Source organism: Phyllobates terribilis, unplaced genomic scaffold, assembly GCF_046119375.1.
Source record: "Phyllobates terribilis strain yellow unplaced genomic scaffold, ASM4611937v1 Scaffold_3__8_contigs__length_932513732, whole genome shotgun sequence".
In the NCBI taxonomy this organism is placed as follows: domain Eukaryota; kingdom Metazoa; phylum Chordata; class Amphibia; order Anura; family Dendrobatidae; genus Phyllobates; species Phyllobates terribilis.
Window position 1 is genome coordinate 684,004,560 of NW_027362763.1, and position 144,179 is coordinate 684,148,738.

At 45.2% G+C, this 144,179-nt stretch overlaps 1 protein-coding gene across 1 annotated transcript; it reads left to right on the forward strand.

Moving 5' to 3' along the window:
- The first annotated feature begins 17,876 nt into the window (after positions 1-17,876).
- Positions 17,877-84,954, forward strand: TMEM63A (transmembrane protein 63A). The gene is made up of 23 exons (XM_073671847.1): positions 17,877-18,029; positions 36,362-36,563; positions 37,367-37,446; positions 38,370-38,439; positions 39,458-39,495; positions 41,007-41,149; positions 43,173-43,224; positions 45,253-45,361; positions 55,023-55,093; positions 55,595-55,675; positions 64,617-64,740; positions 65,047-65,180; positions 65,258-65,395; positions 68,728-68,881; positions 70,994-71,100; positions 74,500-74,586; positions 74,693-74,758; positions 74,874-75,036; positions 77,095-77,200; positions 78,291-78,458; positions 80,572-80,684; positions 81,741-81,803; positions 82,922-84,954. Exons 2-23 carry the CDS (start codon positions 36,372-36,374, stop codon positions 83,072-83,074), a joined length of 2,412 nt encoding a protein of 803 aa, XP_073527948.1. The 5' UTR covers positions 17,877-18,029; positions 36,362-36,371; the 3' UTR covers positions 83,075-84,954.
- Positions 84,955-144,179: the final 59,225 nt, after the last annotated feature.

Consider the following 144,179-nt stretch of genomic DNA (forward strand, 5'->3'; position numbering starts at 1 on the left):
GGAGAACTAAATTTTTAGTGGTCACTGTGACGGGGTGTGTGACAGAGCAGGAAGGGACACCAGGCCGATGATCAAATAAATCTCGTTGGATTGAACAGGGAAAATGGAACAGCACGAATGAAGGTAATTCTGCTAGTCCGCAAAGAGTCCATAACAGCAGAAACAAGTCCGGGGGTGTCTCCCGGTAATCCGACGCCAGGGAAAATATAGAAATAGTCCTTGGATGAGTTCAATGGGTCCAGCAGATGAGGGACACAACACAATCCCACATGGCAACTTCTATCAATCCACACACGCCACGAGGATCTGGCCGCAGCCTGAGACCCTCCAGCGTTGGGAGTCACCACGCAACTGACTGGGCCAAATATGAGTCTATTGTTCTGTCTACTGGGATCAGCCTCTGGATGGGGGAAGGGTTCACATCCACTAGATGCAACAAGAAATGTTGACCTAGGCCTGATTACATTACAGTCCATGAACACAGGCCGAGTGAGGGACGTGCTGTTAGTCATATTGGATAAAACATAAGTTGCTGAGGTTAGGACCACCAGGGACCCCAATGTTACTTAGGAAAGACTGTCCATGTTTAATTAAGTAATTTTCACGTATACATAGCACAGGTCTGTCCATCCATTCATGGATTCTGTATGGGACTAATAAAAAATAGGCCATCACAGCACTCGGCTATGTCATTTATGTACAGTACAGACCAAAAGTTTGGACACACCTTCTCATTTAAAGATTTTTCTGTATTTTCATGACTATGAAAATTGTACATTCACACTGAAGGCATCAAAACTATGAATTAACACATGTGGAATTATATACTTAACAAAAAAAAAAGTGTGAAAAAACTGAAAATATGTCTTATATTCTAGGTTCTTCAAAGTAGCCACCTTTTGCTTTGATGACTGCTTTGCACACTCTTGGCATTCTCTTTGAAGAACCTAGAATATAAGACATATTTTCCGTTGTTTCATACTTTTTTGTTACGTATATAATTCCACATGTGTTAATTCATAGTTTTGATGCCTTCAGTGTGAATGTACAGTTTTCAAAGTCATGAAAATACAGAAAAATCTTTAAATGAGGTGTGTCCAAACTTTTGGTCTGTACTGTACATAAATGCATACAAAATATTAACTACTCGAGCTAAATTGCTGCGTTATCACCTTAAAAGAACTATGCACCTGATTAATGTTCATGCCAGTCTTGATGAGAGGGCGGGGGTGAAGAACGCAGCATACAAACAAACTCCGAGGGGATGGTGAGTTGAACCCTCTCCTCCCTCTTTTTTGCCTTTAATGCAAAGCATCAATAATAGGGCCTAGAACTCAGCAGTATCTTTATCTCATTAGATTTGAACTTAAGATGGTCCTGGCTCCAGACATCCCTCACCAGGAGATGTCAGGATACATTAGCTCTATTAAAGTTTCTACCTGGATATACCTGATAAAACAATCAAAAGACTTGTGTGTGCTAAAAAAACGTTATGAAATGACGAACGACCTCGCCGAGTTTATTCACTGTCCACACTTTCTCTTGCAGCTCTATGCCCTCATCATGTGACATACCAGCCTCCGGACCAATTGTCTCAATAAATCGCTATCTCAAGTGTGTTTTCTCCCGACGCGTTTCATCGGCCCCACCATCAGGGGAGTAAGGCCGTGCAGGGATCACCGTTTCCAGGTGACTCCCTTATAGACATTACTGCCTGCCCAAATATTATGAACCTCAGGGCAGCAACTCCCATCTAGTCACCTCTGTAGTGAGACAGAATGGAGTTGCTGTACAGAGGACATCCATATACACAGTACAGTGCACAGAAATCATGAGCCTCGGTGCAGTAACTCTGATCTAGTCACCTCTGTACTGAGACATCTAGAATGAAGTTTCTGTAAAGAGGACGTCCTTATACACAGTACATTGTGCCCACAAATCATGGACCTCAGGGCAGCAGCTCAATCTTGTCATCTCTGTGCTGAGACATATAGATTGGAGTTGCTGCAGGGTGTTTTATTATTTCTTGGCAGACATTATACAAGATTACAGCCACAATTCATTAAGAAACAAATTTTGCAAGCCAGTATTAATAAAAGGTGAGAGGTACAAAGCTGGGCCAGTTTTTTTTTTTTGGTTAACTTAAAAAAAATTTTTTTTATATTATCACTTTTCACAGTTTAAAAACTTACACAAAGCTCTGATTGTTCATGTTTGACAAAATGTTACTTTTCTTGTCTGTCCACAAGTCCTGGTCAGCCCCAGCATTTTGAAGAGCGGGTGGACATTATCATAATTTACATCACAAAAGTGGCAAAAATGATCACATAAATGTTTTATAGCTCCGCCCACTCTTCAGAAATGTCGATGCTGTGGCTGTGATTGGTGGAAATACAGTAAAAGTCAAATTCGGCCAAAACTGAACAATCAGTGCTGTGTGTAATTATTTATGTTACAAAAAGTGACAATACATACATCCATATATAATTCCTATGCCACTAGATTGGAATCTATGAGGAGCTCCTGGAATTAACGCCATTCTGGAGGTTTCAGTCATGAGCCGTCTAGATTGCATTTGATCCTATGAGGACATCGCTCCAGCAACTCCATTCTAGTCAGGTCAGCAATGAACTGTACAGAATAGAAGCTACAGGGACATCATCTAAAAACCCACTCCGATCTATACGGCTCACTAGTGAATCAGCTAGAATGGAGTTGCTCAAATGAGGTCCTCAAAAAATCCACTCCAATACAATGTTGTAAATTATGAGGACTCTGTTACTGCGCTCTGTTATGTTTCTCCCTACGAAGATCCTCTCACTCTTTGAAAAACTCAATTCCAGTCACCTCAGCACCAAACTGTACAGTTTGGAGGCTACAGGGATATCCTCAAAATACCCACTCCGATCTAGACGGCTCTCTAGTGAATCAGCTAGAATGGAGTTGCTCAAATGAGGACCTCAAAAAATCCACTCCAATCCTATGTTGTAAATTATAAGGACTGTCGGCTGCACTCTGTTATGTTTTTCCCCACGAGGCTACACCGACTCTTTGAAAAACTCAATTCCAGTCACCTCAGCACAAAACTGTACAGAGTGAAGGCTACAGGAAGATCCTCAAAAAATCCACCCCGATCTAGACGGCTCTCTAGTGAATCAGCTAGAATGGAGTTGCTAAAATGAGGTCCTCAAAAAATCCACTGCGATCTATACGGCTCACTAGTGAATCAGCTAGAATGGAGTTGCTCAAATGAGGACCTCAAAAGATCCACTCCAATACAATGTTGTAAATTATGAGGACTCTGTTGCTGCGCTCTGTTATGTTTCTCCCTGCAAAGCTCCGCTCACTCTTTGAAAAACGCGATTCCCGTCACCTCAGCACCAAACTGTACAGTTTGGAGGCTACAGGGATATCCTCAAAATACCCACTCCGATCTAGACGGCTCTCTAGTGAATCAGCTAGAATGGAGTTGCTAAAATGAGGTCCTCAAAAAATCCACTCCGATCTAGACGGCTCACTAGTGAATCAGCTAGAATGGAGTTGCTCAAATGAGGACCTCAAAAAATCCACTCCAATCCTATGTTGTAAATTATGAGGACTGTCGGCTGCACTCTGTTATGTTTTTCCTCACGAGGCTACACCTAATCTTTGAAAAACTCAATTTAAGGCTGTGTGCCCACGTAGCGTTTTACAAGCGTTTTTGATGCGGAATTTCCGCAGCGGAAACGCTTGTAAAATGCTTGGTAACCCGCACCCCATGATCCCCAATGGGTTTCCGCAACTTCTATGCACATGCTGCGGATTTTTCCGCAGCGTTTATGCCGCGTTCAAAAATCCGCAGCATGTCATTTAATTTTGCGTTTCCGCAAGCGGAATTGCCTTTGTCCAATGCATAAAAAACGCAAGGCAATTCCGCATGTGGAAAACGCGTGATAAACGCGCGAAAAAAGCGCGATAAACGCGTGCGGAATTCCGCATGCGTTTTTCCGGGAGAGGACTTGCATTTATGCAGCAGAAATTTTCTGCTTCATAAATGCAACGTGGGCACATAGCCTCAGTCACCTCAGCTCCAAACTGTACAGAGTGAAGGCTACAGGAAGATCCTCAAAAAATCCACTCCGATCTAGACGGCTCACTAGTGAATCAGCTAGAATGGAGTTGCTCAAATGAGGACCTCAAAAAATCCACTCCAATACAATGTTGGAAATTATGAGGACTCTGTTGCTGCGTTCTGTTATGTTTCTCCCTGCAAAGCTCCGCTCACTCTTTGAAAAACGCGATTCCCGTCACCTCAGCACCAAACTGTACAGTTTGGAGGCTACAGGGATATCCTCAAAATACCCACTCCGATCTAGACGGCTCTCTAGTGAATCAGCTAGAATGGAGTTGCTAAAATGAGGTCCTCAAAAAATCCACTCCGATCTAGACGGCTCACTAGTGAATCAGCTAGAATGGAGTTGCTCAAATGAGGACCTCAAAAAATCCACTCCAATCCTATGTTGTAAATTATGAGGACTGTCGGCTGCACTCTGTTATGTTTTTCCTCACGAGGCTACACCTAATCTTTGAAAAACTCAATTTCAGTCACCTCAGCACCAAACTGTACAGAGTGAAGGCTACAGGAAGATCCTCAAAAAATCCACTCCGATCTAGACGGCTCACTAGTGAATCAGCTAGAATGGAGTTGCTCAAATGAGGACCTCAAAAAATCCACTCCAATACAATGTTGGAAATTATGAGGACTCTGTTGCTGCGTTCTGTTATGTTTCTCCCTGCAAAGCTCCGCTCACTCTTTGAAAAACGCGATTCCCGTCACCTCAGCACCAAACTGTACAGTTTGGAGGCTACAGGGATATCCTCAAAATACCCACTCCGATCTAGACGGCTCTCTAGTGAATCAGCTAGAATGGAGTTGCTAAAATGAGGTCCTCAAAAAATCCACTCCGATCTAGACGGCTCACTAGTGAATCAGCTAGAATGGAGTTGCTCAAATGAGGACCTCAAAAAATCCACTCCAATCCTATGTTGTAAATTATGAGGACTGTCGGCTGCACTCTGTTATGTTTTTCCTCACGAGGCTACACCTAATCTTTGAAAAACTCAATTTCAGTCACCTCAGCACCAAACTGTACAGAGTGAAGGCTACAGGAAGATCCTCAAAAAATCCACTCCGATCTAGACGGCTCACTAGTGAATCAGCTAGAATGGAGTTGCTCAAATGAGGACCTCAAAAAATCCACTCCAATACAATGTTGGAAATTATGAGGACTCTGTTGCTGCGCTCTGTTATGTTTCTCCCTGCAAAGCTCCGCTCACTCTTTGAAAAACTCGATTCCCGTCACCTCAGCACCAAACTGTACAGTTTGGAGGCTACAGGGATATCCTCAAAATACCCACTCCGATCTAGACGGCTCTCTAGTGAATCAGCTAGAATGGAGTTGCTAAAATGAGGTCCTCAAAAAATCCACTCCGATCTAGACGGCTCACTAGTGAATCAGCTAGAATGGAGTTGCTCAAATGAGGACCTCAAAAAATCCACTCCAATCCTATGTTGTAAATTATGAGGACTGTCGGCTGCGCTCTGTTATGTTTTTCCTCACGAGGCTACACCTAATCTTTGAAAAACTTAATTCCAGTCACCTCAGCACCAAACTGTACAGAGTGAAGGCTACAGGAAGATCCTCAAAAAATCCACACCGATCTAGACGGCTCTCTAGTGAATCAGCTAGAATGGAGTTGCTAAAATGAGGTCCTCAAAAAATCCACTCCAATACAATGTTGTAAATTATGAGGACTCTGTTGCTGTGCTCTGTTATGTTTCTCCCTGCAAAGCTCCGCTCACTCTTTGAAAAACTTGATTCCCGTCACCTCAGCACCAAACTGTACATAGTGAAGGCTACAGGAAGATCCTCAAAAAATCCACTGCGATCTATACGGCTCACTAGTGAATCAGCTAGAATGGAGTTGCTAAAATGAGGTCCTCAAAAAATCCACTCCGATCTAGACGGCTCACTAGTGAATCAGCTAGAATGGAGTTGCTCAAATGAGGACCTCAAAAAATCCACTCCAATCCTATGTTGTAAATTATGAGGACTGTCGGCTGCACTCTGTTATGTTTTTCCTCACGAGGCTACACCTAATCTTTGAAAAACTCAATTTCAGTCACCTCAGCACCAAACTGTACAGAGTGAAGGCTACAGGAAGATCCTCAAAAAATCCACTCCGATCTAGACGGCTCACTAGTGAATCAGCTAGAATGGAGTTGCTCAAATGAGGACCTCAAAAAATCCACTCCAATACAATGTTGGAAATTATGAGGACTCTGTTGCTGCGCTCTGTTATGTTTCTCCCTGCAAAGCTCCGCTCACTCTTTGAAAAACTCGATTCCCGTCACCTCAGCACCAAACTGTACAGTTTGGAGGCTACAGGGATATCCTCAAAATACCCACTCCGATCTAGACGGCTCTCTAGTGAATCAGCTAGAATGGAGTTGCTAAAATGAGGTCCTCAAAAAATCCACTCCGATCTAGACGGCTCACTAGTGAATCAGCTAGAATGGAGTTGCTCAAATGAGGACCTCAAAAAATCCACTCCAATCCTATGTTGTAAATTATGAGGACTGTCGGCTGCGCTCTGTTATGTTTTTCCTCACGAGGCTACACCTAATCTTTGAAAAACTTAATTCCAGTCACCTCAGCACCAAACTGTACAGAGTGAAGGCTACAGGAAGATCCTCAAAAAATCCACACCGATCTAGACGGCTCTCTAGTGAATCAGCTAGAATGGAGTTGCTAAAATGAGGTCCTCAAAAAATCCACTCCAATACAATGTTGTAAATTATGAGGACTCTGTTGCTGTGCTCTGTTATGTTTCTCCCTGCAAAGCTCCGCTCACTCTTTGAAAAACTTGATTCCCGTCACCTCAGCACCAAACTGTACATAGTGAAGGCTACAGGAAGATCCTCAAAAAATCCACTGCGATCTATACGGCTCACTAGTGAATCAGCTAGAATGGAGTTGCTAAAATGAGGTCCTCAAAAAATCCACTCCGATCTAGACGGCTCACTAGTGAATCAGCTAGAATGGAGTTGCTCAAATGAGGACCTCAAAAAATCCACTCCAATCCTATGTTGTAAATTATGAGGACTGTCGGCTGCACTCTGTTATGTTTTTCCTCACGAGGCTACACCTAATCTTTGAAAAACTCAATTTCAGTCACCTCAGCACCAAACTGTACAGAGTGAAGGCTACAGGAAATCCTCAAAAAATCCACTCCGATCTAGACGGCTCACTAGTGAATCAGCTAGAATGGAGCTGCTAAAATGAGGTCCTCAAAAAATCCACTCCAATACAATGTTGTAAATTATGAGCACTCTTTCGCTGCGCTCTGTTATGTTATTCCCCGCGTAAAACTGAACGATCAGCGCTGTGTGTGATTATTTATATTATAAAAAGCGATAATAAAATGCAAGTTTGATTAATCATGAAAAAAATAAAATTTTGCCCTTTGGAAATACGTAATAAATATAACAGTTTCAGCAAGTACCTAAAAAATAAAAACATGAAATCATTAGAATTATAAAGCTGATATATATCTACAATGTGTGTACATTCCAATTCCACTACATTGCAGACTATGAGGATCCGGGAATCTGCTCCATTCTGGACATTGGAGGTGATTTTTTGAGGAACATCACTGTAGAAACTGAACTGTCTAGAATGGAGAAGCTGCAGAGAGATCATCAAAAGATCCACTCCGATCCAGTCACCTCACCAGTGAATCAGCTAGAGTGGAGTTGCTAAAATGAGGTCCTCAAAAACATGTCACTACAGTGAGGCCTCAAAAATTCAACTCCGATCTAGTCACCTCACCAGTGAACCGTCTAGAGTGGAGTTGCTGGAATGAGGACCACAAAATATCCACTCCGATCCAGTCACTTCAGTAGTGAGCCGTCTAGAGTGGAGTTGATAAAATGAGGCCTCAAAAAATCAACTCCGATTTAGACGGCTCACTGGTGAATCAGCTAGAATGGAGTTGATTGTTTGAGGACCACAAAAAATCAACTCCAAACTAGACGCAACCCTCCCGTGACCAGTCCTCTCCTCTCTCAGCACAGATCACAACGCTACTTCCTGCTATCGAGTCTTCACTGGACTGAAGGAGGCTCCGCCCCTTCCGGTGACGTCATTCCCTCAAACCATCAAGTCCGATCTAGTCGCTACCGTGATGTCATGGCGGCTAAGGAAGAGTTGAAGCAGAGAGCCCATGTCTGCGGCATTTGTAACATCACCTGCTCGTCGGCCTTGCAGCTCTATGAACATGTGAGGGGGCAGAAACACCGGGCGAGCGCCAACCGTGCGGCCCCCGACAGCCTCCTCCAGCTGCGCCGGTTACAGTATTACATTGACACCTATATGAAGCCGGAGCCCCTGGTGGGCCTGGAGTATGTGGAGGAGCTGCAGGTGCAGGGGGAGTACCGCTACAGGTGTGCGCTGTGCTGCTTCCAGGGTGGGCAGGTGCTGCTGTTCCTGCACATAATGGGGCCGGAGCATATTATGATGTACGCAGACAAGCATCACCCCCGGTTAGTGCAGCACCGCGCCCGGTACAAGCAGAGGGCCGAGCACCAGAAGGCCATGCAGCTAGTGGCGGCCCAGATCTGCCAGCTGTACGGCAAGAAAACCATCACCGAGATCCAGGTGGACGACGCGAAGCCCACCCCGGAGAAGCTGGCCAAATATTCCTCCGACCCCCAGGCCGCGCCCGCCGAGAGGAACCCTGTAAATGGAGATGAGCGCCCGGCCGGGTTCAAAGCCAACGCAGACTTTCTGGATTATCTGCAGAAATTCCAGATACGAAGCGACGAAGACGCCCGGATAATCAGACTGATAACTCAAAACTGTACGCAGGCGCTGCTGAGGTATCAGCAAGAGCAGCAAAAGGAGCTGCGGGGGGAGGCACCGGCCCCGGCCAACAGGACCGATAAAGGATTTTCTGTAGGAAACAGTGGGAAAGTGGTCCCCGGGTCGGCAGCGCAGACTGACCCTACACAGCTGTTCTTCAACAGCATCAAGAATATGGAAGAGGCGGAGGTGACTGACATTCTGCAGAAGATTGCGGCCACTAACCCGGCCTTCATGGGGATCAATGTTCCCAACGTTATCAAATACCTACGGGCAACCGGGCGGCTGAAAACCTCATAGCTAACTCCTCCGTACTATGGGAAAACTTTTTTTTTGTTTTGTTTTGTTCTGGATTTGGTTGCTTAGGAGATAAAGTTTACCGGTTCCTTCATGTATTACAGGCAGAGTGATGTTTGTTGTCATTTTTCAGGTTGGCAATAATTAAACGCTTTGTTTCTCTTTCCTTGTAGCGGCTGCAAATATGAAAACTCTCAACAGTGGTGGAACAAGAAACGCCTTAAAGGGATTCTCCCTGAGTATGACATTGATGACTTCTCTTTAAAGGGACTGTCAGCACAGAATGACTGCTGAGATCAAGTACAGGCGTTCGGTGCACTGTGGCTTGGCCAATTATTTACATACACCTCACCTGCTTCTTTTGCCTCTATCTTCTCCCCATCTTCTTTGATTGACAGCTCTGGCTTCAGAGAGCCAAAAAAGGAGGAGATATATGGAAACCAAGCAGGTGGGAAGTTATAGTTTAAATGATTGACCGCACCATGGAGCACTAAGCGTCTGTACTTGGTTTAGAAAAATGATTCTGTGCTGACAGTCCCTTTAAGGCCACGTTCACACATTCAGTATTTCACATCAGTATTTGTAAGCCAAACCAGAACAATCAGAGGAAAAGGTATAATAGAAACACGTCACCACTTCTGTATTTTTCACCCACTCCTGGTTTTGGCTTAGAAATATTGATGTAAAATACTGAACATGTGAACGTGGCCTAAAGGAATTGTTCCTTGTCAAAAAATTTCTGGGTAAAAGATTGCGTAGTTAGGAAAGAGAAAACAGACTATTAGGCTGTGTGCCCACAATGCGTTTTTTAAGCGTTTCCACAGCGGCAAAAACGCTGCAGAAACGCTCAAAAAACGCATGGTAGAAGGCCTGCCAAGTTCCACAATGATAATCCACATGTGCTGTGCACATGCTGCGGAAATTTCCGCTGCGGATTATCATTGCGGAAAAAAACGTAGCACTACCAATTATTTTGCGGAAGCGCTGCGCTTTCGCTGCCATTGACTTTCATTGGAACGCATGGAATCCGCATCACTGGATCTGTACATGCGGAATTCATGCGTTTCAATGTGCGGATGGTACCCGGGTCTGGAGGACAGGAGACTCGCCTCCGGACCCGGGTACCATAGAACCTGTAAAAAAAAGAATAAAATAAAAATAATATTTACCTTCTGATGGCCCCCGGTCTCCTTGTCTTCACTTGCCGGCAGATCCTTCAGTGCTGCCGGCAAGCTAGGACGAAGCGAATAAAGACTCCGGGGGCCATCGGAAGGTAAGTAAAGATTTATTTTTTACCATTCTTTATGGTCACAGTATATAATTCCATGCCGTTTGCATGGATTTATATAGTGTGACCAAGTTGTCAAGCACTTTCCAGGTGATGCTAATCGCTTGGAAAGCGCTTGTCAACCCGCATGCGGAAATGCCTGTGAAGAACGCTTCACATCCGCTTGTCCCTGGCAGGAAAAACGCATGTACCATCCGCATGCGTTTTTTTCTACCAGGGAGGTGCAGAAACGCTCAGGAAAAAATCCTAAGCATTTCTGCATCGTGGGAACATAGCCTTACTTATGCTCCCTGGGGTTAGCTCTGATTTTTTTTTGCCTCTGTTCAGGTATCTGTTTGTCTGCAGCACTGACTTCGCTGCAGCTAATCACAGAGCTCAGAGACCCTGCCTGTCTAGATTGCATAAACTGACAGTTAAACGCCGCTCTGTTGACATGATGGCAACGTTGCAGACAAACAGACCAGGCAGCAGTGGGGAGATGGGACTGGACCCGGGGAGGGTTAGTAATGCTTAGTTTGTTTTCTTTTATAGCTTATACCCAAAAGTTTTCTGAAAGCAGACATCCCCTTTACCATAAGTCACTGAAGTGAGATCGATTATGCTCTTACACCCCTACCATCCGCTCTAGCGACGGCCAGATGTACTTAAAGGGAATCTGTCACCACATTTGAGCGAACCTGATGTATTAATATGGGTATACAGGTTATAGACTGCTGAAAACAGTCCTACTTGTATGTCTCATATCAGATGTCTTGTGGAAAAAATCATCTTTTATCGCTGTATGTAAATGAGTTCTTCCAGGCTATGGAGCGGATGCTGGCAGAAAGATAACGCGACCTATTTGCTTCATTACCCTATCTTTCTCCTCCCGCGTCGTCACTGTGACGTCAGGTGCGCGGCCGGAAATCCCACACTTGTGTGTTCCAACTGCTGTCGCTCCTCGCTGCACTGTTGCGCCCCTCAATGGGCATTGGGTTCAGCTTTGTTCTGCGCAGGCGCCGGAGGGTCCCTGTAATTTCCGCTACCAGTGTTCTCCGGCTCACAGAAAAGGTGCACTCCTGACTTGCTTCCTCCTGCCCGGCACAGTAAGCATGTCATTTACACCTTTTTTTGGTGTCGTGGTCATGTGCAGCAGGAAAATGTAATATAACTAGTGTTGGAAATTGGTGTAAATTATTGGGCAAAGCGCTCAGCTGAACACTTCCAACCTCCACTTTAGCTTTTGTGGGGGTCTGGACATGTCAAAGGTTTATGATATCTGACCCTTTAAATGACTTTTTACAATAAGAATATTAGGGCAGTTAACCCTTGCGTGGAGCAGTTATCTACTCAAGACCGACTTCTATTAGGCCTCGTTCAGATGTCTGTGATTTCATGTAGAGGACGTAGCAAAAATGGAGGAAGATTGGATCGAACATGAAGAAAAACACGTTTTATCATCTGAATGAGACCTGAGCGCTGAAGAAAAAGAGCAGCTCCCCCTCTGATGGGCTCAGCCTGGCCACGAGTTATATGGTTTACCATTTATTAAATGTATGGTTGGCCCCTCCCCGGGGGGCTTCCAATACCTCTGGTTGGTAGGGTAGGCATTGGGATAATACAGCTGGAGAGTTCTCGTTTTGCCTATTAGTTGCCTTTTATATTTCCTGTAGGTTCCGGGTAGATGATGATGATTTCTCTCTAGGAATATCCAGGTTCAGTAAGACGTAGGACTCTTCAGAGTAGTGATATCCAACCAGTCTCTCCAGCTATTGCAAAACTACAACTCCCAGCATGCCCGTGTTCTGTAGGTAGGACGTCCTATGTTGTATGTGTATGGTTGGCAGCACTGGACATTGGTCTATATGATTCATGTGGAGTCCGTCCTCGTGGTAGTGCTCTGCAGTAGGCCTGATCTGCAGATTACAGCACATCACCGGGATACCCCATTGCAAATCGCCTATCCTCGTCTGTAGCTGTGACGGGCAGATCTTACGAGGCTCCTTCACCAATCATCTGCAGAGGTGCTTTAGTTGCACCATAAGTGGGCTGTGTTCAAGTAAAAGAAGCAGAGCTGTAGTACCGGACACAACCTGTATAGAAGGGTGGTGCTATTTCTTTAAAAAAAAAAACAACTTTTTTTTTAAAATCCACTGCATTGGGGGGGCATCGGTAGCAATTGTGACGAGTGACGTGTAGGTGGAAGACACTACCGCCATAGGCCCATTTTTCAAAAGTTTATTAGTCGTGGACAAACCTTTCCCAGGGTGTAGAAAATATACTCGAGTCGACTTCTGCACTTTCGATCATAGCGGGGTGGCTCTGAAGCCAGGAAGCGTATACCCGGTCAGAGGCACAAAGACGCTGCCGAATAGAGCCGGGCACATGCGCGAGATTTGAAGGAAGCTGGCAATGACGCCAACTCTTGCAAATCATGTTATCACGTCCATAACATGCAAAGAGGGCCCACTAGTCTGGGGAAACTAACGCCCCATCAACTAGTCAAAGCCCTAATTAGCATAACAAAAACGGAGCTTATAAATACTTTTTTTAAACATGGATTTTAGTAAATAACATTTATACAGGGCTGGTCAGGCAGGGAATTTAGTGATACATATGTGAATGCTGCTTGTCTGGAGGGCATGGGGGACCTGACAGGTTCCCTTAAAATACACCTTCCCACCTACTTGTTTTCCCTCTGTCTCCACCCCCCTCTTCTTTGATTGACAGCTCTGGCTTTATAGAGTCAGAGAAGGGCGGAGATAGAGGGAAAACAAGCAGATGGGAAGGTGTATGTAAACGATTGGCCGCGCCGGTGAGCACCAAGTGCCTGGACTTGGTTTGAACAGTCATTTTGTGCTGACAGAGCCCCTTTAGCAGAAATTCAGCTGAGCCAGTTTGCAGAAACATCACGGGGCGATGTGTAGAACGAACAGAGGATGCAAGCTGTGAGCCTCCATGACAGCTGTTAATTACTGAAACCCAGTGTACTGTACATAACATACAGCACCACACACAGTACTACTAGACATGACACAATAACTACACACATTATATACAGCCATCCTACAAACTACACACATTATATACAGCTGTCCTACACACATTATATACAGCCGTCCTACACACATTATATACAGCTGTCCTACGCACTACATTATATACAGCCGTCCTACACACATTATATACAGCTGTCCTACGCACTACATTATATACAGCCGTCCTACACACATTATATACAGCTGTCCTACGCACTACATTATATACAGCCGTCCTACACACATTATATACAGCTGTCCTACGCACTACATTATATACAGCTGTCCTACGCACTACATTATATACAGCTGTCCTACACACATTATATACAGCTGTCCTACACACATTATATACAGCCGTCCTACGCACATTATATACAGCTGTCCTATGCACTACATTATATACAGCCGTCCTACACACATTATATACAGCTGTCCTACACACATTATATACAGTCGTCCTATAATATAATTTTTATTTATATAGTGCCAACATATTCCGCAGCACTTTACAATTAAACACTACACATTATATACAGCCGTCCTACACACATTATATACAGCCGTCCTACACACATTATATACAGCCGTCCTACACACATTATATACAGCCGTCCTACACATATTATATACAGCCGTCCTACACACTTTTTATATTGCCGTCCTACACACTTTATATACAGCCGTCCTACACATTATATACAGCCGTCCTACACACTTTATATACAGCCGTCCTACAAACTTTATATACAGCCGTCCTACACAGTTTTTATACAGCCATCCTACACATATTATATACAGCCGTCCTACACACTTTTTATATTGCCGTCCTACACACATTATATACAGCTGTCCTACACATTATATACAGCCGTCCTACACAATTTATATACAGCCGTCCTACACACATTATATACAGCCGTCCTACACACATTATATACAGCCGTCCTACACACTTTTTATATTGCCGTCCTACACACATTATATACAGCCGTCCTACACATTATATACAGCCGTCCTACACAATTTATATACAGCCGTCCTACACAATTTATATACAGCCGTCCTACACACATTATATACAGCCGTCCTACACAGTTTTTATACAGTCGTCCTACACAGTTTTTATACAGCCGTCCTACACACATTATATACAGCCGTCCCACACACATTATATACCGCCATCCTACACATATTATATACAGCCGTCCTAGACACTTTTTTTATTGCCGTCCTACACACATTATATACAGCCGTCCTGCATATTATATACAGCCGTCCTACACACATTATATACAGCCGTCCTACACACTTTTTATACAGCCGTCCTACACACATTATATACAGCCGTCCTACACACTTTATATACAGCCGTCCTACACACTTTATATACAGCCGTCCTACACACTTTATATACAGCCGTCCTACACACTTTTTATATTGCCGTCCTACACACATTATATACAGCCGTCCTACACATTATATACAGCCGTCCTACACAATTTATATACAGCCGTCCTACACACATTATATACAGCCGTCCTACACACATTATATACAGCCGTCCTACACAGTTTTTATACAGCCGTCCTACACAGTTTTTATACAGCCGTCCTACACACATTATATACAGCCGTCCTACACACATTATATACCGCCATCCTACACATATTATATACAGCCGTCCTACACACTTTTTTTATTGCCGTCCTACACACATTATATACAGCCGTCCTGCATATTATATACAGCCGTCCTACACACATTATATACAGCCGTCCTACACACTTTTTATACAGCCGTCCTACACACATTATATACAGCCGTCCTACACACTTTATATACAGCCGTCCTACACACTTTATATACAGCCGTCCTACACACTTTATATACAGCCGTCCTACACACTTTTTATATTGCCGTCCTACACACATTATATACAGCCGTCCTACACATTATATACAGCCGTCCTACACAATTTATATACAGCCGTCCTACACACATTATATACAGCCGTCCTACACACATTATATACAGCCGTCCTACACAGTTTTTATACAGCCGTCCTACACAGTTTTTATACAGCCGTCCTACACACATTATATACAGCCGTCCTACACACATTATATACCGCCATCCTACACATATTATATACAGCCGTCCTACACACTTTTTTTATTGCCGTCCTACACACATTATATACAGCCGTCCTGCATATTATATACAGCCGTCCTACACACATTATATACAGCCGTCCTACACACTTTTTATACAGCCGTCCTACACACATTATATACAGCCGTCCTACACACTTTATATACAGCCGTCCTACACACTTTATATACAGCCGTCCTACACACTTTATATACAGCCGTCCTACACACTTTATATACAGCTGTATGTATGTCCTGCTGCATATAATGTATAGTATAAATTACATACATTATATGCAGCAGAACTATACCCTACACTATATACACAACTGTACTACACACTGTATATTATATACAGCCATACTTCATACTATATACAGCCATAATATACATTATGTACAGCTGTGCTACATAAATTATATTTAGCCTTACAGCCTTACTATACACTATATACAGCCTTACTATACACTATATACAGCCTTACTATATACAGCCTTACTATACACTATATACAGCCTTACTATATACAGCCTTACTATACACTATATACAGCCTTACTATACACTATATACAGCCTTACTATACACTATATAGAGACTTACTATACACTATATACAGCCTTACTATACACTATATACCGCCTTACTATACACTATATAGAGCCTTACTATACACTATATACAGCCTTACTATACACTATATACAGCCTTACTATACACTATATACAGCCTTACTATATACAGCCTTACTATACACTATATACAGCCTTACTATATACAGCCTTACTATACACTATATACAGCCTTACTATACACTATATACCGCCTTACTATACACTATATACTGCCTTACTATACACTATATACAGCCTCACTATACACTATATACAGCCTCACTATACACTATATACAGCCTCACTATACACTATATAGAGCCTTACTATACACTATATACAGCCTTACTATACACTATATACAGCCTTACTATATACAGCCTTACTATACACTATATACAGCCTTACTATACACTATATACAGCCTTACTATACACTATATACAGCCTTACTATATACAGCCTCACTATACACTATATACCGCCTTACTATACACTATATACCGCCTTACTATACACTATATACCGCCTTACTATACACTATATAGAGCCTTACTATACACTATATACAGCCTTACTATACACTATATACAGCCTTACTATACACTATATACAGCCTTACTATATACAGCCTTACTATACACTATATACAGCCTCACTATACACTATATACAGCCTCACTATACACTATATACAGCCTCACTATACACTATATACCGCCTTACTATACACTATATACAGCCTTACTATACACTATATACAGCCTCACTATACACTATATACAGCCTCACTATACACTATATAGAGCCTTACTATACACTATATACAGCCTTACTATACACTATATACAGCCTTACTATACACTATATACAGCCTTACTATATACAGCCTTACTATACACTATATACCGCCTTACTATACACTATATACCGCCTTACTATACACTATATAGAGCCTTACTATACACTATATACAGCCTTACTATACACTATATACAGCCTTACTATATACAGCCTTACTATACACTATATACAGCCTTACTATACACTATATACAGCCTTACTATATACAGCCTTACTATACACTATATACAGCCTTACTATACACTATAAACAGCCTCACTATACACTATATACAGCCTTACTATACACTATATACAGCCTCACTATACACTATATACAGCCTCACTATACACTATATACAGCCTCACTATACACTATATACAGCCTCACTATACACTATATACAGCCTCACTATACACTATATACAGCCTTACTATACACTATATACAGCCTCACTATACACTATATACAGCCTCACTATACACTATATACAGCCTCACTATACACTATATACAGCCTTACTATACACTATATACAGCCTCACTATACACTATATACAGCCTCACTATACACTATATACAGCCTTACTATACACTATATACAGCCTTACTATACACTATATACAGCCTCACTATACACTATATACAGCCTCACTATACACTATATACAGCCTCACTATACACTATATACAGCTGTACAACTTGCACAATATCCTCACATGGGTCTTGCCCACAACTCCACAAGTCATCACTGAGCATGCGCAGTAGCAGCACTCCCTGCCCCCTCCCAACAGGAACTCCGGGAGCAGCAGCAGCTGCTGACACAGGAGGAGTCACATTGTAACCGCAAGTTACCAGCGGAGCCCCCCAGATTACAGCCCGAGCCGCCCCCCATGTGCCGGGGACAGCAGGCAGCAGGTAGGTGTCTGCTCCACCCCCCACCCCCCACCCAATACTCCTCATGGTGTCCTGGAGGAGAAGGGTTAATCACATATGTGTCTGTGGTTCCCAGAAGGGAAGAGGATTTCCTACAAAGTTGTTACAATGTTGGGAAGGGGGGGGGCACTTACTTTTCCAGTTTCTGGCATGTAGGGACCATGTGTTATATAATTGTATGGTGTCTACTATATAAGTCTTGTAGATAATATCTGAGATAAGCGCCAGAGATGAACACATCAGCATGTACCAGCTGCCAAATAAAGTTACAAAAACTGTTGTAAACTTTGCAAAAACTTCTGCAGAGTGTAAGGGCCGAATCTATGTTAGACGGCGGCGTCAGTGGGTGTACATATAGGTGTGTGCGCTTATATATATTATTCCCCCACCACCTGCATGAGAAAAAGTTTCCATCCAACAAATAGTTGACATATTGTCATTTTCTATAAGAAATCCTTCTTAGTTATGTAAATATGTTTCTCTGACACACGTTAATAACTGTACACCGATGACTGAGATTTTCCACCCGGACCTTTAAAAGTGTTTTTTATAGAAGGAAAAAATAATTCACAAAAAGTTTATGGACGGGAGGAATCTGCAGAAAGTTTATGGACACAAGTGCCATACATATGGATAAATAATGACATCATTAAAATATGTTCATCCCAACTTGTGGACGTAAAATTGTCTGGTTTTCATGCAGAAAAGTAGACGATTTTTAATTTGTGTTGTCATCCGTACGTCCAATTTTTATTTTTACGTATGCCATCGGTTTTATGTATCAACTAATTAAAAAAATAATAAAAGGCCAAATAAATGTTACTATGTTACTAATTGCAATGGATGATTAAATAATGGATGGTGCCTGTATGACATTCAGTAACTTTAATGGATGAGTTTGATCTAGAAGACGGATTAGACTAGGGCATGCTGCAGGTTTTATATGTTTTTTTCTTTACACATAGACCATCGGTATAAAAACACTTATGTCAACTACCCAATTCATTCTCCCTTGCTTTTGCTCATTGTTTGCTATACAATTTGTATAAATATCGCTCACGGCTGTGAAATACGCTCTTCTGAAAAAAAACAAAACAGGAAACCCATTGCCAATGTGCGGTTTTAGGATGGGTTGCCCAGATTTCTTTTGGCAAATTTCCATTCAGCTTTGGAATGAAGTAAATTTGCAGAAATCTGCTTCTTATTTGTTGGTGCAAACTGCGAAACCACATGCACTAAAATAAAGAAAATCAGCCTACTAATGTTACTAATCTCCTACTGATCTGATCTGTTCTCTTGGTTCCAGTGGTGACTTTTTTTGCACCTGCATGTAATGTGCTGCAAAATCCCTTTGATTGTTGACTTGCACTAACTCCCCCATTGAAGTTAATGGGAAAATCTGCATCAAATCCATGCATTTTTCATCCTACCTTGTTCAGATAAGATTTTCAGATTGCATATATGTGATTTTTTTTTTCTATTATTTTTACCTTCAGAAAATGTAGAAAGGACTTTGTCCCTGAATTTCAATTGCATGGAGCCTGCACCTCAAAGGGGTTCTGCCGCCATACTAATTGACCGCTTATCACTATTATAATTAGGACCCCCATACACCTTCGGTCTCATTCACATATTTGTGTTTGTTTTTTACATATGCAAAAAAATGCTACGAGTATCATTGGATCTGAGTTTAATCAGCGCTTGGTCAGTTGTCAGTATCTGCGTCACACATGAACAAAAATAAGTAAATAATCATTATCCGTGAAAACCACGTAGAGATTTCGTACATGAAAATTGGACTTCTGAAAGAGGCCTAAGGCTATGTTCACACACAACTATTTTTGCTGCATTTTTTTCTTCTTTGTGGCATTTTTTTTGCAGCATTGTTTGGTATGCTGATTACAAGTGTAATTTGTCTGCCTTACATGTTTAAAAAAAAGTTACTTTTATTCACCAGAAATGCTTAAAAAAAAAGCAGAGATAAATGTTTGCTGCGTCTTTTTGCCGCATTTCTTTCGCTTTCTCACTGTTTTCTATGGGTGCAAAGTCCCTGAAAGAATTATTGTGTTGCAGATTTAAAAACCAAAGTAGTGTGTACATGAGAGATCTGAAATCTCGCAACTTTTGCTTGTACTGTAAAAAGGAGCTTTGTAATTTGCATTACAAAAAAGCTGCAAAAATGCTGCGTGTGAACATAGCCTTAGATAGTGCTCAGACAAACAATCTGCAGCCAGCTATTCCTCCTGCTCCCGTATATGTCAGCTTACCTTGGTTGCCTCCTTGGTAAACACCATAAATATTGGCACTAAATAGAAAGGCCCACATCTCTGGCATTGTATGGCAGACTTAAAATAATAATAAAAAAAAAATAAATGCAAAAACTGGACCTCTTTAAATCATTGGAGACCATTTTTATTTTACTCAAATGTATTTATTAGGCTAAAAAAAAAACATTTTGCAATTGGGTTTTGTGAAAAGAACTTTGCACCTTTTGCCTCCTATGGCCTCTATGTTGCACTGTCTATTGGCTGTCTGCAGAAGGAGTTAACTGAGAATTTGTCAGTTACCTCTTCCTGAGGATTATATATCTTTTGTCTTTTTCTGAACTTCTCTCTACTGATTTATGACCACAGAGCACATCAAAGTTGAGCTATACTTTGATGTGGTCATAAATTGGCAGAGAATTTAGAAGTAGTCAGATTCTCAGTTAACTCACTCTGGCGCTACATACATGCAGGGGGGAAAAAAAGCCTAAAGGAACAAAAAGGTTTTCTGCCAAGTTCCACTTTTTGGGGATCAGGGTGCATTGATCAAATGTTTCAAAATGATTTTGATACAAATTTTTGCAACATTTTTCACATCTTTTATGTGTATTGTGAATATTTCCCACAGCGCAATGTATCATTATAGGAGAACATGCATGCCATGCAGTCAGCAGGTAATGACAGGTTCCTTGTTGCCTTTTTTCTTGGAAAAGTTTTTCTTTTTTTTTTATAACTTTACTCTGTGAAGCAATTTGCAGTACTACAAGTTTCGGGTGCCTTCACACATGTTCTTTAAAAAATCATTGCAGTCAGGGACATATTAAATTGCACTTTTTTGGTGGTGTGGATTTTTTTCACCTGTGTATTTAGTATTTTGGATTTATATCACAGCATGTATCCTCATAGTTACCAAAATTGGCTTTAATTTACAGTCGGCACTGACTGTGCCCATAACCAGGAGACAATAGCCACATGTGGGTGGTGTGAACCTCACGCTTTTTCTGCGTGGGCTATTGCAAATTTATCAAGACGGTTCCCAAAAAATTGAAATAATCGGGCAGAATCAGAAAAATTGACATTCATGTGCTATAGGTACAGCGTTGTTTCTGGTAGGTTATTGTTAATGTGTTTTTTTATTTGTTTTTTTTGTTACATTTTTGACTTGATTTCTAAAGCAAATCTATGATTCGAATGACGCTGTAATGTTAAAACAACACAAATTAGAGAAACCGAAAAATCACAGTTATTAAAACGCACTTATATAAAATGCACCAAAGCAGAAAACAATGAATGTATATTGCTAGTGGTTTTACATGTTTTCAGATTTAAAAAAAAATATATATATATATATGTTCACTGTGTAACGACCAGTTTCAACTGTTTTTAAAGTGACTAGGAGCTGAGCTGCTGGACCCAGGAATGGCTCCGTTCACTTTGTACATCCGTCTTTCCACGGTTTACCTGCACAATTGTAGTGGAAAACTACTGTTTTCCTACAAGATAAATTGATTTTGCATGGGAACAGTGGAAAGTCCACAGCGGCACAGGGTTATGATTTTCAGCCGTTGCGTGACATCTGTATGTGAAGGCAACCTATAAGTGATCAAGGTATGATTAATAGAGATCTGACCACTAGGGCCCCTATCAGTCCTGAAAATGGGAGTCCCAAAGTCCCTTGTGAATGAAGCCGTAGTGCAGCTATTGCTCCAGTCACTTCTATGAGTCTAAGGTAGTGGTAGTGAGCATTCATGAGCACTGCTCCCATAGACAGCAAACAGAGCGGTGCTCAGGAATACGCACTACCTCCCCACTCACATGGATTCCCATTATTTTTATTGATTATGGTCCAATTAGAATAAGTAATAAATGTTGTCGGCGGAAATAAATTCTTGTACTCAAGCATAACTTAAAAACTCAAAGGCCCAGATTGATTATTTACCTGTTTGTTTGTTTTTTTGGGGGGGGTTTCTTTCTCAAGTTTTTAGTGTTTCAGAAAATAGACATTTTTTTTAAATTCTATTTTATGTGTTTTTCTTTTTGTGTATTTTGGGTTACAGCATTTAGGGTTTCCAGATATTACTGCCTGATTCATAATTTGCGACATTTTTGAAAAATATATATGCAAAAAAACCCCATTTTTTTGCAAAATTTGTGCATCATCTACGATGATTTTTTTTAAAATTATTTTTCAGCAATTTTTGTACCTTTTTGCACTAAGATGTTGCGAAAAAGGTTAAAGACAAAAATAGAGTAAACTTTTTTTTTTTTGCACCAAATTCTTGAAGCGCGTGCACCGTTTTTGAAGAAGGCTGCACAATAACTGGCATTGAATACCATAAGGCTAAGAAAGATAAGTGACTTAAAAAAAAAAAAAACCTGCACACGATACATCTGGGCCCAAATTTTTCACTATGGCTCCAAATCACCCGCCACATCAGTCCCTTCTGTAATGATGCAAACCATTTGGCTTTCCTGCTCGTGTGACTTTATACGAAGCTCGATGAAACCATTGCACAGAGATTCCTACATGCAGTAATTGAGGCCTCTATAAGTGTAAGGAGTGAGAATTGTTGGTAACTACTTCTAGATGTGAGAGCGACATGAATATAAACTCTTCTCCTGGTATTTGCTGAACTTTCTGATATTTCCTGTAACTTTATTCTATAGAGGAGGCTTGAAATCCAGTTTAACTTGTTTTTCCTTTTTTGACTGGCGTTGTAAGTCTGATATTAATGATCCTTCCCTGAACATATGAGATCCAATTAATTCATCAGACAAGTGTGGGTATATCGCATCTCTCACAAAACAATGCAGGATCTCTTTGATTTTTATTAAAATTGTGGCAAAAAACATGACTTAATCCACTGGGTGAACACAGCCTGTACTGTACAGTCACCAGATATAGGAAGTTTTAGGCTGTGTTCACCTGTCATGTCTACATAGAAGAGTGAGAGAAGGGCTGATTGGCATCTCACAAGGCCAGAAAGATTTTACTACTTGTAGTTTGCGACAATTATGGTAGATTCTGTAATAAATTGCATGTATTTGGGTTGAATATCATCCCATAGGGATGTATGTGTTTATCATGATTCACATCTTTTTGCAGTCACAAAATGCAATAATTACAGTGGATAGTGTCAGGACCTAGTGTTTTAACTTTTAGGGCCTCGGGAACCTGCAATAAAACCCCCAATACTCCTTTCGTTGGGAATAGGTTTATAGGGTATAAGTTTGCTATTGTCCATAGGAATCTGATAATGTAGTGGCATATGGTAAAGGGTTATTGAGGTGACAACAACTCTGAAGCTGCCCATTCCTCATTAGCAGAACATAGATCTGTGCGTCCCCATGGTAACAAACTACACAGACCTCATGTAGTCAGATCCGACAGTCATGCTTTTTATATACACTGCTTAAAAAAAATAAAGGGAACACTTAAACAACACAATGTAACTCCAAGTCAATAACACTTCTGTGAAATCTACCTGGCCAGTTATGAAGCAACACTGATTGTGAATCCATTTCTCCTGCTGTTGTGCAAATGGAATAGACAACTGTTAGAAATGATCGGCAATTAGCAAGATACCCCCTATAAAGGAGCAGTTCAGCAGGTGGTGACCACAGACCATTTCTCTGTTCTCATCCTTTTTGGCTGTTGTTTTGGTCACTTTTTCATTTTGCCGTTTCTCTCACCCCTAGAGGTACAGTAGCATGAGGCGGTGTCTATGGTACAATCCACAGAAGTTGCTCAGGTAGTGCAGCTCATCCAGGATGGCGCATCAATGCGAGCTGTGGCAAGAAGGTTTGCTGTGTCTGTCAGCGTAGTGTCCAGAGGCTGGAGGCGCTACCAGGAGACAGGCCAGTACACCAGGAGATGTGGAGCCGTAGGAGGACAACAACCCAGCAGCAGGACCGCTACCTCCTCCTTTGTACAAGGAGAAACAGGAGGAGCACTCCCAGAGCCCTGCAAAATGACCTCCAGCAGGCCACAAATGTGCATGTGTCTGCACAAACGCTTAGAAACCGACTCCATGAGGGTGGTATGAGGGCCCGACGTCCACAGATGGGGGTTATGCTCACAGCCCAACACTGTGCAGGACGCTTGGCATTTGCCACAGAACACCAGAATTGGCTAAGTCGCCACTGGCGCCCTGTGCTCTTCACAGATGAAAGCAGGTTCACACTGAGCACATGTGACAGACGTGACGGAGTCTGGAGATGCCGTGGAGAGCGATCTGCTGCCTGCAACATCCTTCAGCATGACCAGTTTGGCAGTGTGTCGGTAATGGTGTGGGGTGGCATTTCTTTGGAGGGCCGCACAGCCCCCCATGTGCTCACCAGAGGTAGCCTGACTGCCATTAGGTACCGAGATGAGATCCTCAGACCCCTTGTGAGACCATATGCTGGTGCGGTTGGCCCTGGGTTCCTCCTAATGCAGGACAATGCCAGACCTCATGTGGCTGGAGTGTGTCAGCAGTTCCTGCAAGATGAAGGCATTGAAGCTATGGACTGGCCCGCCCGTTCCCCAGACCTGAATCCGATTGAGCACATCTGGGACATCATGTCTCGCTCCATCCACCAACGTCACGTTGCACCACAGACTGTCCAGGAGTTGGCGGATGCTTTAGTCCAGGTCTGGGAAGAGATCCCACAGGAGACCATCCGCAACCTCATCAGGAGCATGCTCAGGTGTTGTAGGGAGGTCATACAGGCACGTGGAGGCCACACACAATACTGAGACTCATTTTGACTTGTTTTAAGGACATTACATCAAAGTTGGATCAGCCTGTAGTGAGTTTTTCCACTTTAATTTTGGGGGTGACTCCAAATCCAGGCCTCCATTGGTTAATAAATTTAATTTCCATTGATGATTTTTGTGTGATTTTGTTGTCAGCACATTCAACTTTGTACAGAACAAAGTTTTCAATGAGAATATTTCATTCATTCAGATCTAGGATGTGTTATTTGAGTGTTCCCTTTATTTTTTTGAGCTGTGTATATATACACTTCAGAGGTTGGGAGAAAAAAAGATTGGGTGTGTTATATATCAATACCTGCCCCTTTTTTAGGTGGCTTGGCTTCCGTTACTAGACACAGCTCTGAACATGTGAAATTCTCCATTGTAGGGGAAGAGTCAGACGACTGTATAACTCGGACGAGGATTGCAGCACACGGACTGATCAGTTGCTCTCCTGACCTGATAATGGTAGCTGCACAACAATTCATGCTGTCACCCTCGGGTCTGGAGAGCTGCCGGCCAGTCCGATCATTGTGTTGCGATCCTCGTCCCAGTTATACAGCCATCTGACTGTTCCCTTAAAGGGATAGTCCTGCTCCTCTCACTTTCGCATCGGGGCCTGTGACATCACGTCTAGTGATATCTGCCGGTATTGTGCCTCTGTCCCATTCTAATAAATTATCTTTTGGCATCCTGGGAGGTATGGGTAGACGTGACGTCACCTGCTCCCTTCACTTTCCATCTTAAGATAAGAGAAGAGACCACAAGAGCCGGCGCTGTGCATATAAGTTGGCTGCTATGTGAGTGGCCAAAGTGATTCATTTGCAATTGGCAAAAGCAAATTATATATGAAGGGAGTCAAGTAATGCACTTAAAGGGCCTCTCACCCGTACATACCTGGAATGCTTGGCACTTATGGAAAATGTCCACTCCAATAATTGTTTAATTTGCAAAGATTTTGGCTTTCATCGTCTCTTTCGTGCATGATATATACTGTATTGCCAGCTCGTGGTTCTGCACTTTCTGTTCTGCAATTATACATTGTTTCTCAGCATTAACATTGGGAAACCCCGGCATCATGTGTATTATGGACATTTGGATGCCTCTGGTTATTATGGACTCAGATGATGCTGTGACATGTAAAATGAACCTGCTGTAAATATGTCCCATAAGTTTCCATGAACGTCTCTTGTGCGTACAACCTTCACATTGACGCAACATAGCACTCGCTTTCCTATAGAAAGATGCTGAAGAAGTCAGCGCTAAAGAGAGCAGAATCGTTTTAATCGGGTTTTATGTACCATAGAAGCCGCAAATATGGGGACCCCGGAGAGAGAGGGTCTTGTCCCTGTGCTTGTGATATCAGGCAACTCCTATTTTGTAAATTCACCCCTGTAAATACTTCTATGTTGATGAAAACAAAAGTACTTTTTTTTTTTTAATTATTTACATAGATTTTTCTGGCTAAAATGGCACCAAAATATAATTTCTCTTGTTAATTTACGCAGCTTATTATTATTATCATTATTATCTAATATTTGGACTTTTTAAAACCATGTATTGAAATAATACAAATCTGGCTTTCCTCAATCACCACTAGGGGGAGCTCCCTGAATACTTATTTATACAATTCCCATTGAACTCCATATTAGATCTATCTTTAAACTGCTCTTCATCTCCCCCTAGTGGATGAAAGTCAGTACAGGTAGGACATAAAATGTCATATATTGGAAAACTCAGGTCTCTGATGGGGCTAAAGATCATTATATATAAAAAAATCAGGACCAATAGAAGCACACAGAATCCTAGTATCAGTATAATACTTATCAGGTAGGTAGGTTAATTTAAAGGAGCTATAACTTGTATGTGACGAGACACAAAAGGGTCCGAAGGTGGAAAGATAAGGTGGGGGAAGGGGGTAAGGAGCATGACCTGGGGAAGTACATAATAATTAGGAAGTGCAAACCGAGTAATCAGTGAAATGCACACAAAGATCAGACACACTGAACCCTCCTCTTCCTCTGAATCAGACGCTTATATGGTTACTGTTGCCGATTTCTACTTTCAGCAGAATCGTCAGCACTCAGGAAAATGAACTGTTTTACTGAGGACACACAGCGCCCATTACCTTCAATATCACAACATGTAGAATTACAGAAAGAGACTGACACAAAGATGTACTGAGAGGTCGTACAGTCCAGTGGGGAACTAAATGTACAGAACTGTATCAGTCATCACAGCTCAATCTATTGCCTGATCCTTATAGTCCCTCCACAGCATAAGCCTGCAGCTGGCGTATACTCAAACACCCTTTATCAACAGCTAAGGCCCAGACTCTTGATCGGCTCGGACCATCTCTTTATGTAATCAGTGACTTTACAAAATTATCCATCATGGCTTGCCTAAGATTACTGATCTACGTTTTGCTGACTGCCTCCAATTGGCGTATACGACCAAAAATGATGCACGGCAGAGCGCACTGTAACTCTGTCTGCAACATTATAAGAAAAAAGAGAGGGGTCGCTCACTGGTCTATTCGGGTGCTCTGAAGAAAAGAGTAATCTCAATTGCAAAAAGAACTTCGGCACTCCATACATGAATATATAAGAAATATTGTATCTAGACTAATGTCACTTTGAAAAATGAAGGTTTTTTGCGCATAAGTTAGCCAATTTATGTGTGCCCATCAACCACAACAAGGTCACCTTCGTATGATGGGAAACTACGCTACGCTACCACTGGATATGCCACTCTTGGGCTGTAAGCCTGTATGGACAATATGTCTCTGCTTGGGCTTTTAACCTACAATGTATGGGCTGGTAGAGCTAGTTAAAACCACCTGTGACTGAATGGGAGGGACACATGGTCAGAAAAAAGGCTGTCAAACTTCTAATAGTGTGAACACGTACCTGCTGCAATGCTCCAGGAGCGGGATCCCAAAAATGATTAATAGAAAAAAAGAGAGGGGTCGCTCACTGGTCTATTCGGGTGCTCTGAAGAAAAAAGTAATCTCAATTGCAAAAAGAACTTCGGCACTCCATACATGAAAATATAAGAAATATTGTATCTGGACTAATGTCACTTTGAAAAATGAAGGTTTTTTGCGCATAATTTGGCCAATTTATGTGTGCCCATCAGCCACGACAAGGTCACCTTCGTATGATGGGAAACTACGCTACACTACCACTGGATATGCCACTCTTGGGCTGTAAGCCTGTATGGACAATATGTCTCTGCTTGGGCTTTTAACCTACAATGTATGGGCTGGTAGAGCTAGTTAAAACCACCTGTGACTGAATGGGAGGGACACATGGTCAGAAAAAAGGCTGTCAAACTTCTAATAGTGTGAACACGTACCTGCTGCAATGCTCCAGGAGCGGGATCCCAAAAATGATTAATAGAAAAAAGAGAGGGGTCGCTCACTGGTCTATTCGGGTGCTCTGAAGAAAAGAGTAATCTCAATTGCAAAAAGAACTTCGGCACTCCATACATGAAAATATAAGAAATATTGTATCTAGACTAATGTCACTTTGAAAAATGAAGGTTTTTTGCGCATAAGTTATATATTCATGTATGGAGTGCCGAAGTTCTTTTTGCAATTGAGATTACTCTTTTCTTCAGAGCACCCGAATAGACCAGTGAGCGACCCCTCTCTTTTTTCTATTAATCATTTTTGGGATCCCGCTCCTGGAGCATTGCAGCAGGTACGTGTTCACACTATTAGAAGTTTGACAGCCTTTTTTCTGACCATGTGTCCCTCCCATTCAGTCACAGGTGGTTTTAACTAGCTCTACCAGCCCATACATTGTAGGTTAAAAGCCCAAGCAGAGACATATTGTCCATACAGGCTTACAGCCCAAGAGTGGCATATCCAGTGGTAGTGTAGCGTAGTTTCCCATCATACGAAGGTGACCTTGTCGTGGCTGATGGGCACACATAAATTGGCCAACTTATGCGCAAAAAGCCTTCATTTTTCAAAGTGACATTAGTCTAGATACAATATTTCTTATATATTCATGTATGGAGTGCCGAAGTTCTTTTTGCAATTGCAACATTATAAGCACTGGCCCCATCAGCGAATATAGCCAAATCCCGCTTTGCGTGGGTTCAGACTTAAGCCCTGACGGAACCACTGAATGTACTGGCAAACTTCTATGTGAACTCAGCCTAACATTTCAGCACAAATTTTTGGCGTGCAAAAAAATCACTCCAGGGCAGGACTGGAGTGCATCTGTGCAAACAATAATAATAACAATAATAAAAAAAAGTTGCAATTGATGAATCGGCCACAAACATCTTGGAAAAAGAAAACACAATGGCGAACATAAAATGAAAAAAACAAACAGGCGAACGAATATAAAATAAACTGTAAGGCATAAATTAAAGGAAGAATATGGGTCAAATAAAAAATTAGCTTAAAAAAAGCAAAAACTAGATGAAAAAGAGGTAAAAATGCAATAAGGAATCGAGCCCATTCTGTCTCCAGATATTTGTTTTATCAGCATCTTACTCTTTATCTACCAAGTACTGTCTCGGCTGTTTTATCTGTTCCCTCTGAAACTTAATCTGTCTTTTTCAGTTCCTTTTGATTATTCTTTCTTTGACAGATCTTTCAACAGTTCAGATCGTTTAATTTTTCGTAGTAGCCTTTTCTTCATCAAGACCTTTATTCATGTATTGTTTTTACCTTCTGAGAACTTTAGATGTGGCTGACTGTAAGAGAGACGTACAGGTGGTTTACCTTTGTTTTCTTTTGCTGAACGCCTTGGTTCTGTACCTGGTCCTGGCTGCATCTTCTCACCTGTAGTGTTTGGGCTTGTGCTGACTTCAGCCATTGATTCAGAAGTAGTCTGACCACTGTCAGTTTTCTCTTCTGTGATGTCTTTAATATATATTTTACATCCTCAGTGAAAATAACACTTTTGTTAATAGTAGCTGTCTGTTTTGAGATTTAGGATTCTGTACCTTTTGCTATTAATTAATTGTCACTGTATCGAACAAAGATTCCTTCTACTGCTCTGCACAGTATAAGCATGCTGTCACTGTATACTCCAACACCCGTCAGATTTAATCTGTTAAATCTTTAGAGGATCTGCTTGAAGGAATCCGATCTTGCACTCAGATTCCTGTTGTCTACGTTCAGTTTGAAGTTCAGTAACCTCATTACTTTTTACATGCAGAATCCATATTAATTATTAGTACGTTACTTATTTCCAGGTTAGATCTTTTTTTCTTTCTGCTGCATGTGAACAAGTTACAAATCCCCAATCAGATGCACTTAGAGTTGTTTTGGGTGCAAATTTGGTGTTTTGTTTTTGCTGCTACTGTGTGCATCAGCGTCAATGTAAGTTGTGCAGATATGTATGCAGTGAGCACCACCTGGTGGTGGCAGCAGTTTTTTTTTTTTCAAGGGTGTCCTACAAGTAGGGACCATGTTTGAGCTGTAGTAGATACTCGTGCTCGCTCTGGGGGTGCTCAGTATCTAATAGTATATTTCCACTGCAATGAGTGCGACTGAACTACATAAACCAGAGCGCTGCATGATGTGATTTTATGATTTTGTTGGGAGTCCTGCAGCCTTGCTCAATGATTACTGGGAGCGGGTGATGGAGCACAGTATGACCTGATGGGTTTATTTCCCTTTGGAAGGCAGACAGGGCGACGTTATGTAACGGATGCCAGGAGGAAGGAGGAAGCCAATGTGGCTAAATAAGGAAGTCAAGAGGGCAATGAAAAACAAAAAAAGGGCTTTCGGTAAACTTAAACAAGAAGGCAGCGAGGAAGCGCTAATATCTTATAGGGAAAAGAACAAAATCTGTAAGAAACAAATAAGAATAGCAAAAGAGGAGACAGAGAGACTAATTGCCAAGGAAAGTAAAACGAATCCCAAACTGTTCTTTAACTCTATAAACAGTAAAAGGATTAAAACTGATGGAGTTGGCCCATTGAAAAATAACCTGGGTAAAATCATAGAGGGCGATGAGGGTAAAGCGAACCTACTCAATAGCTTCTTCTCCACTGTTTTCACAAAAGAAAACAATTTATCGGAGGAAATGCAGAGTGATAAAGTAAACCCTCCGCTAAATATCACCCACCTAACCCAGGAGGAAGTTCAGAAACGCCTAAATAATATCAAAATAGACAAGTCACCAGGCCCAGATGGCATACACCCCCGGGTACTAAAAGAATTAAGTAATGTGATAGACAGGCCGCTGTATCTTATATTCAAGCACTCTTTATGGGCAGGGACTGTCCCACTAGACTGGCGCCAAGCAAATGTGGTACCAATATTCAAAAAGGGGTCTAAAAGTGACCCTGGGAACTATAGACCAGTAAGCTTAACGTCTGTTGTGGGTAAATTGTTTGAAGGATTTCTTAGAGATGCTATTGTAGAATATCTTAATGATAATAACTGTCTAACTCCATATCAACATGGATTCATGAGGGATCGCTCCTGCCAAACAAACCTGATCGCCTTCTACGAGGAGGTGAGCTCACAGCTGGACCGGGGAGAGTCAGTGGATGTTGTAGACCTTGACTTCTCCAAAGCGTTTGATACCGTGCCACACAAAAGGTTGGTATATAAAATGAGAATGCTTGGTCTGGGGGATAATGTGTGCAAGTGGGTAAATAGCTGGCTGAGTGATAGAAAGCAGAGGGTGGTTATCAATGGAGTAAGCTCAGGGGGTGTCAGGGTTACTAGCGGGGTGCCTCAAGGGTCAGTCTTGGGCCCTATATTATTTAATATATTTATTAATGATCTAGTGGAAGGGTTGCATAGTAAAATAGCAATATTTGCAGATGATAGTAAACTTTGTAAAGTAGTTAATACAGATGAGGATAGGGCACAGCTACAGGAGGATTTAGATAAATTGGGGAGTTGGGCCAAAAAATGGCAAATGGGGTTCAATGCCGATAAATGTAAGGTCATGCACATGGGAAAGAAAAACAGCAGTCACCCATACATATTAAATGGGAAAACGTTGGGGAAATCTGACATGGAGAAGGACCTGGGCGTCTTGGTTAATAGCAAATTAAATTGGAGTGCCCAGTGTCAGGCAGCAGCTGCGAAGGCAAATAGAGTCATGGCATGCATCAGAAGAGGAATAGGGGCATATGATGAGAACATTGTTCTTCCTCTGTATAAAGCGCTGGTAAGGCCGCACTTAGAATATTGTGCACAGTTCTGGGCTCCTGTGCTCAGGAAAGACATATTGGAGCTAGAGAGGGTACAAAGGAGGGCGACTAAGGTAATAAAGGGAATGGAGGGACTAGAATACCCAGAGAGGTTGTCAAAATTAGGCCTATTTACGTTGGAAAAGAGAAGGCTTAGGGGAGACCTCATAAACATGTATAAATACATCAGGGGGCAGTACAGAGATCTCTCCCATGACCTGTTTATACCAAGGATGGTGACAAAGACGAGGGGGCACACTATGCGTCTGGAGGAAAGGAGGTTCCTGCACCAGCATAGAAGGGGATTCTTTACGGTCAGAGCCGTGAGACTCTGGAACTCTCTGGGAGAGGAAGTGGTGATGTCCAACTCACTTAAAGAGTTCAAGAGAGGCCTGGACGCCTTTCTTGAGAACAATAAAATGACATCTTATGCTTAGTTAATTAATCCAGGGATTTAATCTGACTGCCAGATTGGTGTCGGGAAGTGAATTTTTCCTCAATGATGTAAATTGGCCTATACCGCATGGTATAGGAATAGCGGAATAGCTGCAGTGCACAAGAAATAGGCTGAACTGGATGGACGCTTGTCTTTTTTCGGCCTTATAAACTATGTAACTATGTAACTATGGATCACCTGCAGCCAGTATTATAATGGGATCCTGGCACTATTCTATGCCGTCTGATCTGTTTGTTTTTTGGGCAGTTCCTCTTGGTGTATATATACCAGCAGCTGTATATACCCGCTGCCCACAAAGCCTTGTATGAATGATCCTGGATGAGGCCATTCAACATGACACATGGTAAACGCTCTGCAGTTAAAGGGCCATTGATTGTAATAAGAGCGACTCCTCTTATAAGGAGGCTGCACTATCAATTCACATACGGACTTCTTAATCCCTTTTTGGGATTTGGACACCTAAAAATGGGTCTCTGCAGCCCCCCGTTCTGAATGGAGTGGAGGTGCACACGTTTGGACTTACGGGACTGATGGAAATAGCCAAGTTCGGTACTCAGCAGTCCCATACACCTGAACGGAGTGGAGGCCGCACATAGGCACCTCCATGCCATTCAGGATAAGGGGGTAGCTGGATTCTTTTGGGTTTCCTACGTCTAAGCTTATTGAAGAACACGCAGCCTTTACCCACTGGCTGATAACAGGGAAAAAAGCTGACCAGCAGAGAAAACTATCACCATCATGTCCGTACTGGGTTTATTTCTGTCTGGAGAATAATCTTGGGTCTCAGAACTGACTGCAGTGAGATGAACGAGACTGGGGGTGTAGGGATCAAGAATGTTCTGTTTTGCACTTTAATATGTCTTAAATGGTCATTCTTGACCTTATGAGTTCCCTCAAGTTTATACATTGTTGGGTCACACAAGGCAAGACCCTGACCAGTGCTAGTCCCCTCGACTCGGCCAGGTGCCAGACTCCTCGAAGGATCGTCTGTTAAAATTAAAACTGCCTGATTCTTTTCTCCCCCGATATCGTCTGTCAGGAGTCCCCGTACACGATAGGTGGTCGTCCTCTCCTGCTGAAATCAGTGAGTTTGACCAACTTTTATTTAATGTGTACGAGGCCTTTACCATACACGATCCCGACTCTCTTGATCAATCACATCAATCAACTAAAGACAAACTGGACAAGCTCAGTCCTGTACATAAAAGCACAATAATACTAATTCTACACAATATTATGTAGCATGGGGGGGTTATTAGTAGTAGAGTACCCCAGTACTGTCATCCATGTGTAGTGTGGGGTCTGTCACTCTCTACCTGTCCTCCATGTGTAGTGTGGGGTCTGTCACTCTCTACCTGTCCTCCATGTGTAGTGTGAGGTCTGTCGCTCTCTACCTGTCATCCATGTGTAGTGTGGGGTCTGTCGCTCTCTACCTGTCCTCCATGTGTAGTGTGAGGTCTGTCGCTCTCTACCTGTCCTCCATGTGTAGTGTGAGGTCTGTCGCTCTCTACCTGTCCTCCATGTGTAGTGTGAGGTCTGTCGCTCTCTACCTGTCCTCCATGTGTAGTGAGGTCTGTCGCTCTCTACCTGTCCTCCATGTGTAGTGTGAGGTCTGTCGCTCTCTACCTGTCCTCCATGTGTAGTGTGAGGTCTGTCGCTCTCTACCTGTCCTCCATGTGTAGTGTGGGGTCTGTCGCTCTCTACCTGTCCTCCATGTGTAGTGTGGGGTCTGTCGCTCTCTACCTGTCCTCCATGTGTAGTGTGGGGTCTGTCGCTCTCTACCTGTCCTCCATGTGTAGTGTGGGGTCTGTCGCTCTCTACCTGTCCTCCATGTGTAGTGTGGGGTCTGTCGCTCTCTACCTGTCCTCCATGTGTAGTGTGAGGTCTGTCGCTCTCTACCTGTCCTCCATGTGTAGTGTGAGGTCTGTCGCTCTCTACCTGTCCTCCATGTGTAGTGTGGGGTCTGTCGCTCTCTACCTGTCCTCCATGTGTAGTGTGGGGTCTGTCGCTCTCTACCTGTCCTCCATGTGTAGTGTGAGGTCTGTCGCTCTCTACCTGTCCTCCATGTGTAGTGTGGGGTCTGTCGCTCTCTACCTGTCCTCCATGTGTAATGCGGGGTCTGTCGCTCTCTCCCTGTCCTCCATGTGTAGTGCGGGGTCTATCACTCTCTACCTGCCCACCCAGCAAGCCAACTCAGTCAAGTTTTGCTAAGAAAGTTCCTCCTGTTTTTAGACTTTATTATTAACATTATTATTATTTTTTTCTATCTTTGTGATCCTGGAAATATCATGACAGTTGTATCTCACTGGGTGAAAGAGGTTATAAAACAGGGCGACTCCCTCTAAAGCCGGGTGTGGTGACCCATCCGTCTGCAGCATGGCATACATTTTTTTTTGTGGGTAGCAGATCACAAGCTGCTGTGGCGACTTGTATGGTACTTTTCTGGCTTCCGTCTGGTGAATGGATCCCTATGGATCCCTTTATCTCATACACTATGTATAATGAGCTTTTCATGCCGTATATGCAGTGTCGGGCTCCTGGGCATTGTGTGCTGAGCCTGCAGTCACCGCTTATTTCCACAAGTGCCACAACCTGCAGAGAGCTGTAATCTCAGACTTGTCCTCTACACTGATTAGCTTTGGGCGCCCTTGGTGCTGCGAGAAGTCCTTGTACCCACTGGCACTAGAGGAAAACTGATAATCCAGTGAACCATAAGAAATAAAAATGCAAAGTCATATGCTCACACACACAAATATTAGGCCGCCATCTGCATAATGGATAGCGCTATCCACTGTGCTATTCTGTATAATTATTTTTTTTACATTTTGTGCAGTATTTTGACATATACCGGCCAGATAGAAGCCAAAAGGATTTAGCTTCTGTCTGGCGAAACTATAGCCCTATGGACTCCATTAGTATTTTCCTGAATACACAATAAATGAAGGTAGAAAACTTAATGTGAACAGAGCCATGGATGGATCAGACCTCGATAATGAGGTACAGAGATCATTCTGAGAGACAGATTGGTAAATATTAGATGGGTTGTATCTGGAAAGCTTGAGAGATAGATATCTATCTCTCCTGTCCACATTTTCATATAAGGACTTTCTTTTTTGGGGATGAGTTGTACCTTTGAATGACATCGTCTATTTTTCATGTGATGCGCTGAAAAGCAGGAGAAATAAATTCCAGGTGAGTTGAAATTGCAAAAAAAAGTGCAATTTCACAAAAGTTTTCTTTTAACTTTTTTGTTTACCATGGTCACTATATAATAAAACTGACCATGCAATATGATTCTCCGGTATCTGCGTGAACTGAATATGTTGCATAGTGTTTGTTTTTTTTTATTTAAGTGGTAAAAAAAACCCTATAATGTGGAATAATTTTTTTTTTTTTTTTTTTACTTTTGTCCCCGTTATCCAAGTTCCCTCTTAGAATGCTGCTGTAAGATTATAATCTGACTCCTTTATGGTCAGTTAACCTCTTAATGTCCAGAGCATTAATATAAATCCGCCTCCCGCTCACAGTCATGTGATGGTGGTCGTTATGATGGACCCGCTGGGAGACATTGATGATTGCTAGGTTCAGCTGATGACAATGGGCCGCTTGTTCCCTGCTGGCACAGTCCCCCGCCGTGACGCTTCCCTCCTATAATGACAACTTCTTTCCTCCATTACAGATCTGTCCGGATGTTTCATTCCTTCCCGTTTCATTTCGGGGGTAACTCCTCTGCCTTCTCGACCTGGAGCTACAGCCTTGAGGGGAACAATCCCAATGATTCCCAGTATTGCTACAGCGGCCATACGGGAAGCACCGTCCTCCAAGGGGTGACATTCGGAGGAATCCCTACAGTCCTGGTGCTGGACGTCATCTGTTTTGTGGTAGGTGGTCCTAATGATAACAGCCCATTATATAGATATTTATATTCAGTAGGATGCCCCCTATATCCTAATATTCTGGGTAATTCTGATCCTTATTAGATACTTTTGCAGAATTTCCCTTTGTATCCCCAAATAGAATCATCCATGTCATTACACCGGGCGCACAACATCATCCGTAAAACAATTGCAGTCGCCTAAGGCGATGTGCACATGTTTAGTATTTGCAGCAGATTTTTCTGCTGGAAAAAAAAACAGATTGTTGCCAGGAAAGTTGCTGCATAAAATATATGTATTTTTACTGGATCCCCACCCCATTTTTTTGGGTGAAAAATGCTGAAAGAATTAACATCCTGCAGATATGAAAAGGAAAGAAATAAGCAGCGAATTAACGAGATTTCAGAAATCTTATTCACTTTGCTGGTGTCTTTGCATTTTTGCTGCGGGAAAAATGCAAATGTGCGCAAGCCTTTCCCATTTCCTGCTATTCTAGTGCTCATGATGTGCAAGTGGAAAAAATTGGCCAAATAGCAGTGTCCATATGTGTGTATTAGACACAATGCTGACAGTAGCATAGACTTCTCCCCTATGAGGCGAGATGATCATCAGGGATGCCCTGATCGGGGCGGTCCACCCAGCAATCCTTGGCCACCAGTCATCAGATGCACATTCTCCGATCCAGCCCTTCCCCCATTGATGTCATTATATTTGGGAGTGGAGGGGTTAAATACCATAAATCCACCAGATATAATATATATATATATATATATATATATATTTTTTTTTTTGTTTGTTTGTTTTTCCAGCTGCTGTTGCTGATTTTCTCCATCATTCGGAAGAATTGCTGGGATTATGGGCGGGTGGCTCTTGTGTACGACAATTCGAGGTATGATATGATGATTAACATGGGGGAAAAAGAGTAAAAATCTGCAAAACAAAAAAAAAGCAAAATGCAATAAGTGACAGACAGGTATAGATAGAGAAGAGACCCTGCTCCCTGCAAGGGAAGAGGAGAATCTCATACTAATCCTTTTCTTTTTAAAGGGCCCATCCCATAATTAATAGAATCCTGGAAGCACTTTTTATACATGGAAATGGTGCTTTGGCAGTATAGATGAATGCCTCCCACAAAAAAATAGTTTTTTCTATATTATTTTTTTATCCAGTGTGTCAGTCGTGAGAAATCCAGTGTAGAAGCCTCATCCAAATTAGGTAGGGAGTGCAGTGGGGGCATCGAAGAAGCCGTCAAGGGCATTGACCTGTCCTTTGTGCACTTAAAGACTGATTTCCATAATTTTTTTTTATGCTAAATGTCTTATGGCTGGCAAAAGGGATCTCTAAAATAAATATATCAGACTCCTATACTGTAGCACTGTTTCCATATAAAAAAATGTACTGACAGTGTTCCTTTAAATAGCATTTTCATGATCAATACAGTGAATATAATGTTACTATTCGCCTGATAAAAATTACAGTGAAAAGTTACATAGTATGGTGCCACCTGGTGTTGAAAATGTATAGCAGTGTGCACGTCCACTTAATGAGTTGAGTGCTGGTGGTCGCACATGCTCACGCTCTCTCTTCACAGCCAGGTCTCTGCATGGTGGTCCTCTCTGGTAGGACGTCTGTCCTGACTGTCATTATTCTTTAGACAGGGAGGAGGATAGACAGAACCTTGTCCACATCCGAGTTGGGCCATGTTTTTGGATGGGACCTTTGTCTAAACTCTTTGCTTCCTGCCTCCACGACTTTTCCAGAAAAGCCTCACGCTTTGTAGTATGTGACGCAGTTTTGCTTTTTACCTTGCAGCATGCCACATGGAAGATTCCAGAGATTATCCTCATCATCCTCTTTTAATGAAGCGCTAGAAAGGGACAAGGTATGTGAAGCGTCTGTATCACTATACTCATTGGGTGACTTAGTTCTGTGCGATTTTTTTATCTAGTGCAAATTGTAACGGTTTTTACCAAGGGGGTGTGGCTCATAGAGTAATTATACAGTGCAGCCTAAGGGCAGGCCCCCGTGCAGCAGCCTAGGGGCAGGCCCCCGTGCAGCAGCCTAGGGGCAGGCCCCCGTGCAGCAGCCTAGGGGCAGGCCCCCGTGCAGCAGCCTAGGGGCAGGCCCCCGTGCAGCAGCCTAGGGGCAGGCCCCCGTGCAGCAGCCTAGGGGCAGGCCCCCGTGCAGCAGCCTAGGGGCAGGCCCCCGTGCAGCAGCCTAGGGGCAGGCCCCCGTGCAGCAGCCTAGGGGCAGGCCCCCGTGCAGCAGCCTAGGGGCAGGCCCCCGTGCAGCAGCCTAGGGGCAGGCCCCCGTGCAGCAGCCTAGGGGCAGGCCCCCGTGCAGCAGCCTAGGGGCAGGCCCCCGTGCAGCAGCCTAGGGGCAGGCCCCCGTGCATCATATGAGCCTCGTCCTCTTGTAAAGCCCATAAAAATAAGCACCAAATAAAAATGCTCCCATCTCTGGAACCGTATAATGGAATTTAAAAAAAACTCAAGGGAGCAACTTCTTATCTGGAGTCAGGTTCTCTTTAAGACAGGGTATCTTATATTTTACCTATTCCTCATCCTGGCCTTAGTATAAAGGCTCCCTCTTATAGTGTTGCTTGCACGTGATCAGAATGGATTATAGAAAGTTTATTGCAAAGATTTCACTTAATTATTAAAGGATCAAGTGTAGATCACATTGGAACAACCTCTTCTGGGTGCAGCTTTTTATATGTATAGATAGATAGATTTTTTTTTTTTAATATTCTGTTCATCTCAAAAGTTTTTGCTGTAGTTCTTGTTGCAAAATAAAATAAATAAATTAAAAATCCAAAAGACGTGAATACAATATATTGATGTCCCGGCCTTGTCCTTTCCTGCATTTCACTTACTGCCTTTTTTATGCTCTTTTTGCAGGGATTTTGCTCTTGGATATCATCTGCATTTCAAATGCAGTAAGTACATAGTAAAGTCACCTGTACGTCATGAGATCCGAGCACCAGAGGGGTAACTGAGCTCCAAAGCAAAATTATAATCGAGCCCCCACTTACTGGTGTCCTCTTATCTGGCGGGGTTGGGTTTGGGGCTCATCAAAAACAAGGGCCCCGGAACAACTAGTAGGGTCCAGGTGCTCTCTGTTCAGCTCTGTCCCGACCAGCAGATAATATTGGCCGCTGCTATAAGATGAGGCAGGAAGATCTGATAACTGCAGACTTAGCTATTGAGACTTCTTACCTGAAAATATAATATTATTACAATTAAGTTTTTGTTAAATTATTTTTTGTGACATCCATGAATAAAACAAATCTTGAAATATTGCAGTTTTCACATTGCTCACTAGAGCAGACACAATATGCTGGCACTGTTTTCTGCAGCTCACTTGTCAGTTTTCCAATATAGACTGAGGCAGTATATATATTTTTTTCTTATTTTTTCCTTTATTTTTCTTTTTTTTCTGTATTTTTTTTCTTGTTTTCTTATTTTCTTTCTATTTTTTCTTCTAATTTTTTTTTCTTATTTATTCTTTTTATTTCTTCTGTATTTTTTTTCTTGTTTTCTCATTTTTTTTGTTTTTTTTTTCTGCTATTTTTTCTTATTTATTCCTTTTTTTTTCTTCTGTATTTTTTTCTTGTTTTTCTTTCTTTGTTTTTTTTTTTCTTTTCTTTTTTTTTATAGAATAAGCTGAGTCATCTCAGTATTATGAGCAGATGGATGATGTTATGACAGTTATCTTGTACTTCTGGTGGCCCGGATAAGGCAGGAAATCAACGCTATACACAGAGATAAAGTTCTGTATGCAGATACCCTGTTAGTCCTCAGGAAGGGTCCCGTACTCCATCCTTCTTGGACAGGTATTGGTCTATGGACAGGTATTCTGTCCATTAACTTACATATAGAAGGCAAACGGTCCAAAATTGCTAATGAACTCCAATTTCAAAAATGATTTTCAGCTTTGAGGTCATGCATTTAAGTTTTTTTTTCTTTTAAAAGTCTGCAAAGGTGGACAACCCCTTTTAAATAAACACATTCAATGACTTATTTATTTGATGGACAATTCCTCCGAGTGCTTCCAATTAGTATAGCAGGAGTAAATACATGCGCCAAATCAGCGCCGTGCACAACGTTCATGTTGGGGAAAATAGCCACCTAATAGAAGAAAAATGAGGCGCTCACCAATATCTGCACAAGCCACATGGCAGGAACAATCTGAGCACGTGCTGTAGATATACATAGCTCGCCCAATTAGAGGCCGCTACTAATCAACTACAGCAACAATATGTAAAAGACAAATGTTCTAACTTCAACATAAAATAATACAAACACATTATTTATGGAATAGAAACTGACCCCTAATAACTGACAATAAAATTACATACATAAATTACACAGATCCCACTATGAGAAATCCATAAGATCTCCCTAACATTGCGGACTTCTGTTTACTGTTACATTTTCTCCATCGTAGTGATGAAGACATCTATGAGAGATGCGGTGAAGACGCCTGTCACTACCTCTCCTTCCAGCGACACATCATATTCTTCCTGGTGATCGCCAGTGTCCTCTCTATTGCAGTCATATTGCCGGTGAACCTCTCTGGGACTTTACTTGGTGACTAATTAATTTTTTCCTTCATTACGTTAATTTGCAGAAGGTTTCCTTGACCTTGGACCTACGTTGGTTACCCATTCCCTTTTAATATTAAATTTTACATTATTACTCTTATTTGCAAACCTTTCCAAATATTACCATAGGATGTCATCTCCCATCTCTCTCTACCACTCCTCTAGTGTCTACAAATAACATTATTTATCATCTAAATGTTCCATTCTTATCTCAAAGATTTCTCTTGTGCTGTTCCAGTTCCCTGGAATGCGCTTCCCAGGGCAGTCAAATGATTTTGAACATTCAGAATTTTAAGTGTGCCCTGATAGTCCAGCTGTGCTTTTTTTTTCTAATATCCCCTCTTGTATTTAAAAAACAAACAAAAAAAAAAACACTGAAGGCATCAAAACTATGAATTACTTCATGTGGAATTCTATACTTAACAAAAAAGTGTGAAACAACTGAAAATATGTCTTATATTCTAGGTTCTTCAAAGTAGCCACCTTTTGCTTTGATGACTGCTTTGCACACTCTTGGCATTCTCTTGATGAGCTTCAAGAGGTAGTCACCGGAAATGGTCTTCCAACAATCTTGAAGAAGTTCCCAGAGATGCTTAGCACTTGTTGGCCCTTTTGCCTTCACTCTGCGGTCCAGCTCACCCCAAACCATCTCAATTGGGTTCAGGTCTGGTGACTGTGGAGGCCAGGTCATCTGGCGTAGCACCCCATCACTCTACTTCTTGGTCAAATAGCCCTTACACAGCCTGGAGGTGTGTTTGGAGTCATTCTCCTGTTGAAAAATAAATGATGGTCCAACTAAACGCAAACCGGAAGGAATAGCATGCCGCTGCAAGATGCGGTGGTAGCCATGCTGGTTCAGTATGCCTTCAGTTTTGAATAAATCCCCAACAGTGTCACCAGCAAAGCACCCCCACACCATCACACCTCCTTCTCCTCCATGCTTCACTTTGGGAACCAGGCATGTAGAGTCCATCCGTTCACCTTTTCTGTGTCGCACAAAGACACGGTGGTTGGAACCAAAGATCTCAAATTTGGACTCATCAGACCAAATCACAGATTTCCACTGGTCTAATGTCCATTCCTTGTGTTCTTTAGCCCAAACAAGTCTCTTCTGCTTGCTGCCTGTCCTTAGCAGTGGTTTCCTAGTAGCTATTTTACCATGAAGGCCTGCTGCACAAAGTCTCCTCTTAACAGTTGTTGTAGAGATGTGTCTGCTGCTAGAACTCTGTGTGGCATTGACCTGGTCTCTAATCTGAGCTGCTGTTAACCTGCGATTTCTGAGGCTGGTGACTCGGATAAACTTATCCTCAGAAGCAGAGGTGACTCTTGGTCTTCCTTTCCTGGGGCGGTCCTCATGTGAGCCAGTTTCTTTGTAGCGCTTGATAGTTTTTGCAACTGCACTTGGGGACACTTTCAAAGTTTGCCCAATTTTTCGGACTGACTGATCTTCATTTCTTAAAGTAATGATGGCCACTCGTTTTTCCTTACTTAGCTGCTTTTTTCTTGCCATAATACAAATTCTAACAGTCTATTCAGTAGGACTATCAGCTGTGTATCCACCAGACTTCTGCACAACACAACTGATGGTCCCAACCCCATTTATAAGGCAAGAAATCCCACTTATTAAACCTGACAGGGCACACCTGTGAAGTGAAAACCATTTCCGGTGACTACTTCTTGAAGCTCATCAAGAGAATGCCAAGAGTGTGCAAAGCAGTCATCAAAGCAAAAGGTGGCTACTTTGAAGAACCTAGAATATAAGACATATTCTCAGTTGTTTCACACTTTTTTGTTAAGTATATAATTCCACATGTGTTGATTCATAGTTTTGATGCCTTCAGTGTGAATGTACAATTTTCATAGTCAGGAAAATACAGAAAAATCTTTAAATGAGAAGGTGTGTCCAAACTTTTGGTCTGTACTGTATATATATAATATAATAAATAAATGAGGAAAACTGCAACATGGATTTCATATGTATAAGATGTGTTCTTTTTTTTTATTTCAAGATGATGATCCCATCAGCTTTGGCAGAACAACAATAGCAAATTTACAGCATCAGTGAGTATTGGCTGATAATTGTGTATATTCTGCATTGTTTAAAGAATCGTCCATTGTTTATCATGTTATTCATTTCTACCCATTTATATATATATATATATATATATATATATATATATATATATATATATATATATATATATATATATATATATATATATATATATATATATATATATATATATATATATATATATATGAGGGTCGGAGTCGTGCTTATCTGACACAGAGCTCCATATTCCCTGCATAGACGTACAATCATAACCAAAGGTTTTGAGACTGACACAAATTTTGCTTTTCACACATTTTGCCTCTTCAGTGTCTTTCGCTCTTTTAGTCGGATGTTTCTATGATTACTGAACTACAATTCTCAGCATTTCGGAAGTTTTTACACTTTTATTGATAATGTAAAGTCTCAATATTCTCAGCACTGACCCTTATTTCTCCAAACTTCTACTCTTCTCCCCGGCAGCTGGATATCGGCTTCTGGGCAGATCCAGATTGATGGCCGCCTGTTCTTGTCTCATCAGAACTCGGAGTTTATCACAATTTCCGGGTTTTTGTTTTGTCCTCCCACTTTTTGAGGAAACACAACAGTTTCTCAATGGGATTTAGATCTAAAGAGATTCCCGATCCAAAATTTTGATGTGTTCACCAAGGCACTTGATTATCACTTTTGACTTGTGGTACGGTTTCCATCATGCTGGAGAAAGCATCATCACCACATTTTCCTGGATGAAGAAGTTGCTCTTGGAGGAGATTTAGATCCCATTCTTTATTCATGGCCGTATGGGAAAATTGTGAGTGATCCACTCCATGGATGAGAAGCCTCCGCACACAAATGGTCTCTTTACTGCTGGCAGACACACGACTCATGGTAGCGTCATCTTTTCTTCCTGGAAAATAATTTTTCCAGATGTCCCAAACAGTCTGTAGGGGTCTTCATTAGAGAAAGTAACTTTTACCATGACCAATTCCTGTACTCCCTGCTGAATGTCATTCTTTCCTTGATGTTTTACTTGGAGAAAATTAGCTTCTTTGCTGCCTTTCTTGACCACTGGCCTGCCTCCAAAAGCGTTTGCCTCACTTTGCAAGCAGATGCACCATCACCTTCCTGCTGCCATTCCTGAGCAAGCTCTGCACTTGTGCTGAACTGATGCCATAACTGAATCCTTGTTAGGATACGCTCCTGACACTTACTGAGCTTTCTTGAGTGCCCTGAACCCCTCTTCACAGCAGTTGAACCTCTTTCTTTGAAGTTCTTGATGATCTGATAAATGGTTGATTTAGGGGCAATCTTACAAGCAACAATGTCCATGCCTGTAAAGCCCTTTTGATGCAAAGTAATGATGACTGCACATGTTTCTTGGGAGGAAACCATGGTTAAGAAATTAAGACAATGATTTTAATCACCAGTCTAATTTTAAAGCAACAGTTAGCACTCAGTCATGTTGATTGAATTACATGAGCTGACTTGTCCTTGTTGGCACTTTCTCCTGAGCGAACGAGAAGATCACTGAAATTATATAAGCAGGTGATTTTTTTTTTTCAAAAGAGAGAAGAAATGTGTGTTTTTTGTGATTTAAGTTTATTTTTAATGACAAGAAATAATTTTCCAATATTTTGAAATTCACTCTTCTTCACAATTGAGAGTTAGTGCAAATTGCCACTGAGCTGAATAAGCAACCTTTGTGTAAAATAGAATTTGTGTCAGTCTCAAAGCTCTGTACAGTAAAAGAATAAAATTCTGCCAGCAGCCACCACTAGAGGGAGCTCAGGAGCATGCTGCATACTGGGATAGAAATTAGTTTTTTTTATAAACCAGAAACCCCCAATTGGTGTAGAGGGGGCACATGAGGTCCTTATGGGCAGCTTCAGGGAAAAAACAAACAAAAATTCAACAGTCTTTGCAAGATAATAATAGTGTTCAAGGTCCTGTACACATTGCTAAATGTGACTTTATTCAAGTCGAGACCCATACAGGAGTTTTTCGGAGCCTCTTGTAATGTCACGTGTTTGTATGTGCAGGGACAGCCTTCTTTGGGTCCACACGGTCATAGGCGTCATATATCTCATCCTAATTGTCATCCTCATGCGACATCACACATCTGTCATAAAGTACAAGGAAGAGAATCAGGTAAGTAAAGAAGAGCTTTTGTAGCACGTATAGAAAAATAATTATTTTTAACAATTGGTAGTTTAAAAAAAAAAAAAGATTCTAGCGTAATTTATTCCCCTGCTGGGATGATCAGCAATCATCTGTAATCAGTGAATGAAACCTAACAGGAAGTGTTCAATTTCCCTGCAGCACCACCAGAGGGGAAATGAAGCATTACACAATATCCATAATAATGTAATGCAGGACAAAAGACACTATGTCACCTCTCTCCACTCTGATCAAGACATTAGGCCCCTGAACAAAAGAACCCCTAAAATATTGGTCATACCCTTAAAAGCAGATGGGGGATATATATTTGTCAATTTAAGCACTTCATAGTTTTAAATAGTATGCCGCTGTCAGCCCTTGTACAGTGAAGGAAATAGTTATTTGATCCCTTGCTGTTTTTGTAAGTTTGCCCACTGACAAAGACATGAACAGTCTATAATTTTAAGGGTCAGTTATTTTTAACATTGAGAGATAGAATATCCAAAAAAAAAAGTCAAGAAAATCACATTGTATAAATTAGATACATTTTTTTTGCATTTTCAATTAGAAATAAGTATTTGATTCCTCTGGCAAACAACACGTAATACTTGGTGGCAAAACCCTTGTTGGCAGCACAGCAGTCAGACGTTGTTTGTAGCTGATGATGAGGGTTGTGCACATGTCAGGAGGAGTTTTGGTCCACTCCTCTTTGCAGATCATCTCTAAATCATTAAGAGTTTGAGGCTGTCACTTGGCAACTTGGAGCTTTAACTCCCTCTATAAGTTTTCTATGGGATTAAGGTCTGGAGACTGGCTAGGCCACTCCATGACCTTACTGTGATTCTTTCTGAGCCACTCCTTTGTTGCCTTGGCTGTATGTTTAGGGTCATTGAAGACCCAGCCACGACCCATTTTTAATGTCCTGGCGGAGGGAAGGAGGTGGTCACTCAGGATTTTACGGTACATGGCTTTATCTATTCTCCCATTGATGCAGTGAAGTAGTCCTGTGCCCTTAGCAGAGAAACACCCCCAAAACATAATGTTTCCACCTCCATGCTTGACAGTGGGGATGGTGTTCTTTGGGTCATAGGCAGCATTTCTCTTCCTCCAAACACGGCGAGTTGAGTTAATGCCAAAGAGCTCCATTTTCCGCTCATCTGATCACAGGACCTTCTCCCAATAACTCACAGAATCATCCAGGTGTTCGTTGGCAAACTTCAGACGGGCCTGCACATGTACCTTCTTGAGCAGGGGGTCCTTGCCGGCACTGCAGGATTTTAAACCTTTAAGGCGTAATGTGTTACCAATGGTTTTCTTGGTGACTGTGGTCCCAGCTGCATTGAGATCATTAACAAGTTCTCCCCGTGTAGTTTTAGACTGATCTCTCACCTTCCTCATAATCAAGGATACCCCACGAGATGAGATTTTGCATGGTGCCCCAGATCGATGTCAATTGACAGTCATTTTGTATTTCTTCCATTTTCTTACTATTGCACCAACAATTGTCTCCTTCTCACCCAGCGTCTTACTTATGGTTTTGTAGCCTATTCCAGCTTTGTGCAGGTCTACGATCTTGTCCCTGACATTCTTAGAAAGCTCTTTGGTCTTGCCCATGTTGTAGAGGTTAGAATCTGACTGATTAATTGAGTCTATGGACAGGAGTCTTTTATGCAGGTGACTATGTAAGACAGCTGTCTTTAATGCAGGTAACGAGTTGATTAGGAGCGTCTAACTGGTCTGGAGGAGCCAGAACTCTCATAATGGTTTGTAGGGGATCAGATTCTTATTTCTCTTTCCCCCATGACGGCACCACAGAGAGTGGGGATCCGCCCTTCAAGGACAGAAAACCTGCAGATAAAAAGGGCGGTACCTCTCTCCTGCATCAGTTGGCTTCCTGTCCTTGACGGGGAGCCTAGAGTACCTGCATTGGAAGCCATACCTGAGGAAAGGATCGTCGATGGAGCCAGGCCGACTCAGGCAGTGGGGGTTCCCTGCGTCGGCTGGTGCGGTGTCCTGAAGCGCCACCGCTGGGGTCAGTGGGCCTCTAGGGTGTGCAGGGAGATCCAGCTGGAAGAGGGAGGCCAATCGCTGCGTGAGTGCCCTCACACCACGGAGGATCATCATGCAGGTGCTGCTGGAGTCTGTGGCCCTCTCCTGGACCTCCCTAGATGCGGCGGTGGAGAAGCCCAAATCCCCTACCCAGAAGCAGCCAGGCAGTGTTGGTGAGCTGAACTTCCAGGTTCCACCGTGCACGCGCGGGTGCGCCGGGCGCCTCCCAATGATACGGCGCCTCCCAATGATACGGCGCCGCAAAGTATGACTGGGAAAACCAGTCTACGCATGCGCGGGCGTCCTTCGCATGCTGCGGGGGTGGGGGGGCGGCATTCCCAAGGAGCATGCAGTAGATAATAAAAAAAATAAAAAGGAGAGAGTAATTATTTTCTGAGAGCCAGTTGGAGATGATTGTTCCTGGGGCCTTATAAGACCAACAAAGACACCAGGGACTTGCTTCTGATGGTCTTCAGTGAAGCCATGAGTGACCAGGAGATTTTGGAAGTGCAGTCTCTGCATTCCCAGTCTCCACCACCAGCACAGCAGCAACAAAAGAAAAAACGGGAGAAGAAGGCAGGACGCCAGGAGGACCCTTCCCATCGCAATGATCGAGGCAGTGGGAGCGGGTGTTCTGGAAGGTCATTGCAGCGCAGCAGGGACTCCATTGCAGCGTCAACTCGGAGGGAAACTCCGTCTACAAAGATGGTTCCACCTCCTAACCCGGTACCCCTTCTTACGTCAAATTGGTAAGTGATCTTCGTGAAAGTTCACCTTGTAACTAGGGTCCCCTCTCTTTTTACTCTCTCATTAGGGAAGGAAGAGTGCAGGCAAAACTAAACATAGGACCTGTGCACTTTGCACAGAGGAGTTACCCACTACTTGGGTAAAAAGACGCTGCAGCTCTTGTATAGAGTAGACTATCTGCAGAGACCCCGAAATTCGCCTTAGAACTCAGATCCCTAATAAAGTCGCAAGTAGAAGACACCGTTAGGTCCCTTCAAGGGGGGAAAAAACAGAACAAGAACATATCCCCTGAATCCAGAAGTAGTTCAGAGAACAGCGAGGTAGATTCGAATGTGTCCGATTCTTCATCGTCCTCATCCTCATCTAGGAATAGGGGGAGCGGAGCTGTTTCCCTATTGAAGAAACAGATAGTCTCATCAAAGCAGTCAGATCCACCATGGGGCTGACGGACCCCCGTCCTAAAAGATCGGTCCAGGACATGATGTTCAGTGGGCTAGAGCAAAAAAAAGAGAAGGTCTTTCCCACTTAATGAGAAAGTCCTCTCTTTGATTAGAAAGGAGTGGAAAAGGCCAGAAAGAAAGGGCCTTTTATCCCAAAAAAGAAAATACCCATTTGATGACCCTGCATGTTCCTTTTGAGAGAAGGCGCCAAAACTGGACGTGGCAATTGCTAAGGCATCTAAAAAATTCTCCCTCCCATTTGAAGATATGGGGGTGTTAAAAGACCCCATGGACAAAAAAGCGGACACCTTCCTAAAGGGATCTTGGGAAGCCTCAGAGAGAGGGTTGAAACCAGCGGTAACGGTTACATGTACAGCCAGGTCATTAATGGTCTGGCTGGACCAGTTAGAAACACACCTAGGAGAAAAAACATCTGGAGACACGATATTAGAATCCATCCCGGTAATGAAAGTGGAGGCCGCTGTTTTAGCAGACGCCTCTGCTGACTCGGTCAGGTTAGCAGCCAGGGCAGCAGGTTTTGCTAATGCAGCCAGGCGAGCCCTCTGGCTTAAATGTTGGCCCGGGGATCTACAGACAAAATCAAGGTTATGCTCCATACCCTGTGAGGGTGAATTTTTTATTTGGGCCTACACTACAATATTCTAGAGAAAGCCGGGGACAATAAAAAGCTTTTCCCTATCCTATCTAACACCTCTTACAGGAAGTCCTTTCGGAGCAAAAGATTTATCCGCAGAAAACCCCCTAGGGGCCAGGATAAGTAGGAGGATAAGAGGAGGAATACCAAAGTGTTCCTGTTCAACAGACCCCCTAATGACAGCAGATACCCTCCCAATGAGGGTTTTCCCCGGGTGGGGGGAAGGCTATCAGGATTTCTCCCGACCTGGGAAAGAATATCGTACAGCTCGTGGATTCTGGACCTAATAAAATCAGTTCTGAAGTTCCAATTCCACTCAACTCCACATCCAAACTTTATAGTAACGCCCAAAAGATCCTCAAACGAAGAGCAACTAGCTTTAGAACAGGAGATCCTATGCCTGCTCGGAAAAGCAGTCCTTCAGGAAGTCCCAACTCAGGAAAAAGGCGAAGGTTTCTACTCCCCTCTGTTCCTGAGGGAAAAAAACGGACGGGACTTACAGGACAATCATAAATCTGAAAAAATTGAACAAACTATTGAAGGTACAGGCCTTTAAGATGGAAACAATAAAAACTTCAGTAAAAATGCTGTTTTCGAATTATTTTATGACCGTTCTGGATCTAAAGGACGCTTATTATCACATCCCCATCCACACAGATTACCAGAAATTCCTCAGGGTGGCAATTTCCATAGGGGGGGTATTCAAGCACTGTCAATACACAGCCCTCTCATTCAGCCTTGCAATAGCCCCAAGGGTGTTCACCAAGGTCATCGCAGAGGTGATGGAACATCTAACGGAACAAAACATCTTTCTGCTAATAGGCAGTTCCTTCCTAAATTGCAGAGAGGAGCTGGCCAAGGTCAACGATTCCTTTACAAACTTAGGCTGGCTTTTGAATCTAAAAAAACTCCAAAACCGAGCCAAGCAGAGTACAAGAATATCTGGGCATCAAGTTGGATTAAAAAAAAACAGAAATGTCGCCTCCCAAGAGAAAAAATTCACAAGATCATGGCCCAGATATCTCGGGCAAGAGATCACCCGTCTATGACTCTGCGGAAAGCTATGTCCCTCCTACGTTCCATGACCGCATGCTTCCCGGCCGTCCAATGGGCCCAAATACATACCAGGGATTTGCAGTGGGAAATCCTAGAAGCAGAAAAATCACTAAAAGGGCATTTAGAAGGGCAGCTAATGTTGTTGTCGTTAAAAACTACACTTTCTCTAAGGTGGTGGGAGAGAATAGAACATCTATCCCAGGGCGTTCCATGGGTGATCCCTACACCTCAGATCCTGACCACAGACGCAAGCCCCAGGGGTTCGGGGGCTCACTCAAACAATCTGATAGCTCAGGGGGTCTGGTCAGAAGACATAATATCAGTTTCCTCAAACATGAAAGAGCTGTTGGAAGTAAAATTCGCACTTCGGGAATTTTTTCACTCTCTTCGAGGTCACCACGTGAGGGTGTTTTCAGTCAACCGGGTAGTAGTGGCGTACTTGAATCACCAAGGGGGTACCCGGTCCCACCCTCTGATGCAAGTGACGAAGACGATCTTTCAGTTAGCCACAGAAAATTTGGGGTCCCTATCAGCCCTCCACATAAAAGGGATAGAAAATCGCACGGCAGACTTCCTGAGTCTTACTCAGCTGAGACAGGGCGAGTGGGAATTGAATCAGTCAGTTTTCAATCAGATTGTAGAGATGTGAGGACGTCCTTCTATAGACCTACAGTACAGACCAAAAGTTTGGACACACCTCATTTAAATATTTTTCTGTATTTTCATGACTATGAAAATTGTACATTCACACTGAAGGCATCAAAACTATGAATTAACACATGTGGAATTATATACTTAACAAAAAATGTGAAACAACTGAAAATATGTCTTATATTCTAGGTTCTTCAAAGTAGCCACCTGTTGCTTTGATGACTGCTTTGCACACTCTTGGCATTCTCTTGATGAGCTTCAAGAGGTAGTCACCGGAAAGGGTTTTCACTTCACAGGTGTGCCCTGTCAGGTTTAATAAGTGGGATTTCTTGCCTTATAAATGGGGTTGGGACCATCAGTTGTGTTGTGCAGAAGTCTGGTGGATACACAGCTGAGAGTCCTACTGAATAGACTGTTAGAATTTGTATTATGGCAAGAAAAAAGCAGCTAAATAAAGAAGAACGAGTGGCCATCATTACTTTAAGAAATGATGGTCAGTCAGTGCGAAAAATTGGGAAAACTTTGAAAGTGTCCCCAAGTGCAGTTGCAAAAATCATCAAGCGCTACAAAGAAACTGGCTCACATGAGGACCGCCCCAGGAAAGGAAGACCAAGAGTCACCTCTGCTTCTGAGGATAAGTTTATCCGAGTCACCAGCCTCAGAAATCGCAGGTTAACAGCAGCTCAGATTAGAGACCAGGTCAATGCCACACAGAGTTCTAGCAGCAGACACATCTCTTCAACAACTGTTAAGAGGAGACTTTGTGCAGCAGGCCTTCATGGTAAAATAGCTGCTAGGAAACCACTGCTAAGGACAGGCAGCAAGCAGAAGAGACTTGTTTGGGCTAAAGAACACAAGGAATGGACATTAGACCAGTGGAAATCTGTGCTTTGGTCTGATGAGTCCAAATTTGAGATCTTTGGTTCCAACCACCGTGTCTTTGTGCGACGCAGAAAAGGTGAACGGATGGACTCTACATGCCTGGTTCCCACCGTGAAGCATGGAGGAGGAGGTGTGATGGTGTGGGGGTGCTTTGCTGGTGACACTGCTGGGGATTTATTCAAAATTGAAGGCATACTGAACCAGCATGGCTACCACAGCATCTTGCAGCGGCATGCTATTCCATCCGGTTTGTGTTTAGTTGGACCATCATTTATTTTTCAACAGGACAATGACCCCAAACACACCTCCAGGCTGTGTAAGGGCTATTTGACCAAGAAGGAGAGTGATGGGGTGCTACGCCAGATGACCTGGCCTCCACAGTCACCAGACCTGAACCCAATCGAGATGGTTTGGGGTGAGCTGGACCACAGAGTGAAGGCAAAACGGCCAACAAGTGCTAAGCATCTCTGGGAACTCCTTCAAGATTGTTGGAGGACCATTTCCGGTGACTACCTCTTGAAGCTCATCAAGAGAATGCCAAGTGTGTGCAAAGCAGTCATCAAAGCAAAAGGTGGCTACTTTGAAGAACCTAGAATATAAGACATATTTTCAGTTGTTTCACACTTTTTTGTTAAGTATATAATTCCACATGTGATAATTCATAGTTTTGATGCCTTCAGTGTGAATGTACAATTTTCATAGCCAAGAAAATGCAGAAAAATCTTTAAATGAGAAGGTGTGTCCAAACTTTTGGTCTGTACTGTATATATATATATATGTATCTATATACACTGCTCAAAAAAATAAAGGGAACACTCCAATAACACATCCTAGATCTGAATGAATGAAATATTCTCATTGAATACTTTGTTCTGTACAAAGTTGAATGTGCTGACAACAAAATCACACAAAAATCATCAATGGAAATCAAATTTATTAACCAATGGAGGCCTGGATTTGGAGTTACCCTCAAAATTAAAGTGGAAAAACACACTACAGGCTGGTCCAACTTTGATGTAATGTCCTTAAAACAAGTCACAATGAGTCTCAGTATTGTGTGTGGCCTCCACGTGCCTGTATGACCTCCCTACAACGCCTGGGCATGCTCCTGATGAGGTTGCGGATGGTCTCCTGTGGGATCTCCTCCCAGACCTGGACTAAAGCATCCGCCAACTCCTGGACAGTCTGTGGTTCAACGTGACGTTGGTGGATGGAGCGAGACATGATGTCCCAGATGTGCTCAATCGGATGCAGGTCTGGGGAACGGGCGGGCCAGTCCATAGCTTCAATGCCTTCATCTTGCAGGAACTGCTGACACACTCCAGCCACATGAGGTCTGGCATTGTCCTGCATTAGGAGCAACCCAGGGCCAACCGCACCAGCATATGGTCTCACAAGGGGTCTGAGGATCTCATCTTGGTACCTAATGGCAGCCAGGCTACCTCTGGCGAGCACATGGAGGGCTGTGCGGCCCTCCAAAGAAATGCCACCCCACACCATTACTGACCCACTGCCAAACCGGTCCTGCTGAAGGATGTTGCAGGCAGCAGATCGCTCTCCACGGCGTCTCCAGACTCTGCCACGTCTGTCACATGTGCTCAGTGTGAACCTGCTTTCATCTGTGAAGAGCACAGGGTGCCAGTGGCGACTTTGCCAATCCTGGTGTTCTGTGGCAAATGCCAAGCGTCCTGCACGGTGTTGGGCTGTGAGCACAACCCCCATCTGTGGTCGTCGGGCCATCATACCACCCTCATGGAGTCGGTTTCTAACCGTTTGTGCAGACACATGCACATTTGTGGCCTGCTGGAGGTCATTTTGCAGGGCTCTGGCAGTGCTCCTCCTGTTCCTCCTTGCACAAAGGAGGAGGTAGCGGTCCTGCTGCTGGGTTGTTGCCCTCCTACGGCCCCCTCCACGTCTCCTGGTGTACTGGCCTGTCTCCTGGTAGCGCTTCCAGCCTCTGGACACTACGCTGACAGACACAGCAAACCTTCTTGCCACAGCTCGCATTGATGTGCCATCCTGGATGAGCTGCACTACCTGAGCAACTTCTGTGGGTTGTAGAGTCCGTCTTATGCTAGCACGAGTGTGAAAGCACAACCAACATTCAAAAGTGACCAAAACATCAGCCAGAAAGCATTGGTACTGAGATGTGGTCTGTGGTCCCCACCTGCAGAACCACTCCTTTATTGAGGGTGTCTTGATAATTGCCAATAATTTCCATCTATTGTCTATTCCATTTGCACAGCAGCATGTGAAATTGATTGTCAATCAGTGTTGCTTCCTAAGTGGACAGTTTGATTTCACAGAAGTTTGATTTACTTGGAGTTATATTCTGTTGTTTAAGTGTTCTCTTTATTTTTTGAGCAGTGTATATAGATACAGTATATACTGTGTGTGTGTGTGTGTGTGTGTGTGTATATACACACACACACAAATTATGTCCACACTGGCCGAAAAATAGGCAAAAACCAAGACGGAAACAAAATAAATAAATACCCTGCTGTAAATAAATAAGTAAAAGTAATAGTTCATATAAGTAGCATTGGATACTTAGTAAACACCATTTTTCATTAAAAAAAAAAGTGTAGAAACCATCCCACCAATGTCTTGGGTACACCTTGACGTTGGTGGGGGGCTATAACGCTTTTTTTTTTTTAAAATCAAAAACTGCGTTTGTTAAGTATCCAATGTTATTTATATTCACTATTGCTTTTACTTATTTATAGCAGGGTATTTAATTATTTTATTTCTGTCTTTATTTTTAAAAATATTTTTTTCTATTTGGCTTCATTAAAATTTTTTGCAGTTTTGCTTTTACAGGCTTTTTTTCCCCCGGAACATTCAACTTTGATGTGATCTGTGGTTATAAGTCAGCTGAGAACAGCTCAGAAATAATAGAGTTCTCCCATTGGGCTGGGAGAATGAGCTCGCTGATGGATTCTCAGTGAACTCATTCTGCAGCCAGCAATAGTGTGACATAGAGGCTATAAAGGGAAAACTGTGCACAATTTTTAATGCAACCAAAATGCAAAACATTTTTAGCTAAAAATACACGTATTTAAGTACAAAAAAAAATGAAAACGGCTCCTTAGGTGGAAAACTCCTTTTTTAAAAGGGGTATTGCCACGTATTACAAATTGATGGAATAACTTTTTTTTTTCCCGCTCCACAGGTGAAACAGAGCCTGTTTATAACAGGACTACCCCATGATGCTGAAGAGGAGACTATCAGCAAGCACTTCAGGTAGGAGCAAGACCGTCCATCATCTCAATTTTTGGTTACAAATTCTGAACTGATATAAAATATAAAGATATCTTTTAAGGAAGAGGTAAAGGGGTGGTGTGGTCCATTTTTATGAGCTCCACATCCCGTGGAAAAACATGTTTAAGTATAAAAAGTGTGATTTCTTACACCCGCCACTAGGAGGAGCTCACTGTATTTGCATTTATACAGCTCCCCCAAGTGGTGATTAGAGCCTGGCTTTTATTCCTTAAAGGGGTTCTTGTTAAATCCTAAAGTAAACATACTCTCCCCCAGGCCGGACCGTCACCATTTTGTAATTTGGTGCTGTGTCCCCCAGTTACTCCTAAGACTTTGTTTTCAGCACTATGTGATCGTTATCAGCGACATCTGATCGGCTGCAGCCTTAACTCTTCCGCCAGACAGATTTGTCTAGTAGTGGAAAAACCCTTTAACTCTATGGTTGATTATATGGCAAAACATTACATGTTGCTTTTCTTGCAGTGAGGCCTATCCAGCATGCCGGGTGGTCGACGTACGATTGTGCTATGACGTCTCCCACCTTCTCCGAATTTCCAGACAGAGGTAATGTGGCTAGTTTCTAGTATTTTTTTATCAATCCTTATTGCTGAGAAATTCTGCACGTCTACTAACAATTAACAAGGAGAGCAGCAGTGTAAAGCATGGGGGACATAAATCTTCTCTGGCTAGTAAAAGTGAGTTCCTAGTTGGTATTATGGCTATTAATTGTCTAAAGCGCACAACTCTGGATGCACTGTCATTTTTTAAACAAAAGACTGATTGTCAGACGACGTTCTAAGGAATATTCATGGCCAGAAAGATTGACGACTTGGATTCTAAATGACAATGGATGTAGTTTTACAGAGAACCACTAGGTGGCAGCAAATCACAGCATTGGAAAACAGTCTAATAACAGGAGCGCAGAAATCGAATACTTCTCTATTAAAGGGGTTAGCCACTTTCTTTTAGGCATATTTTTTTTCCCTAAATACATGTATTTTAGGTTGAAAATATGTTTTTAGAATTTTGATTTCATTAAAAAAAAGGGCTTTTACACTCTTGGTTTCCCTGACATTCAACTTTGATATGGTCTATGGTCATAACGCGGCTGAGAGGAGCTCAGAAAAGGATAGATAATAAAGTTACAAAAGCAAAGAGTTGGCAAATGCTAAATTATTCACCCACTGTGACCCCCGTAGCTCCAGTAAAATCTCTGGTGGGGCAGAATGATGTACTGTTTTTCGGTCACCTGACCACTGAAGCTTGTGACAGGCTGCAGTGGTCACATGACAGGAATGAGACGTCTTTGGATGTACCTCTGCTTTAGGGAAGGCATCCTCAAAATTGACCCATTGTTTAACTCAGGTTTTTATATTAAATTTACTTTTACTTATTTTTTCTGTCTTCAATTTTCCATATCAATATCTATAGAATAACAGAAGTCTTGCAATTTTCTCACTGGCCACTAGGCGGTATATTAGTCTCACACTTCCTGTTCTGTTCAGAAATTGTTTCAGCAGTCTCATTATCATCACAGACAGGATTGTAATGACGGTCACCTCTATACACAGCAGATAAAACAGGATCCACCAATCACCAGAAATTGTCACAGCTCACTTCCTCCTCGTCCTGTACCATAACTGATAACTAGTGATGAGCGAGCACTATAATGCTCGGGTGCTCGATGCTCGGGTCGAGCACATTGGAATACTCGGGTGATCGACCCGAGCAACGAGCCCAATGTAAGTGTATGGGAAACTCGAGCATTTTTCAGGCGGCTCCCCCCGGTGGTCTGCGGAGGGCCTAAAAAGTCACTGCTGTCAACAACGTTGTCAGAGTATTATGCCACTTTTATGGACTCACAATAAAACATACAAAAACGAAACCAAAATGGATTTTCCTGGGAAATATGTTAAGGAACATCCTTTCCAGGGTAATGACTTGTATATAGGGCAAAATAAATAACCAAAAACAAAAATACTCCTCCACACCTTGGGCTATGTTCACACGTAGCGTTTTTAATGCGTTTTTGCACTTTTGCATTGCTTTCAACCAAGACAAATGCATTCACCAGGAAATGTCATTTTAACATTTTTCAACCTTATCTGGCCATGTGGTGTGTGACACATTATCAGACACATGCATACAGTGCCGAAAAGACATGGGAACAGCATGGGGAAGACCTCTGGAAGCATCTCTAACTCCCAGGTCACTGCCTAAAAGTGTGCCCATCATAAGCGAAGATGCCTCCCGCCATGCACCTGTCGTTGCAGATTTGCAACAATCACCGTCCATGTCCTTGTCCCACTGCAGCGTTCAGTTGTCCCTACCCCATTCCTTGGAATGCAAGCGCAAGTATGCAGCCACCCACCCACAGGCTGCAATACTATACTGCCAAATTTTTGACAGCTGCTTGCACTTGAAATGTGGCCTTTTAGGCTCATGGAGACGGAAGCTGTCCACAATCTTATGGCAGCGGCGACCGGGTATCCATACTCGGTCATCAGCCGACACTATTTTTCCTGGTATCGTCTCCGCCTTCCACAAGCACGGGTCCCACAACATTACCCGTGCCCTCCCCAGTGCACTCACTGGGAAGGACCGCCTAACCACAAACACATGGACAGGTGAATGTGGCCAGGGTGGGTACGGAGCCAGTCCATAACTTTTTTTGCTGAGAGTTGTATTTCGCCACAGCCATATTCTTTAGCTCGGTGAAAGGACTGGCATAGAGGGAAACTGTATCTACTCTGGGTGTCATTTCTCCCAGGAAGTCCTCTAATGCAACTTGTTGCAGAAGCAATGGCAGCCCGTCCAACATCAGCTCGCACTTGTCGGTGGTGCTTTGACACACAAACATCTTTCTTTGCGCATTTAATTTCATGACTACAGAGTTGGGCAATGGCCTGATCTGCAATGCGGTTTGAGAAATACCATGCGTAAGCATGTCCAATCCACATTAAAAAAGCAGCCATAGAGTGTCCGGGAACCTTCCCCCACACTTTTCTTAGCCAGGGCTGCTTCACGGCAGGGTTGGACAGACCCACCAAAAAACCGGAGACTCCTCCGGTGGGCCCTGGCTTCTCCTTCAGGAGAGTTCATAGTGCCGAGGTGAGGCCATGATGATGATAGAGGCCACCATCTGCTTAGTTTTCTGTTACTTGGAATGCAAGCGCAAGTATGCTGCCAGCCATAGGCCACAATACGAAACTGCCAGATTTCTGGGCAGCTGCTTGCACTTGAAATGTGGCCTTTTAGGCTCGTGGAGGCGGTAGCTTTTCACAACCTCATACTTCATGCCTCGTGTCCATACTCGGTCCCCAGCTGTCACTATTTCTCCCGGTGTTATCTCCACCTTCTACAAGCGTGGGTCCCTGAACATTACTGCTGGTACTTTTCTGTGGGAATCTGATTGCCTCCTACCAGCCTGGAATATTTCCAGTAAACTATGGTACGACGCCATGGCATTAGCACTGCCCCCAGTACCAGTAGCGAAGCAATCCACAATTTCCTTCTCAGGAATTTTATTTGGTAGACTGAGTGGCTGCCCAAATACAATAGGTTCTCACAAAGGAGCTGAAGATAGAGTGGCAGTAGGTGCAAGTTTCTCCAGCCTGTTAGATATTAGAGGCTGAACTGCAGCACATTGGATCAGTGGTTAGCACTGAAGCCTTGCAGCGCTGGGATCCTGGGTTCAAATCCCAGCAAGGACAACATCTGCAAGGACTTTTTATGTTCTCTCCATGTTTGCGTGTGTTTCCTCTTCAGTAAAAAAGCAGCCATAGAGTGTCTGGGAACCTTCCCACACACTTTTCTTAGCCAGGACTGCTTCTCGGCAGGGTTGGACGGTCCCATCAGAGAATCCTCTGGTGTGCCTTGGCTTCTACCTCAGGAGAGTTCATGATAGCGCTTACTTTGCAGCTGCTGTTTTTCAATCTGAAACAGCTTCTCAGTGGGAGTTGTATTTCATCACAGCCATATTCTTTAGCTCGGTGAAAGGACTGGCATAGAGGGAAACCGTATCTACTCCGGCTGTCATTTCTCCGTCACCAGGCTCCGCCCATTGTCACACACGACCATGCCTGGCTGTATGTTCAGCGGTGAGAGCCACAGATCAGGCTGCTGTGTTACAGCTTTCAACAACTCTGCAGCGCTGGGCGGTTTGTCACCTAAGCATTAAGCATGTTATCTTCAGCACAGCCTGTTGCCGCTTGGCCAAGGCAGTGCTGCAGTGCTTTCAGCTTGTGACTGATGTGGTCATTTCGGAGATATAGGAGGAGGTGCAGGAGCTCAACAATGTAATTTATATTGAGGTTACATTTGCGACTGTTTTTTATACTAAAAAAAATCCTACTGTTTTTTTTTTATTTTATTTTTTAAGACAATGCATTCACCGGGAAATGTCATTTTAACATTTTACAACCTTATCTGGCCATGTGTTGTGTGACACATCGTCAGACACATCCTGTTTCATTTATGAAGAAGGGACTCTGAAAGTCACAAAGCCTATTTTTATAGGGCCATCAGGCGGCCCTTAATATTCTTAAGAGGCCAGCAGTCGGCCCTCGCTGTTGTTAGAGAGCCATCAGCCGGCTATGCTTTGTTTTTCCCATTATTAACAAGTGGGTCTCCTATACTGTTATTGCGTATGCAGTGACTGCAAAGGCTTCCAAAAATTCGGACGCAACCCAATACCCCTTTGAAGAGACATAGAGGAGGGTCTCAGTAAAAGAAATGTTCCCATTATAAAGGATCTGGTCTCCTATAGTGGTAATGCCCATGCTGTGACTTGCAAGGGCTGCCAAAATTTGGGAAAACCCCCACTAACAATTTAAAGACACATAGAGCAGGGCCACAGTAACTAGGTACGACATGTTCCCATTAGAAAGGAGAGGGTCTGCTATACAGTTATAGGGCATGCATGCTGACCAGTTTTAGGAAAAACCCCACTAACAATTTAAAGACAGGGCCACAGTAATGACAAATTCCCATTAGAAAGGAGAGAGTCTCCCATAGTGTTGGCCTATGCAGTGAATGCAAGGGCTGCCAAAAATTGGGAGGCACTCCAATGCCCCTTGGAAAAAACTTAGAGGGCCTCAAAAAAAATGTTCCCATTAGAAAGGAGCTGGTCTCCTATACTTGTAATGCCTATGCACTAAGTGTATGGGCTGACAAACATTTACCCCTGGGGGGTATACTTGAACATACTGTATGATTTTTTTTTTTTACGGGCATCATGAGCACCCTTTAAAAAAATTATGTGGGTGTTGCGTCACGGACCACGGTCACCCTGGTGATGTGGTGGTGGTGGAGGATGAGGATGAGGTGTAGGAGGAGGACAAGAGCAAATAGCCAAAATCAGGAAGCGTATACCCATGTGTGGGTGTGAAGAGGTGCAAGGGAATACACCTCCCAAGAAAAGACACTGGATTTGAGTTTATGTTACGCTGCTATCAGTCGGTGGTGTTGAGAAGTCTGGCCCAATCCAGCTATTGTTCATTTTTATAAGAGTCAACCTGTCAGCATTTTCAGTTGACAGGCGGATGCGCTTATCAGTTATAATTCCACCGGCGGCACTAAAAACCCGCTCTGATAAAACACTGGCAGCAGGGCAGGCCAGGACCTCCAAGGCATAGAGAGCCAGTTCATGCCACGTATCCAGCTTGGATACCCAATAATTATAAGGCACAGAGGAATCACGGAGGACGTTGGTACGGTCGGCAAGGTACTCTCAGCATCTTCCCAAACTTTGCTCTTCTTGTGAGAGTACCCCCCTCCTCAGGGCCTGTGCGATGGGAGGGGCTGAGAAAACTCTCCCAGAACTTTGACAGTGTTCCCCTGCCTCTGCTGGATTGCATTTGTGTCTCTCTCTCCTGTACTCCTTGGTTGTCCAACGAACTGTGACCTCTGCCGCCAGCATTTTCAGATGGGAATTTTTTTAATAGTTCCACAACAAGGGCCTTCTGATACTGCCCCATTTTTGTAGACCTGTCCACCTCAGGAATAAGAGATATAGATTTCTCCTTGTAGCGCGGGTCTAGAAGTGTCACCCAAAATTTTGAGAACACAAGGGTCAAGGGAAAGGCAGAGTAACATAAACTCAGCCATGCGTGCCAGACTATTAACAGGCAAGACTTCCGTGTCCTCACCAAGAGGATGCCTGACCATGCTCTCCTTCTCCTCTCTGTCCTCTGGCCATCCACGCTGAACAGACGGTATGACAGTTGTGTAGGTAGTACCGTATATAGCGCATGAAACTAGCTCCTGTTCCTCCTCCTCCTCTTCCTCATTGTCACCCAATCCACGTTGTGATGAGATGAGGCTGGGCTGTGTGTAATCACCCTGTATGGTTCCTTGCTCCATCTCATCGTGCACCGCCTGCAATGCATCCTCTTTGATTGTGAGCAGAGAGCGTTTCAGAAGACAGAGAAGCGGGATGGTGACTCAAATTATGGCGTCATCGCCGCTCACCATCTTGGTGGAGTCCTCAAAAGTTTTGGAGGATGGTACATATGTCTGACATCCATGTCCACTCCTGAGGTCTTATGTGTGGAGTCTCAACTGAATACTGATGGCCTTGTTGATGCTGGTACTCAACAACTGCCCTCTTCTGCTCACAAATCCTTTCCAACATCTGCAGTGTAGAGTTCCAATGCGTGGGGACATCACATACCAGTCTGTGAGCCGGAACCTGAAAATGCTGCTGAAACATGGCAAGGGCGGCGGAAGCTGTAGGTGACTTTCTAAAATGGGCACACAGGCGGCGTACTTTAACAAGCAGCTCCGGGTAGGATTTGAGAAACCGCTGAACCACGAGGTTAAGCACATGGGCCAGGCATGGTACATGTATGAGCTCGCCTCGCCTCAGAACCACCACCAGGTTCCAGCCATTGTCACACACGACCATGCCTGGCTGTAGGTTCAGCGGTGTGAGCCACAGATCTGCCTGCTCTTTCAGAGCTGTCCACAACTCTTCAGCATTCTGCGATTTGTCACCTAAGCATATTATTGGCTTCAGCAGAGCCTGTTGCCGCTTGGCCGAGGCAGTGCTGCAGTGCTTCCAGCTTGTGACTGATGTGGTCATTTCGGAGATGTAGGCTGAAGAGGAGGAGGAGGAAGCTGAGGAGTATGAGGTGCAGGACCTGTAGACTGTGGGGGCAACCCTGATTGACCTAGGGCCCGCAATCCTTGGCGTCGGGAGGACATGTTCCGTCCCAAGGTCCGACTGGTTCCCAGCTTCCTCTATGTTAACCCAGTGTGCCGTCAGCGAGATGTACCGTCCCTACCCACAAGCACTTGTCTATGTGTCCGTGGTTAGGTGGACTTTCCCGGTAACTGCGTTGTTGTGGGCACGGCTAATGTATTGGGACACGTGCTTGTGTAATGCGGGGACGGCACACCGGGAGAAATAGTGGCGGCTGGGGACCGAGTACCGAGGGACAGCCGCCACCATCAGGTTGCAGAATGCTTCCGTCTCCACGAGCCTAAAAGGCAACATTTCGAGTGCAAACCGTTGTGAAATGTGAGAATTTAGTAGCGTGGCCTGTGGGGCGTTGGCTGCATATTTGCACTTGCTTTCCAAGGACTGGGGTATGGACAACTGAACACTGCGCTGGGACAAGGACGTGGACGTACTTCCTGATGCTGCTACTTGAGAGTGTGCAACGACAGGTGCAGGGCAGGAGACATCTTTGCATGCACTATGGACAGGGGATTGGCTTGCATGCACAACAGCGGAAGAAGCAATGGTGCCACCCACAGACACTGTTCCTGGACACTGGGGTTCGGCCCACAAAGTCGGGTGCTTTGCTGCCATGTGCCTGATCATGCTGGTGGTGGTCAGGCTGGTCGTTTTGCCACTGCTCCTGATGCTGGCCTGGCAGCTCATGCAAATGGACTTTTTGGGGTTATCGGCAGTGTCTTAAAAAAACAACCAGACTCTGGAAGACCTAACAGTTGTACTGGCAACTTCCTTCGTGTTGGTGTTACGGGGAACGGTTGCCTGCCTTCTGTCTGCGGCCACCACACTGCTTCTTCCTGCCTGTTGGGGTGCTCTGCCTCCTTCCCCTGTGTGCTGCTGTCCTCGCTCTGCATGTCCTCCTGCCAGGTTGGGTCAGTTACTATATCATCCACCACCTCATCTTCCACTTCCGCACCCTGGTCCTCCTCCTGACTTTCTGGCAATTGTCTCATCATCGTCCACCTCTTGTGACACTTTCCCATCGTCGCCTTCGTGTGAACGTGGCTGCTCAAATATTTGGGCATCGCTACATGCGATCTCCTGTTACCCCGCTTCAAGTGGACCAGGCGAGAGGCCCGAATCTATAAATGAAAAAGTGAACAGCTCTTCGGAGTGTCCAAGTGTGGGATGGATCAATTGGCTCTGGGTACTCTGCATGGTGGGAGGAAGGAGGTTCAGGGTGAGGAATATTCAGTCCAGACTCACGGCTACTGAGACTTGACCGTGTGGAAGACAAGGTGGTGGTGGTTGTGGCTAAGTGAGTGGAAGCATTACCTGCTATCCAAGCAATAACCTTTTCACACTGCTCTGTGTTCAATAGTGGTGTTCTGCGGTCCCCTATTAATTGGGACAGGAAGGTCGAGCGAGAAGATGTGGGTGTTTGTTGTGGCACAATTTCAGCTTGCCCACTGCCTCGGCCTCTGCATGCACCATCATGTCCAGTTCCACGTCCCTTGCCACGTGCCTTGCCCATTTTAAATGGAGGACAATATCTTCCACAATCACTACAAATGACTGAATTTGGAGCGTACTTATATGTGATCCGTGTGATGGACAAACCAGAATTTTAAATACCTGGCCTGTAGGTAACTATTTTGAACAGCAAACCGGTGTCAAAAACTTCACTGACACACTGAAACAAATTTTAATGGAGGCCAGAAATGGCAGTATTTTCAGCACAATTATTTGTGATCCGTGTGACGGACAAACCACAGTTTTAAATAGCTGGATTTTTAGCGATGTAATATGGAAAGGACCTGGCTGTATTCTGCAGTGCCAACAAGCAAACGGCGCAGAAAAACGGTTTTCTCTGGATTGCTTTTTAAGCAAATAATGAGGATTAAGAGCCAAAAAAATTATTCCTGGTCCCTGAGACCTGGGCCTTTGTCTAGAAATGTCTGACAGCAGCAGCAGACAGAACTGGAATGGAGCCTCTTGTGCGATATGCACTGCAGTCTGCTATATACCCTGCCTGCCTATATACACTGCCAGCCTGATATCTCTGCAGATGGATTAGTCCTCGTCGAGCGCCAAGCATGTCGAGCCGTGAGATTCTCAGGCGAGCACCGAGCAGTAGCGAGCACGCTCGCTCATCACTACTGATATACTCTATATACGGTAGATAACACAGGATCCACCATTCACAATAGGTGATATCACAGCTCACCCCCACCTCTTAAGCTACCACCAGTGAGATTTGTGGCTCATATACGGCTTTCCAGTTGTTCACCTGTTAATATTTTTATTTTTTTCTATTTATTCTAGAACGAAAGCTGAGAAAATCTTGGCGTATTACATAAAACTACACAACAAAACCGGAGAGTACGTGTTTATTAACCCCAAGCCATGTGGACAGTTGTGCTGCTGTGAAATGCGTGGGTGTGAGAGGGTAGGTGCTGATCTGGTACTGTTGGGTCCTATTAAACCATTGACACATGGGGACGTGCATAAATTTCTCACTTCATGTTCATGACGTAACATACTTTTTTTTCTTTTTTTTTGGACCAGAAATTATTACGTATTATATGGATCAGTGATGCAGTTAAAACCTGGTGCAAACTTTTTAATAACTAGTTATCTGGGTTATTCAGAAGTGCAGGAAAGCTGGGTGACCTCCCCTGTGAGATCTGTATTGGTAAGTTATTTTTAGTATTTTTTTATTTGTGTAATTATGTATGTGATATTTTACGCTTAGGTTGAAGCGATTGAATATTACACTGCAGTGACGGATAAGCTGGAGCAGGAATATGCATCTAAGCTGGAGCTGGCCCGGAACGCGCCCATTGGGATCACCTTTGTGACGTTTTCCGATAAGTCTATGGCCACTTTGTAAGTGCGGCAAGTAGTCAGCAGTTACATAGGGTGTCTGTGATAACGCGGTGGAGTAAGGCTTTGTGTTTCCTCAGCATCCTGAAAGATTTCAACGCCATCAAATGTCATCAATACAAATGTGCCACAGAACCGCAGCCATCGAGCGTCGGCCGACAGCTTCGTACCACAAAGTGGTCGGTGACGTACGCCACCTACCCGGAGAACATCTTCTGGTAAGCTGGGGGACTGATGACGTAAAAGAAAAAAAATTATATATATATATTTAATGTAGATTGCGAGCCCAAATGGGGACAGCGCCCATAATGTCTGGAAATTGTCTGAATTGTAAGGCGCTGCGGAATATGTTGGCGCTATATAAATAAAGATTATATATATATATATATATATATATATGTGTGTGTGTGTGTGTGTGTGTGTATATAGATAGATAGATAGATATATGTGTATATATATATATATATATATATATATATATATATATATATATAGTACAGACCAAAAGTTTGGACACACCTTCTCATTTAAAGATTTTTCTGTATTTTCATGACTATGAAAATTGTACATTCACACTGAAGGCATCAAAACTATGAATTAACACATGTGGAATTATATACTTAATATAGGGAAAATATATATTCTTGTACCGTGTTAGCCAGTAGATAGAAAAATATTTAGATTTGAGAGTCCTCAGTGGTTGATACCTTTTAATGGCTAACTGAAAAGATGGTAACAAATTGCAAGCTTTCGAGACTACTCAGGTCTCTTCATCAGGCATAGTATAACACCAAATCTGAAGAGTCACGTATTTATACACAATAAGACACACAAGGAAAAAAAAATGCAATAGGTAAGACAGGTGAAGAAAAGCAGAGTTATTATGGAAGAAATAAACAGTTCTGGCTATAAATATTTTAGCAGTTAATAGATAAGGATTGTGAAGGTTTTATTGTCCTGTGTCCAGTGTTGTGATGACCTCACAGGTCTGAGAGTCTGAGGAGCACATTCCTTAGTTGATGTAGAATGACATAAATCCATGCGACACATTCATTCCTGCTCTGAAAGTGTTAAAGGTCATCATCAGTTTATATTCTGAGATTCTCCTTTCTCTCTGAGATTTGAAGTTACCTTTTAATACCAGTAATTTCATGTCTGTGATGCTGTGATCAGGGGAACAAAAATGCTTGGCTACAGGTAGATCTATTCTTTTTTCTTTTATTGTGTGGCGATGATGATTCATCCTTGTTCTAAGTTTTTGCCCTGTCTCCCCTACATAAAAACCCCCAGCTGGACATTTGGTACATATAATTAAGTACACTACATTAGATGTGATACAGCTGAACGTACCTGGGATCTTATAGTCCTGATGTGAGTTGGGGATGTGAGTGTCCCCACTCCACAAACTTGCACACCCTCGCAGAAATCTTAAATACCTTGACCTACACTCACTCTCTGAATCCCTTCTCCCTCTTACAGACATTAGGTCCTTACATGATGCAGATGTTGCTGCCATTTTATACAACACCACAACAGCTGCATCTCTCAATTCGGTCACCCCCCTCACACATACCAAAGCTTGCACAATCAACAGACAACCCTGGCTCACCAGCCTAACTAAAGAACTGCGACGGGCCTCCAGAGTTGCTTAGCGTAGATGGAAAACGTCCCGCTCCAATGAGCACTTCACCACATTCAAACAGTCCCTCACTACCTTCAAGTCCACACTCACTGCAGCAAAACACACATACTTCTCATCTCTCATATCCTCCCTGTCTCACAACCCCAAACAACTATTCAACACCTTCAATTCTCTCCTCCATCCCCCAGTGCCTCCTCCCTCTCACCTTATTTCAGCTGAAGACTTTGCCTTATTCTTCAAGCAGAAGATTGACACCATCAGACAAAGCTTTTGCCTAAAGTCCCCACAGCCCCTCCCCACACCTACTCAACCCTCCTCCTCCAAAACCACCTTCTCCACCATTATGGAAGATCAACTTTCCTCTTTACTCTCCAAATCACACCTCACCACCTGTGAACTTGACCCAATCCCGTCCCACCTCATCCCTAACCTCACCATAATCTTCATCTCATCCCTAGCCCACCTCTTCAACCTGTCACTAACAACTGGCATCTTCCCCTCATGCTTCAAACATGCCTCGATCACACCCATCCTCAAAAAGCCTTCCCTTGATCCATCCTCTCTGACTAGCTATTGCCCCATATCACTTCTCCATTATTCCTCAAAACTACTGGAACAACACATCCATTCTGAACTGTCCTCCCACCTCTTCTCCTGCTCCCTCTTTGACTGCCTACAATCTGGTTTCCGACCGCACCATTCTACTGAAACTGCACTGACTAAAGTCACCAACGACCTACTAACTGCCAAATCCAAGCGACACTAATCTGTCCTCCTCCTCCTAGACCTGTCATCTGCCTTCGACACAGTGAACCATTCCCTCTTACTCCAGACTCTCTCATCTCTTGGCATTACACACTTAGCCCTATCTTGGAGCTCCTCATACCTAACAGACAGGACATTCAGTGTCTCCCACTCACACACCACCTCCTCATCTCACCCCCTATCTGTCGGTGTCCCCCAAGGTTCAGTTCTAGGACCCCCACTCTTCTCCATCTACACCCTAGGCCTGGGACAGCTCATAGAGTCTCATGGGTTTCAGTATCACCTCTATGCCGACGACACACAGATCTACCTCTCTGGACCCGATATCTCCTCCCTACTAACCAGAATCCCAATATGTCTGTCTGTCCTCTATCTCATCCTTCTTCTCTGCCAGATTTCTAAAACTTAACATGGACAAAACAGAATTCATCATCTTTCCGCCATCTCATTCAAACCCCCCCAACTGACCTATCTATCAACGTCAATGGCTGTCCACTCTCCCCAGTCTCTCAAGCTTGCTGCCTTGGGGTAACCCTGGACTCTGAACTCTCCTTCAAACCTCATATCCAAGCCCTTTCCACTTCCTGCCGACTCCAACTCCAAAATATCTCCTGGATCAGCACATTCCTCAACCATGAATCTGCAAAAACACTAGTGCACGCCCTCATCATCTCCCGCCATGACTACTGCAACCTCCTGCTCTGTGGCCTCCCTTCCAACCCTCTTGCACCTCTCCAATCCATCCTAAACTCTGCTGCCCGACTAATCCACCTGTCCCCCCACTATTCCCCGGCCTCTCCCCTCTGTCAATATCTTCACTGGCTCACCATTGCTCAGAGACTCCAGTTCTCTAACCATGGCATACAAAGCCATTCACAACCTGTCTCCTCCATATATCTCTGACCTAGTCTCTGATCTCTGACCTAGTCACCTTTTTCACATGTAAAGCGCCATGGAATAAATGGCGCTATAATAATGAATAATAATAATGTGTGTATGTATATGTTTGTGTGTATGTATATATCTATCTACAGATATAGATATAAATATCTACAGATATAGATATATGTATGTGTGTTGCAATTCCATTCACAACCTGTTTGTTTCAGATTTTTACTAATTTTTTTTAATCTTGTGTCCTAGGGGGAATCTCTCTGTGCAGGGAGTGAAATGGTGGGCAAGATTCCTGGGGATTAATTTTTGCCTTTTCATTGTATTGTTTTTCCTTACAACCCCATCTATTATTATTTCTACAATGGACAAGTTCAATGTCACCAAACCCATCTACTATCTGAATGTAAGTAACTTCCAGAGCTTTGTGTGTACATGTGTGGAGCCAATTTAGGGCTTCATAGAGATGTATACCACTGGAAATATACAGGAATATAGATATAAAATGTATGCAGTGGGAATGTCTGGGCAGCAGAAGGTGGAGGGGAAGGCGCTGAGCGTGGAAATATGTTGTTTACCGTTATTTTATTTTGCATTTTGATTTAAAAAGCTGTTTAAATGGGGTATTCCCATCTTTAAGATCCTATCCCAATATGTAGTAGGTGTAATAATAATAATAATAATATTAGCAAATACCTCCAATTAGAAATTAGTATAGTTCTCCTTATTCCCTATGTCTCTTACCCTATGTGCAGGGCATTGCAGTAGCTTAGGTATCCATGGTTACGACTACTAATAACTAACTGTCACTATATTAGTGGTCGTAACCATGGATGCCTAAATTACTGCAATGCCCTGCACATGGGGTAAGCGACATAGCAAATTGGAAGAACTATACTACATTTCTAATTGAAGGTATTTGCTAATATTATTATTATTACACCTACTACATATATAGGAATATCCCTTTAACTGTTATGATGAGTTATAGAGGAATTATTAACCAAAATGGTTAAATGTATAAATAGGAGTCAAAAGAAACAGGGGAAAAAAACGATAAATGAAGATGACTCCTCTGAAAGATTTAAGTATCAAAAATCAAGCTTTATTACATACATACTACAAATATAAAATCAATTAAAAAGTATTAAGTGCAAAGAGAAAAAATTCCAATGATGTCACAATAATGTATTTCCAAATGGTTAACGATGCAGTCATAGTCTCTGAAATCTGCAGAAAAAGTATTCTAGAAATTGTTCTGCTTGTTGGCAAATTTAACATCACAATTCACATGCAGAGATAAATCGGATCACTGAGTTAGCAAAGAACCAGCACAAACCGTTTTAAACCAAGTAAAAAAATGATGTCTCCCCTAGTGGAGTAAATAAGTATAGCAGAGACTATTAATACATAAAGGCGTTATTTAGACAGGTTAGAGCCAGACAGTTCAATACAAAAGTGAATGCCGATAAAAAAAAAACCCGGATTCTGAAATGCTTTAGGTAGGTATCTCAGTCACTACCTGCTGGAAGACATCACCATACCATGTGAGTTACAATGCAATGCATGGAAGTAAACACTTGATATTTACCACCGGAGTTATAGAGGAAGTTTGCGAGTCCTGATTCTTTTTCCCACTGTTAGAGCATGAGAGTCCTGCTTCCACACCTACTTATAGAGTAAGCCTATGAGTCCTGCTTCCTCTGCCCACTCCTAAAGAAAGCCTATGTATTCTTCTTCCTCTGCCCACTCCAAAAGAAAGCCTGTGAGTCCTGCTTCCTCTGCCCACTCCTAAAAAAGCGTGCCAGTCCTGCTTCCTCTGCCCAGTCCTAAAAAAAAGCCGACGTGTCCTGCTTCCTCTGCCCACTCCTAAAGAAAGCCTACGTGTCCTGCTTCCTCGGCCCACTCCTAAAAAAAAAATGCCTGCTAGTCCTGCTTCGTTTGCCTACTCCTAAAAAAAGCCTGCTAGTCCTGCTTACTCTGCCCACTCCTAAAAAAGCCTGCTAGTCCTGCTTCCTCTGCCTACTCCTAAAAAAGCCTGCTAGTCCTGCTTCCTCTGCCCACTCCTAAAAAAAGCCTTCTAGTCCTGCTTCCTCTGCCCACTCCTAAAAAAAAAAAAAAGCCTGCTAGTCCTGCTTCCTTTGCCCATTCATAAAGAGAGCCTGCGAGTCTTGTCTCCTCTACCCACTCTTACAGAAAACCTGCAAGTCCTGCTTCCTCTGCCCACTCCTAAGAAAAAGTCTGTGAGTCCTGCTTCCTCTATACACTCCTTAAAAAAGCCTGTGAGTCCTGCTTCCTCTATACACTCCTAAAAAAAAAAAAAAGCCTGCGAGTTCTGCTTCCTCTATCCACTCCTAAAGTAAGTGTGAGTAGCCTGGAAGAGAATAAAATTGGACAAACCCTCATAGGAGAAAAAGAAAGGAAATCACAGTTTTCAGAATTATCATAATGCTGTTTGAAAGAAAAAAAAATAAATTACTATGTATTTATCTTGTTGTTTTTTTTTTTGTTCTTGCAGAACCCAGTGATCAGCCAGTTCTTTCCCACCCTCCTTCTGTGGTCGTTCTCTGCATTACTACCAACCATCGTGTATTACTCAACCCTCTTGGAGGCCCATTGGACAAAGTAAGGCATTGCACTATTCATTAGTACCGTGTTTTTCGGACCATAAGACACACCTAGGTTTTAGAGGAGGAAAATAGAAGAAAAAACTTCAAGCAAAAAATGTGGTCATGATGCCCTGTTATGGGAAGAGGGATTCTGCTGCTGACACTGTTATAGGGGTCTTCCAAATCTGTATTAATATGCCCCTATCTTGGTATACCTGGCCACCCCTTCCTGGTATACATGGCCCCCATCCCCATCTTGGTATGCATGGGCCCCATCCCCATCTTGGTATGCATGGGCCCCATCCCCATCTTGGTATGCATGGGCCCCATCCCCATCTTGGTATGCATGGGCCCCATCCCCATCTTGGTATGCATGGGCCCCATCCCCATCTTGGTATGCATGGGCCCCATCCCCATCTTGGTATGCATGGGCCCCATCCCCATCTTGGTATGCATGGGCCCCATCCCCATCTTGGTATGCATGGGCCCCATCCCCATCTTGGTATGCATGGGCCCCATCCCCATCTTGGTATGCATGGGCCCCATCCCCATCTTGGTATGCATGGGCCCCATCCCCATCTTGGTATGCATGGGCCCCATCCCCATCTTGGTATGCATGGGCCCCATCCCCATCTTGGTATGCATGGGCCCCATCCCCATCTTGGTATGCATGGGCCCCATCCCCATCTTGGTATGCATGGGCCCCATCCCCATCTTGGTATGCATGGGCCCCATCCCCATCTTGGTATGCATGGGCCCCATCACCATCTTGGTATGCATGGGCCCCATCACCATCTTGGTATGCATGGGCCCCATCACCATCTTGGTATGCATGGGCCCCATCACCATCTTGGTATGCATGGGCCCCATCACCATCTTGGTATGCATGGCCCCCATCCCCATCTTTGTATGCATGGCCCCCATCCCCATCTTTGTATGCATGGCCCCCATCCCCATCTTTGTATGCATGGCCCCCATCTCCATCTTTGTATGCATGGCCCCCATCTCCATCTTTGTATGCATGGCCCCCATCCCCATCTTGGCATGCATGGCCCCCATCCCCATCTTGGCATGCATGGCCCCCTCACGCCGCACACATGAAAAATAAAGGATTCTACTCACCTTCCCTCTGCTCCAGCGGCGTCCTGTTCTGACATCAACGTATAAGCAGCACATGATGTCACTGCCACGCATCCCAACACACTGAGTTCAGCTGCCAGAATATCCCCTGCTTCCCATGTTCGGGACTATGGGCGTGGGGAGCAGTGAATATTTATTTTCATTAATAGCAGGCACACGTGATTCCCCCAGCGGCTGCAGCTGTCGGTGGCTGCAGCTAACAGTGTGCCTACTATTAAGGAAAATAAATATTCACTGCTCCCCATGCCCATAGTCCCTCCCACCTCCAGGCGCCGCCTTCAGTGCATAGAGGTGGGTGGGACTATCGGCGTGGGGAGCAGTAAGTACAGTACTTCATAGAATCTGAAATTACTTTAGCCCCTGAGCATAAATTTGGGGTAGCCCTTTTTACTGGTTATTGTTTTTGAGCACTGAATTCTATGAATATGAAGGGCACTATCACATATTCTGCTGGTAGCACTCAGGAAATACAAGCCAAAGTTTATCACAAATAGCTGAGGAGACGTTTCAGAAATCCCAGCTTGCACAGTCATATCTGTGGTAGGGAAGAGGGGGGAAATGGAGAGCGGGAATGCCCACTGAGCTCTGAACTTGCAGCTCCACAAAGGAGCATATCGGAGAAAGCTTTCTCTGAGTGGACAGAGGAACTGAATATGACATATAGAATAAATTTGGCCTCTGAATGTATACTTCGAAGATCCATTTGTATAAATTATTGTTTTTGAGCCCTGAATTCTCTAATTTTGATGAGCATTATCATGTTTTCTGATGCCACGTGTTCACCGCACTTAAGGAATGCATGTCAAAGCCACTCACAAATAGCTGAGGAGACTTTTTTCAGAAATCCCAGCTAAGGCCACAGCCCCACAATCCAGTATTTGTTCAGTATTCGGTCAGTATTTTTTCTCAGGAGTGGGAGCCAAAACCAGGTGAGGAACAATCAGAGAAAAGGTATAATTGAAACAAGTCACCAATTCTGCTTTTATCTCCCACTCCTGAGAAAAAGTACTGACCAAATACTGATAGTGGGGCAGTGGCCTAACAGGGAGTGATAAAGTGGGAGACGTAGAGCAATTTTGCAGGGAATGCCCACTGAGCCCTGAAATTGCAGCTCCACAATTGAGCATGTCAGAGAAAAGCTATTTTCTGAGTAGGTAGGGGACCCAACTTCGCTGTATAAAATAAATTTGGCCCCTAAGCGAAAATCTTGGGGACCTTTTTGTGTGATTGTTTTTGAGCCCTGAATTCTCAGATTTTAATGAGCAATATAATATTTCAAGATGTTGTCTGCTCATAGCACTCAATGAATACACGTTAAAGCCACTCACAAATAGCCGATGACACTTTTTAGGAAATCCTAGCTAATAGTAGTCCTATCTGTGAGAGAGATGAAGAGGGAGACCGAGAACTATTTCACAGGGAATGCCCACTGAACTCTGAACTTGCAGCCACAAGTGAGCATGTCAGAGAAAGCTTCCTCTGAGTGGGAAATCGCTGATTTATTTGGCCCCTGAGCATAAATCTTGCTCAGAGTCCTCAAGGAATACAAGTCAAAATTAGTCACATGTAAGATTAAGAGACTTTTCAGATTCAGTAGCAAATCCAGAAATCCCGATTTACACTATCATGCATGTGTGGAAGATCAAGGAGGGGTCAATTTCACAGGGAACGGCAATTAAGCTCTGAACTTGCTGCTCGATAAAGGAGCATCTCAGAAAATGTTTTCTCTTTTGAGTAAGCCATATAAATAAATTTGGCCCCTGAGCTGATATCTGGGGACTTTTTTTTTTTTGTACAAATAATTCTTTTTGACCCCTGAGTTCTCTAATTATAACAACCCCTATCTCATTTTCTGCTGCTGTCTGCTCACAACACTCAAGGAATACAGGTTACAGCTTCTCACACACAGCTGAGGACACCTTTCAGAAGCCCCTGCTAGCACAGTAATATCTGTGGGAGAGATGATGAGGGAGATGGAGAGAAATTTCACGGGGAATGCCCACTGAGCTCAAAACTTACAGCTCCACAAGGATGGATGTCAGAAAAACCTTTCTCTATGAGTGAACATGGGAACTTACTGGGATGTCCTGAATAAATTTTGGCTCATGAGCTTGAATCTTGGGGACCCCTTTGTACTGATGATTATTGTTTTTGAGCCTTGAAGTTTGAACTTGCAGCTCCACAAAGCAAATATATCAGAACAAAAATAATTTTGGAAACTTTACAAGATTCCCCACCACTAATATCCATAGCTAAATCAATGATCTTTTTACAGATCTGCTGAAAATCGTATCATGATGCACAAAATCTACATCTTCCTCCTCTTCATGGTGTTGATTTTGCCGTCGCTCGGCCTGACCAGGTTTGTATTTTGTCTTTTGTTAGCACTTAGCTGCAGCATGACTCCAAGAGCCACAAACACCTTGTCATGGCACCAGACCAAAAATTTCAGTGTCTTTATTTTCCAGCTTGGATGTCTTCTTTCGATGGCTGTTTGACAAATCTTTGGACACGAATGGTCAGATCAGACTGGAGTGAGTATGGAGGATTACCGGAACCTGTAACGCTGATGTTATACATCGCCATTTTGGCCAGTCTTCTGCAATGTGACCAATAGATCATTAATTTCTTGTGGCTTCCATCTTTTAGATGCGTCTTCCTACCGGATCAAGGTGCCTTCTTTGTCAACTACGTCATTGCCTCTGCATTTGTAGGGAATGGGATGGAGCTGCTGCGTCTTCCAGGCCTCATCTTGTACACCATACGAATGATAATGGCCAAGTCTGCTGCCGAGAGACGGAGCATAAAGCAGGTACTTGTCTAAAAATGGCTTCTCTCACAATGACTATCCCTCACCATATGCCCTTTTGGGGTATATGGACATTTAGAGGGGAGTAGATTCCCCTCTATGAACAGAAGAGTCTCCATGTAAAAACCGTCCAGCTGGAGAGAACCTGGCATGTCCTTGCATGACCTTATGGTCATTCCAGGGGTAACACCTGGCTCAGCCCTATTCACACTAATGGAGCTGAGCTGCAATACTGGACATAACATATGCACTGGTGTGGTGCTGTTTAACGAAAAATGCAGCAAGCACGGTTTGCCAGTCTTGTGACCATTGCTCAATAAGGTACAACCCTCGGCAAAAATTATGGAATCACCGGGCTCGGAGGATGTTCATTCAGTTGTTTAATGTTGTTGAAAAAAAGCAGATCACAGACATGGCACAAAACTAAAGTCATTTCAAATGGCAATTTTAGGGCTTTAAGACACACTAAAAGAAATCAAGATAAAAAATGTGGTACTCAGTAAGGGTAATTTTTTTCAGACCAAGCAGAGGGTAATAAATTAATGAATCATGAAAAACAAACACACAAAACAACACTCCAATACATCACTAGTATTTTGTTGCACCACCTCTGGCTTTAATAACAGCTTGCAGTCTCTGAGGCATGGACTTAATGAGTGACAAACAGTACTCGTCATCAATCTGGCTCCAACTTTCTCTGATTGCTGTTGCCAGATCAGCTTTGCAGGTTGGAGCCTTGTCATGGACCATTTTCTTCAACTTCCACCAAAGATTTTCAATTGGATTGAGATCCGAACTATTTGCAGGCCATGACATTGACCTTATGTGTGTTCTTTCAAAGAATGTTTTCACAGTTTTTGCTCTATGGCAGGATGCATTATCATCTTGAAAAATGATGTCATCATCCCCAAACATCCTTTCAATTGATGGGATAAGAAAACTGTCCAAAATATCAATGTAAACTTGGGCATGTATTGAAGATGTAATAACAGCCATCTCCCCAGTGCCTTTACCTGACATGCAGCCTCATATCATCAATGACTGTGGAAATTTTCATGTTCTCTTCATGCAGTCATCTTTATAAATCTCATTGGAACAGCACCAAACAAAAGTTTCAGCATCATCACATTGCCGAATGCTGATTCACGATTCATCACTGAATATGACTTTCATCCAGTCATCCACAGTCCATGATTACTTTTCGTTAGCCCATTGTAACCTTGTTTTTTTCTGTTTAGGTGTTAATGATGGCTTATGTTTAGCTTTTCTGTATGTAAATCCCATTTCCTTTAGGCGGTTTCTTACAGTTCGGTCACAGACTTTGACTCCAGTTTCCTCCCATGCGTTCCTCATTTGTTTTGTTGTGCATTTCCTGTTTTGGAGACATATTGCTTTAAGTTTCCGGTCTTGATGCTTTGATGTCTTCCTTTGTCTACCAGTATGTTTGCCCTTAACAACCTTCCCATGTTGTTTGTGTTTGGTCCAGATTTTAGACACAGCTGACTGTGAACAACCAACATCTTTTGCAACATTGCGTGACGATTTACCTTCTTTTAAGAGTTTGATAATCTTCTCCTTTGTTTCAATTGACATCTCTCATGTTGGAGCCATGATTCATGTCAGTCCACTTGGTGCAACAGCTCTCTAAGGTGTGATCACTCCTTTTTAGATGCAGACTAATGAGCAGATCTAATTTGATGCAGGTCTTAGTTTTGGAAATGAAAATTTACAGGGTGATTCCATAATTTTTTCCTCAGAATTGAGTGATTCCATAATTTTTTCCCTCTGCTTGGTCTGAAAAACATTACCCTTACTGAGTACCACATTTTTAATCTTGATTTCTTTTAGTGTTTCTTAAAGCCCTAAAGTTGCCATTTGAAATTACTTTAGTTTTGTGCCATGTCTGTGATCTGCTTTTTTTCAACAACATTAAACAACTGAATGAACATCCTCCGAGCCCGGTGATTCCATAATTTTTGCCAGGGGTTGTATAAGATTGATAATAAAGATGCAGATGAGTGCCCAATTTTCATGTACGGCTTCTTGTCTCCTGTTCTGTAGCATCAGGCCTATGAATACCAGTTTGGAGCCATGTATGCCAATCTGTTGTGCGTGTTCTCAGTTATCACAGCTTACAGTATCACCTGTCCCATCATTGTGCCTTTTGGTAAGTCACACCATGATTTTTATGGCAAATAGACACCATAGATGAGGATGATCAACTTGGCGCCACTTCGATGAGCCATGTGGCCATTATTTTTGCAAAAGTTAGAACAGAAAGTTCAGCCATATTTGTTATCGGTTTTTGAGAAGCCAGTCTAAAAATGACAAAAGATATGGCCTCACGTCCTGCTGTCAATTTGCAAATTTGGCTGTAACCATGGGGAAAAAAATTGCCAATCTCTCTAAACCCTCATTCACAAATTCTATTTTTCCACTTACGAGAAGAACGGACCGACTATTATGCTCAGATTGGGGTCCGAGTGTCATCCATTTTTCTCTTATGTAGAGAGAAAAAAAAGTGGAAATCTGACTTGTGAATGATGCCTTAGGATACAAAATATCTTTTTTTTTTTTTTTTTTTTGGAAATGTTTTTCATTGGCCTCCAGCTGTCTTAGATACTTATGTATGGAGAATTTTTGTTCTAAATCTTTAGGAGATCCCATCAATGTCGGATCCTTGGGTTACAACAAACATTGCGACCACCAATACAGTGAAAGCATTCTGCCACTTCAGCCTCTGTCGACAGCACTTTTTGCAAGGGCAAATAGTCCCTGTACAATAAAAGAACATTTTTTTATTTTTTGCAGCCAAAAATCATGGCACAATACAACAGAAAACACAACAAAAAGAACCGTAAAACAGTATAATAACGGAGCCTCCTCTCCTCTTCATCCACTTCTGCTCATAGAGATGAGTGCAGGAGGATAGAAGGGGAATGTACAGCTGCTCAGTCCTCTTTAGGATTAGGTAGGGCATGTTATCGACACTCTGCCCAATCATTTATGGGATGCTCAGGGCTCGGTTGACTGTTTACCTCAAGCAAAATTTAAAAAAATTAAAAAATCACCCAGAATTAGTTGTGAAAAAGTATGTTTAAGGTAAAAAAAATGTAAATATTTTAAACGATAGGTCATTATCTGACAATTTATTGTAAATTCACTTCTTTGTCTTCCACAGTTTACTTTGCTAAAACTACAGAAACAGGTAATTAATCTGTGTGCTCATTAGTTATATTCCTGTTTTTCCTCCCCAGGATTGATCTACATGCTGCTGAAACACATAGTGGACAGACACAACCTGTATTACGCTTATCTGCCAACCAAACTGGACAGGAAGATCCACTTTGCCGCTGTGAACCAGTCTCTGGCGGCACCAATACTGTGCATCATGTGGTTGTTTTTCTTCTCTCTTCTTCGGATGGGTAAAAAGCTTTTATCATATTTTTTTTTTGTGTGTGTTCTGTTTCACATAATATACAAGCAAAGCCAATTGCATCACGTCACAACATTTTATTATATAGGCTGTGTATTTTGTATTCTGCACTGCACTTGTAGGAAGGCTTGGACTGGCCCACCAGAGAACAGGAGAATTCACCGGTGGGCCCCCCATGTAGAATTGGGCTCTCCACTGCACCTTTGAGAAGTATTTGGCACAATATACACTGCACAAAAAAATAAAGAGAACACTTAAATAACAGAATATAACTCCAAGTACATCAAACTTCTGTGAAATCAAACTGTCCACTTAGGAAGCAACACTGATTGACAATCAATTTCACATGCTGTTGTGCAAATGGAATAGACAATAGATGGAAATTATTGGCAATTATCAAGACACCCTCAATAAAGGAGTGATTCTGCAGGTGGGGACCACAGACTACATCTCAGTACCAATGCTTTCTGGCTGATGTTTTGGTCACTTTTGAATGTTGGTTGTGCTTTCACACTCGTGGTAACATGAGACGGACTCTACAACCCACAGAAGTTGCTCAGGTAGTGCAGCTCATCCAGGATAGCACATCAATGCGAGCTGTGACAAGAAGGTTTGCTGTGTCTGTCAGCGTAGTGTCCGGAGGCTGGAGGCGCTACCAGGAGACAGGCCAGTACACCAGGAGACGTGGAGGGGGCCATAGGAGGGCAACAACCCAGCAGCAGGACCGCTACCTCCGCCTTTGTGCAAGGAGGAACAGGAGGAGCACTGCCAGAGCCACCTTCAAAATGACCTCCAGCAGGCCACAAATGTGCATGTGTCTGCACAAACGGTTAGAAACCAACTCCATGAGGGTGGTATGAGGGCCCAACGTCCAGAGATGGGGGTTGTGCTCACAGCCCAACACCGTGCAGGATGCTTGGCATTTGCCACAGAACACCAGGATTGGCAAAGTCGCCACTGGCGCCCTGTGCTCTTCACAGATGAAAGCAGGTTCACACTGAGCACATGTGGCAGACGTGACAGAGTCTGGAGACGCCGTGGAGAGCTATCTGCTGCCTGCAACATCCTTCAGCATGACCGGTTTGGCAGTGGGTCAGTAATGATGTGGGGTGGCATTTCTTTGGAGCCCTCTATGTGCTCGCCAGAGGTAGCCTGACTGCCATTAGGTACCGAGATGAGATCCTCAGACCCCTTGTGAGACCATATGTTGGTGCGGTTGGCCCTGGGTTCCTCCTAATGCAGGACAATGCCAGACCTCATGTGGCTGGAGTGTGTCAGCAGTTCCTGCAAGATGAAGGCATTGAAGCTATGGACTGGCCGGCCCGTTCCCCAGACCTGAATGCGATTGAGCACATCTGGGACATCATGTCTCGCTCCATCCACCAACGTCACGTTGCACCACAGACTGTCCAGGAGTTGGCGGATGCTTTAGTCCAGGTCTGGGAGGAGATCCCACAGGAGACCATCTGCAACCTCATCAGGAGCATGCTCGGGCGTTGTAGGGAGGTCATACAGGCATGTGGAGGCCACACACAATACTGAGACTCATTTTGACTTGTTTTAAGGACATTACATCAAAGTTGGATCAGCCTGTAGGGTGTTTTTCCACTTTAATTTTGGGGGTGACTCCAAATCCAGGCCTCCATTGGTTAATAAAGTTGATTTCCATTGATGATTTTTGTGTGATTTTGTTGTCAGCACATTCAACTTTGTACAGAACAAAGTATTCAATGAGAATATTTCATTCATTCAGATCTAGGATGTGGTATTTCAGTGTTCCCTTTATTTTTTTGAGCAGTGTATTTGTTTCACTATGTACAGAAAAAGGGCATCATCTCAACATTCATTTAACAACCTACCCCATTTATTATTATATAGAAATATAGGCAAATTTGTGAATAAGGGTAATGAGATATTTGCTGTTACTGGAGGGTCCTTGAAACCCCAGTCCAGCTCTGGTTGTAGGGGATGGGTTCTAGAATTTAAGTGGATCTCTGAAGCTTTATCTGTGGCGATCAGCTGATCACCAAGCTGACATTAATTTTAAAAGCAGCTGTCCTATTAAGAACTTATATATTCCTAATTATTTTTTTTTTAAATAGGTTTTAAAGGTGCCACACTTTTCACTCTGATCATTATGCTAATAACTATCCTGCTCCTTATCTCGTACACTTGCTTTGGCTGCTTCAAACATCTCAGCCCTTTTAATTACAAGGTAAGTGAGTCATGTGTCTGTAAAGTTATGTTCACACATGAGGCTTTCAAAAACTGCAAGTATTTCAGACTCGGGAAAAACTTTTTTTTCAGTTTTTCCTGAAGCTGTTTTGAATTAGTTTTCTTTTTTTTCCAGAACTGCTTTCTGCAGACTTTTAATTTTGACAGCAGATTTCATCAGGATCTGTTTCAAGGAAAAGACATACATTTTTTTTCCCCATTAGGTGGTTTTCAAAATTTTCAAGTCCTTTTAAGGGGGAAAAAAAAAACTTAACAAAAAATTCTCAAATGAATAGCAAAGAGCTATTTTTTCACATACCCCCAAGCTTTTTCTTGGGGGTATGTGCACATGGAAGTGTTTTTTTGCAGAATTTTCAAAACCGAAATTGAACAAAAGTTCTTTGAGGAGGATTTGAAGAGTTTCTGTTCAGTTTCCGCTCTAAAAACATCAATTTCTGCTAATGGCATCAGCAGTGAAAAAAAAAATCCTCATCAGTTTTTCAATGGGGAGCAAATGGACATCCCATTTTAAAGGGAATGTTTCCTGTATGTAATTTCAGTCTCATGAATGAGACACCGTTCTGAAGAAGAAAAAAATAATGAATTTGTTCTTTTGTATTTTGTTCATTTTTTATGTACAAACATTTTTTTTTGGGGGGTGTCAGCCATATAATAGCGCTGATTTACAAAATTTGGCACAACAAAGGTACACCAAATTGTGGCACAATTTACATGCAGAGGGGAGCTGCATACAGAGGTTAATCTATCCGTACAGTAGTATTATCCTGCCTTGTGCACAGTACAATAGATGACTCTGCTCAATCAGTCTAAAGTGAACTGCCAAAAATTAGTAAAAATATCACCTTGGCTCGCTCTTCAAAGACAGAACTTCCATCCTGATTTTGCCTTGGTTTGACAGTTATGCAGATTATTTTTTATTAATTAAATAGATTATGAAATATATTCCAGTTTTTAATTTATCTCACAAGTCTAGATAAAGACCTCCCATCCCCAATTTGTTATAAACAAATTGAAGTTTTTTTTTTTTATTCTTCAGATACTTGAATCCATTCCCGGAACAGAGACTCCAATCGAAGGAGAAATCCCACGTAAATCTCCTGTGAGTATATTGTTAAAGATGAAGTATAGGGACCGGCCCTCGGACAGTTTTTCTCAGCTCCTCTTCTATAGTGAGAGACCTGTCAATCACATGAAACAGCGCTTGAAAGAGCCAGCGAGAAGTGGTGCCGGACTAGTCATGGCCAGCGAGGGGTGGTGACGGACTAGTCATGGCCAGCGAGGGGTGGTGCCGGACTACTAGTCATGGCCAGCGAGGGGTGGTGCCGGACTACTAGTCATGGCCAGCGAGGGGTGGTGCCGGACTACTAGTCATGGCCAGCGAGGGGTGGTGCCGGACTACTAGTAATGGCCAGCGAGGGGTGGTGCCGGACTACTAGTAATGGCCAGCGAGGGGTGGTGCCGGACTACTAGTAATGGCCAGCGAGGGGTGGTGCCGGACTACTAGTCATGGCCAGCGAGGGGTGGTGCCGGACTACTAGTCATGGCCAGCGAGGGGTGGTGCCGGACTACTAGTCATGGCCAGCGAGGGGTGGTGCCGGACTACTAGTCATGGCCAGCGAGGGGTGGTGCCGGACTACTAGTCATGGCCAGCGAGGGGTGGTGCCGGACTAGTCATGTCTCTGCCTATGGCCCTCAGCCATATTTTTAAAGAATATATTTTTCTGTGTTTAGTGTTCCTTTAAACAGATGCCATACATTGGTATCTGTCACCCACAGTGCCCCATAAAAAGCGATGTACATGCTAAATATACATCACAAAATTAGATAACAGTCTTAGAACTGTTAATTATGTGGTATGAATAAGATTTTAACTTTATCTATAGGTCGTTTAAAATTCCTAGAAAATTCCAAGATCCCATCCCAATATGTAGTAGGTGTAATAATATTAGCAAATACCTCCAATTAGAAATGTCATATAGTTCTGATTCACTATGTCGCTTACCCCAGGTGCAGGGCATTGCAGTAGCTAATACCTAAGCTCCTGCAATGCTCTGCACATGGGGTAAGTTACATAGCGAATCAGAAGAACTATACTACATTTCTAATTGGAGGTATTTGCTAATATTATTACACCTACTACATATTGGGATGGGATCTTGGAGATGGCAATGCTCCTTTTAAGTTTTCCACTCTCTAATACAATGTTTGTATTTTCAGAATTATGTCCCCAGTGTATTGATGACCTCACAATCTGAGAGCACTAAACTGGAAACGGATCCCCATTCATCATACGGAGCTATGGAAGAGACTGAGACTGCAACTAGCACAGATGAGGATCATCACGTATCGTGGGACGTCCCTGAATCCTAATGTAGTGCTTGATTTTATGTCAATCGGAGGCCAAGCCCAGTGCAAAACCTGTAGATTAACGCTACCTTCTGTATCATGTTCCTGCAGAGGAAAATAGGCTGCTATGATGGGAGCCTCTATGAACAAGAATTGCTGCAAATAGTAGGAATCATGCAATGCCACATTTCTCCTGCAGGGACCGCCAGTGGTTTCAGCTGACAGATCATAGGGTCCTTAGTTGGAGGAGTCATCTAAAGAGGGCAGCCCCAACGAAAGCCGACCTCACTGGGTGTCATCCACATAAAGACTGATGGGCACTCACCATCTGCCGAACGCTCACAATGCACTATCCACAGGTCCCGGATCTTAGTACGAGGTCCACAGAACGTCTTGCTGGTTTCAAGACCGTGTTCACAATATGCCGCCATCGTCGTTAGTTTTCTCCTGCGGTGCTGCACTGTCCATCCTTCACTTGTTATCCTGACAATTTTTCACCTAATTTTTTTATTTTTTTTTGCGCAATATGGATTCACTGCCACAAATTGTGACCACGGAGGATGCGAGGATATGTTATGACCCATCTCTGGTATCTGTAGACCCACACAGCTATTTTCCATCACAAATGGTGCCAAATGTTGGTTGTAAAATTTCTGAACTCCCATGCAAGTGAATGGTAAGAACTGCATGTGTGCAACCATCCCTCCATTCTTGTCGGCGTGCGACGGACCCTCATTCCCAAAACAGAAGCCAGTCACAATAGTGGGACACACAAATGTTGGATGTTTATGACCTAACCCGACATAAAAGTCTCAGATGTCTGGTTTCAAAGTAAATTGGCCCACAAAAAAATGATATCCCCTGACATTCCAGCACTACTTCTCCCAGGTCTGAAGTGGGGATATCCCATTTACAGCATAGGACCACTGCTGCCAATCTCTGGACTCGTCGGTCATGCTGAGATAGGAAAAAAGGAAGCGATATTGTCTGGGTGCTGAAGTTAAGGAGACATGCCAATAAGCCAGGTCCAGGTACAGGAGACTTTTGATTTGCTACGCGTTTCAAGGATGGTCCGTCCTTTTCATCAGGCATATGGACCGTCCTTGAAATGCGTAGCAAATCAAAAGTTTCTGGTATCTGGACCTGGCTTGTCGGCGTGTCTCCCTCCTCATGCAATACATCAGCCTGATCGATACACACATCGGGCGCCTTTCTTCGTTTTTTCCACTTGTTGAGATAGACAGAACAAGTCTGCTGAGCTGAGTGATTGTCTGCAGCGGTTTATATGCTGTAGACATGATATCGGCATGGAGCTGCAGTAGGTATCTAAGGTTCATTGTGGTCAAACCACTTAAGTCTATTTAAAGGACTTTATCCGATGTATGTGATTAATGACTGGATATGCCACAAATGTTCTATGGATGCGAGTCCAAAAGTTCCCAAAAATTGCATGATGTATTACAAATATATTCTGCCCTAGAAGTATTGAAGAAATTATCTCTGACATGCAGCACTGGAGGAAGCACTATATGGCGGCTCGCTGTGTTCTGCCATATGCACAGAGTCTCAGATCTAAATTGTTAAAATATAAATCATATTACAGCTGTAAGCCCAAGGTCAATGTGGAGAGTAACCCTCTGTGGAGAGTAATGCTCTGTGTTTGGGTCCTCAACGGCAATTCATTCATCTCTTGTTTTCCATGAGGCGGTAGACGACCCCCGGGGACGGTCTTTCATCTACATGATATATTTCCAACATGCTGCCGCAGCTTTAAAAGATCCTGAGTTCACAGAATTATTGCCAAAGACTTGTACATATAGTTTTGTCTTATTGTAATATACAGATGTTTATCATTTTATAATTATGTAAATTAAAAAGAATAAAATTTAGTTTTTGTGTGTAAATCATGCTTGTCTTATTTTGTTCAATTCCTGCTATGCTGGGGACACATGGCTACAGACTGAAAGGGAATGTGTCACCAGAAAGTAACCTATTGAATAAGCCAAGATTTTATGCTCAATATTGTGAAGATCTGAGGTTGTGGGTTGTAATAATCACCTAAGTTGGTTAACGATGCCACAATATTTTATTTCTTGCATCCAAGGTTTTACAACAACTCCAGGTAAATGGTCAACATACATTGCCCCCAGTCCACAAGATCTCCTCCACGGGGCGGTAGTTCCCCTGCCTTTGTACCAGGCGATACTCACTGTCTCCCAACTTTTGGTTGGCCCACAGATTTCGTATCTCCAGCCAGTATAGTCTGTATTCACATTCTACACTCTTCCAGACGACAGATAAAATGATAGAAGCACCTTAGTCCTTAAAAAAGAAGTAGTCCTTAAGAAAGTTCATCAAATCCCGACGACAGATCCCACAACTGTAGCACCTTTATCCAGCCCAATCGGCAACCGATCTCCAAACTCCATAGACCATCGATCCATGGGATCAGCCAAGAATGTATTGCCTTGGGTATAACAGAGGAAGAACTGCCCAGTGTTAGTACATTAGCGGGTCTTCTAGAGGAAAGCAGTAGGGGGCCCAGGACAGGGGCTTTTTACCACTCTCAGGCCGATGAGCACACGTATGGCCCCGATGTCAGAGGGAACAAGTATACACATTTTTTTACATGAAATTGGTAACCCCAGACCTCTCAAAACTAGCAAACTGCCAGAAAGGCTATTCTAAAAATTTACCATCAGCGGAAAGGGAGGCACTTGATAAACTGTCCACAAACCAAGACTTTCTTTAAATCGTTTCACAAGGGGGGCAATCTTGTTACCCTTGATCATATAATATTCAAGAAGATGTGCTTTGATATCCTACAGGATGGCTCAACTTATGCTATATTGCGAAGACCTCACTGGTAGATTTGGGAGGAAACTAGAGGACAATTTCATTGAGGTATTTAATCTAAAACTCATTTCAAAAAATAAACTTGACTTTTTATGCAAGTTAAGTATGCTTTGACATCTGTGTTTTACTCACTCCCAAAGATACATAAAGGGCTTACGCCATGCAAGGGTCGCCCTATCGTGTTTGGCATTGACTCAGAACTGTGGCATCTACCTAGACAAAATCCTTAGAACATTTGTGATGTCCCTACCATCTTATAAATACCTCAGATTTATTACAATAGCTTGAAGACCTCACAATTGTGGAGGTGCTTTATAGTAGCATTCCTCATGAACATGGTATAAAAGTGACAAATTATTTTCTTAATTCTAGAGGTATCCATTTGTGTGGTCACAATCGATTCATCTCTGGGCTTCTTGATTTCGTACTGGACCATACCTACTTCCAATTCAATGGCAATTTTTACCACCAGCCCAGGGGCACTGCGATGGGGAGCCCATGCATGTTCCTGGGCTGGTGGGAAGATACCATCGTTTTTAGAGAGGCTGATGTCCTCTGGTGGAGTCCCCATATCATCTTTTGGGGACGTTATATTGACAATGTCCTATTGCTCTGGTCAGGAGATTTTGTATCTTTTACCAAATTCATAGAGGACCTGATTAATACAATAGGACTGAGATTTACATCTGAGATTAATCATACCAGTATTAACTTTCTGGACATTACGATTCAAAGCTAGAAACAAGGACATTTCATAGACCAACATCAACTAATAATCTACTACACTGGGGGAGCCATCATCCATATAATTTAACCCATTTACACCCCCCAGTGTGGTTTGTACGTTAATGACCAGGCCAATTTTTACAATTCTGACCACTTTCACTTTATGAGGTAAGAACTCTGGAACGCTTCAACGAATCCCGCTGATTGAGTCTGTTTTTTTGTGGCATATTGTACTGGATGATAGTGGTAAATTTTTTTCAATATCACTTGCGTTTATTTGTGAAAAAAATGGAAATTTGGTGAAAATTTTGAAAATGGCAATTTTCAAACTTTGAATTTTCATGCCCTTCAATCGGAGAGATTTATCACACAAAAGAGTTAATAAATAACATTTCCCACATGTCTACTTTACATCAGCACAATTTTGGAAACAAATTTTTTTTTGTTAGGGAGGGTTAAAAGTTGACCAGTAATTTCTCATTTTTACAACAAAATTTACAAAACCATTTCTTTTAGGGTCCTTGTCACATTTGAAGTCATTTTGAGGGGTCTTTATGACAGAAAATACCCAAAAGTGACACCATTCTAAAAACTGCACCCCTCAAGGTGCTCAAAACCACATTCATGAAGTTTATTGACCCTTCAATTAGTTGAACCTGAAAGGAAAAAATTAACATTTAACTTTTTTTCACTAAAATTTTACTTTAGACCCCAATTATTTTTATTTTCAGGAGGGTAACAGGAGAAATTGGAAACCAAAAGTTGTTGTGCAATTTCTCCTGAGTACGCTGATACCCCATATGTGGGGAAAAGCCATTGTTTGGGCACTCGGAAGGGAAGGAACGCCATTTGACGTTTTCAATGCATAACTCGCTGGAGTTGACAGCGGACCCCCGTTGCGTTTGGAGAGCTCCTGATGTGCCTAAACAGTGGAAACCCCCCACAAGTGACCCCATTTTGGAAACTAGACCCCTGAAGGAACTTATTTAGATGTATGGTGAGCACTTTGAACCCCCAAGTGTTTTGCAAAAGTTTATGACGTAGAGCCATGAAAAAAAAAAAAAAAAAATTCCACAAAAAACAATCTTTAAGCCGCAATTTTTTTTTTTTTCATGAGGGTACCGGGAGAAATTGGACACCAAAACTTGGTGTGCAATTTCTCCTGAGTATGCTGATACACCATATGTGGGGGAAAGCCATTGTTTGGGCGCACGTCAGGACTCGGAAGGGAAGGAGTAACGCTTTGGAATGCAGACTTTGCTGGAATGGTCTGCGGGGCCTCATGTCATGTTCACAGAGCCCCTGATGTGCCTAAACAGTGGAAATGCCCACAAGTGACCCCATTTTGGAAACTAGACCCCCCATTGAATTTATCTAGATGTGTTGTGAGCACTTTGAACCCCCCAGGTGCTTCACAGAAAATTATAACGTTGACTTGTGAAAATTAAAAAAAAACACATTTTTTCCACAAAAATGTAAAAAAATATATTCACAAGGGTAACAGGAGAAAGTGGACCTCAAAATCTGTTGTCACTGATACCCCATGTGTTGGAGAAAACTACTTATGGGCGCACGTCAGGGCTCGGAAGGGAAGGAGTGATGGCTTTGGAATGCAGACTTTGATGGAATTGTTTGCAGGCGTCATGTCACATTATCAGAGCCCCCTTTTTGGAACTGATAACCGATTTGTGAATCTCATAATGTAGTGTTATACGTCAGTTGTGTAGGACAACTTGACGAACACTACACAGCTGACGTATGACAACCTGACGAACACTACGTCAGTTGGGTAGTGTTCGTCAGGTTGTCATACGTCAGAAATTAATTTAGTAGTGCATGGGAAGTATGGTACCTTTTGAAGCATTCTTTCATGCACTGGCCAGGTTTGTTAGGGCAGGTGTCGCATTGGTAAGTGGTGGCTTTGTGTATTCCCCTTTTGGAACACACTCGGCACCTCTTTAGTGATTTACCTTTTTTTCCTGTTTGAGAGACCTTTCCAGTGAAATGTTGGCCTGAAAGAATTCGAGGTCCTTCAGTTCTGGAAGTACTGGGGCCTGCTCCGTCACCGCTGCCAAATATCAGGGCCTTGATAACTGTCTCCAGGAAGTGAAGGTACGACGTAGAAGTCTGGCCTGCACATTGTGACAGAAGGAAAGCGTTATGCATTGCCATCTGAACGATGTGCACGGCTAGCTTCTTAAACTATACCTTGGCCTTTCTCAAAGCACTGTACGGCTGGAGAACTTGATCAGAGAGATCAGCTCCCCCTATGTACTTGTTGTACCCCACTACACAGTCTGGTTTGATGACCTGTGTAGTGGAACCTCATACAGTGCTGAGGGTGCTGCCATCACCATGTATGGTGGTCAAGAGAAGGACATCCCTCTTGTCCTTGTACTTGACCACCAACAGGTGGTCGCTACATTGGGCTCTGCTCTCACCCCTTCTGAGCAGCTGCCCAATTAGCATCTTCGGGAGGCCTCTCTGATTTTTGCAGACAGTACCGCAGGCTGCCGTACATCGCGAAGAGAGGGACTTGAAGAGCAGGACACTTGTATGAAAGTTATCCACGTACAGGTGATAATCTATCCAGCAGTGGGTGCGCCAAATCACACACAAATTTCCCACTCACTGCCAGGACAGGGGCGCATTCAGGGGGTTCAATCCGGGAGTCCTTCCCTTCGTAAACGCTAAACTTGTGAGTGTACCCTGAGGTACTCTAACAAAGTTTATACAGCTTGATTCTGTACCTGGACCATTTACTGGGCAGGTACTGCCGGAATCTAAGCTGCCCATTAAAATGGATTAAGGACTCATCCACGCAGATGTCCCTTGGGGGCACATACACTTCAGCAAACTTATTGTTGAAGTGCTCGATGACCGGCCGAACTTTGAAAAGACGATCAAAGTTCGGGTCATCGCGTGCAGGACACCTTGCATTATTGTTGTAATGCAAGAACTTGTGGATGGTCTCAAAATGTTTCCGGGTCATGACCATTTGGAACACTGGAGTGTTATACAAAACGTCAACACTCCAGTATTGCCGAAGTTCTGGCTTCTTCAGGATCCCTATATGAAGGACCAGGCCCCAAAACTTCATCATTTCTTCTGCATCTACAGGAGACCAGTTAGAAAATGATGAAGAGGGGTTTGTTCCAAAAATTGATGAGCGTATAAATTGGTTTGGCCCACCATGAGGTTAACAAAATCCTCAGTGGAAAAGACTCTGGGAAAGTCTATTTCTGTGAGGCCGGTGGTGTCAAACTTGATTCCTGATTTCGCCACGAAATCAGGAATCAGTGGCTCATAATTTTCGGGGGGGGCGAGGTCCATACGGGGTCAGTAGTAGGGGGCACTGTTTCATCTACTCTCCTGGGGCGACTGGGGGCCCTCCAGCAGCACCAGAGGAGGAGGAAGATGAGGAATCAGAAAAATAAAGAAATGTGGGATCATCGCCCTCGCTGTCAGTGTCTGAGGCAAGGAAAGCGTATACCTCCTCTGCTGAATAGCGAGTTTGCGATGAGCGGGACATTTTTTGCTGTGTGTGTGTGTGTCAGTGTGCTTGGTGTGAACTTTTTTTTTTCTGGAAAAAAAAAAGGAACAACCGTACGTGGTGAAAACAGCGAGCATGAGTGCGGATCGGTAAACTATGTCACCAATCAACTCTCGGCAGCTGCTGGGAGTGCGCACGGATATGGGGCAAATGAGGGGGAGTGTAAAACTGCGAGCACGAGTGCGGATCAGTGATCTGTGGTCACTAATCAGCGCTCAGCCGCTGCAGAAAGCACGAAAAAAAAAAACAGACAAAAGTCGAGCGATCAAGTAATGATCAGCACTTGGTGACAGAAAGGCGGATGGGAAGGGGGGAAGAGAGGGGAGAGAGGGGGAATGGGATGGATGAGTGTAAGGTGCCTCAGCGAGGTAGTCGTGGGCGAGCTGTAGCCCCCTCTCACTATGGCACCCTACAGACAATACGTGTCCTCCCTCTGAAGTGTGGCTGTGTATGTGGTGCTCTTCACTTACTTCAAGCCATCCGATCGCGGCTGTCTCCAGGCATTTCTCTTCTGGGACCAGGGCAGCAATAAATTCAGAGGACACGAGGTTCTTAACCAGAACTTGGACTTTACTTGGGGAAGAGGAATATGTACAATATTTACAGGCAGATATAATGGATAAGGCCCGACAGGTTATCATCTCTCTCACAGGCGCTGGTAACTCCTTCAGCCCTGGTTCCCTCTTTAAGTGAAGCATCTCTGTGACTCTAATCTCTGGCCCAAGAGACTCTTCTGTAGTACTGACAGTGACCTGGATCCAATATCTCTCCCCCATGTCTTAGCCTGGAGTCCTATTTATCTTCCTCTGCTTCCTGCAGACTAGAAGTGCCCCGGGTCCTCACTACCTTTGATGAGTTTCTCCGGCTGGCTGCCAGGACTCGTGCTCTTGTGCGGGGAGACTTGCACACTGGTGATCCCACTGTCTGAGGGTATGGAGCTCCCGTCTACCCTAGCAGCCACTATAGTCAGGCTGCCTGAACGATTTGCTGTCCAATCTCTTACTGAAGAATCACTTCCTGATTCTGGAAACTAAACAGAGATTTTCCTAATGTGCCCACCCTCAGTGAGCTGTCATCACACAGCATTAACTCATCCCTGTCTGTAACACTGCTAGCAGACTCAACCTGACATCTGCACCCAGGACAGCGGCATCTTGTGACTGTTTACAGGTACTGCAGCCCACAATGAATTATGCCAGGAACAAGCTCTATATCACTCAAGGCTTGATCCAGGCGCTAAGTTCCCCCTCTACTCTACTGACTGGACCACTGAAGCTAACCCCTTAGCTTGGCCTACCACAGTTCAGAGAGGATTAACTAAGGGAACATTTTCCTTAACTACTTCAGTGCCTAGGGAAGGCTACATCCTTCCCAACTATTACATGAGGACGGATCAAAAAATCCTACTTACAAATGTCTTCAGTAGCAGGAGCGACGATTGTGGTATCACAGGTTTCTGTGGCACTGCAAGGCCCAGCATGGCAAACAATGGGACAGTGCGACCGCCCTCTACAAAAGAAAAAAGGTTAGTGGAAAAAAAAAGTGTAAAGTAGCAAGCGCGAGCGCTGATCGGTGATTTGCGTCAACGTTCAGCGGCTGCTGGATGCACGTACTGAGGTGGTGCAAAGTGGGAGGGAGGGGAGAAAAAATGGACAGTGACAAAAGTCCTGGAAAACAGCGAGCACGGACGTTGATCAGTGATGTAGTCACTGGTCAGCGCTCAGCTGCTGCAGGACGCATGAAAAAAAATGCGCTCAGTGGCAGAAAAAAGGGATGGTGAAGGCGGTAAAAAGAGAGGGGTGAGGGGGTGGTAAAATGAGGGGGTGGAGGGGGTATGAGGGGAGATCAGAGATGGACTTACCAAAGCCTTCTCTGTTCTTTTTTCAGCAGGATCAGTAGCAGGATCAGCAGCAGGAGACCGAAGACCCAAGCAGACCGGAGCAGGAGATCCAGGGCACCGCAGCAGGACTGGAGAAGACACCGGACCAGGTAGGAGAAAGATCTTGTAGTGTCACAGAACATTCTGTGGCACTACAAAGCCCAGCACAGTGCAGATCAGACATGACCGCTCTGTAGAAATCCTCACCAAGTGTCAGGATCTGCAGGGCGGTCACAGGGGGGTGATAGGGGGGTGACAGCCAGGTCACAGGCTGGTCACCTCCTGGTCAGGTACTCTGATTGGTGCGATCGATGATGACATCAATCACACCAATCAGAGATGGCTAAGGCCTGGGCACGCACCAAAGGGGGGTCACAGGGAGGTGACAGGCAGATCATAAGCCGGTCACCGCCCTGTGACCACCATGTCACCTATGGTCAAGAACTCTGATTGTCGATGTCATCATCGTTCGCTCCAATCAGAGGTGGCTGTGGCTTGGACATACACTGCAGGGGGTTATGGGGCGGTGACAGGCAAGTCACAAGCCGGTCACTGCCCCGTGACCACCCTGTCACCGTGCGGTCGCGCTATGAGTGGTGCGATCGATGTGATTGGCGATCGCACCGATCATAGCAGTCTGGGGCCAGGGCTGGGGTCTCCTAGCAACAGCCTAGGATTGGTGATCTTAGGAGCACCGATCCTAGGCTGCACATCACTGTTTCCGGCAATCTGATGGCCGGAAACAGTGAGAAATGTTGTGATTGGCTGTTCAGAATTGAACAGCCAATCACAGCGATCATGGTAGCTGGGGGGCGGCGCCATCTACCCTGAGGTACGATGGCGCCGTAAATTTAATGTGGTCACCGCGACTTCGGTCGCGGGATCGCATTAACGATCGCGTGGAATAGTACGTAGCTGGCGCTATAGGACTAGGGCGCAGCTACGTACTATTACTAACAAGGTCGGAAAGGGGTTAAAGACGGGGATACCCAAGGACCAATACCAAAGGATGAGGAACTGTTCTACAGAAAGTACCTTCTATATGCAGGGTAGAGAATTAAGACAGAGATTTCTTGAAAGAGGATACCCACAGAACACAATTTTGCATTCCAGGATGCACTATCTAAGGATAGGTATTCTCTGCTGAAACCGACAGAAAAGGAAGAAAGTGAACAGATTAGGATTATTGGTAGATTTGACAACCTTGCACAAAATGTGAGAAATATTATGAAAAACTATTGGAGAATTTTAACAGCTGACCCGGATTTGAATGGGCTTTTACCCTCCATTCCAGCTTTAACATACAAAAGAGGAAGGTCGATCCGTGATCAACTAGTACACAGCATGTCTAAATCCCCAAGTCATCCTATCTGGTTAGAAAATAGAAGAGGGGGCACTTTTAGACCTGGAAAATGTAGCTTTTGCAAATACATCAAGGTGGATAAGAAATCCCATAGTGAAGCGACAGGGAGAACACATGACGGTCAGAGTTTTGCCATCTGTAGGACTATGGGAGTTGTATACCTTTTTAAATGCACATGCAAAATGGAGTATCTATATATATAATCGTCTTATCCCGTCTGTCTGTCTGTCTGTCTGTGTGTCTGTCTGTCCAGGAAATCCCACGTCGCTCATTGGTCCGGCAGCGGCCAAACACCGCTGTACTGATTGGTCGCCGTAGCTGCCCGCGACCAATCACCGATTTGGGCGCCAAATTTAAATATCGGCCGCGACCAATCACCACAGCGGTGTTTAAATGTGGAGACAAGATCGGTGATTGGTCGCGGCTGATATTTAAATTTGGCGCCCAAATTGGTGATTGGTCGCAGCCGATATTTAAATTTGGCGCCCAAATCGGTGATTGGTCGCGGTCAGCGTCCGCGAACAATCAGCACCGTAGTGTTTAACTTTTGCGGCAAGATCAGTCATTGGTCACGGGCCAAGACAGCGACCAATCACCGATTTGTGAGGCACTTTTAAATAGCGTCCGCGACCAATTGGATGTCAGCACCGCTGCCTGTGCGGATACTTCCGCTGCAAGAACCCGGGACATGAGCGACTGCTCGCAGCAGAAGTATCCGGACTCGCAGCGCCGCTCCCCGGTCCTCCCTTCACACCCTAGCCGCTGATGTCCCCACTGTATCCGCATGGTGTTACAAAGGTCCGGAAATTTGTGTTAAAAATCGCTGATTGGTCGCGGGCGCTGCCCGCGGCCAATCACCTATTTTGGCGCCAAATTTAAATATCGGCCGTGACCAATCAGCACAGCGGTGTTTAAATGTGGAGCCAAGATCGGTGATTGGTCGCGGCCGATATTTAAATTTGGCGCCCAAATCGGTGATTGGTCGCGAGCAGCGCCAGCGACCAATCAGCGATTTTTAACACAAATGTCCGGACCTTTGTAACACCATGCGGATACTGTGGGGACATCAGCAGCTAGGGTGTGAAGGGAGGACCGGGGAGCGGCGCTGCGGGTCCGGATACTTCTGCTCCGAGCGCCCGCTCATGTCCCGGGTTCTCGGAGCGGAAGTAGCCGCACAGGCAGCGGCGCTGACATCCATGCGGCTAGGGCGTGAAGGGAGGACCGGGGAGCGGCGCTGACATCCAATTGGTCGCGGACGCTATTTAAAAGTGCCGCACAAATCGGTGATTGGTCGCAGTCTTGGCCCACGACCAATCACGGATCTTGCCGCAAAAGTTAAACACTACGGTGCTGATTGGTCGCGGACGCTGCCCGCGACCAATCACCGATTTGGGCGCCACATTCAAATATCGGCCGCGACCAATCACCGATCTTGGCTCCACATTTAAACACCGCTGTGCGGATTGGTCGCGGACGCTATTTAAATGTGGCGCCAAAATCGGTGATTGGTCGCGCCCAGCGTCGGCGACCAATCAGCACAGCGGTGTTTAAATGTGGAGCCAAGATCGGTGATTGGTCGCGGCCGATATTTAAACTTGGCGCCCAAATCGGTGATTGGTCACGGGCCAAGTCGTCGACCAATCACCGATTTGTGTGGCACATTTAAATAGCGGCCGCGACCAATTGGATGTCAGCGTCGCTCCCCGCTCCTCCCTTCACGCCCTAGCCGCATGGATGTCAGCGCCGCTGCCTGTGCGGATACTTCCGCTCCGAGAACCCGAGACATGAGCGGGCGCTCGCAGCAGAAGTATCCCGACCCGCAGCGCCGCTCCCCGGTCCTCCCTTCACACCCTAGCCACTGATGTCCCCACAGTATCCGCATGGTGTTACAAAGGTCCGGACATTTGTGTTAAAAATCGCTGATTGGTCGCTGGCGCTGCCCGCGACCAATCACCGATTTGGGCTCCAAATTTAAATATCGGCCGCGACCAATCACCGATCTTGGCTCCACATTTAAACACCGTTGTACTGATTGGTCGCGGACGCTATTTAAATGTGCCGCCAAAATCGGTGATTGGTCGCTCCCAGCGTCGGCGACCAATCAGCACAGCGGTGTTTGAATTTGCCGCCAAGATCGGTGATTGGTCGCGGCCGATATTTAAATTTGGCGCGCAAATCGGTGATTGGTCGCGGCCAGCGTCAGCGACCAATCAGCGATTTTTAATACAAATTTCCGGATCTTTGTAACACCATGCGGATACTGTGGGGACATCAGTGGCTAGGGTGTGAAGGGAGGACCGGGGAGCGGCGCTGCGGGTCGGGATACTTCTGCTGCAAGCGCCCGCTCATGTCCCGGGTTCTTGCAGCGGAACTATCCGCACAGACAGCGGCGCTGACATCCATGCGGCTAGGGTGTGAAGGGAGAACCGGGGAGCGGCGCTGACATCCAATTTGTCACGGCCGCTATTTAAATTTAAATGTGGCGCCAAAATCGGTGATTGGTCGCGCCCAGCGTCGGCGACCAACCAGCACAGCGGTGTTTAAATGTGGAGCCAAGATCGGTGATAGGTTGCGGCCGATATTTAAATTTGGCGCCCAAATCGGTGATTGGTCGCGAGCAGCGCCAGCGACCAATCAGTGATTTTTAACACAAATGTCCGGACCTTTGTAACACCATGCGGATACTGTGGGGACATCAGCGGTTAGGGTGTGAAGGGAGGAACGGGGAGCGGCGCTGCGGGTCGGGATACTTCTGCTCCGAGCGCCCGCTCATGTCCCGGGTTCTCGCAGCGGAAGAAGCCGCACAGGCAGCGGCGCTCCCCGGTCCTCACTAATATGATTCCGCTCCCCGCTCCTCACCAATACGATTCGCTGACTGGTCGCGCTCTCCACACCCGACCAATCAGTGATCTTGGCGCTAAAGTTAAACACCGCTCTGCTGATTGGTTGCGGGCAGCGCCCGCAACCAATCACCGATTTGGGCGCCACATTTAAATAGCGGCCGCGACCAATCACCGATCTTGCCGCCACATTTAAACACTGCTGTGCTGATTGGATGCGTCCAATCAGCGAGATTGGCGCCAAATTTAAACAACGCTCTGCTGATTGGTTGCGGACTCCAGCCGCGACCAATCAACGAGATTGGCGCCAAATTTAAGCAACGCTCTGCTGATTGATCGCGGTCGCTGGCTGAGATCAATCAGCAGTATTGGCGCAAAATTTAAACACCGCTCTGCTGATTGGTCGCGGTTGTCGGCCGTGACCAGTCAGCAGTATTGGCGCCAAATTTAAACCTCACTCTGCTGATTGGTCGCAACCACCGGCCGCGACCAATCTGCATTTTTTGTGCCAAATTTAAACAACTCTCTGCTGATTGGTCACGGTCGCCGGCCACGAACCATCAGCGAGATTGGCGCCAAATTTAAACACCGCTCTGCTGATTGCTCGCGGTTGTCGGCCGTGACCAATCAGCAGTATTGGCGCCAAATTTAAACCTCACTCTGCTGATTGGTCGCAACCACCGGCCGCGACCAATCTGCGCTTTTTGTGCCAAATTTAAACACCGCTCTGCTGATTGGTCACGGCCGCCATCCGCGACCAATCAGCGAGATTGGCGCCAAATTTAAACAACGCTCTGCTGATTGGTCGCGGTCGCCGGCCTCGACCAATCAGCGATTTTGGCGCCAAATTTAAACCCTGCTCTGCATCGCTCTGCTGATTGGTCGCGGTAGGCGGTCGCGACCAGTCAGCAGTATTGGCGCCAAATTTAAACACTGCTCTGCTGATTGGCCGCGACTAATCAGCGATTTTGGTGCCAAATTTAAACACGCTCTCCAGTCCTCACTAACACGGTTCGCTGATTGGTCGCGGCCGCCGCCCGCGACCAATCATCGATATTGCCGCCAAATTTAAACACCGCTTTGTTGATTGGTCGCGGTTGCCGAACGCGACCAATCAGCGATTTTGGCGCCAAATTTAAACACAGTTCTGCTGATTGCACCCGGTCGGCCGCATACCTATTCTAGAATACCCGATGCATTAGAATCGGGCCACCATCTAGTATTGGGAAGACAAAGCAAGAGCTCAGAAAAAGGATCAGTGACCACATAGGGGATATAAAAAATTGCTCGTGCTACCCCTATTTCTAGGCACATTAGGGAACACATGGAGGAAATCTGGACTGTTTCTCTTTTAATGTTATTGAGGTGATTGCACTCTCACCTAGAGGAGGAGACTGGAACAAAAAATACTGCAAAGGGAAGCTAAATGGATCCAGCCCTATGTTTGATATAATGGATCCTTAAAACCTGCTTTTTATCCACTGACCCTTATGGGTTTTAGGCTTTACTAACGATCCCACTAAAAATCGAAGGGGATAACACTATAACACTCAATATTGTGTATATATATATATGTATATATATATATATATATATATATATATATATATATATATATATATATATATATACAGTACAGACCAAAAGTTTGGACACACCTTCTCATTTAAAGATTTTTCTGTATTTTCTTGACTATGGAAATTGTACATTCACAATGAAGGCATCAAAACTATGAATTAACAAATGTGGAATTATATACAAAAAAGTGTGAAACAACTGAAAATATGTCTTATATTCTAGGTTCTTCAAAGTAGCCACCTTTTGCTTTGATGACTGCTTTGCACACTCTTGACATTCTCTTGATGAGCTTCAAGAGGTAGTCACCAGAAATGCTCTTCCAACAATCTTGAAGGAGTTCCCAGAGATGCTTAGCACTTGTTGGCCCTTTTGCCTTCACTCTGCGGTCCAGCTCACCCCAAACCATCTCGATTGGGCTCATGTCTGGTGACTGTGGAGGCCAGGTCATCTGGCGTAGCACACCATCACTCTCCTTCTTGGTCAAATAGCCCTTACACAGCCTGGAGGTGTGTTTGGGGTCATTGTCCTGTTGAAAAATAAATGATGGTCCAACTAAACGCAAACTGGATGGAATAGCATGAAGCTGCAAGATGCTGTGGTAGCCATGCTGGTTCAGTATGCCTTCAATTTTGAATAAATCCCCAACAGTGTCACCAGCAAAGCACCCCCACACCATCACACCTCCTCCTCCAGGCTTCACGGTGGGAACCAGGCATGTAGAGTCCATCCGTTCACCTTTTCTGCGTCGCACAAAGACACGGTGGTTGGAACCAAAGATCTCAAATTTGGACTCATCAGACCAAAGCACAGATTTCCACTGGTCTAATGTCCATTCCTTGTGTTCTTTAGCCCAAGTAAGTCTCTTCTGCTTGTTGCCTGTCCTTAGCAGTGGTTTCCTAGCAGCTATTTTACCATGAAGGCCTGCTGCACAAAGTCTCCTCTTAACAGTTGTTGAAGAGATGTGTCTGCTGCTAGAACTCTGTGTGGCATTGACCTGGTCTCTAATCTGATCTGCTGTTAACCTGTGATTTCTAAGGCTGGTGACTCAGATAAACTTATCCTCAGAAGCAGAGGTGACTCTTGGTCTTCCTTTCCTGGGGCGGTCCTCATGTGAGCCAGTTTCTTTGTAGCGCTTGATGGTTTTTGCAACTGCACTTGGGGACACTTTCAAAGTTTTCCCAATTTTTCGCACTGACTGACCTTCATTTCTTAAAGTAATGATGGCCACTCATTTTTTTTTACTTAGAATTTTTATTATGGCAAGAAAAAAGCAGCTAACAGTCTATTCAGTAGGACTCTCAGCTGTGTATCCACCTGACTTCTGCACAACACAACTGATGGTCCCAACCCCATTTATAAGGCAAGAAATCCCACTTATTAAACCTGACAGGGCACACCTGTGAAGTGAAAACCATTTCCGGTGACTACCTCTTGAAGCTCATCAAGAGAATGCCAAGAGTGTGCAAAGCAGTCATCAAAGCAAAAGGTGGCTACTTTGAAGAACCTAGAATATAAGACATATTTTCAGTTGTGTCACACTTTTTTGTTAAGTATATAATTCCACATGTGTTAATTCATAGTTTTGATGCCTTCAGTGTGAATGTACAATTTTCAAAGTCATGAAAATACAGAAAAATCTTTAAATGAGAAGGTGTGTCCAAACTTTTGGTCTGTACTGTATATATACCCACCGCCCATTATGGGTTTTAGGCTTTACTAACGATCCCACTAAAAATCGATGGGGATAACACTATAACACTCAATATTGTGTATATATATACCCACTGACCCTTATGGGTTTTAGGCTTTACTAACGATCCCACTAAGAATAGATGGGGATAACACTATAACACTCAATATTGTGTATATATATACCCACTGACCCTTATGGGTTTTAGGCTTTACGAACGATCCCACTAAGAATAGATGGGGATAACACTATAACACTCAATATTGTGTATATATATTATATATATATATATATATATATATATATATATATATATATATATATATATATATATATATATATATATATATATATACACACACATTTCATTATGGTGCCCAAAACTACAGAAATAATTATTTTTGCAGAAATGTTTTTGTTTATAAATATGTTGAATAGGATTGCTCATGTTGGGCTGTGCATAGTTAATATATGAGATAAAACACTAGGGAGAAAGTAGGCAAATAGGGTCTTATCCAACAAACATTTAAAAGTATTTATATCAGATTGTGCTAACCTGACCTGTATTCTTTGGCGTTTTAAGTTTGATGTTCAGCTGCTGCGGATCCACGGGTTTGTCAAAGCCAATGAATATCAGGATCTGCAGAAATTTGTGGATACTTCCGGCGCTGAATTGACATCATCAATAAACCAACTGCGCGGGAAGTATCCACAAATTTCCCCATATCATGATAGTTAATGTATTAAGTATTCTAAGTGCCACTTTTTGCCTGTGTTCCATTATTGAGCATATCTGTGCTCAGGAGATATAGAGCCGGACACTTTCTGAAGTGGGTGTGCTGTTTTCTGGTACACATATCTGATACTAGCATGGGATCACTTCCGGTCATGGCCTCTCCTCTTCTGATGCGGCTTCGGGTATCAAAATATCACTTACAGTCGGCTATTTCCGGCATCTGGAACGTATAACATCATTTCTGTCTGCGATATTTAACTGTGGTAGGTGAGTCATCAGGTGGCAAACTCATCTAGCACAGACTGGCTGTTTGATATCATCCCCTAACATGGCTGGGCGACTCTGAAACCAACTCCACATTCTATCATACTAAGCTAATCATTTTTTCATGCTGCGTATAATTGTCTTTTCTGTGGCATCGATCGTGGTGGCTTATACAGATTATCTCTATCTCATAAGAGCATAGTATAAAAAAAAGTATGAAGAAAAAAAGCATATATTAATATTTGTATTATTAATTGTGTTATTAATTATTATGGTAATATTAATATTATACTTTTTCCAACCATTTTTTCATGCTAGTGAATTTGCATATAATTAGCTTTTCTGTGACATTGATTGTGGTGGTTTATACAGAGGGAAGAAAAAGATTTATTTAGGGTATTACTGTTTTTTTGTATATATTTAGAAATTTACAAGAACTGTTTATTCTGGAACATTGATTGTGGTGGACCTGAGCTCCCTTGCAGGATGAGTTGAAGTTTTTATTGTTCCATTTTGGGTTACATATCATTTTTTATTATATTACCTTTACCTTTTTGTTCTGTTACTTTTTATTCTGCTTTTTGGAAGCCGTTTTAGGCCATTTACCAAAACAGTATAAGTAGCAAAACAACTCTATTCTTCGGGTCAGTGTGTTTACATTAATACTTACAGTATATAGATTTTTATAGGGTTTTTAAAAAAAATCCAAAATCTTCATTTAGTTCAATAAAAAATGTTATACAGGCATGGGCACCGATTCATTTAAAGCGTTTACACCAGAAACCTGGTGTAAAACCCTTTGAAAAGTTGTAAAATAGCGTTTTATGCTATAGGCGTTTTCCACCTGTTTTAGGAAGCTCTGCCAAAATTGGCGAAGCTCGGTAGGGACTGGGCGGGATGGGAAGTGGCTATGCACGCCTGTCAAATCCATCAAAAGTGGTTGTGTTTCTCACACCAGAAAAGTTTCTTCAGTTTCATAGACTTGAATAGGTGAGTCTCATCCAATTTCCGGAAGAAACTAGTGTAGACTGAGATTTTTTTCACATACAGATTCGGTCAGTGAAAAAAAATCGGTCATCTGTTCATTTAAAAAAAACAAACAATAAAAACAAAACAAACATACAAACAAAAAGTGTGAAACTAATAAATTTTCCAGAGCGCAAAGAAACAATGTGATGTGATTGATTCTATATTATTTTCCATTCTTTGTTAAAGGGGTTTGTCCACTGATTTCAACCCCTTCCGTTTTTGCGTGTTTATTTTTTTCCTACCCGTCTTTCAAGATCCATAAGTTTTTTGTTTTCCATCGACATAGCCGTATGAAGGTTTGTATTTTTTTTGGTAGATAATTTATAATTATAAATTATATCATTCATTTTACCATATCATGTTCTGAAATGATGGCAGAAAAATTCCATGAGAGGTGAAATGGAGAGAAAAAAATATTTAACCGCTGTTTTTAGGGTTTTGTTTTGACAGCGTTCATTGAGCGTTATAATGACATGGAAACATGATTTTCCAGGTCTGTACTATTATGGTGATACCAAATTTATATATTTTTTTTATTTCATTAGTGAAAAAAATTCAAAAATCTGTAAAATAAAAACAAAAGCAAACAAAAAACGTAGTGTTGCCATTTTCGAGGACCAATAAAAATTTTCTGTCACTGCAGCCGTTTGAGAGTTTTTTTTCTACATTGCAAGATTTGGAATATATCTGATATTTTGGTGATTTTTTTTTGCCTTTGGAATAAGCATGGCGACTGACAAACAACAAATCTTGAGTTTTGATTCTTTTTTTGTACTTTGCTTTGTGTTTACAATACAGGTAAAATTAATTTTACAAATGCAGCAATCTTAAAAAATTATGAGATTATCATACACTGTAATTTTTTTTCCCACTTAGACCATTGGTTCGTGTACAAAAACAATCACATTGATATAGGGCTTCAGGAAATAGTGTTTTTTTTATGCTGCAGTAAGGTTTTCTTATGTGTATTTTTGTTGTTTTTTTAGGGGTAATTTCTCTGAAATCCATGGAAAGATAAAAAGCTAATGCTTTTCGAGGCAATAATGTTTGCAAAAATCTCTAAGGCTATGTTCACACACGTTGTGTTTTTCTGCTTATTTTGTAGCAGATTTTTATGCAAATTTCCAGCTGCATCTTGCAGTATCAGCAAAGTCTATGAGAAACCAGAATTCTCTGTTCACACATGTTGCTTTTTGTTTGCTGTGTATTTTGTGCCTTGGTTGTGTTTTTGGAAAATAGAGCATGTCACTTATTTCAGGGTCTCTGCAGCAGAAAACGCATCTGTGTATATATATATATGTAAGTATATATGTGTGTATATAACTATACTAGATGGTGGCCCGATTCTAACGCATCGGGTATTCTAGAATATGTATGCGTCCGACCGGGCGCGACTAATCAGCGAAGCAGTGTTTAAATGGGTTGTACACTACTTTAAATTAACCCCCTAATGTATCCCCCCAGCGCCGGACTGGAGTACCTGGGGCCCACCAGGAAAAAATCAATCTTGGGGCCCACCAGCACCATGCAGTTATCGTATATATGAATGAAATAAACTTTATTATCCAATAAATAACCAATATAATGAATAAATAAATAACTAAAGAAACACTCCTGGCAAAAGAGGAACACTGTTATCTTATTCATATTAGTGTGTGATAAAGTGCCATAACAGAACAATAACAATAAATACTTTCCAGGTACATTCTCTTAAAGTATAAGTGCCACAAATTGAACCTGCATCCATCTGGCATCCCAGCAGCCGGCATCATTGTAGCAGCACCAAACTTGGCCCACTGGGAAAAGTAAAAGAATTCTGTAAGCATTTTGGAAGTTTGTATTGCACGTTTTCCTCTCCTCTATAATACAATACCATTCAATTGTTAGTGAAAGGCCCAAAACAACAAATAAACACACAATAAGGCTCCGCACCCCATGGTCCCAAATGAGAATCCGCAAGTTCTATGCCCATGCTGCGGATTTTTCCGCAGCGTTTTTGATGTGCACAAAAATCCGCAGCAAATCATTTAATTTTGCGTTTCCGCATGCGGAATTGCCTTTGCAATGCAATAAAAAACGCAAGGCAATTCCGCATGTCAAAAACGCGCGATAAACGCTTGTGAAATTCCGCATGCGTTTTTCCGGGTGAGGACATGCGGAAATGAAGCAGCAATTTTCTGCTTCATTTCCGCAACGTGGGCACATAGCCTTACAGTCATTCAGCGGCAAAATTACAAAAGTTTTTTTTTCATAACAGAAGATGACATTGCATACGTATTAATAATGTCATCATAGTCTTAGTTCCTTGAAATGTCATACTCAATGTTCAACAGAAGGAGTGACTCTAAAAGCTCCTGTCCAGTCGAAGACCTCAGACGATTTTTTACAATTTTCAGCTTTGAGAAAACTCTTTCACATGAAACCTGGGTGCAAGCAAGTTTAAGGCTATGTGCCCACGATGCAGAAATGAAGCAGAAAATTTCTGCAGCATTTCTGCATCTCCCTGGCAGAAAAAAACGCATGCAGATTGTGCTTGCATTTTTCCTGCAGAATACATGCGGAATACATGCAGATTCACATGCGTACCCACATGCGTTAACGCATGTGTTTCCGCATGCTGACTGACAAGCACTTTCCAGGCGATAGCATCACTTGGAAAGTGCTTGACAACTAGGTCACACTATATAAATCCATGCAAAATGCATGGATTTATACAGTGTGACCGTAAAAATAAAAAAATAAAGTTATACTTACCGATCCCCCGCCGCGTGTGCTGTTGCGCTACTTCCGGGTTGCCGGCATCTCGCGAGACAGCCTGCGGTCACATGACCGCGACGTCATCTCAGGTCCTGGAAGGAGAAGCGCTGCTGGGGCCGCCGGACAGGTGAATATAAACTTTATTTATTATTTTATTTCTTTTTTTTTTACAGGTACAATGGTACCCAGGTCTGGATGAGAGACACGGATTCTATGCGTCTCAATGCAAATCAATGGCGGCGCTTCCGCTGCGCTTCTGCAAAATTAATGAACATGCTGCGGATTTATTTGCGCTGCAGAAACGCTGCGGAAAAATCCGCAGCATGTGCATTGACATTGCGGAATGCCATTGGGGACCATGGGGTGCGGATTACCATGCGTTTTTGATGCGTTTCCGCTGCGGAAATTCCGCAGCATAAACGCATGAAAAACGCATCGTGTGCACGCAGCCTGAGAAGTGTCTTGTAAACTGTAAAAATGTTTGTGTAAGCAGCAGAATGTAAATTGTAGTCATATAAAAGTCTGTAGCAGCAGGAAAGACAGTTTTCACATGATAACTTTTTGATATCAATGACTTCCTCTTCTCTATTTCTTGTGCAATTTCATGCACAGGAGGGCATTGATTTTTGAGAGCAGAATAGTTGTTTTTAAGGCTGTGTGCCCACGATGCGTTTTTTAAGCGTTTCCGCAGTGGCAAAAACGCTGCAGAAACACTTAAAAAACGCATGGTAGAAGGTCTGCCATGTCCCCCAATGATAATCCGCGTGTGCTGTGCACATGCTGCGGAAATTTCATTGCGGAAAAAAAAGCAGCACTACCAATTATTTTGCAGAAGTGCTGCGTTTTTGCCGCCATTGACTTCCATTAGAACGCGCCAATTTCGCATGACTGCATGTGTACTTGCGTAATTGGCGCGTTCTAATGTGCGGATGGTACCCGGGTGTGGAGGAGAGGAGAGTCTCATCCACACCCAGGTACCATTAAAAAAGCTGTAAAAAAAAGAATAAAATAAAAAATAAATGTATACTTACCTTCTGGCGGCCTGCGCTGCGCTCCTCCTTGCTTCCCGGCACTTCGCGATGGAATGAAGGACCTGCGCTGACGTCAGAGTCATGTGACGGGTCACGCGACGCTGACATCGGCAGGTCCTTCAATCCACCGCTGCCAGCAGCCGGGACGGTGAAGCAAGACAGCGCGGGCCATCGGAGGGTAAGTATATATTTATTTTTTGATATTCTCTCAGTCACACTATATAAATCCATGCTGTTTGCATGGATTTATATAGTGTGACCAAGTTGTCAAGCACTTTCCAAGTGATGCTAAAATGCTTGGAAAGCGCTTGTCAACCTGCATGCGGAAATGCAAGTGAAGAACGCTTCACATCAGCATGTCCCTGGCAGGAAAACGCATGTACAATCCGCATGTGCAATCCGCATGTACAATCCGCATGTACAATCCACATGCACAATCCGCATGTACAATCCGCATGTGCAATCCGCATGTACAATCCGCATGTACAATCCACATGCGTTTTTTTCTGCCAGGGAGATGCAGAAACGCTCAGGAAAAAATCCTGAGCATTTCTGCATCGTGGGCACATAGCCTAAAACTTACTAGCTCAACTTTAAGTTGAATAACATCAACTTCAGCCAGCGTAGCTACAGTCTGCGAAGCCTCTGATGGAATGTCAGTATAGCTAATTCGGTCAAACTGCCTGGGGTCAAAGTACGCTAGATCTTGAATCAGGTTTTTTTTTTTTGAGAATTTGTTTTCAATGCTCTTTGTTGCCTGGTCAATGACAACATAAGAAGCATGATGCTGAAAACTTTTCCGGGGGTCAGAAGAAGGCTCATCCTTTGCTAACTCATCAGGCATAGTCTTTTTTTCTAGCTATTCTTTTCTGTGGTAATGCTTTTTCAACAATAACATTTATTGAGTGTTCGTCAAGTGTAGAATCTACATTTTCAATAAATGAATTGACTGTTTTAATAAGGTCAGTGATGGGCTCTCAAGCTCCTGAGTCTTCATCTCGGCCAAGAGCAGTATGAAATTGATGAAAACCTGGAGGTGGCGAAAATCAGAAAATGTGAGTGTACACAGCGCCATGGCATCCCGTGTCAGAGACCTACAAGCGGGATTTGCCACTTGTATTACCAGTACCTCCATGTTTATACAGGGATAAGCTTAAAAAAGGGTCTGCGGAGCGGCGAACCTTTACAATAGAGAACAAGCGATGTGTCGGTATGGTGCGTTCATTTTATTCTAAAGAATAGAACAGGTATATGGGTCTTTTTGTTATAGATTTCTCAGGGAGTGTTTTTTCGAATCCCATAGCTATCGTTAAGACATCCTTAGGATCCAATGTAGCATATTCTGGTCTAATTGCTTGAAATTGCTTCTTCAGAGCTTCCCAAAGGCCCTCAACCTAAGAGGAAACAAGCAGTGTCCGTTGAACTTTTATTTGGTTACTGAAGCCAAGGTCATTAAACCTTTGAGTTAGACAAGCATGATATCTCTCCACCGATTTCCTTGGTTCTTGCTTGACGTCCTTCAATGATGTTGACTGATCAGCCAATTTATTCGAGGCCTATGTCTTAAGTTGTTGGTAGAACTGAACACCAGAGTCCCATGTGGTGTCACTGACAAGTGAGGCATCATTAAATGCAGTGTCCATAACAGGCCAATATGCCTCGCCTGCTTTAAGATTTGCCAAGGAAATGAGATCTTGCCTTGTGGCTGAGTAATTCCTTTGGATTTGAAGCATGCTTCCATAGAAAGGCATCGGCTGTTTTTCTGGATCTGGGAGTTGGTTCAGCAGAGTAGCAGCTTGCTGGGGTGTAAACTTGACATAAAGGGTGGGCTCCTCAGACGTGGGCATTGGCACGGTTGGTGGTGGCACCTGAGGCGGGAGTAGAGATGGCACCGGAAGTACAGGTGTAATTACTTGTGTATGAGGAGCAGGAGGAGGTAACAGTCCTGGAATGAGGGGCTCTATTTGGACAGCTTCTATATCATGGGATGGAGTCCAGGTGATGCAGGCAGTTTTAAAAGCTTTAACAATCCTGTCCTCATTACTAATTAACCTGATTTCGGAGAGGCAGCAAATGCTTGGGGGGCTACACTTGTTCATTATAATTCCAACAATCTCCTTTGCACACGCATGAACAGGGAACCCGAAGATGCCAACACCAATGGCAGGAATTGTCAAGGTCTCAATCTGCTCACTAATATTCGCATACTCTAAGATCCGAGTTATTGCCACGCGTAGTTGTCGAGCACTGACATCTGGATGAATAGGGTCAAAAGTAGGGATTACAGCGTGTATGATCATTCTACAAGGAAGATTGCCAGATTTAGTCACCGCTATGTCCCCAACAGCTATGTGACCACGCAACTCAACAATGATTCGACTGTCAGTTTGAATAGTCGCCCCTCCTGCTTCCACTATAGCTCTAGCCACACCTACATTGTGCTCTAACCGAGGGTTGGCAGCATTAACAATAGTGTCCGTTTCCATTGTCGTTATGTTACCGTTACCCACCACTAACAAGGGTTCCTCAGGAAGTTTTTTTTCAAAAATGGGTTGCCAACATTCCCTCCCCTTTGTGCTTCCTGTGATGTTGGTGTCTCCCCCCCAGATTGAGCCCCTCCTTGATTCAGTGGCCACCGTTCCATACAGGTGTGCGCTCAACTGCGAGAGAGACTGTGAGGTACTGGGAATAGAGTTAAGTAGACTGCGTGAGAGTGCTGTTGTAGCGGAAGTGTTGGGAGGAGAGGTCGCTGCTTGAAATAACTCATGTGGACGTGCGGCTGAGTTGCCAGTGGAAGTGACAGTGGAAAGGGTCGGTGCTGGGGATGATCCAGGTGGGAGAATAGCTGGGCTCACGATGGGAGTGTTAGGTGAAAGGGTCGGTGGCCCACTGGACAGCGTTGTGACAGGGAACATGAGTAAAGCCTGTTCACTTCCCGAAGGAGTATAGTACTGGCCATTAGTAGTCATTACTGGGTAAAAAGGATCTGGTCTTGTGGTGTGTAGCATTGGCCTAGTATGTTCACCACCGAAAGTCGTGTGTATATTCCTGGATTATGCCTCATTCGATTTAGCCAGATCTATGTCAGTTACATGATGATATGGCTCAGTTTGTATGATCTGGGGCAACGTTCCAAGATGGCCGCCACCGTAGGCAGCACATGTGCCATCCGCGAAATGGCTGCCACCAGAAAGAGCACATTTGCCATCCACAAAATGGCTGCCGCCAGAAGGAGCACATGTGCCATCCACGAAATGGCTGCCGCCAGAAGGAGCACATGTGCCATCCACGAAATGGCTGCCACCAGAAGGAGCACATTTGCCATTCACGAAATGGCTGCCGCCAGAAGGAGCACATGTGCCATCCACAAAATGGCTGCCACCAGAAGGAGCACATGTGCCATCCACAAGACGGCTGCAGCCAGAAGGAACTCATTTGCAATCCACAAAAGGAGCACATGTGCCATCCACAAAATGGCCACCACCAGAAACAGCACATGGCAATGTGCCACCATCGCCACCGTTATATGGCGGTGGCCGCTCACAGGATACATTTTTGTAATACACATAACTCAAAACTCTGTCCTTTTTGCTTTCCTCTTCTACCCAATTTTCTCTTTACAAACTTTCAGAGACTCGTTCCCATGACCTAGCAGTAGACAACAATCCATTATCTTCTAGAGTACCTTTTCTCTCTTTTAAGACAGTCTTCCACTCCAGGGGCTGTAACCTCCCCCCTTCAGGCATTCCACACAACTTCATAAGCTTTTTACATTAACATGACTTTTCCCTTCACGAATCGCGACTAATGCACACGGGTCCAACTTGCCATCTGAATTTGGCTTAGTGCCAGTACGACAAAACTGCATTAATTTCTCCAACTTTCTCTATATAGACCAAGATAACAAACACAAAGCAAACAATAAGACGCGGGAGAATGACTCAAACCTGAGATTCTAAAGGAAAACTGAGTCTGCAGCACACACATTCTATCTGTCTCCATCCTGCCACGTGGTCCCTGTCTGATTTCCGTATAAAAAATAAAACACCTCTTATTAATCCAATTACAAGGCCCCGTACCGAGTCACTCACTCTAGGTTACGTGCCGAAACTCAATTTACTAATCCAACTACCAGGCCCCGTACCGAGTCACTCACTCTAGGCTACGTGCCGAAACTCAATTTACTAATCCAAATACCAGGCCCCGTATCGAGTCACTCACTCTAGGCTATGTGACAAAAATCAATTTACTAGGCTCCGTGCCGAATCACTCACTCTAGGCTCCGTGCCGGTACCAGGCCGAGTCACTCACTCTAGGCCACGGCGAGTCACTCACTCCGGGCTAAGTACCCATACTTTCTCCACCAGGACTGAAAATCATATCACAGGCGACAAACGTGAACTGTACCACAGACGATATCATTTACTTCTCCAGACACCGCTCAAAAACCCACTTGCTCCCTTTAAATACCAGTCAATCTCCCCTCAACACGACACATAACAGGCAGCAGGCAACTGAGCACGTGACGGTTGTTCCGCAATTAAATGGCCAGCAGCGGAGAGACCCTTCTACCGTCTTACAGATACCTCGAAAACCGGACACAGCAGGCAAGCTGCACAGGATACCCCTAGGAGCACAGGAAAAGACTACAGATTTCAAAAATCAGCAGACTTACCGTGTTTGGTTATGGAGGTGATCAGTCTCCTTGCTCGGGGTATTCAGTACTTCCTGCCGTTCTACTCGCCAGTCCTCAGGGTGTAGGGCTTGTTCCTCTGCTGGCCTCACATTGGGCAGCCAAAAATGTTAGGGTGAACAGTTTTATATGTTCACTAGTTGCCTGCTCCTGGCCTAATGGATATGATCAAGTGCATGCAAGAAAGAATAACATCAGACACAGACAAAGTCGGATGTAAGCTCTCCTTGATCAGCTATGGCGTGGTCCATGAGGTCATCAGGGGGCATGGTCCATGAGTTCATCAGGGTGGGTGTCTCCAAGCGATGTGTCGCTCTGTGATTGGGTAGTCCTTCTATAGAATTCAGCTTCCTCCCAGAACTTCCTTGTACGACAGGATGTAGTCATAAGTCCAGTTGTCATCTTGAATAACAGAGCATGAAACAGGAAATGGTAGGCATCTTTTGATCTAAAAAAGCTTATATAAGGTGAAATAATACACTTTGTGGGGATTTTCTCTCGATCTCCTATGTCTTGAGGTTAATTAAGTATTTGATCCTATGGCTCTCCTCAACAGGGGATGTCACGGTGGCAGTAACCCGGTCTGTGACCCAGGGCGGTCAATTAAAGGGAAAGTAAAAAAATAATAACGTTTTTAGAGATAATGTTCGTGACGCCACCTGTGGTATGAGGCTATATGGGGGCCGCCGCTGCGGTGCAGATCCACTGGAGCTGATGGTGACGCAGCAAGAGTTGGTTCAGCTCTCCACAGGCAGAGCTAAGCTCCAGGGCAGTGTAAATGAATTGATGAGGTAGCTGTTGTTTGTGCAGTGTAGTGCAGGGCTGGCGCAGCAATTATTCAAGGACACAGTGGGGTGCAGTCTTCAGGTTTTACTCATAGTTGTTCAAGACTCCAGGTTAAAGTTACCGGTGTGTAACTGCCCACGTCGTCCTGTGTCCTCCGGGGTAGGGATCCAGCAATCTCTCAGGTACCTCAGGAGCACTTAAATGGGACCCCGTTCTATGTACCTTTCCCGGTCGTCTCACTGCGCTGGCTCTCGCCCTCCTGCCCTGCGCTGGCTCTTTCCCTCCTGCCCTCCGCCTCACAATCAGTGTCCCAAGCCAGTGGCCTCGGTCCTTGTCGGGCGATGTGCAGTCCCCTGAACCCTATGCGGCCACCTTTTTGGCGATGTAATTGTGGCTGTTGGCTGCAGCACCTTGAAAATGCAGCAGCCTCCGGTTGTCTAGCAGAGCCTGGTTGTTCTCCACTAGTTAGGGGCCGGTCCCTTTTGCGGCCTGATCCCTCCACATCAGCGTGAATTCGGGCGCGCGGGTGGCCTTTGCTCTCACCGTGCCCCTGGGATTCCCTCTGTTCCTCCTGGAGCCCTTCTCACTGCTCCTCTCTTCTCTCTTTCCTTCTCCTGGGCCTCTCTCACCGGGCTCTGTTCATTTCTCCACTCCTCCTGAGCAGAGCTCCTCCTGAGCTCCTGCTCCCAACTCTCACTCTGACTTTCTGACCTGTAAACTCTTTCTAGAACCTTTCACCCTCTCTTTTATACTCCTACCCTCTGTGCTCCACTAAACTTCTTCCTCCACCCACCTCATCTACCTAGTTCCACCCTCCAGCTAGGGACCAGGGACTGTGCTCTCCCTTAGGAGCAATCTCACCCTTCCCTACTGAAGTGGAGTGTATTGGATGTGGGTGTGTGGGTCCCGGTTAGTACTCCCTCCTTACCTGAGAGTGGGGCACCACACCTCTGGGTGAGACGCAGTACCTCTGTGGCGACTGAACCCGCAGGGGCGCCACACATGGAACGGCTACATCAAAGGATGTGTTTGAAACCACCTCCTGTTGTGATATTCCGTCATTAACTGACTCGCCATGTAGATATGACAGATGTTAAATAAGCCAAGATTTTCCTTGCTCCTTTTTAGGAACCAAGTCAAGAGACGAAATACTGAGGTTTGAAAAGGGGAGTTGTGCAAAGGGGCCAGCCATTCGTAAGGCGCTAACTTCCTTATTAACTTTATTTTTGACTATTTCCAACTGTTGCCCCCATCTGAGAGTAGCCTCATATAGTGGCAGAGACCCGTGATCCAGTGTTGTGTCACTTGCTGGGCTTCTCGCTAAAGTTTTGATAAAATCACAGTTCTATCTGCTGCTGCTCTGCTAATGCTATCAATGATACATTCTGCTGACAGCGCCAATGTCATTGATTGCCAGCTTTCTGAATACACTATGCATACAGGATGAACATAGATATCTAAGTTCCTGCAGTGCATGTGTGGCACCCCAGGAATCCGGTTGCCACAGTGGCATTGCCTCCCTCACAAGGGGTGATACCATACCTGGAAGCAAGGAGGGGTCCCCTAATCAGGTTTTGCTATCATGCAACACTTTCCTGGCTCCAGACCAGCAAGGGGAGCCCCTCCCCTTAGCAACTGGGATCTGGAGGCGGGGTTAGTTAGTGTGAGGAGAGCAGAGAGGAGTTGAAGTCAGGACGTCGATGAGGAAAGACGTAGGGAGTGGAGCTGCATGGCAGTTCACCCCAGAGGGAAGCGCAGAAGAACTGGACCCCGGAGTCCGATGTTGTGGGGCACCGAAAGCCCAGCAGCAGAAACTGGAGGGTAGGAGACTTCAGGCCTCCTGATCCCATCAGAACGCCCAGAGGCTCAGCAGCACCGCAGGACCCAGCACCGCCACGTGGGAGCGACGCACCAGCAAGGCCCGAGCTGCCTGCCATACGGGTGAGCACAAAGATGTTTTACTCAGGGACGAGGGCCGCAGCATAGCTATACGCAGCTGTGCCAAAGAGGTAGCGCAAAGGGAAGGCTTACAATTCCACCTGGCTAGGTGGATCCCCCAACTTGCTTCCAGGCCGCCCGGACCTCTACTACCAGCTAGTACCCGTGCCCCGGTCTGCCTAACCACCGCAAGTAAAGATAAGAGGAAACATTAAGTTGTGGACTGATTATTAACTGCGCCATCCTCTGCACTACACCATAGCAGCAACGTCTACACTGCCCTGGAGCTAAGCTCTATCTGTGGAGAGCTAAACCAACTCGGCTACAACAGCTGCAGAGGACCTGCTCTGCAGCGGCGGCTCCCTTTAGCCACATACCACAATTGGCGTCACGAATTGTATATATAGAACTTTAATTCCCCTGTAAATATCACCTTTTTATTGACCGCCCTGGGTCACAGACCGGGTCACCGCCACTGTGACATCTCCCCTAGCAACGACTGGCCCGGCACCGAGTATCCCACGGCCCAGGGGGCGCGTCAACTTGGTGTCACGAACAGGGTTCACGAAGCCCGGTATAACCGGGTCCTGTGTGCCATAGACTGTACTGAATTGTGTTATCACGTCATTTGCGGTCAGCCGAGGGGAAGCAGGAGGCCCCGATCCGGAACCGCCGGATAAGAGATCCTTCCGCCTGCAGAGCAGCATACTGGTGCGTCAGCAGACGCCCAGGACCTGGCTGAGGTTCACTAGGGGGAAGGAAGATGCCCAACCGAGGAGAGGATTCAGCCACGGCCGCCGCCACTGTAATGCCGTTATTGATGCCGTATATACCAGGGGCGGCGTGGTTTCCCCAGTACTCAAGGGAGTCACAAACCCTGAACGACTTTGAGGAGAGTCTGCACACTTTGTTTAAAGTGTCCCCCTGTCTGAGGAGCAAAAAGTCAGCATCCTCATAGGACAGCTAATCGGTGCAGCCCAGAGAGAGGTGAAGTCCTGGCCGGGCAGGGACAAAGGCACTGTCAAGGAAATACTGGCCCGGTTGAAGGATACCTTTGACACCCGCACCGCAGCAGAGATTAAAATGAAGTTCTACGGGTGCAAACAAAGGGTGCAGGACAGTGTACGGGACTATGCTCTAAACCTGCAGGAGGCGCTGCGGGCCATTAAACAGGTGGACCCCGACAGTGTGCGATACGAGGACAGATTGCTAACTGAGCAGTTTATTGAGGGGCTCCTGTCTAATGCTCACCGGACACAGTTGCGCATTATGGCTCTGCAAAACCCTGATCTGGACTTTGCGTAATTTAAAGACCGAGCCATCCGGGTGCTCCGAGAACCAACCCCAGGCGGCACTGCATCCCACCAGCGCCCAGCTATCACATACCACCAGGAGGTGGCGTCCTTTCTCCCAGCACCTGTGGAGGCTGAAACGCAGACTCTAGACAATGACCCGTCTGTAAACTTATGCCGTCAGGTCCAGGATCTGACCAAAAGTGTGGCTACACTAACTAAAACAGTACAGGCCATGCAAGTGTCTCCAAAGGAAAAGATCCAGCTGGCTTCCGGTCCCGATGACGTCCCGTGGCGACGACAGAGAAGAATTCCACCGACCAGAGGTAGGAACAGCGATCTACGACCAGGACGGACAACCCATCTGCCTCGGCTGTCAAAAGGCGGGGCACTTTGCAAGATTCTGCGATTTAAAACGAGCAACCCCTGGGGCAGAGGGCCAACCCCCAGGAGTAAGATGACCAGGCCCACAAAGCTGGCGAGACAAGTACGTGGGAGAATGACCGGTCCTACCTGTCATGCTTGATGGCATCTCGATGAACGCACTGCTGACACTGGGTCCTTGGTGACAACGATGCCATATATCCCTTATAAACAATACTGGACTGATTCAGACATTACCAGGAGTCCAGATGAACATCTTAACATCTATGCCAGCAATGGTCAGCCCTTGCCTCAGGTGGGGTATAAAGAGGTGACCATAAAAGTTGGTCTAGTAGAACTGCCATCACAAGGAATGATTATTGTTGATATTGATCGCCGAGAAAGTCATCCTATGATAACTATAGGCACCAATGTGATAGAGAATTGTCTTGGGGAAATTATTCTTTTGTTGCAGCAGGTCGCAGAGACTGCCAGTTCCAGTCAGCAGTGAGTTCTGCAGAAGGAGATTGGAGCCCTGATGAAAAGACAACAGGTAGAGCTGTCTGGTGGAGAAGTTGGCAGTGTCGGGGTGAGTGATCCATTCCCCATTGCAATGCCCCCTAGGAGTGAAATGATAATATGGTGTCGGGCAGTAATAGGTCTCAGGGGTCAAGATTATCAGGCCCTGGTAGAACCTGTGTACTCTGATAGTAGGCCCAGCATCTTGACAGCCAGGGGGGTAGTCGATGTCCGCAAGGGGAGAGTACCGATACGCATCCTGAATTGTGAGGAGAAAGAGGTCCATTTACCCCGGTATGCTACCCTTGCTAAGCTGTTCACTGTAAGTAACAATGCAATAATGGCAGTGGAACCCTTGCCTCCATCCAAACCGGCGGAGGGTAACGGCTCCAAGGGGCAGATGGAGGATTGGTGTCAGAAGCTACAAGTAGGCGCTGACTCCACCCCTTCGCACCAAAAGCATGGAGTATACCGGGTGGTCCAAGAATATGAGCGAGTCTTCAGCAAACACCCATAGACTTTGGGCAGGTAAAAGGGGTCCAACATCATATCCCCACAGGAGATCATCCGCCCATTAAAGGGAGGTACCGGCCTGTACACCCAGCTCACTATCAATGTGCCAAAGGAATGTTACGGGAGATGAAGGAGGCTGGGGTGATCAGAGATAGTTGTAGCCCCTGGGCAGCTCCATTAGTTCTCGTTAGAAAGAAAGAAGGTACAATGAGGATGTGTGTTGATTACAGGCAGATTAACCGCATTACACATAAGGATGCCTACCCATTACCCAGAATTGAGGAATCATTAGCAGCATTGAGATCAGCTAACTATTTCTCCACTTTGGATCTCACCAGTGGATATTGGCAGGTTCCTGTGGCAGAGGCGGACCGAGAAAAGACCGCACTTACAACACCAATGGGCCTTAGCGAGTTCAACTGCATGCCATTCGGGCTCTGCAACGCCCCAGGAACCTTCCAGTGGTTAATTGAGTGTTGCCTAGGACACAAAAACTTCGAAACCGTCCTGCTGTACCTAGACGACGTAATCGTCTACTCAAAGACATATGAAGACCACCTGTTGCACCTGGCCGAGGTGTTCGAAGCCCTATCTGGTTATGGCCTGAAGGTAAAGCCGTCCAAGTGGCACCTGTCGAAGCCCAAGGTGCAGTACCTAGGTCATGTGGTAAGCGCCGAAGGTGTAGCACCAGACCCTGAAAAAGTCACCGTGATCAAGGACTGGCCAAGACCCTCCCCTATTAAGGAAGTGCGGCAGTTCCTCGGGCTGGTAGGCTACTACAGGAGATTCATCAAGGGTTTCACCAAGATAGCGGCACCCATGCAGGACCTCTAAGTGGGCCAGTCCAAGAAGGCCAAGAACCCGAAACCTCTGTTCAAATGGGGTAAAGCAGAAGACGAATCTTTCACTCGACAGAAAATGGCTCTTACTAGAGACGAAGTCCTGGCCTACCCCGACTATGGCCAACCATTTGTACTCCATACGGATGCCAGTAACGTGGGATTGGGAGCGGTGCTGTCCCAGGTACAGCAGGGCACAGAGAGAGTGATTGTCTACGCCAGCAGGAAGCTCCGTCCTATGGAAAGGAACCCCGACAACTATAGTTCCTTCAAGTTGGAGTTTTTAGCCATAGTCTGGGCTGTAACAGAGCGCTTCAAACACTACCTCGCCTCCTCCAGATTTACAGTCCTCACGGACAACAACCCGCTGACGCACCTGGAGACTGCGAAGCTTGGTGACCTAGAGCAACGATGGATGGCCCGACTGTCTAACTACGAGTTTACCATCAAGTATCGGGCGGGGCATAAAAACACCAATGCTGATGCGCTGTCCAGGATGCCCAACTTGGCAGATGAGGGAGAAGACCCAGAAAATCTGGAGGAAATAGAGCTTCCCGCTTTCCATCGTCACGGGGTGACCCAGTGCTCCCACTGTGTGAGGGACAAGCGCTCCGCCAGCAGAGAGGCTACGTTCAACCCATTGCCACATCATGGATGGGCAGAGACGCAGGATAGCGACCCAGCTGTCCGCCTGGTAAAGGAGTTGCTGACACAAGCTGACTCGCACCCTGATCCAGATGCTCCACAGGCGACCCAACAGTTGTGGAAGGAGAAGGGCAAACTGTTCAACTACGAGGGAAAGCTGTGTCGAAGAAGTATCAACTTCCGGACACACGAACTGGTCTGGCAGGTGGTAGTCCCGAGGAGGGATGCGCCAATGGTCTTAGAAGCGTACCACGATGGAGCAGGACACTTCGGGTGGAAGAAGTTGGAAGACATGTTACATGAGCGATTCTACTGGCTTGGCATGAGGAAAGCAATCGAGAGATGGTGTCGAGAATGTGGTCCATGCAACCTGAGACGGAAAGACCGTGACAGCCAGAGGGCTCCCCTGCAGCCCATAATCACCAAACAACCACTTGAACTGGTAGCCTTGGACCACGTGAAGCTAGCCCCAAGCCAGTCAGGCTATGTCTACGCTCTCACCATAGTAGACCACTACTCCCAATTCCTTGTAGTAGTGCCAGTGAAAGAACAGATGGCAGCCAAAGCGTTTCAACAACACTTTTGTCACCCGCACGGTTACCCTGAACGGGTGCTTACCGACCAAGGTCCAGTCTTTGAAGCAGACGTGTTTCAAGAATTCTGTAACTTGTACGGCTGCAAGAAAATAAGGACAACGCCGTATCATCCCCAGACCAACGGGTTGTGTGAGAAAATGAACCAGGTGGTGATAGACCTGTTGAAGACGTTGCCCCTTGAAGAACGTAGCCTGTGGCCAGAGATGTTACCAGATTTGGTGGACCTATATAACTACACCCCAGTGAACTCCACCAACTGCACACCCGCTTACCTGATGAGAGCAAGACCTGGTAAGCTACCTATTGACTTAGACATGGGAGTCTTAACAACATAAACGACATCACCAGATGCAGATTGGGATACGGAGCACAGCAACAATACCGCAAGGTGCAAGAATGTGTGGAAAGAAGTTTATCCCAGGCGAGACAGAAGAAGGAGAAAACTTACAATCAGCACGCACCTGCAGTTCCCTTGTCACCTGGAGAACAGGTACTTAAGAGGAAGAGATGAGTCCACAAGTTAGATGACCAGTGGGAGGTTGATCCATACACCGTCCTACCCTCAAATTACGATAACACAAAGGTGTGCCTCATCAGCAAAGATAGAGGGGAAACTTCAGCGGCAGTCTCAAGAGACCACTTGAAGATAAGTCCTGAACAGTTGAAACACAAAGAAGAAGACCAAGACAGCCCTCAGCCCACAGAAGAGGTGGAAGAAATGGTCCAGACAGTCCTTGCAGCGTTTCCCCGGTCTTGGACGCAGGTGAACAGAGCAATTGTGGTACCGGTCCTGACCTTTCTCCAAGCGACCTCACCGGAAGCTGCAGAGGCTCCAGAACATCTGGAAGTCCAGTCCACCCCAGAGACAGATGCTTCATCAGCAGCAGATCAGGAGAATCTACCCTCTGCTAGCAGTGAACCTGTCGTACCCAGGGTGAGTCAAAGAATTCATAGGAGATTACCCAGCCTACCGGTGTTACCTCAGACTACCCGTATTGTAGTTCACACTGAACCCACCACACCAGGAGCAGACACTAGGGACCAGGGTAGGTCAGTGACAACAAATGTACTACGTAGATTGACCCGGAGTACTAAAGGTCAGCTCCCTGCCCGCTGGAGGAACTAAAGTGTAAGAGAATAAAAGTGTATGTTATATATATATATGGACAATTGGACCACAGGACTAGGTGTGGTCAGGACAATGTTGGATATAGTTACTAATTGGCCTAGAAAATAAAAAGCAGGCGTGGCCGAAAACCAGGCCCACCAACAGAGCGCCTTGAAGCCACGCCCAGGGACGATGCACAAAGTGGGTTGATGCGGTTCCCACCAGCCAAATTTCGGTTACCCGGATTGTGGTGTAAAGACTAAGCGCCGCAGTGACTGCTGTATGTTTTTGATTGGGTTTTTTGTAGTTTTTGCTTTTTGAGATTTTGTAAACTGTTTGTAATGTTAATTGTTATTGTTAATTGTTAATTCAAAAAGGTATCCTCAGTCCGGGAGTACTGAAGTTAACTAGGGGGGAATGTGGCACCCCAGGAGTCCGGTTGCCACAGTGGCATTGCCTCCCTCACAAGGCGTGACGCCATGCCTGGAAGCAAGCAGGGGTCCCCTAATCAGGTTTTGCTAGCATGCAACACTTTCCTGGCTCCAGACCAGCAAGGGGAGCTCCTCCCCTTAGCAACTGGGATCTGGAGGCGAGGTTAGTTAGTGTGAGGAGAGCAGAGAGGAGTTGAAGTCAGGACGTCGATGAGGAAAGACATAGGGAGTGGAGCTGCACGGCAGTTCACCCCAGAGGGAAGCGCAGAAGAACTGGACACCGGAGTCCGAGGTTGTGGGGCACCGAAAGCCCAGCAGCAGAAACCAGAGGGCAGGAGACTGCAGGTCTCCTGGCCCCATCAGACTCCCGGAGGCTCAGCACGATAGGGCCCAACACCGCCACGTGGGAGCGACACTCAAGGAAGGCCCGAGCTGCCTGCCATACGGGTGAGCACAAAGACGTTTTACTCAGGGACGAGGGCCGCAGCATAGCCATACGCAGCAGGGCAAAAGAGGTAGCGCAAAGGGAAGGCCTATAATTCCACCTGGCTAGGTGGATCCCCCAAGTTGCTTCCAGGCCGCCCGGACCTCTACTACCAGCTAGTACCCGTGCCCCGGTCTGCCTAACCACCGCAAGTAAAGATAAGAGGAAACCGCCATTAAGTTGTGGATTGATTATTAACTGCGCCATCCTCTGCACTACACCATAACAGCAATGTCTATCTGCCCTGGAGCTAAGCTCTACCTATGGAGCGCTAAACCAACTCGGCTGCATTAACAACAGCTCCAGAGGACCTGCTCCGCAGCGGCGGCTCCCTTTAGCCGCATACCAAAGGTGGCGTCACAAACTGTATATATAGAACTTTAATTCCCCTGTAAATATCACCTTTTTATTGACCGCCCTGGGTCACGGACCGGGTCACCGCCACTGTGACATCTCCCCTAGCACCGAGTACCCCACTGCCCAGGGGGCGCGTCACATTTACATGAGGAAAGAGACATGGCGAGTCAGAAAAACCTAAACTACATTTCTATTTGGAGGTATTTGCTACTATTATTATTATTACTACACCTGCTACATACTGGGATAGGATCTTGGAGATGGGAATATCCTTTTAAGTCCAAAAAGGTGCATGTCAAGTAGAGGGATCTTTCAGAAATGCATTCTTAGGATGGATTTTTTCCATTAAAAAAAAACTTTATTCAATACACAATGAAAACAGATTAATAGAGTTTATATTAAAGGAAATTGTGCGTAATTCCGTAGTATTCTGTACATCCGTCAGTATTCTGTACATCCCTCCTGCAAGTATACAATATGACTACACCATGTCCAGTTCACATGACTGCAAATATTGTAAGTTGCATATAAAAATGAAAGAGGTTGTCTGAGACTTTACTGATGACCTAGCCTATCTTCTGTAGGTCATCAATATAAGATTGGTGGGAGTTGGACTCTAAGTACCCCCATTGATCAGCTAAAATGTGCTCCATCAGTGCCTGAATATTATTAATGTGTGGGGCAGAACACAGCACCATCTTAGATTATTTAGTAGATGCTGACAAGTATTGCTATTTATCAACTATTCTCTTGAATGACAAATAATGTTCTGCACTCAACAACGACCACTAAGCAATGTAGGTGGCTGCTATGGGCAGCTCCATATATTGGTATATTCAGATATTGGTATATCCTGCTGTTTGGTGGGCTAACAGGTGTCAGAGTAACACTGTTTTCATACTGATTACAAATCCTATGAACATGTCATCAATAGTGATGAGCGAGCATGCTTGCTACTGCTCGGTGCTCGCCCGAGCATGCTTGCTACTGCTCGGTGTTCACCCGAGCATCTCGCTGCTGCTCGGTGTTCGCCCGAGCATCTCGCTTGTGCTCGCCCGAGCATCTCACTGCTCGAGATGCTCGTGCTCGCCGAGTATTTCCGGGGTTGCTCGGCAGGAGCTCGGGTCCCCTCCCTGCATGTTTGGCGCTGTTTAGAGCGCCAATCAACATGCAGGGATTGTCTGCCACACAATGTAATGCCGCAGCCATGTTGGTTGTGGCATTACAGTGATTGGCTGGCCGCACAGCGTCATCAGGTCTATATCAGACCTGGCGCCGCCATGCTCGTCACAGTCACTCCGGAATCAGACAGTGTAGGGAGAGGTGCTGCTGAGCTAGGGAGAGATTTCCTTGTTTCTAGTTAGTGTAGGTATACCAGACTATATTAGAGACACATATCAAACACCCACCTCTTCTTGCTTGACCTTCCTGTCCCAATTAATAGGGGACCACAGGGCACCATTATTGGACACAGAGCAGTGTGAAAAGATTATTGGTTGGATAGCAGATAATGCTTCCAGTCACTTAGCCACCATCACCACCACCTTGTCTTCCACACGGTCAAGTCTCAGTAGCCGTGAGTCTGGACCGCATATTCCTCACCCTGATCCTCCTTCCTCCCACCATGCCGAGTGCCTGATCCCACACTTGGACACTCCGATGAGCTTGTTACTTTTCCATTTATAGATTCGGGCCTCTCGCATGGTCCACTTGAAGCGGGCCAAGAGGAGATTGCATGTAGCGATGTGCAAATATTTGAGCAGCCACAGTCATACGAAGGCGACGGTGGGAAAGTGTCACAAGAGGTGCCAAAAAGTTAGGAGGAGGACCAGGGTGCGGAAGTGGAAGACGAGGTGGTGGATGATCTAGTAACTGACCCAACCTGGCAGGAGGACATGCAGAGCGAGGACAGAAGCACACAGGAGGAGGGAGGCAGAGCACCCCAACAGAAAATTTGAACACTTCCATTATTCTGAACAGGAAAATGGCTTCTCTCCTGTGTGAATTCTCTCATGACGAACAAGGCTTGTTTTCTGAGTAAAACTTTTTCCACATTCTTTTTTTTCTTCTTAAAAACATATTTTTATTGATTTTCAAAATTTTCAAGCATACAGTAAAAGAAAAAGATACATACAATTTCAAGAGAGAACAAATTATTTCCAGATTTAAATTTGTTAAAGACTATCTGTGCCAATATATTAAAAAAAAGGTGACTATATGATCCATAGAAGATAGTCAGCTATGTATATCTTAAAGAGGTAAAATATTTGGTAAGAATATAACAATTGTAAAATAACAGTAAGGCTATGTGCCGACGATGCAGAAATGCTCAGGATTTTTTCCTGAGCGTTTCGGCATCTCCCTGGCAGAAAAAAAACGCATGCGGATTGTACATGCGGATTGTCCATGCGGATTGTCCATGCGGATTGTCCATGCGGATTGTACATGCGGATTGTACATGCGTTTTCCTGCCAGGGACATGCGGATGTGAAGCGTTCTTCACATGCATTTCCACATTTCAGCTCAGGTCCTTCAGTCCACCGCAATCTGCCGGCAAGCGAAGACAAGGAGACCGGGGGCCATCAGAAGCTAAATATACAGTAATGTTTATTTTTTATTTTATTCTTTTTTACAGGTTCTATGGTACCCGGGTCCGGAGGAGAGTCTCCTGTTCTCCAGACCCGGGTACCATCCGCACATTGAAACGTTTGGATTCCGCATGTACAGATCCAGTGATGCGGAATCCAAGCGTTCCATTGATAGTCAATGGCGGCAAAAACGCAGTGCTTCCACAAAATAATTGGTAGTGCTGCTTTTTTTCCGCAATGATAATCCGCAGCGGAAATTTCCGCAGCATGTGCACAGTGTGGCGCCCCTGAGGGTTCGACCGCCACAGGAATGCTGCACTTCTCCGATGGAGTGTGGTGTTCCTCCTCTGAGGTAAGCCCAGTGTGATGGTTGTGACCTAGCCTTTTGCATCCAACACCACATTTCTCCACCAGAGGGAGCTAGTATGCACTAGGTGCTGCTCCCCTGCTTACAGGGAGACTGGGGAACACAAAGTGGTAGGAACCAGTTAGTGGGTGTGGGTGGAGGAACAACTAGTTAGTGACACTTCAAATTTCATATTTAATAGAATGCCATCTTTGATCTTGATTCTTCTTGGTCCTTCTGGTTCGTCGTCTTCTGGTTCTTCGCTAGCCTTTGCTAGTCTGTCGGTTGTCATTGTGCTGTCAAACTACTGTGTGTAATGTGACTTCCCTCCGGGAGCGCAGATCCTGTGTGGGCCTGCACCGGCATGGGACACAGCCCTCGGACCCTGATCTTGGGACGAGAGGGAGGTTGTAGACAAGGAGTGTCTCAACCCGGCCGAGGACCAGGATCAAGAAGGCCCGGGAGCTTTAGCGTGTGGCTCCCTAGCAAATGGGTCCCGGGGAGGATGCAGACGGAGCGGAGCACGCCACCGGTCCTCGACTACCTGATCTATTCATAGCGATTCCGGCTGCAAGAGGGGTACCGTCCCCCGACACCCGACCTCGTACTCTACGTCCAGGACGGGAAAGCCCGGTTAGGCCCTGAGGATCCCGCCGGGCGTCGGATGGAGAGGAATTGCCACCCGAGCCCTACACCTGAGAGGAGCTCAGAGGGAGACCCGGCCTATCCACACACGCACAGATGGGAAAGGGTGAAGTCTGTAGTGCAGGAACACTCTGGTGTAGGGTCGCTACTGAACACTGGACTTCCTCGGAGGTAGTCGGACCCCCGTCCCTGGTGGCAGCAGGACTCCGCGAGGAGCAGGGAGTCACCTTCCCGCTAACGTCTCTGAGTGAGTAAAGCCTTGGAAGTTCACCCCTATGGCCTCCGGACTGTTCATTACGTGCCATACCACGACGCTGTGCCCGTACTCCCCGCGCTACTGCTACCCCCCTTCATCCTGTCTTGCCTGCCCTGAGGCCTTGCTCCGCCTGTGGGGAGCAGTGAGAACTTTAGCCGCCATGACACCGGGCCTCAGCAGACTGCTAGCGGCGCTGGTGGCCCTTCACCAGACACCACAGGTGGCGTAGTCGTTAATCAGCCACTCAACCCGGAATAGCCCACACCATCTCTTTCTAATGTGACGGCCCTGAGCACGGGCCCCCAACACCCAGGGTAAAACACGGGCTTTCTGAGTAGAGGCGTCACACACAGCACATGCGGATTATCATTGGGGGACATGGCAGGCCTTCTACCATGCGTTTTTTTAAGCATTTCTGCAGCGCTTTTGCCACTGCGGAAATGCTTAAAAAACGCATCATGGACACACAGCCTTACAATGATGAACGTAATAATGGGGAGAGAGGGGAGGGTGGTGGGGGGGTGGATTAGTCCAATTCGCCTTTTTTGGGGAGTTAAAAGGTAGACTGGAAGGTAGGTTAATCTTAGGGATATTTGTTTATGTTATTTGAGTGCATTTTTTGAGACAAAAGAGGCGCCAAGGGGACCAAATCTCTTCAAAAAGAAAATATTTTCTTTGCTCCCATGATGTCAGTTCCTCGATTCTGTATATCTGCTCCACATTTTGTTCCCATTGTTCCATAGAAGGTGGCAGGTCCGATTTCCACATTGTGGGAATCAGTATTCTGGCAGAAGCCAAGAGATGTCTCAGTAGGGTGATTTTATTTTTAGGTAGATCTCCTGGGAGAAGGTGAAGCAAACACACCTCTGGGGCTACAGGTATTGTGTATTTAAGAATTTGTGAGATAGTTTGAAGAATATTTGTCCAATACTTTTGTATCCCCTGACATGTCCACCATAAGTGGAAGTAAGTACCGGGTTCCATGTGGCATCTCCAGCATTTTAGATCGTATGAACTGTCAAACTAATTTAGTTTGACCGGTGTCATATGCCACCTGGTGAGTATTTTGTATCCACTTTCACGCATGCGGACACATTTTGATGAGAGTTTGGGAACAAGTAAAATTTTTCCCCTTTCTTCATCAGAGAAGGTTCTACCCATATCCAACTCCCATTTCGTCAGAAAAGAAGTTTTTTTGGACTTTTTAAGGGAGATTATGTGTCTGTATGATGTGGCCACAACTTTCTTTTGTGGTCTTGTCTGGGCTATTAAGGATTCAAACCAAGTTAGTTGTCTTATCAATATCGTTTGTCTGGGCGATAGGTTTATATAGGATTATAAATCGGTGATCTAGAAGGGGATTCAAGTTTTCTACACTGAGACTTTCTCCTAGTTCTTTAATCGAGGGTAAGAAACCAGTGTTAGTGAGGGTTTGTAGCGAGATATTGGATTTTTGTATTGATTGGGGTACTGCATCGTTTAATGTAGGCGCATTAGTCAAGAAGAGGTCTCTTATTTGTAAAAGTGGTGAAGGATAGGAGGCACATGATTCTCTTATGTTCTCTAAGGACCATTTTTTGGGGGTAACTAGAGTGATAGGATTCATAGTTTGAAGATTTGTAGATTTTTTTGGTGTAGTGAATATGATTTGTCGTAAAGGGAAGGAGTTATATTCCTCTTCTATTTGAACCCAGGGTTTATGGTCTGGTTTTCTTATCCAGTCCACTATTCTTTGTAGATGTACAGCTTGTTGAAAGTGTATGGTTGAAGGTAAATCGATGCCACCTTCATGGTGTGGTAAAGAAAGTACATGTGAGATTCTTGTTTTTTTGAATTCCAGATATACTGCGAGAAAATTCTCGTTTAGCTTCCTTGAAAAAAGCCAGGGAGGTGGACAGGAAGGGACTGTAGTAAGTAAGTGACTTGGGGCCAGATTATGCATTTCATAAGGTTTTTTCTCCCTAGCCAAGATATATAAGGGGTGGGCCAGGAGGACATTTGATTTGATATCTTGGCAAGCAAAGGTGGGAAGTTGTTTTTATATGAGTCTTTTAGATTGGAGGAAATGTTAATGCCCAGAAAACAAATAATTGGAGACCAGGTAAAAGGAAGATTTTTACTTAATTTTCCCTGTATGTTTTTTGTGAGGTTGACGTCTAAAGCTTGGGATTTATTCATGTTGATTTTAAAGTTAGAGATTTCCAAGTTCCAAGTATCTCTAAAATGTTAGGTAGGGCTTTTTGGGGGTTGGTTATGAACAAGAGCAGGTCATCAGCATATGCTGCAGCTTTATGTTCTCTCCCCCACATTTTAAACCCTCAAAGCTCGTCTCCTCTCTTAGTTTTTGTATCAATTTTTGTATTGTGAGGATAAAGAGAAGGGGTGAGAGGGGGCAGCCCTGGCGGCTGCCATTGGTGATACATATGTAGCACCCTGAGGATTCGGCTGCTACAGGGGTATTGCACCTCAATCCAGAGGTGTGATATTCCACTCCCGGGTAAGGATGGCGTGTGGAGCTGAGCTCAGAAGGCTGCATGCACTACACACATCCCATTTCCGGAGGGCAGACCAACGGTACTCCCACTTAGAAATGTGCAGGTACGACCGAGTCTGTCCTTGGCTGGAGTGGGAGGGGGGTGGAAAATCCCAGTAGTGTAGGGGCAGATAGGGGGAGCAGTCTGGGTAATGCTAGGAGCTCATTGGGTGCTGGTCACCTGAGCTCACACATAGAGGGAGTATAAAAGGTGGGAACCATCTAAGATCAGGGTCAGTCTGTGAGAAGACAGTCAGTAAGCCTTTGCAGAGGAGTGAAAGAGAGCAGAGGAGCAGAGCAGCCCCAGAGCCAAGAGTGAGAGAGGAGAGAGAAAGACCCAGAGGGGGAGAAAGAAGGAACTCTGAGAGCCCAAACTAAACCAGAGGGTGAAGAGTTGGCAACAGGGTACCGGATCCCAAGCTGGCAGAGGCTACAGCACACCTTAGCCAGGAACCGGAGGTCGTGGGCAGGACCGATCTGCCACGATCACCCACTATATCCACCCGGAAGGCAGACCACGCATAGGGTCAGGGAACCCAGAGGCAAGGGTTCGCCAACAAGAGGCCCGAGGGAGCCAGACATAGGTGGATCCCTGGTGGGGAAGGCCAGAGACGAGGACAGGACAGAAAGGGAGCTCAGAGCCACGCTCCAGAACTACTTGGGGGTTGGCCGAGTCCAGGACCTGGTGGACGCAGCACGGCTCGGGTGGTCACTCAAGGCCGGAGTGACCGGTACAAGAACAGCAGTAAGTAAAGAACCCTGAACTGCACAACCCGACTCTGACTCTCATTACCATCTTCCCTGCACTTCCACAACCACCATCCTCTGCACCTGACCCCCTGAGGCTATACCCCTCCCGTTGGGGGTTATACTACCTAAGCTGCACAAACACCATCAGCCTCAGCGGACCCTGCTGCAGCGGCGGCCGTAGTGACCGCAATTCAACGGGTGGCGTAGTCGACATAAAGAACTTTAGTAACATCAGTAAGGACTGCCACACACTGAGCTTGACACCCTGGGCACGGACCGGGTCAAAGCCACTCGGAGACTACAACCCCCATCTGATCCGGCTCCGGGTATCCCCAACAACACTGGCCCAGGGGGCGCGTCACATAGTGGCGGGGATAGGAAGCCATTGACCAGAACTCGTGCGGAGGGGTTTGCATACATCGAGAATACAGCCTCAATAAATTGTTCAGGGAAATGAAAAGCTCTCATGGTTTCTTTTATATATAGCCAGCCGACTCGGTCAAAGGCCTTTTCGGCGTCGGTGCTGAGCAGCATGAGTGGTGTAGAGGAAGATTGGGCATAGTGCATTAGTTGTATAGTTCTATATATATTATCTTTGCCCTCTCTATTAGGTACGAAACCCACCTGGTCAAAGTGGACAATCTTAGGCAAAATTTCTCTTACCCTTGCAGCTAGTATTCTAGCATATATTTTAAGATCTGTGTTCAGGAGGGAAATGGGTCTATAGTTGCTGCAAATAGAGGGGGTCTTTCCCTTCTTTCTGAATTATTGTGTTACGCTCGCGCCCGGACTGACTGGCGTGAGCGTGATTAGTGATCCCACTGTACCATGAACCGAGGAGTGCCTGGAGGGGCGTAACTAAGTATCAACCCGATCCGACCAAGGTCGCACGGTGGCTTAGTCGACTCCGTGGATCAAGGAGGAACCGAGCAGAGGGACCTGGTGCGACTCCAGGTCAGACCCCGGTCACAGTTGTTGACCCACACCGGGGAATGCAGGAACAGGCAGGTTGGTATTGGCAAGTACGGCTGGTATGCAGACCGGTGGGTACTGGCAAGTACGGCTGGTATGCAGACACGTGGGCACTGGCAAGCACGGCTGGTATGCAAACAGGTGGGTACTGGCAAGTACGGCTGGTATGCAGACACGTGGGCACTGGTAAGCCCGGCTGGTATGCAAACAGGTGGGCACTGGCAAGCACGGCTGGTATGCAAACAGGTGGGCACTGGCAAGCACGGCTGGTATGCAGACAGGTGGGCACGGGCAAGCATGGCTGGTATGCAGACAGGTAGGCACTAGCAGGTTGGAGCGCAGGCTGGATAGGGTCCAGTACAGACTGGGAGACAGGTACAGAGCCGTAGATGCGGTAGACAAGCAGAGTAAAGCGAAACCGCCGGAGCGGAGGACAAGGCAGAGCAGAGAGGAACTGCTGGTGCAGTGAGCAAGCAGAGCAGAGCGAAAATCGCAGGTGCGGTGGGCAAGGCAGAGCAGAGCGGAACCGCCGGAGTGGTGGACAAGGCAGAGCAGAGAGAAACCGCCGGAGCGGTGGGCAAGTCAGAGCAGAGAGAAGCCGCCGGAACGGTGGGTAAGTCAGAGCAGAGAGAAACCGCCGGAGCGGTGGGTAAGGCAGAGCAGAGAGAAACTGCCTGAGCGGTGGGCAAGGCAGAGCAGAGAGAAACTGCCGGAGCGGTGGGCAAGTCAGAGCAGAGGGAAACCACCGTAGCGGTGGGCAAGACCGACCGGAGCGAAACCGCAGGTGCGGTGAACAAGGCAGAGCAGAGCGGAACCGCCAGAGCGGTGGGTAAGTCAGAGCAGAGAGAAATCGCCGGAGCGGTGGGCAAGACAGAGCGGAGCGAAACCGCAGGTGCTGTGGACAAGGCAGAGCAGAACAGGGCTGAAGGTGCAGACAGAGAGGACAGGGCTCTGTTCACATGGAACAGACTGGAAAATGCAGGAAGATGGATAGAACACAGGAGGTGGATATGGAGGAAGAGGAAAAGGGACAAGCTGAACCAGATACACACAAGGTACTTACTATGAAGTAGCGAGTGGACACAAAACTCACAAACAGAAGCACAGAGATAACGAGTTGGAGTTAGGTGCAGGTTCAGATACTGCAGGAAAAGGGAAGGTACGGACATAGAGAAAAACAGGTAACAGGCTAGGATACAGTTCAGATAGGAACTGCTATTGCAATGAGATTCAAGAACGAGCCTGGGTATACAGCTCCCAGAGAGGCGGAACAGACTAGAAGTCAGAGATAACAGGCCTGGGTATACAGCCCCCAGAGATGGCGGAAACGGACAAGAAGTCACAGATTACAGGTCTGGGTATGCAGCCCCCAGAGATGGCGGAAACAGACAACAAGCAGAGCTGGACCTGGCAACTTCAGAGTCAAGGAGCACACTGAATGTTAGTGTTGCTCAGGCACCTCCTACTGGGTGGAGGGGGTTTAAATATCCAGTGACTCACAGCAATAGGCTGGAGACGCATTAGGGGTGCGCCCACAGCAGCTATAAGAATCAGGAAGTAACCGGGCCGCCGCCCTAAGCAGTCAGTCAAGAGATATGCACACAGCATGAACTGGAGCAAGATTTGCAGGCTGGACTGACAGGTAAGATTGCGGTCTTGCATAGTGGGAGGTGGTGCACTATGCAAGCACGCCGCCAGGGATGTTACAGTACCCCCCCCTTTACACCCCCTCTTCTTCAAGCCTGCAAAGGTCTTCTGCAGAGAATTTGGAGGCCAATCTTTCTCTTCAAGAGGATTACCTCTTCTGTCCATTAGAGGAAACGAAACTGGTCTCATCATCTTGGTGACTAGGATGCTTCCTCCTATCAAGCCATCCTCAGCAACAGATGATGAAGTGGGTGAAGTACCAGGAACAGCACACAGGAAAGTCTCTCCGTTTGTTATCAGGTAGCACCCTGGTGGATTCAGGAGACAACTGGAGGTCCTCCGCCTGGTTGGAGGGGTGCAGAGACTCGGGGGTAACCACCGCCTTGACATTCACTTTGCCAAGCTTACTGGATGAAGTGGGCGGCGTACCAGGTACCGGGTGTAGGAAAGTCTCTCTCCATTTATCAGGTAGCACCCCGGGAAATTCAGGAGACAACTGGAGGTCCTCCGCCTGGTTGGAGGGATGCAGAGACTCGGGGGTAATCACTGCTTCGAAGAACACTTTGCCAAGCTTACTGGATGAAGTGGGCGAAGTACCAGGTACAGGGTGTAGGAAAATCTCTCCCTTTGTTATCAGGTAGCACCCCGGAGGATTCAGGAGACAACTGGAGGTCCTCCGCCTGGTTGGAGAGGTGCAGAGACTCGGGGGTAAACACCTCCTTGATGGACGTAGGACCAGATTTATTAGAGACGGAGGGTCCTTGCTTTAGGACCATCTTCAGACTGGTTTCAGAGATGACTTGTCTGTAAGGCGGGACGGTACCTGAAGCCAGATCATTGGTACAATCGTCGAGACTGTGTGGGGACAACGCCTCCGCTTCTCTTCCTTCGGAGACTTCAGCGCACAGCAAGTCAGCGACTAGCAGATCTGGTGAAGAAGAAGAAGAAACTGCTGACTGTCCTGAAGATGTGGGGACTGGACACCCCTTGTACCTTAGCAGTCCTCCAGGATACACCATGCAGGATCTCCATACCTGAGCGGGCACTAGATCTCATCGGATCTGGACGACATGTGGGTAAGCCAGTCAGCACCTGGAATGTGGACTTCTTCATGTGTAATGCTCCAATCTGGCGCTTAATTTGTACAGAAATATTTTGACTGTTTCTGAGTAGGGCTCGTCCTTCTGCTGACAATGCCCAAACCGGCTTCTGGAGTTGTCGGACGGGAATCAGACACCGACTCTTCAAGGCTTTAAGCCCGAAACTTCCGATTAATCCGAGGCCTTCACTTGCCACAGAGACAGTCATGGTCATCTGTGGAGAGGAAACACTAACTCCAAGGGCAGCCTCATGTCTTGGGATTCTCCAACCTTCGCTGGACAAAGACCGTCAGGGGGTCCCAAACCACCGCAGCGGGACCGCAATCCGATTTTGTGACTGAGTTCTGGCTTCTGCTTTGCCTGACGAACATAGTCATCATTCATGGATTCTGTGCGGAAAGCTGCCTCTACAGGCTGGGGAACAGGAGGTCTTTGGGAGGACAGAACCTGGCATGACGTTTTACCTCTACGCCTTGCACGTCTGAACTGCGTCTTGAGGTTGGGAAGAGAAGTATTCTGTGGAGCATAGTCATCCTGTGTGGATTCTGGGTGGGCAACAGTCTCTTCGGGCTGGAGGACTGGTAGGCTACCTACACACATTACCCATCGGGGCTGCTCCGGGTTATTGGGAAGGGAAGCTTTAGCAGAGGCTTCAGGATTAGGGTCATCGAAGACCATTAGAAAGGCCACCAGGAAGGCCTGCAGGTCAAAGATGATAGGATCCCATGCTTCCCATAGGGGGGTGATCCATTTCAAGGCATCACCCTCTAGGTAGGACATCATGAATGCTACTTTAACCCGTTCAGTAGGAAAATAGTGAGCATAGAACTTGAAATGCAGCATGCATTGCTCCACAAATGCACGGCTTCATTTTGGATCCCCATAGTACCGTGGTGGATCCGCAGGAACGAGTGCTGATAGAACCATTTGGGCTGGTGCATAAATCGCCTGGACCTCAGCTTGAGAAAAAAAAATTTCTTGATGCACGTATTCGCCAGACAAGTATTCAAAATGTCTCTGAGAGCGAAAGGCCGTGGGGCTCAACAGGAACCATGGCCTGAGCAAACTGTTACGCTCGCGCCCGGACTGACTGGCGTGAGCGTGATTAGTGATCCCACTGTACCATGTACCGAGGAGTGCCTGGAGGGCCGTAACTAAGTATCAACCCGATCCGACCAAGGTCGCACGGTGGCTTAGTCGACTCCGTGGACCAAGGAGGTTTAAATATCCAGTGACTCACACAATAGGCTGGAGACGCATTAGGGGTGCCCCCACAGCAGCTATAAGAATCAGGAAGTAACCGGGCCGCCGCCCTAAGCAGTCAGTCAAGAGATATGCACACAGCATGAACTGGAGCAAGATTTGCAGGCTGCACTGACAGGTAAGATTGCGGTCTTGCATAGTGGGAGGTGGTGCACTATGCAAGCACGCCGCCAGGGATGTTACATATTGTAATAGTGGCTGCTAGGGTTTGTGTATGTCATTTTACAGTTTTGTCAGGTGTGGAAGTATTTCTTCCTTGCAGACCTCCTAGAAGAAGGGGGTGAAGCCATCGGGATCCGGGCATTTGTTTTTCGGGGATGAGAAGATGGCCTCAAGAATCTCTTTCTCTAGGATGGGTGCGTTTAAGGCCCCTGTTTGTTCTTCAGAGAGGGAGGGTAAGGAGATACTTTCTAGAAAGGAAACCATTTTTTTCTCTTCTTTCAATATTAGATTATTAGAGGGGTGAGGGTCTAAATTGTATAATTGTTCATAGTATTTCTTAAATTCTAGGGCAATTTCTTCTGTTTTGTATATGGTTATGGAGGCATCTCTTTGATTCAGATTATGAAAGATTTTGCCCTCTTATGTTTTAATTGGGCAGTCATGAATTTCGTAGTTTTGTCTCCATGGGTGTAGTGTTTAAATTTGGATTTAAGATAATTTTTGGCTGATTGTATATTTAGTAGGTTGCTTAATTTTGTTCTCAATGAAGTTAAATGGTATAAATGATCTGGCTTGAGCTGTTTTTTTTGTGCAGTGTTTCTAGTTTACCAATTTCATGTTGTAGGGTTGTAATTTCTCTAACTTTTTCTTTTCTTAGGTAAGTAGATAACGCTATGATTTCACCTGGAATATAAGGTTTGTGTACTTCCCATAAGGTTTGTGGTGCGACTTCCCCATTGTCATTGTGCAGAAAATATTCTTTTAGTTAAAGCTTTTTCTTTTTTGCATTTTCGGCCTTTCTTAGTATTGTATCATTTAATTTCCAGCAACATTCTGCCTTTGGGATAGTGAAAGAAAGCTCAACAGGCGAATGATCTGAGAATATGTGGGATTTAATTTTAGACTGTACAAAGTTTTACATGTGCCCTTTGGAGCATTAAGTAGTCTGTTCTCTGATATGTTCTATGGGGAGCTGAAAAGTGTGTGTAGTCTTTCTCTCCAGGATGAGCTAGTCTCCAAATGTCTATGAGTTGAGTTTCTTTAAATTCTACTTTGAGTTTTTTAAATGCTTTGTGTGATATCGCAGATCTGCCAGTTGAGGTGTCTATTAGGGGCTCTAATGCAATATTAAAATCTCTCCCGAGTATCAGCATTCTTTCTGCAATATTAAAATCTCCCCCGAGTATCAGCATTCCTTCTGCAATATTAAAATCTCCCCCGAGTATTAGCATTCCTTCTGAAAACTCATTTAGTACCTCTAGCATCGTGATCAGCCAGGGGACTTGGTTTCTGTTAGGGGCATATATATTTCCTATTGTGATCTGTGTATTTCCTAAAACTCCCTTGATAAAAATGATCCTCCCCTCCTCATAGCTGTAGCTGTCTTTAAGTGTGAAGGGTGTGCGTGAGTTAACACCAATACTCTCACCTCTTGAGGTACTCGATGGGGATGGACTCTGAAACCAGGTGGGGTAAAGTGCTTTAGACATGATAGGGATGTGCAGCTTTCTGAAATGCGTTTCTTGGAGGAGGCAGATGTCTATTCCCTCCTTTTTAAAGTATTTAAGAACCTGACCTCTTTTTGATAACGTTATATGATACGATTTTAGTTTGAGCCATAGTTGGAGAGGTTTGGGTGGACATATTCGTTGGTACACTCTTGGCCCTGTCTATAACAATAAAGTCTACCTTGGAAGTTTGGATTTGGAGGGGGTGGTTTTGAGGAGCGAGAGGAAGGGGGTTTTTACAAGACATTCTTAAGTTGGGAAATAGAACATAAGGAAATAACATATCTGTCAAGTGAACATAGGGTAACAAGTAGGTAGGTACAAAGGTATGCTGGATAACTTAGAGCATTATCAGATAACATTCTTAATAATGTATATGGTGATAATACTAAAAAAAAAAAACATTAGTGGAACTCTGCATTTGACAAAATTACGAAACGTAATTGTGGCACCCCAGGGGTCTGGTTTTCCACAGTAACAGCAATGTTATGTCTGAGAGCAGGTGGGAGGTCTCTTGGTCAGGGATCCTATGCATGCCACACCTCCTGCCCAGTCCTGGGAGGGGAAGAACTTCCCCTATATAAACCTAGGGCTGAGGCAGGGTGAGTGAGTAGAGAAGAAGCTGAGAAAAGAAGCAAATATAGGAAGAAACAACAGGAGCTCTGTGGGAGCAGTGTTACAAGGAGTCAGGGGCTGGCAGCTGCAGAGCTCGCCCTGACTGAGAAGTTATCACCGGACCCGGAGTCCGAGGCTGTGGGGACTAACTCCTATCCAGCAGCAGAAACCGACCGGCAGGGGATTGCAGGTCCTCTGGCCCAGAAACCCGAAGGCCCCGAGTCACCGGCCATACGGGTGAGCACCACACGGTACACTCAGGGACGTGGGCTACTTATACCCGCCTCTAGCAAGGTAGCCAGAAGAGTATCGTTAGTTTGGGAGGCCTACAACTCCGCCTGGCCAGGGGAGATCCCATCTGCTCAAGGACTGACCAGGCCCCAATCGCTAGCCAGTACTCCGGGAGGGTCTATCTTTGTCACCAGTAAAGACCCTGAACTACACAGTACCGTCTCCGAGTGGTTCCTGCTACCCCCATCATCCACGTCGGCTGCCCTGAGGCCATACCCCTCCCGTTGGGGGTTATACTATCACGCTGCACAATCCTACCACCGGCCTCAGCGGTCTGCCCTGCAGCAGCAGCTCCCTGGCTGCACTCAACGGGTGGCGTAGTCGTCCAACATCTACCACTAAAACAGCGCCACTTAGTCTGACTCCCTGGACACGGACCGGATCACCGCCACGAGACTACAACCCTCAACAGATCCGGCTCCGGGTAAGCTCCCGCGTGCGCAACGCAGCGCGACACAGGCCCAGGGGCGCGTCAACTTTTGGCGTAGTCGGCAGGATCTCGTGCCCGCAACCACCGGGTACTGCGTGCCTGAAAAAGACAAGAGAAAACTTACAACCAGTATGCTCCCGCTGTTCCCCTGGTACCCGGAGAGCAGGTCTTGAAGAGAAAAAGACGGCTCCACAAGTTGGACGACCAGTGGGAGAAGGACCCGTACGCCGTACTGCCCTCAAGCCACGACAACCCAAAGGTCTGTACCATCAGTAAAGACGGAGGGGAAACCACAACCATTGTATCCCGGGATCACCTGAAGAAGTGTCCCGAACAGCTACGGAACCCTGAAGAGGAACAAGAAGACCCTCGACCCGTAGAGGAAAGGGAAGACATGGTTAATACTGTGCTCGGAGACTTCCCTCGGTCTTGGACTCAAGTCAATGGTGCAGTTGTGGTACCCGTACTCACCTTCCTCCAACCAGCATCCCAAGCACCTACGGAGCAACAGGTAGAGCTGGAAGAACAGCCGGTCCAGGAGGCAGAAGACCCCACACCAGCAGACCAGGAGGATCAACCCTCTGCTTGCAGTGAGCCTGCCATATCCCTAGTGAGCCAAAGGGCCCGTAGACCGCTGCCCAGTTTACCCTTAACAGCTCCTACACCCTGTAGTTCAGGGCCAGACAGTCAGCTCCGTAGGTCCACTAGGGCCACTAGGGGCCAGTTACCCGCACGTTGGAGGATTTGAAGTGTATAAATTGTTTTATTTGTGGTTACCTGTTTATTGTTGCTTGTGTATAATTATGTGTTTCTAGTTATTTTTAGGAGTCCTTGGTGGATTTACCGGGAATCCTTTGTACATAGTTGGAGCGTAACCCAGGACGGACTAAAGACTGTTAAGGACTCGGGGCAGGACAGACCCCTACCTGGTTACGTCTCCCTGTTTTGGTGAAATGGACACCTTGCTTTCTTCAAAGACTGCACCCGGTTACGGACATGCCGTGACCACCTTTATGTGTTTCTTTATTGTTATTGTTATATCTTGTTATGTTTTTCTAAAATATGTTTAGTCCCGGAGTACTAAATTTCACTAGGGGGGAATGTGGCACCCCAGGGGTCTGGTTTTCCACAGTAACAGCAATGTTATGTCTGAGAGCAGGTGGGAGGTCTCTTGGTCAGGGATCCTATGCATGCCACACCTCCTGCCCAGTCCTGGGAGGGGAAGAACTTCCCCTATATAAACCTAGGGCTGAGGCAGGGTGAGTGAGTAGAGAAGAAGCAGAGAAAAGAAGCAAATATAGGAAGAAACAACAGGAGCTCTGTGGGAGCAGTGTTACAAGGAGTCAGGGGCTGGCAGCTGCAGAGCTCGCCCTGACTGAGAAGTTATCACCGGACCCGGAGTCCGAGGCTGTGGGGACTAACTCCTATCCAGCAGCAGAAACCGACCGGCAGGGGATTGCAGGTCCTCTGGCCCAGAAACCCGAAGGCCCCGAGTCACCGGCCATACGGGTGAGCACCACACGGTACACTCAGGGACGTGGGCTACTTATACCCGCCTCTAGCAAGGTAGCCAGAAGAGTATCGTTAGTTTGGGAGGCCTACAACTCCGCCTGGCCAGGGGAGATCCCATCTGCTCAAGGACTGACCAGGCCCCAATCGCTAGCCAGTACTCCGGGAGGGTCTATCTTTGTCACCAGTAAAGACCCTGAACTACACAGTACCGTCTCCGAGTGGTTCCTGCTACCCCCATCATCCACGTCGGCTGCCCTGAGGCCATACCCCTCCCGTTGGGGGTTATACTATCACGCTGCACAATCCTACCACCGGCCTCAGCGGTCTGCCCTGCAGCAGCAGCTCCCTGGCTGCACTCAATGGGTGGCGTAGTCGTCCAACATCTACCGCTAAAACAGCGCCACTTAGTCTGACTCCCTGGGCACGGACCGGATCACCGCCACGAGACTACAACCCTCAACAGATCCGGCTCCGGGTAAGCTCCCGCGTGCGCAACGCAGCGCGACACAGGCCCAGGGGCGCGTCATAATCATATAACTGCATTTTTTTCACCTTTCTTCTCCTTTCCCTCCTTTAAAAAGGAGAGGAAAAGAAAACAAAGGCAGTGTTAGTTAGACTCTCTAAATTCTTTAAACATGGGACCAATGTGCCATACGGAGTAGGGCGCTGGTAGAGATAAAGAGAGTGTTACAAGGATACAAAGTCTCAGGTTTGGTCTGGAATGATCCGCTTGGGTGTTAGTTTGCCTGTTTTCTTCTTTTGTCTCCCGGTTCTGCTCGACGCTGCCGTCTCCCATGGAGTGGGTGGCGCAATCGTTGGTGCTGAGGTTAAGTCTTGAACAGCAGCCCATTCTTCTATGTTATGCACACGCCCGGGCTAAGCGGGTTTCTCCGGGATACAGGGAGATGAAGCTTCAGTAGGGACTTCAGAGTTAGGGTCCTCGAAGACCATATGAAAGGCCACCAGGAAGGCCTGCAGGTCAAGGATGACAGGATCCCATGCTTCCCATAGGGGGGTGACCCATTTCAAGGCATCACCCGCTAGGTAGTCAATCATAAAGGCCACTTTAGCCCAATCGGAAGGAAAATAGAGAGGGTAGGCCTTAAAGTGTAGCATGCATTGCTCCACAAATGCACGACACTGTCTTGGATCCCCATAGTAACGTGGCGGATCCGCAGGAACGAGGGCTGATAGATCCATCTGGACGGGTGCGTAATTCGCCTGGAACTCAGCTAAAGGGGGAAAAAAAATTTATTTATTTTATTTTAATGCATGTATTCGCTGGAAAAACTTCTCAAAGAGCGAAGGCCGTGGGGCTCAACGGGAACCATGGCCTGAGCATGCTGTTATGCACACGCCCGGGCTAAGCGGCGTGTGCGTGTGATTGTAGTGATTCCACTGGACCGTGCCGGAGAGTGAATGCCTGGAGGGGCGTGACTAAGTATTCACCCGATCCGACCAGGGTCGCACGACGGCATACGACGCCAGTGCACCAAGGAGGAACCGAGCAGAGGGACCAGGTGCTACTCCAGGACAGACCCCGGACACGGCTGTTGACCCACACAGGGGAATACAGGAACAGGCTGGTAGGCTGGCACACAGACTGGTGGGTATAGGCAGGCACGACTGGTATGCAGGCAGGCGGGTATGCAGGCAGGGGGGTAAAGGCAAGCACAGCTAGAGTGCAGACAGGGAGGCACTAGCAGGTAGGAACACAGACGGGATAGGACCCAGTACACACCGGGACTCAGGAACAATACAGGCAGAGGGTTACAGGCAAGCACAGCTAGAGTGCAGACAGGGAGGCACTAGCAGGTAGGAACACAGACGGGATAGGACCCAGTACACACCGGGACTCAGGAACAATACAGGCAGAGGGTTACAGGCAAGCACAGCTAGAGTGCAGACAAGGCTGAGCAGGGAGGACAGGGCTCTGTTCACACGGAACAGACAGGAAGGGAAAGACAGAGCCAGATACTCACACAGTACTTGCAGAGACAACAAGCAGGAGTTAGGTACGAGTTCAGACTCTGCAGAAAAAGGAAGGGAACGGACATAGAGGCAAAACAGGTAAAGGACAGGAGAGAGTTCAGACTGGAACTGAGTGTACGGAGGAGACCGACACTGCAGAGGGATACAGGAGCGGGTCTGGGAATACGGCCCCCAGAGAGGCGGAACGAACAGGCAAGGAGCGTGTTCAGACAGGACAGACCAGACGCAGGAGCGGGTCTAGGAAATCGGCCACTAAAAGGCGGAACGAACAGGCAAGGAGCGTGTTCAGACAGGACAGACCAGACACAGGAGCGGGTCTAGGAAATCGGCCACTAGAAGGCGAGAGGAACAGGCTAGGAGCGTGTTCAGACAGGACAGACAAGAGAACACAGAAAGGAGTCAGTTCAGACACGGGAGCTGATACCGCAAAGCAGGAGACATACAGGACTCAGTTCAGACACGGGAACTGATACAAAAAGCAGGAGACAAGAGACGGGACCTGGCACCCTCAGAGTGCAAGCACACACTGAAGGAAACACTATGCTCAGGCAGGGATAGAAGGGAGCTGCTGAGCTATATACCAAGTGACAGACAGCAATAGGCTGAGGACGCACAAGGGGTGTGACCCACAGCAGGTACAAAAGGCAGGAAGTGATCGGGCGCCGCCCTTAAGCAGCAGAAACAGACACAAACAGACAGCATGGAGGGAAGCCAGAGAGACATTCTGGACAGGAGATCAAGTGCGCCCTCTTGCACAGTGGGAGATGGACCACCATGCAAGGACGCCGCCAGGTATGTTACATTCTATCTGTAGATCTGGGAGATCAAGTGTGGTCAAGATGGTTTGGGGGTCATTTTTGGTGCGCATGTGGTGTCTTTTCCCATCAAGTGTGAAGGCAATCCCGGAATGGAAATAACCATGAGTACATAATCTTTCTTTCTCTCAAAACATCCGTGAATGGCTTTAGGATCCTCCTCTTTTGCAGTGTATGTAGAGAGATATCTTGAAAATGTTTATTCTTGCACTTTCATAGGATATGTTCTCATTATTTCTGGATTTTTTAAGGATGTCCTCCTTTGTTCTGAAGTTTAGGAGACGGCAAATAATGTCTCTGGGTGGTTCAGATGGTTTAGGCCTCTTCCTAAGTGCTCTATGAGCCCTCTCAATTATGATTTCCCCTTGATAGCTGTTTCCCAGTATTGAGATGAAGAGGTTTTTTACCGTGGGTAGCAAGGACTCAGTGGGAATTGTTTCTGGGAGGCCTCTTATTCCTAGATTATTTCGACGGCTTCTGTTTTCTTGATCTTCCAGTGTGTCGAAGGCTTGATTTAGGTGAAGTTGTCATCTCTGGAAGTTCTCAAATGTAGCTGAAGAGAAATTGCACAGGGATTCTTGTATGCTCTCTAATGATTCAACTCTTGTCCCTATCTGGCACATATCATGTTTTCTGTCTCGCAGTTCCTTTATAAGTGGCTCTAGAGCATTGTTAAGTGTCCTTTCTATAAAAGATTGGGAGACTGGGAGAGTTTCACTATTTGAATCTTCTTGATCACTGTCCTTCAGTTCTCTTAAAGTCGTATTGGGGCTTCCAGAGGTGTTCTTGTTTAAGGCGATTTTGCCTGAGGGGGGTTGTAATTGAGTTTTTTTATGTATTTATCCATATCTCCTCTTCTAGGCAAAGTTTTAGAGGCGTTTGAAGTGTCTGTTGTTAGACCTCCTCCTATCTTGACCATATTTATCATGCAATAGAAAGATATATACGCAGTCTATGTCTAAGTGATTATTATTAGTGTTGAGCGAGCACTAAAATGCTCGGGTGCTCGAAGCTCGGGCCGAGCTCGCCGTGATACTCGGGTGCTCGACCCGAGCAACAAGCCCAATGTTAGTCTATGGGAGACTCGAGCATTTTTGCAGTGGCACCCCCGGCAGTCTTTTAAAAGCCTAACAAGTGCCCAAAACGATAGTGACAGTGCTCAAATGACATGGGGACAGCATGGGGATCGCCCCAGGAAGCATTTCTGACCCCCAGGTCACTGCTGTCAACAACGTGGTCAGAGGTATTAAGCTACTTTTACAGGCTCACAATAAAAGGAAAGTGAAACTTTTTTCCTGTGAAATATGTTAAGGAACATCCTTTCCAGGGAAAAGACTTGTGTATAAGTTAAAATAAATGACCAAAAATAAAAATAATCCTCCACACCTTCGGCTATGTTCACAAGTAGCATTTTTTATGCGTTTTTGCACTTTTGTATTGCTTTCAACTATGACAAATGCATTCACCGGGAAATGTCATTTTAACATTTTACAACCATATCTGGCCATGTGCTGTGTGACACATGCATAAAGTGCTGAAAAGACATGGGAACAGCATGGGGAAGACCCCTGGAAGCATCTCTGACTCCCAGGTCACTGTCTAAAAGTGTGCCCATCATAAGTGATCCTTGCCGCATCAGAAGATGCAGACTTGCAACTATCCCCATGCAAGTTCTAGTCCCAGGGCAGTGTTCAATTGTACCTCCCCCATTACTTGCAATACAAGCGCAAGTATGCAGCCTGCCACCCACCCACCCCCAGGCTGCAATACCATACTGCTTGCTTGCTTTAACTTGAAATTGGGCCTTTTAGGCATGTGGAGGCGGAATCTGGCCACCACGTCATGGCTGTGTTGGCGGCCTGGAATCCATACTCAGTCCCCAGCCGCCCGGCGGCCGGGTGTCCATACTCAGTCACCATCCGCCCCGCGGCCGAGTGTCCACACGGTCCCCAGCCGCCTGGGGGCAGTCGGGTGTCCATAAACGGTCCCCAGCCGCCCCCATTTCTCCTTGGAACATCCCCCCACACACTTTTCTTAGCCCGGCCTGCTTTAGGCAGCATTGGACGAGCCCACCAGAGAACCAGACTCCTCCGGTGGGCCCTGACTTCTCCATCGGTGGAGTTGAAAGTGCCAAGGTGAGGAGCATGATGATGATGACAGAAGTTAGCATCTGCTATGTTTTCTTTTAATGCAAGTGTAAGTGTGCAGCCTGCCACCCACCCACCCCCAGACTGCAATTCATACTGCTAGCTTGCACTTGAAATGGGGCCTTTTAGTTTAGAGGAGGCCGAAGCTGGCCACTACCTCATGGCTGCTTCGGCAGCGAGGTATCCATACTCAGTCCCCAGCCGCCCCTATTTGTCCTGGTGTGCCTTATACATAAGATTAAGCGCGTATACCAAAACATTACCTGTGTCCTCCCCAGTGCATTTAGTGGGAAGGAGAGCCTATTCCGCTGTAGTGTGTGCATGCCAAACCCCTGTTCATGGTACATGCGAAGATGCCTCCCACCTTGCACCTGTCGTTGCAGACTTGCAACTATCCCCATTCAAGTCCTTGTCCCAGGGCAGTGTTCAATTGTACCTCTCCCATTCCTTGCAATGCAAGCGCAAGTATGCAGCCTGCCACCCACCCACCCCCAGGCTGCAATACCATACTGCTTGCTTGCTTGCACTTTAAATTGGGCCTTTTAGGCATGTGGAGGCGGAATCTGGCCACCACGCCATGGCTGTGTCGGCGGCCTGGTATCCATACTCAGTCCCCAGCTGCCTGGTGGCCGGGTGTCCCCGCTTGCTCCCCAGCCTCCAGGGGGTGGCCGGGTGTCCATACTCGGTCCCCAGCCACCCCTATTTGTACCGGTAACCTTTCCCACACTTTTCTTAGCCTGGTCTGCTTTAGGGCAGCATTGGCCGAGCCCACCGGACTATCAGACTCCTCCGGTGGGCCCTGGCTTCTCCATCAGGGGAGTTGAGAGTGCCAAGGTGAGGAGCATGATGAGGATGATAGAAATTAGCATTTGCTTTGTTTTGTTGTAATGCAAGCGCATGTATGTAGTAGCGGCTAGGCCTGAGGAGGTCAGCGTTTTGGCGCATATCCTACCTCCTCCGAGGATTGCTGGATGTTTTCCTGCTACTATCCCAGTTCTATGACTCCCGTTAAAACAAAGCTTCAGGTGATAAATGATGGATGAGGTAGTGGCAAAGGAGAAAGAGCAGGAAGAACAGGGACCATTCACATCAATATCAGGCCAGTCAACCAGATATGTCTTGTAGGATATGTTTCTGTAACAAAAGGAGCGGTTCGGCTACACATTTATAGGGCATACAGTGAGTTCAATGCCTACCAAAAATTTCGAGGCACTCCAATGCCCCTTGGAAATGACATGGAGGTCAGAGGGCGTTAACTAAACCTTTTTTTCCATTTATAGCAACTGGGTCTCCTGTGCACTGTTGGCCTAAGCAGTGAATGGAATGCTTTCCCAAAATTATGAGGTACTGCAATGCCCCTTACAAGAGCCATGTGTGGCACCCCAGGTGTCTGGTCACCACAGTAATAGAGATTACGTCGGAGAGCAAGTGGGAGGTTTCCTGGTCAGGATCCCTTAAACATGCAACATCCTCCTGCCCCAGTCCTGGGAGGGGAGAATTCTGCCCTTATAAACTGGATCTGGGGTGGGGTTGAGTGAGTCAGAGAACAGAGAACAGTCAGAGTCAGAGTGAGAGCAAGGGAAAGTAACAGCAAGGAGCTCTGTAGGAGCTAGGAGCTAAAGACGAGGGGCTGGAAGCTGAGCAGAGCTCGCCCTGGCAGTAGACAATAGGAACCGGACACAGGAGTCCGAAGCTGTGAGGACTTATATATCCAGCAGCAGAAACCAGCCGGCAGGGGATTTCAGGTCCTCTGGCCATAGAAGCCCGGAGGCTCAGTCACAAGCAAGGGACCAGCACCGCCGTCGTGGAGCGGAGGCTAACAGAAGGCCCCAAGTCACCAGCCATACGGATGAGCACTACACGGTACACTCAGGGACGTGGGCTACTTCTACCCGCTTACAGCAAGGTAGCCAGGAAGAGTGCAGACAGACGGGGAGACCTACAACTCCACCTGGCCAGGGGAACTCCTGCTTGCTCACAGACTGACCAGGCCTCTTATGCTAGCCAGTACTCCCGGGAGGGTCTGCCTTATAATCATCAGTAAAGACCCTGAACTGCACTGCAAAGACTCTGAGTCATTCCTGCTGCGCTCGTGCACCATCACCCCCATCATCCACACTCACTGCCCTGAGGCTATACTCCTCCCGAGGGGAGTTATCCCATTTTATGCTGCGCACACAACACCAGCCTCAGCGGTCTGCCTCGCAGCGGTGGTATTCCCTGACCGCAATCCACGGGTGGCGCAGTCGGACAATTAACCTCAAAACCTAAGAAAGATTGCCACTGGTTTGACCAGCCTGAGCCACGGGACCGGGTCACCGCCACGGAGACTACAGACCCCAGAGACCCGGCACCGGGTATCCCACACACGTGTACACACGGCCCAGGGGGCGCATCACATGCAGTACAGCATATTACAAACATAAGTCCCATTATTGGGGAGTGGGTGTCCCATAGTATTTGCTTATGCCTTGCAAGCAAAAGCTGCCAAAAATTAGGACGGAGCAACTTGCAATGCCCCTTACAAGAGCCATGCAGTACAGCATATTACAAACATAAGTCCCATTATTGGGGAGTGGGTCTCCCATAGTATTTGCTTATGCTTTCCCAGCAAAAGCTGCCAAAAATTAGGATGGAGCAACTTGCAATGCCCCTTACAAGAGCCATGCAGTACAGCATATTACAAACATA

Coding starts and splice junctions, on each gene's coding strand:
- TMEM63A (XM_073671847.1), top strand. CDS start 36,372: ATGTTTCATTCCTTCCCGTTTCATTTCGGGGGTAACTCCTCTGCCTTC. Junction 55,094..55,594: donor ACTATCAGCAAGCACTTCAG/GTAGGAGCAAGA, acceptor CTTTTCTTGCAG/TGAGGCCTATCCAGCATGCC. Junction 77,201..78,290: donor TCCCATCATTGTGCCTTTTG/GTAAGTCACACC, acceptor TTTCCTCCCCAG/GATTGATCTACATGCTGCTG.